Source organism: Podarcis filfolensis (assembly GCF_964270895.1).
Source record: "Podarcis filfolensis genome assembly, chromosome: 10".
Classification (NCBI taxonomy): Eukaryota; Metazoa; Chordata; class Lepidosauria; order Squamata; family Lacertidae; genus Podarcis; species Podarcis filfolensis.
Window position 1 is genome coordinate 26,308,609 of NC_139612.1, and position 144,179 is coordinate 26,452,787.

The 144,179-nt window shown below is 42.4% G+C and overlaps 3 protein-coding genes across 29 annotated transcripts; 1 reads left to right on the plus strand and 2 right to left on the minus strand.

Annotated features, from left to right (window-relative positions):
* Positions 1-201: 201 nt before the first annotated feature.
* On the minus strand, positions 202-6,634 carry ZCRB1 (zinc finger CCHC-type and RNA binding motif containing 1). Of its 4 annotated transcripts, none has more exons than XM_083574730.1 (9): positions 6,216-6,634; positions 5,317-5,395; positions 4,572-4,661; positions 3,974-4,002; positions 3,239-3,350; positions 3,038-3,145; positions 1,946-2,070; positions 1,766-1,841; positions 202-446 (listed from the first exon to the last, which is right to left on the minus strand). In XM_083574730.1, the coding sequence occupies exons 3-9, from the start codon at positions 4,653-4,655 to the stop codon at positions 318-320; spliced, it is 663 nt and encodes a 220-aa protein (XP_083430856.1). In that variant the 5' UTR covers positions 4,656-4,661; positions 5,317-5,395; positions 6,216-6,634; the 3' UTR covers positions 202-317. The 4 variants fall into 4 exon arrangements, with proteins under 4 accessions (XP_083430856.1, XP_083430854.1, XP_083430855.1 ...); XM_083574728.1 differs by having other exon boundaries at positions 5,317-5,398; positions 6,216-6,356; XM_083574729.1 differs by lacking the exon at positions 5,317-5,395 and having other exon boundaries at positions 6,216-6,352.
* A 244-nt stretch (positions 6,635-6,878) lies between these two features.
* Positions 6,879-34,637, plus strand: PPHLN1 (periphilin 1). Of its 24 annotated transcripts, XM_083574632.1 has the most exons (14): positions 6,914-7,016; positions 7,535-7,636; positions 8,743-8,788; positions 9,982-10,149; positions 11,224-11,309; positions 13,487-13,522; positions 14,042-14,107; positions 16,220-16,393; positions 17,076-17,137; positions 25,223-25,473; positions 26,614-26,696; positions 28,577-28,696; positions 29,342-29,482; positions 33,939-34,637. In XM_083574632.1, the coding sequence occupies exons 4-14, from the start codon at positions 10,071-10,073 to the stop codon at positions 34,128-34,130; spliced, it is 1,290 nt and encodes a 429-aa protein (XP_083430758.1). In that variant the 5' UTR covers positions 6,914-7,016; positions 7,535-7,636; positions 8,743-8,788; positions 9,982-10,070; the 3' UTR covers positions 34,131-34,637. The 24 variants fall into 24 exon arrangements, with proteins under 24 accessions (XP_083430747.1, XP_083430766.1, XP_083430750.1 ...); XM_083574621.1 differs by lacking the exon at positions 7,535-7,636 and having other exon boundaries at positions 6,879-7,016; XM_083574640.1 differs by lacking the exon at positions 7,535-7,636 and having other exon boundaries at positions 6,879-7,016; positions 25,223-25,434.
* An 845-nt stretch (positions 34,638-35,482) lies between these two features.
* PRICKLE1 (prickle planar cell polarity protein 1) lies at positions 35,483-101,651 on the minus strand. Its single transcript, XM_083574464.1, has 8 exons — positions 101,326-101,651; positions 43,187-43,373; positions 42,119-42,232; positions 40,347-40,484; positions 39,912-40,115; positions 39,422-39,608; positions 37,972-38,829; positions 35,483-37,272 (listed from the first exon to the last, which is right to left on the minus strand). The coding sequence occupies exons 2-8, from the start codon at positions 43,304-43,306 to the stop codon at positions 36,428-36,430; spliced, it is 2,466 nt and encodes an 821-aa protein (XP_083430590.1). The 5' UTR covers positions 43,307-43,373; positions 101,326-101,651; the 3' UTR covers positions 35,483-36,427.
* Positions 101,652-144,179: the final 42,528 nt, after the last annotated feature.

Here is a 144,179-nt window from a genome sequence, read left to right on the forward strand (position 1 = left end):
TTTACATTATGTCTCCAAAAGTGAAATTCTCCAGGTACGCCTTAAGAGCTTAGAGCTGCTTCTTCTAGAAATAAATACCGTGTTTACTGTAGTATATTTGAGGATGACATGGAAACAAATTAGTTCATGATTTTAAAATAAGATTACAAAAACCAATAAGATGCTGTGCTTTTCATCAGAATTTACAAAACAAGAAATATCTGATGTCCTCAAATTACTGTTATTTTTATTTACAATAGGAGAGAAGTCTTCATAGCATCACAAACACATGTAGAATAAAAGAAGCCTACATTTTATAAATGTACATGGTATATGAATCAGTCACTAAGTTCTTCCTCGTCACTAAAATATGCACTTTTTTTGATCCGCGGTCGTCTTGAATCAGAGGTTGAGGCCTCTTCTTCTGCCTGCACCAATTTTTGCTGCTCTTCCTCAATTTTGGCTTGCTGCATGACAATTGAAGACAGAGAGTTACATGAAATTATGTAATTCGAAATATACTTATTGACGGGCCAGTCCTTTTCTTGGTACTACATTGCTTGAATCTGGGCCATTGCCTCGCCTGCAACACTGAGCCATTTCCTCTTATGAAATCTTCCTTTTGGAAGGATTAGAAAAATTACTTCCCTGGCCATGGAACGATTTTCAGTGCAGGATGAATAACTGTTGACAAATATTGTAAATAACTAACACAAAATAGATCCCACTATGAAGGCAGATGGCCTCCTGCTTGTACATGATGAATGTCTGTCCCTTACTTCCCACCCTGAAGAGCTGCTGTAGATGGTCCCTTGGCCATTTGGAGTTGCTTTTCGGGAGATGTCGAAGGAAGATGCTACTCCACTTGCTATGTGAGTAGAAGCATCTCTCACTTGCATAGCAGGGTATTTTGACTCAAATCACTGTTCTGAAGTCACACAGTTTAACAGAAGTGTGGGATTTGCATCTTGGCTTCTGAATCTTTATTGCTAACACTATAATGATAATGGTTTCTCCAGGAACCCAACGAAGCAGAATACAGTGTTTTCTAAAACAACAACCCAAACTGAACTAAACAAAATCCCATTATACCCAAATGTCAAGTTTTAAAACCATAGGATAGAGTCAGGGCATTTGATCAAAATCTAGTCCCAGGCAACTGGCGATGCATAAGAATTGTTGACCTCCAATGGGAAAGAGAGAGGAGAAAAGGAGGAGAAACTAGTTCTCAAGGAGTGCCAGCTATTATGTTTTACTGCACCTCGTGGCATTATGGAACTGAAGTTCCTTTTTCAGAAGCTATCTTAGACTTGCTGTAGTGGCCTGCACAAATATCTGAAGCAGTTTGCACAAGCACCATGAGGCAGAATTTGGGAAATCCACTTCAGAAAAAAAATCTGCTTCAGGACGTCCAGGATTGCTCCCAAAGAAATAAGTTCGGTTCCAAAACATGTTGAGAGCTACAATAAACCTTAATAGCTGGCACTTTTCCAAACTAGTTTCTCCCTTTTTGCATTCTTTTTGCGTTTTTTCTTGTAACTAGCCATTTAAGCAGGGACAAAATGAGCATCATGATGTGAATCAGGATAAATCCCCAGTTGTCCATTAGCTACATGTACAGATCATCCTGGAGAGCAGAGCTTTGGAAAAGAGACTAGCACCAATTATGACACTGAACAGAAGCAAGCAGAACAATCCCTTCCTGTACATTCAGGATCTCTCCAGCTTTCCTTTAAAAATTAGAATGCTAACATTTAATTAGAATCAAAAAAGGTATTTTTAGTACCTGGAAAGCTATAGCTTGACTGAGGCTATCAAGGGCAGGGTCTTCTCCCTCCTCTTCACTTTCCGGTTCTCCCTCACTGAGCAGCAAAGAAAGAAAGGAAAGACACCCAAATATATCTTATAAACTCACAAGAAAAAAATGGGGAAATGAAAGCTGCTTCATACATCTCCTTGCACTTACATTTCTTCTTCTTCCTCTTCTTCTTCTTCAACTGCTTTCTTTCTTTTCTTCTTTTCTTTCTTTTTTGGTGGCTCACGCTCCCCTAGCATGTTCTTAGGACATGCATAGCTTAAATGCCCCGTTTCCTTAAAAGAAAAGGTATATATATATTTGTGAACAGAATTCACAGAAAAGCGCAACAGCTTTGAGAATCAATATACAAACCAACCATTATGCCAACTAATTATTTATTAATTCTTGAAGTGCAAAGAGGTTCTAGGGTTTCCCTGTTAGGAAGTCATTCATCCAGGAACAGGGAGAAGATTCCAGAACAGCCGTATATAAGTGGAAGAGGCACTCTGAGCATGCGCAGCTTCTGCTGGAAGGGCCAATAAAAGGAGAACTTTCGTTTTCACTTTTTGCAGATGACTGACCACCAAATGCTGTCTGCAGACTGATGCGTCATGACTGCCTATAGACTGTGTTCGCCTACATCGTTACTAAAAAGAAACAGGAACCGAAACTTAAGTATGCCGTTACAGCTATTGCTATAATGATTATAAATAGTGCTACCATGATGCGTTTATGACCAGTCAAGCAATAAATCAGTTGACTGAGTTTTATGGTGTCTGTGAGTGTTTCTTCTCAAAGTGTAGCTGCAATTGCTGACCACCGCTTCCAGAAACTCTGCTAAATGGAAAGCTTCTAATGAGGTGCCTACACACGAGTATACTCATGCAGCAAAAGTGTGAAGGACTGTGATCTTTAATATTCCTCAGCTCACAAATGCATATTTTGAGAAAGTGGGCCTATACCTCAGGTATGTGTTACTCTTTGGAAGAGACAGTGAAGTATTTGCAAACACTTAAAAACAGAAGCATGAACTAGAGTGCATGTGAATATTAGCATATGAACTGTGATAAAGCAAGAAGGAATTGCTATCTGCAAGCTGACTTTTGAAAGTTATAGTCACTGCTGGAAAATAATTCTAACAATTTATCTATCAATTTAATAGTTGGTAATCCACAAGTGTGCTTCAAGCTGAACTGGTTTAAGAATAAGAGCGGGACCAAAAATAGATACTTCTGCTAGAGACCTTATAAATATACTCACTCCACATTCATAGCACTTTGATTTGTCATAGTAGTTTCGCCTGCGGATGAATTCTGCAGCTCTTCCATTGTCAATAGCAATACTTGCTTTTATTACTCTTCCAAACAGCTAAATGCAAGTGGCAAGAAAAGCAAATATAACCTTAAGTTTTCTGAACGAGTCAAAAGCTTCCTCATGACAATGTATGCTGTTGTCACTCACTTGTTTATTGTTAAGCGTCCGAGAACAGTTCTGTGCTGATTCTTTATCCAAGAACAAAATAAAAGCAACCCCTTTGCTCTTTCGTGTGTCTTTGTCTTTCATAATTGTCACTCTGAAACATAAGCAAGTTACTAATATGAACAAAAGAACAGTGTGCTTACATATCACTCAGCATAAAACTGCACTTTTTGAATTATTTGCTCTTTAACTCGTTTTATATGTAACGATCATTACAATACAAAGCTTGTTAACAGTTGATATATCATTGAAGTCCTAAGTGGTTTGAGACCAGGTTATATGAAGGATCACCTTCAATAGTATTAGCCGGCTGAAGCTTTAAAGCAGGGAGAGGAAATCTGTGCCCCCCCCAGATGTTGTTGAACTCCCATCAGCCCCAGCAAGCATAGCCAATGGTCAGAGATAATGGGAGTCAGGGTCCATCACCACTTGAAGGATCACAGTTTCCATATGTAAAAAAAAAAAAAGAATTTTAGCCATCTAAAATAAATATGTCTGGATGAGAAATAGAACTGCTCATGTTTCTCTAGCAGGACAAAAAAAATCATTATCAGATTGCTTATGAATGCATAAATTCCTATTCCCATTCAGAAATAATGCTGCTGGCTTGTAAATTTTAAACGATCTACTCTAAATGTTACATGTGAACTAGCTCCCTATGTTAATTGTCACAAACCATAATTAAAAATATGCAATATATGTCAAATCTATACTCACTTAACCACTTTGCCATATTTGGAAAAAATCTGAAAAAAGATATAAAAAGGGATTTTAGCTGTTTAGGTAAGGCAATGTGTAACAAGAATGCAAATAAGTGTTTTTCCATAAGACAAGAGAAACAATGTAACATGCAACCTACGGCTATGCAGAAAGTAGCTTAAACTTGATATTTATTTATTAAATCTCTATACCACCCTTCATCCAAAGAGTGGCTCACAACATAAAAATACAAAATGTGAAGACAAAATACATGAAAAACACAAACACATTTAAAATGCCACAGATTGTTTAATTGGCCAAAGGCCTCATTATAGAGAAATGCCTAAAGATATGTAATGAAGGAGCTAGGCAAGCATCCTTGGGGAGAGCATTCCACAGATGGGGAACCACTGCAGAAAAGCCCTGTTCTCGTGTTGCCACCCTGTGGACCTCTTGCAGAAGAGGCACACAAAGAAGGGCTTCAGATGATGATCACAGGGTCCGGCCCAGTTCATATGGGTAGAGGCAGTCCTTGAGGTACTGTAGTCCTGAGCTGCCTAAGGCTTTATATATCATACCTAAAATTCATACGTAATTTCAAAGTATTCTTGCTTACTCTGTATAAGTCACTGTTTGTCAATGAGAAGGGTAAATTGGACACGTAAACTGTGCTTTTGCTTGGTGCTAATCCTCCACTCATTTTTTTCTAGAGATCAAAAAGTAAAAGAAAAAAATAGTTAACGTTAACTTAGCTAATTAACACACCATTTTATAAACTATAGTCATGAACAAAAATATAGACAGCAAAGACTTTGTTATTTAAAAATTTATATTTACATGCTTAACCACCCAGATCAACTATCATTCCAGAAAGTGGTCAGGAAAGGAAGGAAGGAGATAGGTATCTATCCTGTCCAGACACCTCCAAGTGAGAATCCCGCTTCCCAGCAAGCCAACGACAATTCTGGCTACAGCAACATCTAGGAGCAGAAAGGTAACAAACCAGTTTTTCATTCTTTTCACCATGGTGCTATGAGGAAAGATTTGGGCTTCTTAGTTTAGAAAGAAGGCAAGTGGTGGGGATGTGATGAAAGCTTATGAAATTATGAAATTATGAAGAGCATATAGAAAGTGGATAGGGGGAAGTTTTTCTTCCTCCCATAATACTAGAACAGGGGTGGGGAACCAATGATGCACCAATCCATTCTGAACAGCCCATCAATCTCCTACTGTTTTTCTTGGAGGCAGCAACATAAACACCCACCCACCCAAACCAGCGTCCAGCATTCTCTGCAACTCCTCTTTTTCCTGCCTTTATGAGCAGCAGTGGCAATATAAAAACTTTTTTAAAAAACACAAACCTATCCATTGAACAGGAAATGTTCAATGGTTTGCAACTTCCAGTGCTCTCAGCAGTCTAAATTAAGACATGGACGGAATCTTCTGAAATGAATAGACACCAGTGTCACTGCTTGGAGAACATCAGAGAGCTCAGCCAACATTGAAAATTGTGTTCTGTCCAACCCTGCCTTTGCTCCCTTTTTGATGGGGCCTGGTAGGTCAGCTTGGTTTCCCTAACACTCTGTTGGGAAAGGTGATGGCCTCTGCTTCAGCTGAGTGGGGGAGAGATCGCAGGGAGATGATCACCGTAATCTCTCCATCCTGAAGAGGGATTGTGTTTTGACCTATACGTATGCATAGTGTGCCTGCAGACTTTGGGTGACCATGCCCAAAGTTAGCATGCAGTCCCTAGAAACTTGGCCAAGTTTCAAAAAACCCTGTTCTGGAACCTTGAGTTGTTCAATGAAGCCGACTGGTAGAAAGGAAATATTTCTGCACACAACGTATTGCTATGCTGTTAAAATTGCTGATGGTCACCAACTTAGTTGGCTTTAAAAGTGGATTAGACAAACTCATGGAAGCAGTCAAAATTGCTATAAGCATGCCTCTAAATACTATTTGCTGGGAAGCTACACTTATGCTCTGTAGTTGGATTCCCATAGGCATCTGGGTGACCACTATGGGAAATCGGATGTCATCCACCAAGCTTTTTCACAGCTTCATGAAGACGACATGAGAGCATGCGGCAAGTAAATATTCACCCCCATTTGCGCCACAAATAGTATGCAACTGATCAGTTAACAAGTCCATTCAAAGCAATGAGCAGTACCGTTTGGCAATATCATGGGTAAATCGAATGGCTTGATTTTGTTACATATTTCAGCAGTTTTAAGTGAGTAGTTAAAAGTCTGAACCCTACCCCTGTAAGCGATAGGCGGGCTTCATTAATCTCTGCTTCATTGGACAGCAGACTTGACAAGGCTGTCACGAGGTGGAATTGACAGCTCGATTAGGTCTTGCTTCCTCAGATGTCAAGTCCCTCGCAGGGTTTTCGATGGGAATGAAGACTTGAGGGGGACGCGCTCTGCAGGGCTACTGCGCTTGAAGGGCTTTTAAGAGATGGGGCGACTGGTCTCTACTTCAAGTAAACCCGGAAGCAGGAGGGTCCGAAGCACCCACTGGGGATGCGAAGGGTTAAGGACGCCGCCGCACACCTCCGAAGGTAGGAACTGAGGGACTCCCTGCAGCCCAGAGAAGCCGCTCAGTCGGGCCAAACCATCGCCCTCGCTTCCTCTGGAGCCGCCTCCCCCTCCTGTGGTCCCGAACGTCGACTTCCCTCTAGGACGCCTCACGCCTGGGCGCCTTTTTGATGACGTAATAAGCACGAGACTCCGTTAGGGTATCGGCGCGGGGGGGGGGCGGAGCGGACAAACTCGGCCACCCCAAGTCTATTCGTTTTAAAGGACCCTCGTTTCCGGGTCCCCTTTGAACGCCGCCCTATGCGAGGAAGCCGCTCCTTTCCCGCAACTCTATGGCCGCTCCTCTTTGCAAAGCTCTATTGCGGGAGGTCTATTGGCAGGGCTCTCTATGGTAAACTTCTCGGTTTGGGACGGGCGTCGGAGGGACGCGCAATGGACGCGCGTTTCCGGTGACGTCACCTAACGCGCCGGAAGTGGCTTAGGGACAAGCTCCGTGTTGTGGCGGTGTTGACTGGCGGCGGGTGAGTTGGTTGGTACGGTACAAGGGATTATAGAGGGTGGGTGGGGGGTAGGCGGGAGAGAAAAAAAAGGAGCCCCCCTCCCAATTTCCCATGGCCGGCCTCCTCTTTTGGGAGGCGCACGCGCAGAACGGCATTGCCCGGCGCTTGGGGATCCCTCGGAGCTCACTCCTACTCCTGGATGATGCCTTCGGTTTTCGCCCGGTCCGTTGGCCCGGCGGGGCTAAGGGCGCCTCAGGAGAGAAGGGCCAGTTCGGCTGAGGTTATAGCTTTGAGCCAGTCGGCCGCAGCCCTGTGCACGTGTCCTCGGAAGGAAGCCCCGCTGAGGGGAATGGGATTTCCTCTTGCGGCAACGTGGCACTTCGGGAGCCGCCTTTGGGCGAGGGGATTCACGCGTCCCTCACTCAGACGTGGTGTCAGGGGCGCAGTACTACACGTCTACTAGCAGCACGTCTTTGAAAAACACGCCAGCTGCACGTTGAGTTCCTTTGCTGCTGATTCCGTTCCTGGGTCTCTAACAGGAACCCGCTGCCTAGAAATTTCGATGAGACGTCGAAGGCTTGAGAAATGTTCCACCCGGTGAACTTCTGTTGCAGTCGCGTCTGTGCAGAATTGCAATAATAGTAATGATTTTTTTTAATTTATAAGCCGCCCATCTGGCTGGGTTTCCCCAGCCACTCTGGGCAGCTTCCAGCAAAAATACATGAAACGTGCCTTGCATACGACAACAGAAGTGGAAGAGGGGAGAGCTGCGTTACTCTTAACAGAGCCCAGGTTGCTTCCAGTTGCCACTCTCCTCCTTTTCTGCCTTGCTGCAAACTGAACACGCTTGTTGTAAATTAAACACAATTTCTTGTTTGTGTTGGATAATAAATGTGGACCATCCACAAGCTCTTGCCCCATCTAACTAAGGGAATCCACACACAGATCAGGAACCAGAGGTAAAATAGATGAACATGCATGCATTAACTTCTCATGATACTCTGCTTCATGGAGCCAGCATACTGGCTTCCAGCCTTTGCCTTCCGCTTTGTGTGTGTGCATACCTCAGCCTCCTCGCCCTTTTCCTGCATACCTCAGCCTCCTCGCCCTTTTCCTGCATACCTCAGCCTCCTCGCCCTTTTCCTGCATACCTCAGCCTCCTCGCCCTTTTCCTGCATACCTCAGCCTCCTCGCCCTTGTACGAGCCTATTCTCTTGGAGCTTTTCTCGACACAACCATCTCATTTTTATATGTGTCATGTTACTATTAGGGGAGTAATACTACTGACCAAAGGGCTCTGCTCCTCAGATGTCTTCTTTTTCTGCATGGGGTAATCAGTGTTATTGTCCACCCACCCCCATCAGCAGCTCCTCAAATTCCTGGAAACTGACTCCAAGAGATAGATGACCGTACAGAATTACTTTTGAGGAATTCTGGAAATGAAATTGTTTTTTGGCTTGTACAGATTTTAGAACCAAATCTTGGTTCTAAATGGTATATATGTGCTGGTATATGTGCTGAAGCAGGCACCATATTAGAAAAGGTATCCCTACTGGTACTGGAGGGTTCTGTCTCCTGACTGTCAGTAGTAGATTTTCAGAAGTACTGGAGAAGGTAAGGGAGAGTGGAAGAGTCCCCATGCACAACTGTCTTCATGTTCATAGTTCTTTGGCCCCAACTTAATGTTATTTTGCTTTTAATTGAGATAGATTCATTCCCCCTTTACATTTGTTTTTAAAATACACAGGAACGAATTTATTGGGATTTAAAACATTGTTGAAGAAAGAACAAAAGTAAGTGATTTCAAATGCTATGTCTGTTGAACTAAAATTAGTTCTGATAACAAAGCTCTTTATTTTACACAGTGGGCAAAAAGTTTTTTGTTTTTTTTAAAATAAAAGCTATAATTGTGGTGCGTTTCAGATTTTTTTAAAGTTCTGCTAATGTTAAGTGAAGAGTTGGGGACCATCCTGGACAGATTCTGGGGGTGCAGGGGAGAAGAGGAAGGGGAAGTTCTGTTATGTCAATGGAAATCCATTCTACTCACATACAGATAGCATTGGATTCAACCCACGGCCTCTTAAAAATGTGTTAAGTAAAATTAAATCATACCCAAACATAAACATGTGTGCTCTCATCTGTTAACTGAATTGATGTATTAGCCATCAAAAAATGAGTTAAATACTGCTCTTCTGTGTAAAATATGTAACAACCTTAGTAAATATAATGACACAATAGGTCACTTAGAATTTTCAAGCGAATATAATATCTATTTACCCGATCAATCATCTTACATGTCAGATGTATGTAGTATTTGGTCAGATGTGCTTTAATTATTACATAAATTATTATGCGCACCAGGTCAAAAAGTTTGTGGCTGGATTCAAACGAAGGTGAATCCATGGAAGGAAGAAGTCCTTCTGTGAATTCAAGGGCCTATGATCCAGTTGGGGCATCTACTCACAGAAAGGAGGTAAATTTAACCAGTTCTGCCTCTCTTGTGAACCACCCACATGTTTCAGAAGACCCCAAGCCCTTGGGAGAAAGCCTTTGGTTTAAAAGATAAGTGAGTGAAAACTGACTTCCTCTCGCCTTTCTTTAGCAGGGATTGAGAACTCTTCTCACAGGTGCTTTGAATAAAACCTATGTAATTACAGGGCAATGTCCCACTTGCATGGGGGTTCTGTTCTAGGCGTGCATCACTGGGACATTGCAAACTAGGATTCCCCTGTTCTGCTCTCCCTATTCCCTTTTGACGTGTGTCAGCGGAAACATGCACAAGTGGGGAATTGCCTGTATGATGTTCTGAAATTATTTAAATCACCTATGTGTGCTGAAATAGAAGAGCAGCGAACACAATTGGAAATGTAATATTAGAATTTCACTGTAAGCATTGAAATTAAGATGAGATAAGCCATAATAATGAACAAACCTAAATAATTGTTTGGCTTTTTCATGCCGTCTTCTCTCTTTTCCCATATGGTAGTGCCAACCTGGACAATACAGCTAGATTTGGACTAGCCACAAGGCTGCAAGTTCAGTCAGTGAGCTTTGATTCAGTGTTTTACTACAAGAATGCATTCAACAGGTACAACAGTAGTTCTACAGGACAGCTTAAGAGTGGGTTTAAAGCCTACTGACAGCTTATCAAAAGGTAAAGGTAAATTTAGTAAAAGGTAATTGAGACATCGCAGAGAAAATGAACAAGCCTTGTGTAGTGTATAATAACACTTTTAAAACAGGTGAAGTTATTTGACCCTTGGAGTTTATCTCCCGTAGACTGAATAGCAGGTAATAATTTAAATACGGAGGTTGTGGCGTGTCAACTTTTCTAGTTACATTTGGTGAGCCCAATTTAATTTAGCTATCTAGAAATTAAAACTGGCCCACTTGTTCCATGAGAGCATACTGATTAGTCACATTGCAGGAAAATGCGGATATGCCCCAAGGATTATTATCAGTTCTCCAAGGCACAGATAATTGCTTGCCCTCATCTTTCACACCTTTGACAAATCCTAGTTTGCATTTATGTCATAAATGAGAAAATTATGGCTTGTGCAAATAGCAGACCATGCTTTAGTATTATAGTATATGAGCAGGCTTTAGTTTTACAAGCTCCCTCTTTGCCTCATGACCCTTTTAGTGGAGTTCAACAAGTCTTAAGCTTGTGTCCTTGCCACTGCTGCACCAAGGAGGAAACAAACCAAAGTCTAGCTTCTTAGGGGAAGTAACCCCCAAGCCAGAATCTGGCTTGTTTTCATCTATAGCAGCAGCAGGAGAGGAGCTGTGTGAGAACTTTTGAGGAGCATACACTAGCACTCTGCTCATTCACATTAAATCATAGTTTGTTTTAAGCTATAATTTAATGTGCTATGCAAACCAGACCAAAGAAGCTTTGAGTTAATTATGTGTAAAATGAAAAATTGGCATATTTCAAATATATAAATTGTCTTAAAATTCTGTACCACCAAATCATGTCAAAAAAGAATCCTTGAGGTATACTGTTGAATATTTACAGGCAAATGATTAAAAAAAAATGCTAATGGCATTGGGAAAGTTTTATTGAAATCAGTTGACACTTTCAGATAAATAAGTGTCAACTTGGTGTATTAGAATCTTGGGTTTTCCCAGTATATGACAATGTATCTCATGAAAAGTAGAAAACGTATTCAGGTACTTGTACCATCACCCAAGTTTTGACTTTAGGTAATAAAATCTTTATCTTTAGTGGCATACAGAAGAGATGATGTGTGGTCTGATGAACGATATGATTATGATAGACTTCCGCGAGAGCGGCTTCCTCCACGTCCTGATGTAAGTATAGTGCCATTAATCTGCATTACGTATTTCCTGCTCATAGTTCTTTGTCTTTATCAATTCCTTTTCCCAAATCTTTTATCTTGGACTATGCACTGAGGATTTCTATTAAAGACACCGAACATGTAACCAGGGGATGTGAGTCAAACTCAAGCAGGGTTATATAGAATGATGTTATGAAAATTGGAATAGGAATCTTGATGGCAGTTCAGTGTAAATTTTTCCCAGATATTTGGAAATTCAGTAGTCATGGGTTAATTTAATGCAGGAGTCCCCTTTTAGGGCTCAGGGACACATTTGGAAATCTTAGAAACTGTCGTGAGCACCACAAAATATTTATTTAAACTTTTAATTCTCACAACTTGCCATCAAAAACAGGAGGCAGCCAATCCCCCACCATAGAAAGAAAGAAAGGCACCAAAGGAGGTGACTGAGGGTACCACATGGGGACGCTAGGTTTTAGGTAAAATGTCCTTTATTGGGCTGTATTGGATCACTGGGGAATACTTTACCTTCTCTACCTCAGTCTACCTTTCGGTGGATGTTAAGAGTAGGCACAAATGAATTGTTTTGGGGGCAAAGTGCTAAAAATTTGGCCAGATTTTGTTAAATACAAAGATCAGAGTTTTTGTTAAGTTCATTCCCAAATACCCGTGTTGGGCATTGTGAGACTTTCAAATGGTAGTGAAGCTGCCACCTAATAATGCGTTCTTTGCGCATAGGTTCTCCCGCTATTTGCTGGTCTGTGAATCTTTCTTCACACCCCACTTTTTTAATGATACGTTTGTAACCTGGAAGACAGGATGTGAACTGAGAAGTTTACAACTGAGATAGTAAAAGGCAACATTGTAAAGTTTATATATATATGTATGTGTGTGAGTGTGTGTGTGTATGTGAGAGAGAGAGAATTATTGGGAGTTGTAAAAACTTAAACATAAAGCAATTTTTACTTAACAAAATTTATATACCACTTGAAATTACCTTTCTCTTTGAAAACGTGGTTTGCCATATTGGATTGAAGAATTCAGAGAGTAGATATTGGCTCTTCAAAAAGCCAATTAAAATCACATTTGCATCCCAGTCCTCAGCAAGTCCATTCAGAAATAAATGCCACTGATTTCCATGAAATGACTCATGAGTATTTTTGCTCCCCAGGCTCAAATCCTTTGCAGAAGCAGAGGTCTTTTACCAGTCCTGTCCTGAGGACAAATACAGCCTAGCACAGCTGCAGAACTCATATTGGATCAATAGAGTTCTGAAATAGTTCAGTACTATGCAGTCCATTTCTGAGTTGGTTTTCTCTGGTGCCTTAAATGTAAAATGGCTATGTAACGCAAGGGAGCAAATCATAGAATATCTTAGATGCAAAGGTTGGGTAAGAATACAAGTCTGATTAAAAAAACACCTGTGTGATGGTTTAGGAACCTTGCCAGTTTTATATGGCAGACTTGAACAGACTCCTGCCTTTAGACCTCACTTGCCTCCCCAGTTACATCTTTATCTGTGTAGAAAAAAAGTAATATCAGAATTGGCCTTTATAGGGAGAGAAATTGGAGCAGCAATGGAAACTTAGAATATTTCCATGTTTTGCCCCTAGTCAAGATACAGTTTTGACGTACTATATCTTAGACTTGAATAAAATGTCTAAACTGTTCAGTATGAATTTCTTCTATGAAGAAATTAAAATTAAATTAAAAAGGGCATTGTTAAGCAAATCCCAGCCCATTTCCAATGACAATTCAAAGTGGTGCTTCTTCCTTTTTAATGCCCTACATGGGTTATCTAGCTGTCTGTTCTGACATCTGTCCATGCCATGAGGTCATCTATAGATGTCCGTGTTCAAGAACATTTGACCTCTGATGTAAAACCTCCTGGTTGTGGCACCCTGCCTTTGTAATTCCATCTACAGGAAGGTTTGCCTGGTGCTTACATTATCATTTCAGTTCCCCATGCCTCTCAAATCATTTAGTTATTTACATGTTGCTTCAATTTCCTGTTTTATCATTGTTTATATGTTATAATTCCCAGAATTACAATTCCCAGAATTCCCATTTTGAGAACTGTTGTTGAAAACGTGGTATAGAAATCTCCTAAATATACGAATTCCTTTAAGCCTTAGTGATAACAAATGGGATTTTTTAAAAAGAAAACTTTCTAATTTTTTTCATTTGCAGTGTTTGACGAAAGTATTTGACAGCGTAGAACACCAGGTATTAGTAACTAGGTTGTCATTCTTTTTAAGTTTTTAAGCTGGCTTGTGGTAAATCTTGATGGTTTTACTTTTGTGCACCTTTTTCTGGCTTTCACATATGGCACTGTTTGTCATTACCAAGACAAACTGGTAACTACCATTTGAGCACTCTTCTTTGTCAGGTGCGTTACTCTGGGAGAACTGGGCACTAAGGTTCCTCTGCAACTGTCCAATATATCTGCATGTTGTGACACTTGGCCAGGGGTGAGCAGCGTAGAAAGGCCCATACCTGGAAGAGCGGCTTCTGGCTTCAGTCTCTCCCTCCTTCTTATACATAGGGGAGGGTATAGTGAGACTAATTCCTGAGAGTCCCCAAGGGCAGAGAAGCTGCCCCATCAGCAGTAGCTGGAGTGGGAATTTTGTGGAGACTATATAATTGCAGCACATTAGGGGGAAAGAAATCAAAGGAAGTAAAGGTCAAAATACAAACTCACTGAATTTTCTTCTGGTTTGTGATGCTTCTTAATTCCTTTTACAGGAGTCAGAGTGCTCTTCCCATTTTCAACGGGCTGGAGATTGGATGAGATTGAACGACATATATCTAGTCAGTCAGTTTTTTTCGTTTTAATAGCTAAGCAGCAGTAGGATGTAAAAATTGGCAGAACTGCTCTTTGACTAACAGTTACTCATTCTATGGTGACAGTAATAGTTTACAGAAGCATTTTTTAGCTAAGGATCAGTGCATTTCAATAATTATTAAGTGATTTTGAGGGATCTGCTTTTGGTCCTTTAAATGGTTTTATGTTTCCAATACAGTGGTACCTTGGTTCTCGAACTTAATCCATTCCAGGAGTCCATTCGACTCCCAAAACTGTTCGAAAACCAAGGCATGGCTCCCAGTTGGCTGCAGGAGGTTCCTGCACTCAAGTGGAAGCTGTGTCGGACATTCGGCTTCCTAAAAACATTCGCAACACTTCAGGAGCCAATTTGTTCTGCAACTAAGCCGTTCTGGAACCAAGGTTCCACTGTACACGAAATGCACATAATTATCGCTAAGTTCAACTTTATGTATTCCTGAATATTTTCCATACACAGAATAGTGGATGGATATCTATCTTTGCTATCAGTATAGATGTCATGTGTCTTCTGATTTCTATTCCCCAACTTCCTTTAAGGCAGAAGTTATACTAGTTTTGAAAAGCTTAGAAAAATCATTTACAGTAAAAATGTAAAATGTGTATTACCAAAGGATTGGGTCCAGATTTCCTCCTCTGAAAAATGTAGGAGCTCTTCAGTTTGCAGAGGGAATTGGAATCAAGCTGATGCTCACCTCTGAATGAAAGATGTTACTTTGCACAGTGTTCAAGCGAGCAGGTTTTCAGGACTTTGCAGAGGGGAAAATAAATTTGTGATAGTTTTCTCTCTGCCTGCTTCCTCTACTGCAAGCATAATCTCGCTGAACACAATTCTGGATCCAACCCAACATATTTTATTAGTTTGCCGAATTTTGCACTTCTTTTAGAAGAACAATTCCAAAAGATGCCATCTACACCCCTATCTGGACAGGAATAACTTTAACTTCTGTGGTCTGTGCTCTTGTAACCTCTAGATTAGATTACTGCAATGTGTTATATATAGGGCTGCCTCTTAAGACTGTTCGGAAACTTCAGCTGGTGCAGAATTTGGTGACCAGGCTGCTAATTGGGGCAAGTCAGTTGGAACATATTATATTGAACCTGGCTCCACTGCACTGGCTGCCAGTCGGTTTCTGGGCCCAATTCAATGTGCTGGTTTTGACTTCTGAAACCTTTAGTGTATCAGGACTGCAATACTTCAAGGACTGCCTCTCCCTATATGAACCAACTCAAACCTTGCAATCATCATCTGAAGTCCTTCTTTGTGTGCTTCCCCCATGCAAGGTCTGGAGGGTGGCAACACGAGAACGAGCCTTTCCTGTGGTGGCTCCCTGTTTGTGGAATCCTCTCCCCAGGGAGACTTGCCTGGTGCCTTCATTACATATCTTTAGGCACCAAGCGAAAACATTTCTGTATAACCAGGCCTTTGGCTGATTAACATTCTGTGGTCTTTTAAATGTGTTTGTGGTGGTAATTGATTTGATTTGATTTTGTTTTGTTATCTATTTTGTGTTCTCATTTATCTTCGGAGGAAGGGCAGTAAACTAAACAAACAAACAAACAGAACAAGTATATAGTAACTTTGAATTATTGAAAAGGAAACATAATGGAAGAAGTGTGTAATTTTAGATCTCAGGGTGTGAGTTCCTGTATCATTTGATCAGCGAGGTTCTCCTAAATCTGCCCACAACGTCCCCCGTGCCCTCAAAATCCGCTCCGCTCTGGAGAGTCCTTCACCCCTCTAGAGTAGATTTTGGATGGTACTGGGAAGGCAGAAGGGGGAAGAGGTGACACTGGAAGTCCCAGTGGATTTCCGTTGTGCAAGCAGATAGGTATAATTAGACATTGCCCAAAATATGGGAAGGCAACTGTAAATTAAGTAGTGGTAAAATCTTAATAGAACGGTGGAAGAAACTGGGCTATTTTGGCATAACTACTCTTTATCCTGATCAGGGGTGTGTGTGTGTGTGTGTGCGCGTGTGAAGAGGAGGAGAAAAAGTGGAAATCCCTGTGAGTTGCCTTGGGTGGGCTCTCACTCCCCTGAAGTGGCTTATAAATAAAACACCATATCACCTTTTTAGGAAGACTATGCTCGAGAAGTCAACTTTGCAAACAAGAAACCACCACTTCCAGAGAGACCTGGGGAAGGAAGCTACAGTAGATATGAATATAGTCATGCTCCTGTTGGCTATAGAGATTACGGAGACGGCCGCGGTTTTGCCCACGAAAGAAGAAGTGGACCGCCACACAGAATGGTAAGTTAAATTTTTGCCCCTCGCTGGAAATTGCATGCTCCTGATGGTTTTTTTGGGCTTCTATCTTAAATTAACCTGCTCAAAGAAATGATACCTGAATTTGCACCTCAACCACCAAGAAACTTGTTATGTAATCACAATAGGAAAGCAACCACAATGCGTTGATTCTATTTCCTAAAATGTAACACACTAGGTTACCTTTTAAATGGTGCATCAAATCTAGCCTCATTTTTGCTCATTTCTATAATGGATTTTCATAGTTCCAGGGCACCTTGTTTGGAGGATGGCTATTACTGTTGTAGAAGTATTGTCTCGGTCTCATCAGTCTATCATTCTGTGTGCCTAATGAAACAAGCTCATCAGCAACATGCAAATTAAGATCTAATCTCTGGATTTAACATTTGATCAGTGCATTCCGCTCCTTTCCCCTTTGGGGGAAATAATTTTGGTTTCATAATACTTAATAACTTCAGTGTCTGTGAAAGGCCTATAGTGTTTTATATATATAAAGATTCTCAGCGAAGAACTGCTCCAAATATTTGTGAGAGGTGTGGTGAGATTGAGAGCCCTACTACTATGTGGATTGTGTTTAAGGTAAGGTAGAAGACTGATGAAGTTTTAATTCTTCAAACTGTATCTTGCATTATATTCAATTTTGCATTGTACAATTTCACTTTTATAGGATGATCCTGGATATAGATGGCAAAGGGACGACCATCCTGCTAGCCGTCAGCCTGATTATAGGTAACTGTGTTTTTAACATAAAATTATTGTGTTTTAATTGCACATACTTCTGAATTTTTTAGAATTATTTTGTTGATATTAAAAATCAATTTATGCCTAGCAATTTGAATGCCAGGTCTACAAATATCTATATCTATCTATCTATCATCTATCTATCTATCTATCTATCTCATTGGCACTTTAAAGTAAGGGTGGTAGTGTTCATACTGTTCTGCAATGACGCTATAAGTTCCTGAAACCTCTTTACCGCTAAATACCTTGAGTTCTACCCATGTTTCTGTGTCTTTGATAGTATTTTTTAAATTATTTTGATTGTTGGTGTGCCAGGCATGAGTAGTGAGAGCTGTTTTTGATATTTGCTTCCCAGCCACAGAGCTTTCCGGGACCTGAATCCAATGTTTGTTTGGGTAGGATGGAAACTTTTAATCTGATGGGGGAAATAACTGTATTGCTCCTGTTGCTACTGTACTTGATTGGACTCTGCATAGCGGATGATGGGGAGGACCAGATAAGATTGAACACTCCCTGCCCCCAGTTTGATGCAATATGTCCTAGATGCCATGGCATGGTAAAATACCTACCTACCGTGTCACCTAATTCACCAGGCTATAGGACCTATGAATGCATAAGCTCTTATGCTGCCTGGAACCTTGATTCTGAAAGCTATGCACGCCAGCTATGGCTGCAAGAGTTGGTAAAAGCATTAAAATGGGTTTTAGAGGTATGTTCAAAGGGAGAGGAAGGAAACGGAAGTTCTTCCGCTCAGTAACGATATTATTGGAATGACATTATACGATTATATCCATTGCTGGAAGCCGCAGGAGTTCTTGCGGGTTTCCCACAGGCATATGGTTGGCCATTCTTGAGAAATGAATGCTGGACTAGATGGGCCATTGGCCTGATCCAGCAAGCTGCTCTTGTATAAGGATGATGAAATATTAACAGGTACAAAGAGGAAGGGAGATCTCCTATAAGCCGGTGTGAACTGGTGAGAAATCAGGATTGTAGTTCAAGGTTGGTCAGGTAATACCTACCTATCTGCCTTAATTGAGTTCAAGTTCTAGGATTCCCAGTTGGTTAGAGCATGGTGCTGATAATACCAGAGTTGCAGGTTCTATCCCCATATGGGACGACTGCATATCCCTGCATTACAGAGGGTTAAGCTAGATGCTTCCCAGGGTCCTTTCCAACTCTACAGTTCTATTATTCTAGTGGAATGTGCAGGTGTACTCTCGGGACTGCTGTCTATTGTCCTTGAGACATCTTTGACAATGGGTACCTAACCATTGACTTCCAAGTCCAAAGATACTAGAATAAATTATGAATCAGTTTGTAAGCATTTTGATCCCAGTGTAGTGATTAGTTGATGGCAGCATGAATTTGTTAAGAATAAATCCTGCCAGGACGTCTTTTATTTTATTGGGTTCCTAGCTCAGTGGATTATTGGAGTGCTGTGGATGTAATTTATCTGGGTTTCAGCAAAGCACTTGACGGAATTGCTCATGGCCACTGGGCAGGAAGTGCAGTTGAACAACCGTGAGAGGGCCACAGCTTAGATCAAATCTGTGCGTGGATAAAACTTCACTTTGTTTTCATAGCTTGCCAAGAGATTTCAGCAAGTATGGCATTCTGTTTTTATCTGCAGATCGTCCAAGTGTGTTTGGTTTGTAGTTCAGACTTCAACCTGTGGAGGGCAGTGGTTGACTGACAGAGGGGCAGTTCTGTTCTGTCAGTTTTAATATAAGTATCTGCATCAATGTGTGCGTCTACAGTGCTTTATAACTCGAGGGTAGGTAGAAGTGGCTGCCTGTGAGCCCCATGTTGAAATGGATGCTGTTAGGATTGCTGAAAAATTAAGGAAGAAATATATCGATCATAATTTTACTAAAATGCATCAATATCATATATATTTAAAATAAGAAGAGCATTCTATACAACAAACATCCATTGCTCATGATCATGCTTTAAAAAAACAAAAAGAAATGAACTATTTATTCAAAAGAAGAAACAAAAACATTTATTATACATATTCTAAAGAATATTAACAGTTATTGGTGTTTAAATGAAAACTGCTCTTTGATTTCTAAAGTAATAGCAGTTTAAGAATATTTTTCATTCTGTGTCCAATTTTAGTATCTCCACAACAGCTTTACCAGTATTTGTATATTGTTTTACTATGCAGATAATTAATAAACTTATGCCAAGCTGTCCTTCTTCTGCATTAGAATCCTATGTAGGTTAGCTTGTTTCCTTTCTTTTATAGGTGGTGCCTTCTGTCGTCGTCTCTCCCCCCCCCCCACCCCATATTTGGAATTAAAAGTATTGCTGCTACAAGTATATTCATTCTGTCACCATAGTTCTTTCTTTTTAAAGCCCTCTCTCTTAGGTTTCCCAGTAGAGTAACAGTAGCGTTTAATTCGAATTTCTGATTTCATCTGCCTTCCTAATTACTTCAATCTAAAAAAAGTGGTAAAAGTTTTCTATTGCTTCCACATCTGTAGAATGTTGTGGCCTTTCTTGGTATATAAATGTTTTCCCCAGCTACTTTTGATTCCTGACTTTTTTCCATGTATTTTCGTTAGAATGTTACAGATTTTTGACATTTACGTTGAAATTGTATGAGAGGTATGAATTAATTAGAATTACCCTGAAGTGACATTAAGCATCATTTTGTTTGTAAACATGGCCTGTTAAACTGTAGGGAGTATTGTTTTTGTTTGTTAATGTTCTGTATTTTGGTATTTTTATATTATAAACTGCCTTCTGGTGTTCAGATTAGTGCAGTATTGAAATTTAACAATCTGACAAACATTTAATAGGTTTTATTGCTTATCTGAAGAAATTAGTTGTAAGAAACTGCATTGGTAGGGGGATTTGGTTTGCTTCTAAGTTCATTCCAGATATAATTGTATCCATGACTGTATTGGATGGATTACCCTCTTGAACTTAATCGGATGTCCATACCCCTGTTTGCTTTTCTGTCTTGTGGACTTACAGGTGATCAAAACAATGCATCAAAACTTTAAGGACTTAACATCATTATCTATTTCCTAAAACCTGCCACTTCATTAAATGTCATAGACTTGAGTGTTTAAAGGGAAAAAAATGGCATGCACTTTAAATCTTCGTCTTTTCTAACTTAAAACTGGATCAAATGGTAGACAGTGTTTGAAGTGCAGTAGTGACCTCCAATGGCCAAACAGAATAAATATTAAATTTGAGCTTCCCTTGATAACAGGATCAAATCAATAAATACAGACCAACTTTGAATCAGTGACTGTGAAGTTACACTTAAGATTCCATAAACCTGATGCATTTCTGCTGCTTCATGTGAACAGTGAAGCTTCCTCAGTTTTGACTACTATATTTCTCAGTCTTAAGGAAAATCTCTCCCCCCCCCCTCACCAACACATCATGAGTTCAGATGAGGGTCACTCATTCCAGGTGCATTTTATTTACTTCTGTAATAGCAAAGTACTGTATGCTCTTAGCAGGGAGAAATTGGGATGGAGCTGATTAGGATCTTCGGGGAAAGGGTGGCTAATAAATGCCATTGTGTGATTTATTGGCATGCGGATTGGCCTGCTCTCTCATCAGATGAACAGTTTAAACAAGTCTTGGAGAAGTGTTTTTACGTCTGAAACCTTTTGAGAGAAAGGAGTTTTTGTGTGTGTGTGTGATGCAAACATGAATGCCAAAAATGGTTTTGGTGCTTAGGAAACCAGCGCTTCCTTTCCATCTTTCACATACTGTCACAATGTCTGGATGTATTCCCTGGGTGTATTCCATGACCTTGCTCTTAAAAGATGTGATTGCATGAATGCTTGCTTTGTTAGCAATGGAGTAAGAGGCTATAAGCAGTTACTTCTCCTCTTTTTGTGTTTTCTGGATTACTTGATGTGGTTTTTCTGTTCTGTTTTTAGGCAAAGAGCTAGCTTATATAGATTTTATTTTGGTAGTGTTTAGCTGGTGAGAAGCCATTTAATATCGATATTAACAGTACAAGATATGAATTCTGTTCTTTATTAATCCAAGGCCACTAATAGTATTTTTATGTTTGAAGGCTAGAACTGAAGAAATAGGCATATTGTTTAGTATTCCTATTCCATGGTTGACTCAGTTTTGCAATCCTAAAGATGGACATATCTGCAAAGTTGAAATTCACACTGGAAGTTTTTTGGGGGGAGAGAGAATATTAGATTCTATTAGGTGCTTTTATTTAGAATTTGGCATGCTACTGCTGCTACATTAAGTGCTTCATAACAAAAAAAAAACCTTGTTAATGTAGAATGTTTGAATGCAGTGCATTTAAAAGTAGCACAAAAGGGATCGTTTTCTTCGCTGCCGCCATCAGCAGCTGAAAAAACAAGAGAGTGAGCAAACATTTGGAGATCCAAGTGACTTCTTTAAAGAGACTGTCATTGCTTCCAGAGCATTGGCTCTGGGAAACACAAACCCTCTTTGTGGAATGAGAGAAAGAACAACACATTCAGCACCACAAGCCTGTAAATTTAAGCAGCTAAGGGGATGTTGAACATCTAAGTAAAGCTATTCCCACCCTGCCAGTAACTTAAAATGCAGTCCCAAGTGTGTTTACTCAGAAGTAGGTCCTATTTGAACACAGTGGAAGTTGCTTCCTAGAAAGTGGGACCATCGTTTGTCTTGTCTTGATTCTGCTTCGGCCAGCTTGCTGGCATTCCATTCTGCTTTACTTATTAGAGCAAGCATGTGACGAGGGCTTGAGCTTTGTCATAAAATGAGTTTATTGATGTTCTGAAACCTAGGTCCCAACTATTTGCTCCAAGAGCTTAGTTGCCTTTTTTTAATGCCAAGCTTCCTTTGCTATTGATGCTTGCCCCTTTAACCATTTTTTGTTGTTGTTTGTTTGCCAACCAGATTTTTCATATGCTAAGAGGTGTTTGTGGTATCTGAGATAACGCATATGGCTCTCATCGACACCTTATAACTCTTGTGAGAGAATGAAACAGACTGTGTGGAAGGTTCGTAGGCAATTTCCTCTTGAGGAAAGTGAGAATTTAGTTCAGTAGGAAATAAAACCAAGATTCTAAGGAGGTGAAGACAAAAGACAGAAGCGATAAGGCATGGAAGTGTGAAGAAAACGCTCCTATGAGCAAGGGACAGGAGGATGTTGGAAGAAAATGGACGGATGGGAGGAGACTTCACTTTGTCTCCCTACCGCTGTCTTGGCAGCAAGAGAATGCAACAATTAGATGCAACCAAAATGTCGCAAAATAGTGACCAGTCTTTCAGGTCCTTAAGAGCACTTTGGGAAGTGCATGCATACCTGAAACTGAAATTGATAGATACTGCCACAGTTATTTTTGTATTAGTGGTGCAGACTGTTCATTGCATTCCTCCCAAGAGCCTAATGCTTGCTTTCAGCGTTGAAGGCGCTCTGCAAAGTGTACACTAGAGGGCTCTTTCCCCCCATTTACCATTAATTTAACTGCTGCATCTACGTGTGGCTCTCTGTGGATCATACACTTAAAGCACAAACTTACAAAGAGACTGAAGTGAAGCAATAAAATAACCCATGTTTCAGTTTGCTTTAAATATCTCCCTTTTATTGCATGGCAATATAACGGTTGTAAAAGCCCACTGAAGATGTGAAAAAGTTTCAGCTCACTTGAATGTATTTCCTGGCTGCTCCATGGACATTCCTAATCTAGATCTAGTTGGTGTTGGTTTCCACACTTCTAAACTTTATGTGAATCTTCACGGTTTGAAACTTGACTCTAGTTTTTAATGCAGTTTTTTCCTGTACGGTTGAGTTATTGCCCAAGTACACCCCAACTTTTGGCTGTTGGATCTTTTGATGGAATTTTGTTTTCACAATCTTTTTTTAATGATCATCGATCCAAACTAGTGTTTCCCAAACTTGGGTCTCCAGCTGTTGGAGAACTACAGCTGCCATCATCCCTGACCGCTGGTTCTGCTAGCTTAGGGATGGTGAGAGTTATAGCTTATAAGATATGAAAATTTCATGTTTCTTCCCAAGGTACCTTATTTCTAGGAGGGATACATTAGACTGCCCTATTGGAAACCAACAAGGCTACACCAACCTATGCCAAATGTTGATCTCCCTTTGAATGTTGTCAGTTTAGCCATATGAGAAGATGAATGTCTATTTCAACTTGAGAATGTGAAAATATCCATGAGTTTGAAAGGAAAGATTTGCAGCTATGACAGATCATGGGCTGTATCCCGCTACGTTCTACTCTGAATAGACCTGTTGAAATTAATAAGGTAAAGGTAAAAAAGTAAAGGACTCCTGAACAGTTAAGTCCAGTCAAAGGTGACTATGGGGTTGCAGTGCTCATCTCTCTTCAGGCCGAGGGAGCCAGTGTTTGTCCACAGACAGCTTTCCGGGACATGTAACCAGCATGACTAAACTGCTTCTGGCGCAACGGAACACCGTGACAAGTCCCAGAGTGCATGGAAACACCGTTTACCTTCCCGCCGCAGTGGTACCTATTTATCTACTTGCACTGGTGTGCTTTTAAACTGCTAGGTTGGCAGGAGCTGGGACCGAGCAACGGGAACTCACTTGGTTGCGGGGATTCAAACTGCCGACCTTCCGATCGGCAAGCCCAAGAGGCTCAGTGGCTTAGACCACAGCACCACCCATGTCCCTGGCATTGCAATTAATAAACCTAAGTTAGTTGTGTCAATTAATTTCAGTCGGTCTGCTCTGAATACACCAGCATTCATTGCAACCCAATGAAGGTTGCCATTTATCCTTAGAAAAGTAAAGTGAATATGGAGAGGAAACCTCTGAAGATGTGATCTACCAAATAATAATAATTTATTATTTATACCCCGCCTATGTGGCTGGGTTTCCCCAGCCACTCTGGGCGGCTTCCAACCAAATATTAAAAACAATACAGCGTGCTTACGTCTCAGGCTGCCCATTCAGAGTGTTTATCCTGTCTTCTGCACTGCATCTCTGCGCTCTGTGCACTGCACTTGAATCAGCCTCTTGGCTCCCTGAGAATAATTTTCAGCTGAAGAAATTCGCAAGTAGAGATGTATAAGACATTAGAGGAAGTTGGAGGAAGAGCTCTGCTGGATCTCACCATCCTGTTCTGGCCAACCAGATGCCACGGGGAAGCCCACAAACCAGACCTGAGTGCAACAACATTCTCCCCACTTGTTTTCCCAAGCAACTGATACGCAGAGACACACTGCCTCTTGACAGTGGAGGTTGAGCATAGCCATCGTTCCTAATCACCATTGGTAGCCTTACCTCCCACAAATGTATCTAATCCTCTTCTAATGCCATCCAAGTTGGCAACAATCAACAATTTTACACCGATGCTTTTCCTTCTTGGATAATACTAAATACTTTAAAGCCCTTCAGGACCTAGGACCCTCGTACCTACGGGACCGCCTCTCCCGGTATGCCCCGCAGAGGACCTTAAGGTCCATAAATAGCAACACCCTAGAGGTCCCGGGCCCTAAGGAAGTCAGATCAGCCTCAACCAGGGCCAGGGCCTTTTCAACACTGACTCCGGCCTGGTGGAACGCTCTGTCTCATGAGACCAGGGCCCTGCAGGATCTGATTTCTTTCCGCAGGGCCTGTAAGACAGAGTTGTTCTGCCTGGCCTTTGGCTTGGAATCAACTTGATCCCCTCCCCCTCTTTCCTTTCTCCTCCTGTGATGGAACTCCTATTTGGGGACTTCCCTGGCTTTTTTCTGTCCCATGTAGGACCAGTCTGAATAGTTGGCCTTGGTGAAGATTTGACGTTTTCATCCCCAAAAAGTTTTTGATTTGAGTTTCTATTGAAATGAGGCTGCATTTTAATGTTGTCTTTTAATCTTGTTTTTAAGTTGTATCTTAATCAATTGTTTTATATCTGGTGTTAGTCGCCCTGAGCCTGGTCTTGGCTGGGGAGGGCGGAGTATAAATAAAATTTATTATTATTATTGTTATTAATAAACTGATTTGTCTCAGAGGAAAGATTCAATAGGAGATGGGTACTTGCTTCAGGTATTTAGTTATGTGCTCCTAGAATTTTGACATTTATTAAGTAATTTTAATTTCTTTTTATGGGACTTTGAAAGGGACCTGAGAGACGGCATGCGCCGGAAACCCGTCTATCCTCACTATGCGAGAGATCGATCCCCGCATAAGAGAGATTCTCCTTACTTCAGGGAATCGCCAGTCAGCAGAAGGGATTCCCCCCACAGCAGATCTGGGTCCAGCGTCAGCAGCAGAAGTTACTCTCCCGACAGAAGCAAAGCCTATGCCTACCACCAGTCCCAGCATAGCAGAAGTATGTCATCTTTACCTAAAAGAAATATTTCTCAACAAGGTAATAGAGGATGGATGGAAACTAACATTAGTGAGCTGGCACTGACTTCCGCTATTTACAAGGTCGCAATGCTAAGTGCTTGAGGGAATTCAGCTCCTCGCTCTAAGGTTTGTAGTTAGTTGCATCCCTGCACTTTTTGAGAAGGCTCTTTGCTCCACAAGTTTCTATGAGTCCAAAAGAAGGCAGGAGTTGATTTTTGCCCAGTTCCACCTTTCTTCTGCAGTTGCCATGCATTATATCATTACAAAGGCTCCTCAAACTCCTTTCAGCAAATTTTGGGCTGGTGCGTGGTCAGCACAAGGAGAAACTGCCCCAAATTGCCTCCCCTCGCCTCTTCTGGTGCAGAGATCATATATCACATCCTTTCTCTAGAACAGATTTTGGGCTGGTGCAATGGGAAGGTGAGGAAGGTGAAGTCCCATTATATGAGTGAAGTCTGTCTGACTCATGTGCAAAAACTGCACAGGATAAAAGGAAATGTCTGTACATCATGGAAGCTTTGGGTTTATGCAGATTGAACCAACCAATTTTGCTAGTATTTTATTGTGTGTGATCATGTGATTTATAAAGGCAGTGGAATGCATTAAAGAATCGCTTGATAGCTGAAGACTGATCACAGGAAAGCATTCAGAGTCTGGAAGCCTCAAGTAAGGGAAATTTTGAAATCCTTCATTTGCTTTGGGTTTACATTAAAATTGCTTTGCATGCCTGAAAGTAAACTCCTCTGCTGGTTTACCCAGATGCAAGTCTCACCAAATTCAATAAGGCTTACTCACACGTAAGTGGGTCCAGTATTATCCAGCTGGTGAAAAGGTGATTCAGAAATATTAATTTACCATACGTTTATTTTAAAAATAAAGGAACAGTCATGTGCATTAACAATACAAGTCTTCAGTATTTTAGATGATTTAAGTCTGTGGAGGTCCAAAGTTTTGTCCTCACCCCACCCCAAAATCTGATAAGTGGGCTTGAATGGAGAAAAGTCCATTTCAGGTTTTCACTGAGGAAGGAGAGACAGTCTAATAATCCACCATATAACTCAAACAAAACCCACTGCCATTAAGCAGCTATGTAACAGTTTCATTTTCAAATGCATTTCTTCATATGACTAATAAAACACTTATGTTGTTGTCCATTTAGGTAAAGAGAAAAGCGCCTCTCAGTCCTTGAAAACGTCAAGAGATGTCTCTCCCTCAGGAACAGCAGCAGGGCCACCTTCAAAGGTGAATTCATTAGTAGACTTCAGTGGTAAAAGATAGTAAATTAAATTCAGGAAGTCTCCGTTACATCCTGGCCTCTTTGTTTTAGATTTTTTCAAATACTAGAGAGACCTGCATTTGTTTTTGTCTTTTAAAGTTCATATTTCTACAACTCTATAGTGTGGATTCTCAAGGTGTAAGTTTGTTGGTTGTGCTAAGGGAGGGCGAATTCCTTCACAGGTCTTAGCAGATGTTCAAAAGTTTGATTAAGCTCTCTCCCTGGTCCTATCCTTTTTGCAGTGGTTTTAAGTTCAAAGCGTTGGCAAAAGTCCTCTACAACCTGGGACAAGGATAGCTAAAATATAATCTCGCCCATTTTATACCCAGCTGATTGCTGCATTTTTTATTGAGAGGGCCTCAACAAACCGTCTTAAGTGGAGATTTTTATTCAAGTCTGTTGGATTTGAAATTGTTTTTATTGCTGATGTTTTTTATTGTTCAGTTGCTTTAGGATGTTTCATGGGAAGTGAGTCATAAATGAAATGAAGCAGGCTTAATATTTCACTAGTTGTTGAAAACATTTCTTTTCTTCCAAGTCTTCCTCAGTTAGTCCTTTCCCCCCCTCTTTCTCTCTGCCATTTTTAAATTTTTGCTGGTTTTTATGTTTTAAATAGTGTTTTTATTATTGGGTTTTTTATATATATTTTATTTCTCTACCTCACTCAGCCATTCTGTAAATGCAGTTTATAAATTTTGAAATAAATAAAATGTACTGTTCTCAGCTTCCTAAACATGATAAGTAGATGGATCATGCAGGAAGCCTAGTCCGTCCCATGTCTCCTGTACTCTTGTCCTTCCCTTCATTGGTTTGCTTTACATCTTTATCTTGCTATCCGAGATTGCCCTCTTAATGTGAATTTGAAACCAGCTTCCAAAACTGGTTTCAAATTCTGGTTATGAAGGCAACTTGCTGGCATGAACCATAGTCAGCAATATGTTTTTATATTTTGCAGAAAGCCGCCCAAGAGTGGCTGGGGAAACCCAGCCAGATGGGTGAGGTATAAATAATAAAATTATTATTATTAGGAGTAATAAGGGGAAGGCACATGCAAGCCAGTTGGATGCTCCTGAGCTCTTAACTGTTCAGGAGATTGGGAATACAATGTCAACTCTGAACTATTATTTGGTATGTTACATTTAATTTATTGCTCATGGGTTGTCCTTGAAAAGTATCATTTTATCTCTGAAAAATTGGACCTTTTGTATCATTCACAGAGTCCCTTCAGCTGTAAATTTCCTTTTATTTTTATTTTTTCGAGTGTTAATATAGAAGCTAGTTTTTGTAACAGTAGCGTTTTGCAAGTATTGGTTCTTTAAAACTGCCCTTTTAAGCTTCTCTGTGTATTTCAGTGCATTTGATGTGGATGTATTATTATTACATATATTTATCTTCCTTCTGACACACCCTCTCACCTTCTGGGTTCTCACCCAGGATCCAAACAAATTCTCCGCTCACCCGCAAAAGTCTCACAAAGAGGAAAGTCCCTAGAAACAGCAGATATCACTGTCTCTTACTCGAGACTTGCTTTTTGGGGGGAGGCAGGTCTGTGTCCTGTTTTGCTGCCCCTCTCCACACCCAATTCCAGATACAGCAGGTTTGTTACATTAACAGCCACACTCTGGGCACTGGCGGAGGAAGAGGAGTGCCGGGGGGAGCACACAGCCTCTGGCAGCACAATCCTGGTAGGGTACCATCGTGGCTGTCCCCCGCCCGCACTGGGCGCCATGCTCCTGCAGGCGGCGTGCCCCACCCCCAGGACACATGCCACGCCCCCAGGACATGTGCCAGCCCCGCCCCCACCTGCTCTCTGCCACTGACTCTGGGGTTTCTTTTTTCTCACCAGGCCTTGGACAAAAGTAGCCGCTTGTCAGAAAAGGAGCTTGCAGAGGCTGCAAGTAGGTGGGCAGCTGAAAAAGCGGAGAAGACAGACACAAGCAGCGTACCTGAAATTTCAGATTATGAAGTAAGTTAAAAACAATAATTTGCCACTGTGACTGAGCAAAACTCCAAACTGGTCTGATAGCAGAGCCATGTAACCAGTATTCAAGTAAGTTCTACTCAGAAAAGAGCCATTGAAATTAATGGACCTAAGTTAAGTGGCTTAATTTGCCAACTTTATACTATAACTACCTTTGGGAATCACACTGTTCTGCAAATTTGGGTCTGGAAACCATTGCCTGAATAGTGAGTCAGACTTCTTGATAGTTCTGATTCAGCAGTTTCACACTTTGAAATTCTTGTTCCTTTTCTGCAGTAAAGGAATTTCAATTACCGTATTTTTTGCTCTATAAGACTTTTTCCCTCCTAAAAAGTAAGGGGAAATGTGTGTGCATCTTATGGAGCGAATGCAGGCTGCACAGCTATCCCAGAAGCCAGAACAGCAAGAGGGATTGCTGCTTTCACTGCGTTGCGATCCCTCTTGCTGTTCTGGCTTCTGAGATTCAGAATATTTTTTTTCTTGTTTTCCTCCTCCAAAAACTAGGTGCGTCTTGTGGTCTGGTGCATCTTATAGAGCGAAAAATACGGTACTTGTTTTCCTTATTCTCTCATTCCTGCTCTTACACAGATTGTACATTAACTGCATAAAATTACTGTACCTTTCTTAAAGGCTGCATCCTCAGAACCGTTATATGCAGAACGCCACGAAGAAACTGGCGCCAGCATACCAGACAATAATGAATTGTTTGAAGACAGCCCACATGTTAGTCGTTCCAAGGCAATTGCAGCAAAGACAAAGGAGATTGAACAGGTAAACCTCACCTCTGGTAGTTGCTGTTCTCTGATTCTTTGTAATTATTGTTTATTTCATTATTAAGTTTATTTAGTATGGAATCCTGAAAATCCATAAGAAGAAAAAATCCTTTTTAAAAAGACTTTCATGGTGGCTGCAAGTACTTTAAAACTTGCATGAAGGCAAGTCTCAGGGTTAATATATATATATTTTTAATGACTAAATGAGTCGCTGTAATGGGGCAAACATGGGTGCTGCCCTTCTGTGGTTTCTGCCAGCTGGTAATTTATCTTTTAAAATAAAGCAGATTGTCAGCCGTCAGATTAGGCTTTTTGCAGCATAGCAAGCTAATGAGAGTTTAAAAGTTAAGTGTAGATTTGGTGCAGATGCCCTTACAGTAAGCTACAGAATAAAGCAATGTAGATCTAGATCAGAGTGTTCGTTGTTTCTGTGAAGCTGCGGCAGCAGCTGCTTGGAAGCCGCATCCTTTTTTAGACTGTGATGAAAATGATCATTTTTGAGAATGTGCTGCTTCATTCATAGGGAATACTTGCACAACAGGGTCTGAAGGCTACTCCTATTACTTAATATTTTCAGTAATTTCATTGATAAAATGAATTTAAAATATTTCCATTCACATTAAAGAATATGGACAAAAAAGAAATCCGTGTTTGATTTAAAGTTGCTTTTCAATCAATGTATTTTGGGTCTAGTCTACTCCACTCTATAAACTAAGCTTTTCCAATATTCCTGATTTTCTTCAATACGCATTTGCTTTTGCTGGACAAAATTATATTTCATAGTTTTGCTCCATAGTTTTGCTAGCTAAGAATGTAAATGGCTGGATGTTATTGCTTCTATTAATTTTGGGGGAAACTGTTTCTATTCCAAAGCTACAAAGACCAGAAACTTCTCACAGTGTCTATACAGTAATCTCTTTATCATAGGAGTGAAGCTGCAAACCTCAGATATTTACACTTCTAGAACAATAAGATGATACTCTTCCACCCCAGTTATTGTCCAGCCCAGTCCAGACTGTTCAGCATATGCAGGTGCCTATTCTGAATCCTTAAATGCTTCAGAATTAAGGAAATGATGCAGTCCATTACAGAAAATTAGTAATGACTAGCTTTCACAAACATTGCATTTGTATTTTGCTCTTTTTAGTTCTAATCTGGTATTTGAGGTGGCTTGCCACCTAAAGTGGAGTCAAGAGTGCGTGAAATGAGGAAGGAAAAATACAGAGTATATTAAAAGCTAATCATTGTAAGTCTCTATGGCATACGTGTAGTGGTAGACCTCATAAATATGTGCTAGAATGAATATATGTTGTCAGCAGCAAATTGCATTTCTCCATGTCTGCTAAAAATGGGCTGCTTTTGTTTCCATACAAGCACAATAAACCCCACCCTCACTTAACCTTTGTTCTCCTTTAGATGAAGTCTAAATTAAATTTTCTTCCTGTGAGGGGGCTATAAACTTGAAACCAGAATCATTAATGCATTTCTAGCTATCAAATCAATACTAAGCAAACAATTTTTGTAGATAAACGACACCCTTCCTGTTTTCACAGAGAAGCAAATTTTACTAGGAAACGGCGTTGGTCAGTTTGCTACTTTTAAAATAAACCATTGAAGGGTGGGGTCCTTCCTGCAGTCAAAAGTTTATTACTCCCTAGTTGTATTTTGAAATGTTTTGAGTAAAGCTGTTTGCCCTTTTGAAAATCTTTGGAAATCACTGGAAGCGGTTTAATCAACATTTTAAACTGTTGGCTCAAGGATTGCTTCATGGTAGTGTAAAACACTTGCAAGGTGTATTACCAAAACATAGGTGGATGACCTGGGCAGAGTAGATTTGACCTAGTCAGGTACTTGGTGTAGCACAAAGCAAAAGTATGATTGTGTCTTGCCAGGAAACCCCTCTCTTCTGGGCTGGGATGGAAGGCCTATGCCTAGTATTGGGCCAGAGAGAAAGATTAGGGCTGCTATTGGTGTGCTATCCTTCCTGTTTCCTTGGCTGAGGTGGTCTTGGGTGTGGTGTTGGACAACCCCAAGTACATGATATCTGGAAGAACTGTGAAGCTGTCTTGTCGCCGAACACTGCACTGTTCAGGCTCTGAATTCTTTAATTCAAATTGTTTTGTATTTTCCGCCAGGCTCCTGTTGGTGGATCTTAGTAGAATCAACGGAGAAATCGAAACTTAAAAACAGCCATGACTCGCCTTGTCGAGCCAGCTCTAATTAGATCTTTGTAGTTCCCAGAAGCCTGGCTTATAACCACCCTGCAGTTATTCATTGCTTTTGCCCTCCATGTTTCAGACACCACATTTCAGCTTGAGCTGGGAGTAGCTTGAAGCAGGCAGAGCAAATATAGTCCAGAGTTAAATATTGCAAGTCAGGAGAAACTGAAGCAGAGGCTGGTTTGGATTCCTAATCCCTGTCTTCCACATCTCTCAGCTTGCAGCAATTATCAGTTCTCCCCAGACAAATCCAGCACTCAACTTACATACAGAAACCTTGGTACTCCATTGTCTCACACTTTTTTTTACATGTACTAAAATAGGGAGGAAACTCTGTGCAAAGAGCAGGGACTAACATTTGAGTTTTTAGGCAGAGTGTCAGGGCACATTGCAACATTTTGTGGCTAGGCACCTTTTATTTGTGTGCAATAGTTAATTAGCTGCAAACTTCATACAGCTATTTATATAACTTGTATGATCAGTCTTTATAGATGTTTTGAAAGTTGGTCTTAACATGTTCTTAATCTGAAATCACCTTTCATTCGGCCTGCAGTTTCTGCAGAACTGTGTTCTTTTTATTTTTTAACCAGGTCAAATAAATTCAACTGCTGTACTAAATACAGGCAGATTGCATGCATTCCCATTTTACATATTCAAATTCTGTTGCGTGCCTCAATAGTAAGCAGGTGGGATAGTTGAGATGTGGTGTTTCTGGAAATGGACAAGTAGTGAATCAAACAGACAGGATGAAGGCCAATAAACAAACAAACTCCTGACCACCCAGAGTTTGATTGTGGGTTTATCTGGCCAGAGAGATGTATTTGCATTCCTTCTGAAGGATCAAGTTTGCAGCCCGGGTGCTGAGATACAACTTGTCACAGGAGGCCTAAGCAGCTTCTGTGCCATGGACTTAATCATAGAATCATAGAGTTGGAAGAGACCACAAGGGCCATCGAGTCCAACCCCCTGCCAAGCAGGAAACACCTTCAGAGCACTCCTGACATATGGTTGTCAAGCCTCTGCTTAAAGACCTCCAAAGAAGGGGACTCCACCACACTCCTTGGCAGCAAATTCCACTGTCAAACAGCTCTTACTGTCAGGTTCTTCCTAATGTTTAGGTGGAATCTTCTTTCTTGTAGTTTGGATCCATTGCTCCGCTTCTCTGGAGCAGCAGAAAACAACCTTTCTCCCTCCTCTATGTGACATCCTTTTATATATTTGAACATGGCTATCATATCACCCCTTAACCTCCTCTTCTCCAGGCTAAACATGCCCAGCTCCCTTAGCCGTTCCTCATAAGGCATTGTTTCCAGGCCTTTGACCATTTTGGTTGCCCTCCTCTGGACATGTTCCAGTTTGTCAGTGTCCTTCTTGAACTGTGGTGCCCAGCACTGGACACAGTACTCTAGGTGAGGCCTGACCAGAGCAGAATACAGTGGCACTATTACTTCCCTTGATCTAGATGCTATACTCCTATTGATGCAGCCCAGAATTGCATTGGCTTTTTTAGCTGCCGCGTCACACTGTTGGCTCAATCGGCTGCTTCTGGGTACAGGTTTGTGCATGATCTGGAAACCTTCATATTAAGCTATTGCAATGTGTTGTACATCATGACTTCTCCAAGTTTGGAAACTCGTTAGTTCAAAATACAGTTGCAGGGTTGCAGACTGGAAACAGCTATAGGACATCTCTCACCAGTTCTGATCTCTTCAGTGGTTGCTGGTCTATTTCTCCATACCACTTATCAGTATTTGCCTTTTTTGCTGGGCCCTAGGTAGCTAGATGGAGATTATTCTCCCACCAAACTATGACACTCTTTGGGAGCCCTTTTCTGTCTTTAGAAGTTAAGCTGCTGGTAGCTACCAGAGAAGGTGGCTCAGCGAAGTCCTCCAAGTGGCCTGTCTGATGCTGTCGCCTAGTTTTGTTTTTTCAAGGCTTGATGTTTGGCTTTTGTTTTCTCAGGTCTTTGAAAATTACAAATCAGTCTCTTGGGTTTTAGTCTGATGCTGTGATTTTCTGTATGTAATGGGAAAATACTTTAATTTTATCATTAAGTTGTACTGTTTGGGGAAACTGCAGCCATTACTCCTACCTTAAGGGGAAAGGGCACAGAATGACACCTGCCAGTTTTTGGAAATTGAGATAAAGTTCTGTACCAGTTAGCCTGCTGTTATTTAGTGTGGAGGATACATTAATATTGCTGCATTTCATGAATTTCAAAAAAATCATTTCTAGGTGTACAGACAGGATTGCGAAACCTTTGGTGCTGTAGTGAAAATGCTGATTGAAAAAGACCCTGCGTTAGAAAAACCCATCCAGTTTTCCTTGAGACAGAATTTGCACGAGATTGGTGAGAGATGTATTGAAGAACTTAAGCACTTCATTGCAGAATACGACACCGTCAGGCACGAATTTGAAGAATCGTAAGATCAACTTGGGATTGTCCATATGTAAATTGGAAACTATTTAAAAATTGATTTCCCATCAGCATCTGCACACTTGACTGCATAACTCTTCCTTTGTAGTAATCTATTTTATTATTAACAGTTAAGTAAATTCCTGAAGAAGGCGAAAACATGTTTGAGGTATTGTTATGGTCATTTCTGAATTTCAGTGCAGATGTACATTCCATGTATGCAGTATACATTAGAACATGCTTAATAAAGTGACATGCCCCATTACCAAAGCTAGCTACGTATATACAGTAGTAATGGTTGAGTAAATTTACATATGTATTTAGGGTAGTTTTTTGTTATGTTGTAAAACTAAACTAAAAAGTAGCCTTTTGTAAACTGAAATTAAAACAGAATACTTCTGAATAAGTTGACAATTTGCATTTTTTAAAAAATTATTTAATCCTAAAAGGAATGGAAGAAAAGGTATGCTGTTCCCCTTCCAGTGTTTTCATTTGTGTACATAAAAACATACTTCAGAGGTGTGTGTGTGTGTGTGTGTGTGTGTGTGTGTGTGTGTGTATATATGGGGTAATTGGAGGTAGCATAATCACTCTAGAAGTGGTATTATACAGACAACTATTTCCAGAAGTGTCAGGGATGCTTAATGTGTGCATTTCTCCCCTCCACCAATACGGGGGCGTGAACATGTGTTACCTTGCACATAGCTTTCACCTGCAATATGGGATTAAGTAAACTACCTCAAAGGATTTGCCAGTGTGACACTTAGTGTGGATGGCATCACATTAGGATCAAGTAAGTCATAATCTGCCTGAGTTATCTCCAAAGCGGACAACATAATAGTTGTCCACATAATCAGTATAGGCAGGTTGAGCATATGCTTATGAACTGTTGACATGGTTGTGGTGGATCAACAGCAAATAACAGATTGCAAATGCTGCTAAGACGCAGACTTTCCTTGGGTATTAGACAATGAACTGAAAGATGTCAGTGCCTTTCATAGGAAGAACATCTGCATTCTTTCTCTCTCTCTCTCTCTCTCTCTCTCTCTCTCTCACACACACACACACACACACACACACAGTGTCTTCCTTTGACAGCACAGGGGCCATGTTTACTGCCTTTTGGTGGCTTGGTTGCTACTAGGAAACCTGCTGCAGAAAGTGGGACTCAAAAGCTGCTTGATAGCTGGGCTATAAACACTACTGTATAGATTATTTAATTTTCAACTACTTCTATACAACATGGGACATTTCACGTGGTCACAAATCAGGTGCTCATTTTAAAGCGTGTTATTAGAGTCAAGCCTGCCATATGGAAACAGTGAAAATGAAGTGTTTTGTTGTAATGTTGCTTTACACTTAGTTGTCTTAACCCATAAATAATTCCTTTAATATTACGTACCATAGCTTAAACAGTATTTACATAGCTCCTACCATGCAAAACAGAGCTTTTCCGTCAAAAATTAAACATTTCACTACTTTAAACTTATGAACATTTAACAAACCCCTGCCTGACTCAAACTGCTGTTAAACCCTCAAACAAAACTAATGGTATTTTAAACAAATGTCTTGCAATTCAGGGATATAAAAATAGTCTGTTAAATCTCAACTTTACAATATGTACATTATTTGCACCGTTAAGTTACAAATACAGATTTAGCTATGAAATACTACATTATAAATATCAGATGGCTCTAATTTTTGCTTATATGCTACATTTGGAACTTGGGGTAGTGTTTCAAATATACAGGATTCTCAAGACTCATTTTCACAAAAGTTTAATATAAGCAGACTCACTGACTTAATGCAATTAACTTCATAAGTAGGGGCTGTAGCTTACACCATATTTTTAAGGGCAAGGAGCATCATATATTTAAATTAATTTACCTGAGGGTCACTCAGATACAATGCAAAGCAAATAGAATAGTCAATCTGATACGCCTTTTGCCCTGTACAGAAACAGCATTCTTGCTTAGCATCAAAATGGTTGGGCTACAGTAATATCTATAGGATGAATAGGGTTGCACACTATAATTGAGATACTGTGTCTTAGCTAGGCAACAGAAGTAGCAGGCAAGTTCTAAACCTAAGATACTGACTGGCATTCTTGCTGGTAAGGCCCTCTAAAACCACATCTGAACAGTATTATAAACTCTTTCAATTTATTCTTCTACCACTCCCTCCTGATTCAACTGATTATTGATTGCAAGGCCTTTATAGAGAACATGGACAAGAGACCGCCCCGTTACAGGTTACACAAGTTGTTTTAACCATTTATGTACATAACATTTGAAGAAACAGTTCAAAATTAAGAAATTATACAGTTTTTGCCTTTGGGAGGTTTTCTCTTTTTAGATTTGGTTACCCTCTGTCCAAACTGAGAACTGGGGAGTTCAGCAGTCGGGCTGGAAAGGATATCTGTATAGTAGGGGTATCTGACTGGTCGGGGCTGTGGAATGGGCTGTCCTAAGAAGTACCCTTCTTCTTCAGAATCGGACGAGGAGGATGAAGATGAGCACCAAGAGTCTTCCTCCTCTCCAAAAAATCCAAGTAACTGGTCCCTCTGGTTTCTCATTGTGTAGTCAGAGGCAATATGATTATATTGGCTGTATGGGTTTGGAGTGTATGCTCGAACGGCATGACCTTTATTCTGAACAAACTTGTCATAATCCTGAGGAGAATAAAAATTAAGTCTTTCCTTTGGCGGAGATTTTCTTTCTGCAACCAAGTGAAGCGCATTATCAGACCTAGATTTCCTACTCCTCCTGCGGCGATGCTGGTGTCTCTTCCCAGGGTCTTCAAACTTATAAACACGCCTACGAGTCCTTTCACTCATAGGAGGCTGGCGGATTTCGAGATTCTCGTAACTTCCATTATCAATGACATCATCTGAAAACTTGACTTGCTGAGGTCTGGTCTGCGATTTGGATCTTCTCAGTACTGGCACGTGCATTGGCTTTTCCTCTGGCAGTGTCTTGCCTTGGCATAATTCAGAACTTAAACTTTTTAAAGACTCTGTACTTCTATGAAGCATTGAGGAGTTCAGAGTGCCCATGTTGCTCATTTTCTCACAATCCTCTACTTCCAGCTCTGGGTAGGTTTGTAAGGAATACAAGGAAGGTCTTGGTTTGACTTCTCCATCAACTGAAGCACCTAAGAGGAATACATTATAATGAAGTAGGTTTAATGAATCTACCACCATTGTTTCCCAACAGTTCAGATGCAAATGTTTATACATTTCAGCTCTCGCTAAGTTACTCAAGTATGGGTTATGAAGGATAGCGAAATAAGAACGGTCGGTTTTATCCAGCCCCTGTGGCAGTTTATTTCCTGGGGTTAAATCAACAACTTCAATCATAAAAAATCTCAACAACTTCAATCCTAAAAAAATTGTTTAACAACTGGTCGGCCCTCTCGGCCCTTCACTTCATCAAATCTGGCCCTCTTTGAAAAAAGTTTGGACACCACTGCCCCATAGTTAGTAGAAATCGTAGGCCCTTATCTCTCTCCCCTACCCCGTTTCCCCTTTGTCAGGCTCAGCTAAGGCAAAAGGGAGGAGGAAAGCAGCAGCGGAAACTCATATGCAGTGTTCAGCTGGCTAGTAATGGAGAGAGAAGAAACCTGTATCAAAGACTCCCATCTCATCAAGTCCCTCTTCCGTAATCTTAAATTCCCATGCCTCAACACGGGTGGTATCTGTACAACGAGCCCAAGCCTTGCACAGAGCGTACCTCTTAGCCTACTAGTAAGAAGCAAATCTGTTGGGATGAATGCTAACTATAGATTAGGCATCATTAGTGCTTTCTAAATGGCAGTGCAAATCACAATATTACGTTCTCTTGATCCTCTTACCTGTGATATTAGATAAAGCCAGGGAATCCATTGAATCCCGAACACACTGCTCTTGTTTCAGGTTTGACAATCGCTCCAGCGAATCGTCATACCATTGCTTTTGGTCATGTTTGTATCTAGTTGCGGCATGTTCCATGTCCAACTCCTGAATTTTCCTGCTGCTGGCAGGGCCTGGGTGGCTACCATATGCAGAGTCGCCTAGGCCATCTTGGGACTGTGCCCAGTACATATTTGAGTGGTATTTCTTGCTCGCGAGGCTCTGACTGTTTTTCTTCATCTCTGATCTGCCTTTCACCATGCTCTCGCAAATCCACTGCTCGTTTGATCTAACGTCTGCTTCCACCGGCTGCTGAAAAAGGCCTTTGTCGCCAAACTTTAGGAGCAGCTGAGTCATGTAGTCTTCATGCTCAGCCCATTCTTCTGGATCATCAGGCATTTCCTCCCGCCTTCCTTTCCAGAGCTCTTCATCAACAAAGCCTACTCCTTGCCTTGAAAGACTTAAGTCATCCAGTTTCCGCGAGAGTGTATCATCGGCAGTGCTAGAAAGGCCAGGGAATTTGTAGTTCAGGGCTGGGGACAAGAGGAGAGACTGCCTGCACTGATCTGCTGACCGGCTGCTTTTCCCCATGCGAACGCTTCTCCTGGAGTCTCTCGAGCGGGCAGACTGGAAAGCAGAGTCGGAAGAGTCCGAAGCATGAACATCCTCTCCCAGACTGCATGACTTGGAGCAATAAATCTGTCCTTGCTTAGGAAGGAAAGGGCAGCCAAGTAAGGAAACTTTGCAGTGAGCGCAAGAAAAGCATGTTTCTGTGGCATGCCAATGTTGTCCATCGTAAGTCATCTGAGCGTGGTCAACCCCTGGTTAAGAAAAGGAGTAGTTGAGATTATTATTTTTTTGTGCATGTCTGCTAGAAGCATGCTGGTGTCAATTAAAAAAGAAAAAAATCGGAGCTACCCTGCTGAAGACTAACAGATCTGTTGCAACAAAGCTTTTTGTGGCACCAGAACCCACTTCACAACAGTGGATGGATGAAAAGTTTTCACTTGGCGGTATACCAGTTTTCAGAACGAGCTGTTCTATGCTAATTTAACACAGCTGAAGTAATAAAAGAAACTCATACTTCAAATTAAATCGAATTGAAATTGCCGGCAAACTAGTTCAGCAAACATGCTGGAGCTTCCCCTTGAAGCCTTTCATCAAGTGTGGTGACTTTGAGGTCATCATTCTGAGATTAAAGTCTATTAAATGCTTATTTTTTAAATTAACAGACACAAACTTGGGAGATTAAGCCCTGCCCCCTCAAAAAACAAAACTCTAGATGCCAGCTGTCCCCCCCAAACAGGCAACACTTTTAACATTCATTTTTAGAGACCCCTTCACCTACAGATTAGAAACTTGAGCTTAGTTTGTAGTGTACCCATTTTTCCCCCTGTGTTAACATACACTTACCTATGTGTTCCTCACAAGTCTCACAATACTCTGCGTAGAGGGACTCAAAGCAGCCGCAACAGAATGGGCGCCCGTCCTTCATAATGTATCTCTGTCCTCCAAGGATGGTTTCACACTCAAGGCAACAAAAGTGTTTCATGTGCCAGTGGCGACCTTCCGCTTCTGTGCATTCATCAGCAAAAATAATCTACGAGGGGAAAAATAGTTTAGGTAAATACGTGGATAGCACAGTTGCAGCCACTATATTTAACAATATTTTTTTGCAAGGAACGTTTCTTCAATTTACTGGAGAAGTTAATGTGTGAAAAGTCAAGAGAGTCTCAGGGTGTTCAACAAGTTTATTTCAGTGGGTCTTAGTCTGAGCAAAAGTTAGTAGAATACTACCCTCAAGTTTTCAGTTGTCTTCAGGAAGCTAGCTGCTTAACTGAGCAAAGAACACAATTCTCATTTCGACCTCCGGCTTTTAAGTGTTATGGGAATGTGGTATTACCTCATCACATGCCGAGCAACGCGGCTTGAGTAGCTCAGCATGGTGCCTTCCACAATGAATTTTTCCATCTTGGTAGAAATAGATTAAGTCAACAAGTAGTTCATTGCATGTGAAACACACAAAGCAGGATGGGTGCCAACAGACTCCAGGCCCAGCTCTTGAGGCAAATACTGCAACTTCACCTCCACTGATCTTTGTACCACACTGAAAATAAAATACAAATGAACAGGCAAGTTCAAATTAGTTTTCCGTTGTATGAATGTTGAATCTTCACCATACTTTATAGCCTAATCCCATCCTTTTTTCCAATTAACATAATTAACAGTTTATTCTAGTTCAATATTTGAACTTTGGTTCTTATGTAGATTTAAATATCCACAGTTGAGCTTCACACAGGTCCAACACTATTTTTAATTTGGGTAATAAGAACATTACCTGCTCACAAAGTGCATGCATCACTCCTCTTGAGAGCAACTTAACCGTGCCTCGTCCCAGAGCTTCCTTCTTTCGTTGTGAACTAAATATTTGAAGTTCCTTCTTCTCTTCTTCACTTAGAGACTGACAGTATCTCACCTTCACCAAAAGGAAAGGATAACAACTTTAAGATCTATGCTAGTTATATTGGAAAGAAATGCACTTTTATATATATAAAAAAACCAGTCTGCCTTTCCTCAGAAATCTATCTCAGAAGTGACTATGTCCATCAAAATGGAAGAGAGCTGAAAACAGATTCCTTCTGACATTTTTTACTCCTGTTCAATGATTCAGGTCTTTGGTAATGGGAACTGGTACAGTGACATGAGATAACCATCACAAGATGTGAGTGCAGTTCTACCCTATATGCAGACATTGCTTTTTGGAGATGGTATAAGGACATTTAGTTTTACAAGTTAATACAATATGCTTTAAGCAGAGTTCCTTCCAGGTTAGGTTTTTTTTCTTTTAGACTATAACAGTGAAGTAAAGGGATGGAAGAGATTAAAACCTGATTAGGTATATACACTGTATGAGCCTCAGGGTTTTGTAATTTAGGACTGTTTGGGGAAACATTACTTATATCAGCATAGTTAACACAATACACTCAATGGAGACACCACTGAGACTTAGCAAACAGTACTTGCCCCAAGCCTTGACAGTAGCTTCTTGTCTAGAACCTTTAATGAGATACTACAAACCCAACCTGCCCAGCCCAAACCTCTACTTCATCCAGCACCTATACTCACTGTACCAACACAACACATGACTTGATTAGATATCATCAAGCAAGTACTTTTCAAAGGAAAAAGTTGAGAAGTTTGGTTACTTATATCCAAAGACATTTGCATTCAGTGTACAAGAGAGCTACTTGCCTCAGAGAACTTCACCTCCTGTGTTTCTGTGTGAGTTGGCCTTCCTAGTTTACTCCTTTTCAGGTCATTTTGCTGTGTCTCTGCATCTTTGCACCAGGAATGACAATCACAACAGATGCAGAGATGCAGCAGTATTACCTGCTCTCGGAATAGTTCGCTGGCACACCAGAGCAGGGAATCATGCAAATACACAGAAGGTAGATTCCTCTGTAGAGGGGAATCTTGTGATCTCTTGCAACACACTTTTATTTACTAAATCTATACAACGTTATCTGGTGAAGGGCTTTTGACAAAGTTAAAATATCATAAGCCACACAGTAAAGCAACCAGCACATACTAACTGCCAGCAAGATTGTAAAATGCCAAATGCATTTCAAAAGCCTAGGATGTTTTATTTAATAGCCTGGTGCTGAAAAGATAGCAATACTGGTGCCAGGTAATCCTCCATAAATTCTAGTGTCACCTACACCCCTAACAGAGGAAGAAGCAGAAATGTAGACATCAAGGGTGTGGGAGCTGGAGGATATCTTAAGTCATTCAAAGTATTAGTGCCCTGAGTTGGCCTCGGAAGTGAACAAGAAGTGGAACTCTTACTACCCCAATAAACTCTGCAGTCAAAATGATGACAGCTATATTCTGTACCAACTAAAACATCTACATACTGTCTTCAAAGGCAGACCCATGCATGATGTACCACAGTAATCCATTCAGGAGTTTGCCAGGGAATGGAGAACTGTGGTCAGATATAATAGTTCCCTATAACACAGTGCTGTAATTGAGAAATCACAGGCTTGTTGCATTCAGCAAATTGGTCCCTCTGCCTGGACTGCAGGGCAAGAAATGCTTGACCATATCTACCTCATTATCATGGGGTGGCAGCTGATACAGAAGCTGCTTAATTCGGTGTTTTTCTCCTGGACTGTTAACGTAAGGGATCTTCTCCTCAGACAAACAAGCAAAGTAGAGCTGTACCTGAACAGAGACCAGAAAGATACATAATGACCCATGAGCTCCCTCTTATCTACTGCTGTTATCTTAGGGTTTTGTTGTTGTTTTTTAACAAAAGACACTAGTATTTTCTTCTTTAGATGTTCTGCAAAGTTTGCATTCCTCTTGCTAAGAAGAGCAGGTGAGCCAACTCTGCGAAACTGGATTGCCTCAGATAGCCAGCACCCAGCTGTTGAATTGCTGTTTTGGAATGCTATTTGCAGTGACAATTAGGGGTGCCATAAATTATGCACATCTAATTTCCACATCCTTCAAGGATTGTCAGCAAGTCTGTTAAAATTCCACATTCTCTTTCTGCATTTTATCACCCAACGTGTGAAGATATCCAGAAAAAATAACAGTTATAATCGACAGGCTTTAATCTTACAGGTTAAATAAAGAAACAAACATTGTTTTGTAATTTAATTATTTCCATGTGAACTTTGCTAGAAACTGTTGAATTTTTATCTTTGGAGAAGGTTGGAAGAAACTCCATTTCCCATCTGATAAAAGTGGAAATCCACTAAGAACTTGTCCTTTTTTTCAGTGTAAGTCTCAAAAAATAAAATTATTCCACCAAAAGTTTATTTTCCTCTGGATAGTATTGTTTTTAAGTTAAGATTAACAAAAATACTGACAAATCCCCAATATAAAATAAGGTCTTTTACTTCATCTACACAGTTAAGGTTAAGGAGTTCAAAGTTTGATTATCATTTCCTGGAGAAAATCATGAGAATAGCACTGCCTAAGTGAGGGGAAATTGGGTTAATCTTTTGCTTTTGGACCACTGACTATGCATGTCAGCACAAAAGGACACTTAAGGGTCAAAGAAGTTAAGGTCCGACAAATAACTTGCTGTAGAAAATGTTTTAAATCAAATTAACAAATAAAAGAACCGCCTCTTTTTGTAAGCTTGAAATGAGTAGTTTCTGCTCTTACCTGTTCAGGTCTAAGACCTGGAGGAACCCATGCATATTCTTCTAGGGCACAACCAGAGTCATCATCAGATGTCGAGCTTCGCTGGAAGCCAAATGTCAGGTTGCCCCCCTTTGGCTCCATTTCTAAAACACACGCGGTCAGTGGGGAAGTGTCAGGATACTCAGTTGCAGTTCATCAATTAAGAGCTCTGAAAACAAGTTGGAAAGTCAAATGTTACAACAAAAAATCTTGGTTGCCGTTTTCAAAACAAAGAAATGTCAAACTCTCTGGTGTGCATACATATTATGTGATAACAGCCCAAGGGGGTTAAAAAAAAACCAAGCCTGTTTTTCAAATAAACAGTTGAGGGTTTTTTAATCACGTGTTTCTAAAAATTTAAAGCCCAAACCCACAAAAACTCTACAGATTGAGCAGCGGTGTAATGGAGAAAATACTTCTATAATCTATATACCTGGAATATAAATAAAGATACAGAATTAGCAAATGGGGAGGGGGGAATGTCAAGAAGAAATGTATGATGTGGTTGGGTCATCATAAACCATCCCAAGGCAATTCTTACATATACTCTGGGACATTTTAGATGCTTGTTCGCAGCATCTCACGCTCAGTGGCATAATGATAAATATTTGTGCTTCGCTGAACTGCTTACTTCTGGCTGCATGATTTCAACTTGTAAAATGCACTGGGCTTTAACAAAAGATCTCAAACTAGACGAGACACAACTTTTAGCTTTTAATTAGAAACACAAACACACTATTGGAAAGAAGTGTCACTATTGAAACCACTAAAATGAACTTCCCCAAGCAAAAATGTGCTTTGGGGTTCTATGGTGGTAGTGATAGCTACTTACAAAAAACAGACTGCAATTCTTTAATAATATGCTGAGTTAGACCCTGAAATATGTGTCAATATGCCAAGCTAATTTGAGAAACACAGGGCTGTATTAAACTAGTTAGTCCCAACTAGCAGAAGCCCACACAAGGAATTCCACTAGCGCAAAAAGACTTCCTCTTGCCCCTTCCAAACTTGGCTTGGTTGGGGTTGGGAAAACCCCTAAAACAGGGCACAGACAGGCAGCAGAGGGGAAATGCTGTGTTGAGTAAGCTTAACTTCTGATGGAACGTTTGCCTTAGCGCAATGTTGAATTCCTCTCATACACGAATTTTGAGATCAATAAGAACCATCACTACTTATAAACAGGGTTATCACTGTGGAAGGTGAGTCATCCCCTACCATCAGATAACTTCTGCAAGTTAAATCTATAGCACAGAGAGACAACTGTTGGAATGATTACAAGGGGCAACTCAATGTGGTTTAAAGTACAAATTTGTTTTAACCCTGGTAAACCAATCAGTGCATGCTTTTCTAGGCAGTGAACTGCACATTTTGGACAGTGAAAATAAGTCAAACTCAATAGGTTTGCCAAGATTAAATTTGGTCCATGTGTGAGCTACAAATATACCCCCTATTGTTCTCTCACCTCTGCCCCTCCTTTTCCTTTTGTTGTCTTGAATGAACTTCCTGTCCTTCCTATGCAATCAGATAGCCGTGTGTGGTAGAGAGACCATCTTACATTTGAACAGTTTATCTCCTTCAGTTTCATGTTAGTAGAACAGATTTTGTTAACTCTTATCTCTTGGTGTCATTTGCAAAAATTTAAGGGAGGAAACAAGTAATACTACAGTCTCTTGAGCATTCAAATCTGTCTCTTTTCCTTGAATGCAAAATGCTAGATAGAAAGAGATCAATATTATATGCAACAAATCTTCACAGTAAGTTTAATTTTATTCAGCACATTGCTGGTAGCAAAAATAATTTTGACATTTAGGCCACACTAGTTACCTTCATGAAACTGCTTTTCAAGCTGGTAAGACTAATATCCATTTTACTGAGCTGATCAAAACCCCATTTTTTAAACTCATTGTGGCACAGTGTCAAGTTTCATTACAGAGTTTAAGCACATGGAAAATATTAATCAGTTCTAAAACAAAAATTTACAGAAGTAAACTAGGCTGAGTTCAATTGGACTTACTCCAAGGAAAGTGTGTGTTAGGAATGCAGTCTCAAAAAAAGTGCTAATTAATACTTTAATTTATATACTGAAGATCAGCAATGCCATTTTATTGATGTATTATACAGTAACTGGAAAGGAACCATTCCAAGAATATAGAGCACACTGATGGTTCAAAACATCATTAAATATACAGGCATTCATTTGGATCCCAAAGATGCACTTGCAGTCATATATATTATCCATAGATGGGCACCTTTTACATTTTGCCCAAGAGTTTTCTAAGAGTGAACAGAAGCAAAACCCAAATCATACTCTGCTTGTGTATGCTGAAGCAAGAGAACTCAAAGAAAGTTACAAGCACTGGAAATAACTTTGGAGGTCAACTCCATGCTCCACAGTAACTCAACAATACAGCCTCTGCTTAAAAGCCACCAATGAAGAAGCAGACCACTATCTCAAGAGGCTCTTACTGATTGGGGAAAGCTTCCTATGTTAAACCAAAATTTGGTGTCTATCCATTAAAGTAAAGGTAAAGGGACCCCCTGACCCTTAGGTCCAGTCGTGGCCAACTCTGGGGTTGCGGCGCTCATCTCCCTTTATTGGCCGAGGGAGCCGGCGTACAGCTTCCAGGTCATGTGGCCAGCATGACTAAGCTGCTTCTGGAGAATCAGAGCAGCGCACAGAAACGCTGTTTACCTTCCCGCCAGAGTGGTACCTATTTATCTACTTGCATTTTGACATGCTTTCAAACTGCTAGGTTGGCAGGAGCAGGGACCGAGCAATGGGAGCTCACCCCGTCGCAGGGATTCGAAACGCTGACCTTCCGATCGGCAAACCCTAGGCTCTGTGGTTTAACTTACAGCTTTTAGAGAAAAAGACTGCAAGACAGCCCTTCAGATATCAGGAAACAGTTATGTCTCCCATTAGTCTTTTCCAAGCATGCTTGTCTCTTTCAGCCATTCCTCCTGAGACCTGCATTTCCAGAGACCTTACCAATATGGGTTTTGCCAGTTTCCTCCTTAAAAGAACTGGCCACCCCACATGAAGCTTGACCAGTAAGTGCATAATAGAACAGAACTATGACTTTTCTTTTTGCAGTCTAGACACTTGCAATCTAGACATTATGTTTCTATTTAAGCATCCAAAGACTGCATTAGCTTCAGTACTATACAGAGCTTACCAATTACAGCACTTAACGAACCAAACATTACTTTCCTGCTGCTCAGTTTCTTTGACCCAATCCACAATTTCAAAAACAGCACTTTAATAATTCTATGTTGTTGTTTTTTCTTCACTAGGAAGCTTAACTGCACTGTGCTGAAAATTTCTTCTGCACAGTTTCCAACCATTCTCTATCAATTAATGAGGGGGGAGAAACACTGGATTTTATAATTTTCTAAGAAGAGAAAAGTTCTTATGGATGAAGTGCAAGGCATTTACCTTACTATCAAGGTGGCCGCTGTTTTTGGTGACTGCCCATTCCTTCACTCCAGTGCTTTTTTTTGGGGGGGGGTCGCAGGGGTAAGCATACCCCTAAACATATTGTGATTTTTTTTGTATTTTTGTCCATTTACTGTATTTATTTTTCCCGATTTGAACTATAAAATGGTGGTTTTCTTGAGTCAAAATGAGAGTACACTAAATACCTTTTTTTGGGGGGGGTTAGATCAGGAAACTAATGGGCAGCTGCAGGGAACTGCAGAGCACTGAAGAAATGGTCCGTGGAAAGAAAAGCCATACAAAACGAAACCTCACGAAGATTAAATAAGCTCAATAGCAGGCTTCTTCAACCTCGGCCCTCCAGATGTTTTTGGCCTACAACTCCCATGATCCCTAGCTAGCAGGACCAGTGGTCAGGGATGATGGGAATTGTAGTCTCAAAATATCTGGAGGGCCGAGGTTGAAGAAGCCTGCTCAATACCAACCAAAATTATACATTTAAAAATTATTTATTGAGCAGTCTGCAAAGGAGGCAGAGAGGGGGGAAAAAGAGGGAGAAGAAGCCTCTCTTTGCAGGGAAAGAAAGTTAGAGGACAGGTTTTGGTGGAACACTAAATAAGACTAATTAAGTTACCTTGCTGCCTCTCTGGACACGAACACATATTTTGGCCAGCATTGCCATTCCGCTAGGTTAGACAGTCCCAATGTAAAAGACTGAGAACTTGCTCAGCCTCCTTCACCAATCTTGTTCAATAAGCAACATTAAATAAGAGAATATTTGAAAAAAGTAAAAGCATGCTTTTAAGCCACTAAAACAAAGTGCCACATGAACTGGCCCATTCATAATTTCCATATTTGGGAGCCGTCCTTTGGGTACCCCCACATTCTGTAGTGAGGAAACCGGGAACTGAGCAAAGGGCCTTCCCAGCTGTGTCACCCTAACCTTTGGAATGCTCTTCTGAGGCAGCTTAGCTTGCCTGGAAGCCACCATCATATATTGCGTTCCCAGCATCAGGATCTCTCCATTTCTCTTAACTTTTATAAACAGGGGTGGAGAACATAAAGGCCATCCAGGTGGTTGCTGACTTCAATTTCCATCAGTTCCAGCCACCATGGAATAATAGGAGCTGCAGTCCAGCAGCATTTGGGGGACCCCAGGCTCCCACCCAGTTATAGATGATGGTTAAGTTAATTTTAGGCTGCATTGCAACCCTCAGATTTTACTATTATGTTTGTTTTAACTGTGTTGCCTTTCGTTTTGCTAGACATTATTGTATTTATCTATTTATATGAGTTTGAGTATATACATATAAAAGGGTGGGAGAAAAATAATTTAACAAAATAAATATAGTCTTAAGAGTATCTTCATCTGCACTGGAGGAACTGAAGGCTAATGTATAAAACTGCTTATTAAAATGTGTTTTTTAAAAAAGAAAAAACCAACTTTGCACACATTCCAGGTACTGTTTCTGCTTAAGCAGCAACAATGCTTGGTACTTATAAGTTAATTTTAAATCAAGTTTTAGAACTAACTATATCCATTAAAAAAACCAAAAAAAACCAAAACCCTGTATTTAATATATGAGTGAAGAACAGGCTGAAAGTTTTTATGATTGAAGTAAGTTCTCAGCTCATGATACCATTGTAGATTGTGTTAAACATCTACATTTACCATTGTGATGAAGAATAGAAGAAAATACTATGTGACATCTTCCTGCTCTGTTCTGCAGAACATGAATGACCTTAAGTGCCACCTCTGTATAAGTGCTGACTAACTACTAAAGCTTACAAAGAGAATCCTTGTACTGGTGAATGAGCAATTATTAACCATGTAATTGGATTAAAGGGTAATTTGATTATGACGTTTAGATATACACCAGTGTAAATTTCACCTATTGTCATTTAATAAAAAGCTGTTCTAAAGGCAGAACTCTTTGCATAAAAGCTACCAGAGAAACCCAGTTTCTAAAAGATAGATGTATCCTTGTTCTCTGGGCAACAGTTGAAGCCATGTGTGAAACTAGCCCTTATGTTAAGATTTCCAGCTCCCAGAGTATGTATGCTCTGTGGTCACCTCTGACCAGATCGTAAGAGGTCACAATTCATAAGGCCAGTTACACAAACATCCTTCCCTGCCCCCTGCTGTTTAACTCTGTCCTGCAGGGCAAATTGTTTAACAACTTTTTGTTAAACTGCTTGTTAACAAGGCTATGGGGAATTCAAGATGCATATCACACCCCTAGCTCACAGTACACTGCAACTATAACCCAAAGGGTCAGAACTTGAGGTTAAAAAGCAGGTGTCTTTGTTGCTGTTCTAATGTGCATGATATTAAGAGAGCAAGGAGTGGCAATATTACCAAAGCTGGATATTAACATACATATATTTCAAGTGCAAGAGGAAGGGGTTATAAGGAACCAGACTTATTAAATTATATATTGAAATAATTTACACCTTAGTAACACTTGAGAAACAAAACAAAAAATAGCAAAAAGATCTTAGATGTTGATTAAAATATTTCAGTTTCTCTTTATCTTCAGATATCACAATGCACATTATATTTGTCCCTCTAAATCTCTATAGGCATGATCCAAAGTGCCACTGGAATAGATTCAATGGCATAATTCTATATATGTGTCTACTCAGAAGTAAGTCCCATTGAGGTCAATGGGATTTACTCCCAGGAAAAGACCCACAGGAAAGAAATGAGATTTTAGAAATGCTAAACTTGGCTGTATCTTGCAGAGGAAAAGCACTGACATATTCATTAGGATGGAAACACACAAAAGGCTTTGTCTCAATGGAAATTAAGCTCAACCAAACAGTTTAGGGTAGGAAAGCAATATCCCAAAGAAGTAGTTTTTCCTCTAACTTTTAAAAATATCCCTATTGATATATGCTTTACATTTCTCTTTAAACAGCCACCATAGGAAACGGCGGCCAGAGTTTACTCCAGTGTAAATATATACTCAGGTTTCACTCCCATCACCTGTTGGCTCTTGAACACCATACTTCTTTGTTAAAACTTACCACTCTAACTTTTGGGAGGGAAATCATTTACAAAGAAAACTGTTCAAGGAAGTAGTAAAGTAAGCAGTAGATTTGCATATAAATTAGCCCTGATTATCTTTAAAAAATAAAAATAAAAGCCAACATGTGGGGCTTTATTTGGAGTGGGGAGAGAATGCTTTAACTTCACTTTAAAGGGGAATCTTATTTGTGTCTACTAAGAAGACCCAGTGGGGGCCTTACTCCCAAAAGTCCACAGGATGCAGTCTGTACAAACTACTTCAGTCAGGAATAGTCTCTCTGAAGTGTTCAAGACTCCTTCTACCAAACCTTAATTATGAATGACTTCCTCTTTATTTTATTTTTTTAATGGCTTGAAGATTTCGGCTTTAAACTTGGAAGATCTTTGCTACATTTTGGTCAAAACTGCCTGCCTTTAAAAAAAAATAGTCATTTCCAGCAGGCAGGTCTGATGAATTAAAGGTCTTCCATCTGTGGCATGTCTACAGGAGCAAGAGGAGAGAAATTGGCACAACAAAAATGCTCAGGGCTCTGGGGCAGAAATGCCAGGATGCCCTTCTTCCTCAGAGGTGCAGGCAAAAAAGAGAAAAGGTGCCTAAGAAGTAAATTACTTCTGTGTGACATTTCTATCCCAACTTTCTGCCACAATGGAATGCACTGACCTTTTAAATGTTGATTAATGAAAACTGATTCAGATAGGTAGCTGTGTTGGTCTGACGAAGTCGAAATTATTATATATATATATATATATATATATATATATATATATATATATAATTGTCCAGTAACACCTTAAAGGGACGCAGGTGGCGCTGTGGGTTAAACCACAGAGTCTAGGATTTGCCGATCAGAAGGTCGGTGGTTCAAATCCTCGTGACGGGGTGAGTTCCCGTTGCTCGGTCCCTGCTCCTGCACCCAGCAGTTCAAAAGCACGTCGAAGTGCAAGTAGATAAATAGGTACCGCTCCGGCGGGAAGGTAAACGGCATTTCCGTGCGCTGCTCTGGTTCGCCAGAAGCGGCTTAGTCATGCTGGCCACATGACCCAGAAGCTGTACGCCGGCTCCCTCGGCCAATAAAGCGAGATGAGCGCCACAACCCGAGTCGGCCACGACTGGACCTAATGGTCAGGGGTCCTTCACCTTTAGCACCTTAAAGACCAACTAAGTTTGTTCTGGGTATAAGCTTTCATGTGCATGCACACTTCTTCAGGCACACTGAAACAGAATTCACTGATGATTTAATGCGTATGGTAAACCCATATACCCATCTCCTACTACCCTTCTGAGAAAACCCCACCCCACCCTCCCACTATATATACGAGTGTCTGGTGACTTCTGTTTCAGTGTATCTGAAGAAGTGTGCATGCACACGGAAGCTTATACCCAGAACAAACTTAGGTGCTCTCTAAGGTGCTAATGGACATTTTTTAAAAAATTATAATAAAAACGATAAGCCTCTCGTTAAAAAAGGAGGGGGCACGGAAGCAGAACCCCCCCGGGGGGGAGGCATCTTCATTACAAAAGGGCAAAAAAAAAAGAAAAAGAAACCCCAAGCACTTATCTCTGTTTGGGACCCAGACAATAATTCCCCCCCCCCCCAAATGACAATTACTTATAAAGCTGGGACTTATGAATGGGGAACTTGTGCGGGGCGCGGAAGAAGGGAGATGCACTCCAAACCCCGAAGTAGCCCAGGCTTCCTCAGGCTAGGGAAGCTCGCCCCCTTTTTCGGTGAGGCAGGAGGCTGCCCTTCCTACGTCAACTGCTTTGGCTCCCCTCTTCACTCCGCGCTCGCTCTCCCCGCGCGCGCTCCTCCTTCGCTCCCCTGGGCTCGCCAGGGACTGCAGCGCGGGACTCCTCGCGACCAATGAAAAGCGCGCGCAGTCTCCGCAAGTCCGAAGCACCGCTGCAAACGCCACAGGCTGCTCTGCGGCCCTGGCGGGGCGGAGGGTTTCACCTGCTCCCGTGCGCAACGCCTCAGGGGAGCCGAAAAAGCATAAATTATAATAAAAAAAGGAGGGGAGAGCGTTTCTTTCGGGCTCCCCCCTCTCATACCTCCCCGCTAACACAAAATTCCTCAGACTCCGATTCCCGCCCCCCCCAAGCTACCGTCGCTCTAAAACGGATGGCCATTGCACCCCCTCACACGAAGCACCGCAGTCAACGCACACGGCGCGCAGGCAGGCATACCTACCAAGGGGAGGAGGGGGGTGGCGGCTCGTCTCTTCACTGCATCGGAAGCGGCCGCCTCCACACGGAAAAAAACTTCCCGGAGGAAGAAGCCTCCCTGCTGTCCTTCGACAGCGCTTCCAGTCAGCCCCCTTCCTCTCCGGTTCCCTGGGCGCCCCCGCCACTCCTGCCCATTTCTTCGCGAGACCGGAGTCCGCGGCGGGCTTCGCTCCTCCCCGACGTCCCCCCACCCCTCACAGCCGCCCACCCCCTTCGCCGCCGAGCAATCCTCTCAAGGGGCCTTGACAAATCCCGCCGAAGGAGCGTCTTCAGTCAGTCGCCTCCACACGCACACACAAAATCATTCCTCAAGGGGGTTTTACTCAAGAGCAGGACACGCAGTTGAATGGGGCGGGAAACGGCCCTCTTTAACGCCAAGTTCAGCTCTTTCACTGTGAAGAAGCCAAGGAAATTCCTTCACTTTCTGCTGTCAAGTCTTTGCCCACTTGGAAGATCAATTGCCCCGGCTGAGAGGAGACGGGTCCATTGCATTTCCTCAGGGAGGAGACACTCAATTTCCTCTCTCAGGCAACTGAGTCCGAGGCAGGATATTTTCAGACACAGGAGGCAGCTCACATCCTGAGGGTGGGGACGTGCTGGAGAAAAGTGGTGGTTCTTTTATGGTGTTCATGTTAAGTTTTCAGTCTATGTCACCCTAACTCCACCCTCCATTGTGCCTAAAAGCCCTCCTGGCTACATATCTGAGCTGACCCCTGTGCAGTTTCTAATTCCTTAAGCGCCAGTCAACACTACCAATCAATCACTGGTGACCCAGTATGAACTACAAGTGGCCATAAAAGCTGGGGAGAGGAGCAGCCAAGTCAGTCTTGAAACACATGGGTGCGTAAAACCAAAAAGATGGGAGGCCTCATCAATTTCCCCTTTCTTCCCAGGCACTCCCTTCATCATCCACAACAAGGAAGTCAGCAAGAGGATGCCACTGGGTCAGAAATTAACAAGCATATGGCTATTCTGAGAAGGGAAGCATTTCCATATGAATCGCCTAAGCATTCCCTACCATGTCAGCCAAGGAAGGTTAGGTACTTCTGGAAGGAAAAGCATTGCCCCCACCAGACAACAAAAAGCAACAATGGCTTGGAACTTCCATGTTTGTCCGCTTCTCATCTCCCTGTGCATTGGCCATGGGCCTTACAGCAAGGTTCAAGATCTCTCCTAATTCAAAATATATCTGCACATCCCATTACAAGCCTGGATATACGTGTTAAAACTATACCGCCTAATAATTATACACCTTGGGGTAGAAATATAGGAGCATGCCTCACTGCTTCTTCAGGTCTCTATGAACCTTTGATCCCTTTAACAATTATAGTCAAAAGCGATTAAGTAATTCTCTTTCAAAGCTCAAGTATTAGCCTCACAACCAATTTGTGAAGTCACAAAATCCTCAGTTTGTGGGCAGGTGGCATAAGCAGCTTACCGCATGACTCCAGGAAACCAGGTATTTCATTTTAGCCCTGTTTTTTCCCCATTAACTTTGGTAGAACTAAACTCTAGTGTAGCCGAATAGCCTGGTTTAGCTGGGCTGCAGATAGAACTCTGTTGTTTGCTTGTGTTTAACACAGACAGCTTACTTGTATTTAACTTGGGAGCAATCCTATTGCTTGATCAGTGCTGCTGGCAAAGAGTAGGATTCAGTGGTGGCAGGCCCCTTCTGCACCTGCATTCTGAAGCAGCCAGCAGAATGTCTCAAAATGGGACACTGGGGTGGCAGCAGGGCCAGCGATGGTCGAGGTTCTGTAAACTGGCACAGTTTGGGCCCCTGTGCTGTGCCAATCCAGAGCTGCCATAGCAAAATAGGTGCACTGCTACCACCAGTGGTGAATCTGCCATGCCATGCTCCCTCTGCCCCAGTCTGGATTGCTGCCTTAAACATTACACTGGCCTTTGCCGTATTAAGATACTTAATAGCGCAGTCTTTTGCATGTCTACTCAGAAACACTGAACTTAAGAAATTCAATGGGACTTAAGTGTGTATAGGATTTCAATCTATACTTCAGTGCTTACAACGGGTATGAATAAATGTAGTGTAGGGCATCTGTAAAGACAACAAGGTAAGGAAGGTGGAGGGTTATAGTTCCTGAAAAAGCAGGCACATTAGTTTGCTGCAGCAAGTTGTCAAAGGTTTATATCAGGGGTGAGGAAACTGTGGCCTTTCAAATGTCGCCAGTGATTAATTTGTATTACTGCTGAACAAGCCTCTGCAACATCTGAACCTATAAACTACTGATTGTGAAATGACTGAACTACCTACAATATTGGAGTTTAAACATATGTTATCTAAGAACTTGGGTGCAAAAGCTGTCTAAACAAACATTTCCATTCAGCCGAACAACAGACCTCATTGTAAGCTTCAGTGTAACATTGCACACTTAGCAGCGAAGAGTTTAGAAAGCTTAACAGCTCAGAAGTAGAATTGGGTTTCCAGTGCCAAGTAACAGGGACACCGGCGAAGAATGTTGGTATTTGAGCACAGATAGCTGAAGGTTAAGTTTGTAAGTGCAACAGCTAGCAAGACTTGGCCCTGGTCAGACAACAGTATTTATAATTCAGACATGCTTGGCCAACAGCCAGCACTGAATCAACTTGATGAACTTTCAAAACGGGATGAACTAATGACACGGCTGCTCCTTCTTTGTACATTTTAAAGTGGAAACTTTTTTTCCAGCTCTCATTTTAGATATGATTTTTCAGGCTTCAACAGCCTTCAACAACTAGCCTGCCTCTAGGAACCCTGCAGCATAACTCTACTAGGTATGCCTGACATTCAATCTTTACCAATTCCAGTATAGAAGTGGATCCACAATAATTTGTGCACTGGAACATAGCTGTCCGCCTTATTTTGCGCTTCTCTACACAGTGCAACAATTTTCAGGTCCCCAACTTCATTTTTAATTGACACTTGTGAGATAATATATGTTCTAATGTATATGTTTAGATGGTTTTCAGTGCAGTTAAAAAAAATAATTAAATACAGATACACATGCAGATTTATCCACCCTAAACTCTACTCAAATAAGATCCAATTTATTTATTTTTCTGTTTAGCCTCTGTTTGTTTGTTGGTCAGAAACCAAAACATTTTCTTGAATTCAGTTAATCTGCATTGTTCTTTAAATGATACCTTGTGTCACACGCAACTTAAAATTGTGCACAGCAAACAAATTATCACTTGGGGGAGAATGAGACAAACAGATCCTGCCAGAGGAGAAGATAACAGAGCTTGCAGGCATATCTCTCTGATGATTAATCAGTCCCAATACCTGCATGATGGCAACAATTTAGCCGTATTACTGCCTTAGATCTCCAATTTACTTACATAGAAGAATTATTAGAGAGAGAAAATGTTAACATCTGAAGCTGAACTTTTTCCAACAACCCATTTCATCTGTAGCTGCAACTTTTCAGTCAAAGATGCAACAGAGTTTTTAAAAAGCATTTTAAAACAATATATATTTAAACCTGAAAGAATCCCAAACATCTGTTCATGTTTGGTATTCAGGAAGTTTGTGGATAATAGTCTTTGATACTGTTCAGGGAAGTTTTTAACGTGTGATATTTTACTGTATTTTTGGTTTTTATGGAAGCCGCCCAGAGTGGCTGGGGAGGCCCAGCCAGATGGGCAGGGTATAAATAATAAATTATTATTATTATTATTATTATTATTATTATTATTATTATTTGATACATACTATTAAAAAACCCTCTTTGGGGTACCAAATTTCTTACAGGGAATATGAAGTGATTTCTCAACTTCAAAGTCCCTGTGAAAATGCATTATCAAGAGTATGTAGTGCACAACACATATTGCAGCATTATCCGTAAGACAAACACAGCTGCTAACTAATCCCAAATGTGACTGACCACACACATTTACATTATGTGGCTATGTTTTATATACAGGTGAATTTTTTTTTTATTCCTCTCAAGGAAGGAGTTTATGTACCTTAAACAAGAATGTATAGTTATTTAAAACAATTCATGTAAAAATCAGGCATAGGAAACTCGGCCCTCCAGATGTTCTGGGACTACAACTCCCATCATCCCTAGCTAACAGGACCAGTGGTCAGGGATGATGGGAATTGTAGTCTCAAAACATCTGGAGGGCAGAGTTTGCCTATGCCTGTTCTAAATCCACACATGAAACATTATTTGGGTGCGGGGGAAGTCTATGTTAATTAAATGTGAGGGGTTTTTTGTTGTTTTTTGTAACAAAGAACACCAAGCTAATTGTGACTCAAAGCAACAGCACAGCTATCCCTCTGGAAATTGTTAAAATGGAAAGATAATGGGAGGAAACAAAGATGGACTCAGGGCTGGTCTTTCCATATGATTCATTCAGGTGACTGATCCCAGGCAGGACACCATTTTCTTGCTTCCAGTCATTAATTTAAAAAGTGACAGCAGGGAGGCAGAAGGGAATGTTTTGTTTGAGGTATATTAAAAAATGGCTAGTATGTACAAGGAACTGGGGGCTGCTTAAATCTATTCCATGTGCAATGGCACTACAATTTTACAGCCTGCTATTTTGGGTGGCGCTGTGGGTAAAACCTCAGTGCCTAGGACTTGCCGATTGTCAGGTCGGCGGTTCGAATCCCCGCGGTGGGGTGCGCTCCCGTTGCTCGGTCCCAGCGCCTGCCAACCTAGCAGTTCAAAACCACCCCCGGGTCGAAGTAGATAAATGGGGACTGCTTACTAGCGGGAAGGTAAACGGCGTTTCCGTGTACTGCGCTGGCTCGCCAGATGCAGCTTGTCACGCTGGCCACGTGACCCGGAAGTGTCTTCAGACAGCGCTGGCCCCCGGCCTCTTAAGCGAGATGGGTGCGCAACCCCAGAGTCGGACACGACTGGCCCGTACGGGCAGGGGTACCTTTACCTTTACTATTTTGGGTGGGATGAAGAAGTCTGCAGAAACTTCCTACAAGATTCAAAATTTGAATGAGGCAAATTTATCCACAGGATGCTAAGAGGAGTTAATCATGTCTCAAATGCATTGTTATTGCCAAGGGTGAATCCATTATTATTGGGTTTCTTTTGTTTTTCTCCATTCCTAAAAGGAAAAGGTTGTGCGTCACAAGGTCCATCAAGGCCCAGGCTTATTTCAGTGGGGAAGTTTAGCTGTCCCAGAGTTGGCAGCTCAGCAGAATGAATTCTGTTTTAACAAGCTCCACCCATTCCTCCTCCCCAATCCTTGGAGCCTTCATCAATAAAGATAAAACTATTTGCCTCATAAATTATCCAAGAAGAGTATCATGAAGTAAACTACTGGTAGATGACATTTGCCAGGCAGAACAGATTTAAGAGCACATAGAAAGACTGTTGTTGTTACAAGTAACATTAAGCCAAATTCCATGCAGCTTGGCAACCACTCCCCACTTACAAAATTAATTGCTGCTCATGCTATATTACACCTATTTATAAAATCTGATCTATATGAAGCCCATTTCTATGTAGAATCCCCACCTCAAGGTTTCTCTTAGCAATTGTGATTCCAGTGTGATAACACTGGGGCAGAACCCAACCCCTATAATGTCCTGTTTGTTGCTATTATTGCCAGGTTCCAAGTAAAGTAGGAGGCTATACAGGAGTTTGTGGCACAGTAGCAAATACACCATATTGCAGCCCACACTCGTCTTGTTTGAATTATTTGGAACAAGTTGCTGATGGAAGAGCTCTCCCACATTTGCGGCAAAAAGAGTAGTCAGCTAATTGAGCTCAAGAACCTGGGGGGAAGGGAAGCATTTTGATCAGACAGGGAACATTTCTTCCTTGTGGGTAAGCTTCTGGGTGCAACATCCCAGGAGAGAAACGCAAAGCACAGTTGGAGAAACAGATGTTACGCTTACTTTGCACATTAATCTACATTCCACCCATGCAAATGTCAGAGGGTTTCTGCTTCGAAGATGTGCCCATCCTCCACCCAGGTAAGCAAAAAAGGAATTGCCACAGTTCAGGGGCACCATCTAGATAGGCAAAAGCAGATGAGGGTTTGGAGTGCAGGATGCAGCCTGGGAAGAGTCCCCAAGAGCCAGACAGAGATGCCTCTATTCCAGAGGTTCCTCATGTAGATATTATCACCCGGAATTGTGGCAAAATAGAGGCAACGTTCTAGATGACAGGAGAAAAATTGTGCACTAGAACTCTTAAAAGGGACTTCCAAGTTTTTTGTTGTTCTTAAAGAGTGTTGGAAAGAAACATGAGCGGCTCCAACTGGAAAAGCATTTTTTCACCCAGAAAACATGACAAAATCTGGCTCATTGGTACGGTTTTGCTCCCAGAAGTATCGCTATACATTAAGTTCCCTTGAAACATCAATAGTGATGTCCATGCCTCTTTAGAAAAAGATAATATATTCGTACCTTGGTTTTCGAATGGCTTAGTTCTCGAAAGTTTTGACTCTTGAATGCCACAACCCCGGAAGTGAGTGTTCTGGTTTGCGAACTATTTTTGGCAGCCGAACATCCGACATGGCTTCCACGGCTTTCGATTGGCTGCAGGAGCTTCCTGCAGCCTTCCTTTGAAAAAGTTTGCTGACCCCTGTACTATGTCATCTTTCTTCCCTTTAGATTGAAAGCTCCTCCTTTTTTGTGTGCATAGCTGTCAACGTTTCCCTTTTTTTAAGGGAAATTTCCTTATTCCGAATAGGATTCCTCACAAGAAAAGGGAAAAGTTGACAGCTATGGTTTGGGGGTTGATTTTTATTTTTAAAATTTTCTTACTTCCCTTACTCTGCTAAGTGCCATGTACATTGATGGTGCTTTAATACATTAAATTGATGGCTTGCTGCTCACCACGATTCTCTTTCTATCTTACATTAGAAGGATGATTTAATCATGTTTCAACTAATGATTTAATGGGACACCATTCCTCTCTAGTTTGTGCAGCACTATGAAGGAACAGCTAGCATCTTTGCCGCTGAGGGCAAGAATTCCTCTTTCGTCTTTCTTTGCATTGTTAATTTTAAAATGACAATGGAATGAGAGTTTATACATACATGCATTGTGTTTTTATATATGTTGGAATCCACCCAGACTGGCTGGGGTAACCCAGTCAGATGGGCGGGGTACAAAATAACAACAACAATGGCTACTACTAATAGTACCACTGCTGCTGCTGCTGCTGCTGCTACTACTAGTAGTCTTCATAGTTGTATTAATGTTACTTTTGGTTCTGGCTGCTGAAGCACATCTAGGTCAAGAGGAGACTCTCTTGTCTCTCAGTACATGGCAGAGACTTGGAATAAACATTGTATAAACATCCTTATCTAGACTAATCACTCCGCTATTAGACATATACCTTCAGGCTAGAGGATCTCTCTCTTGATAGCAATCAGCCTACATCACTGATGACCAGTTTAAACATCACATACACATTATCCAGGCGCAAATTGTGTATTGCAGGTCACTTCCTAAGGGATGACTGGACACCCTGGGGTGAAATAGCTACACTTGTAAACAAGTTTTAGCATTGCTGCTTTGTTTTAAAACTTGTTTTCAATGACAATGGAAATGCTTTGATTGTGGGACATGTCACATGCTGCTGCTAAGTTTAAGACATTCTTTTGAAAAAGATGGTGAAGTTGTTGCCTTAGTGGGTTATCATAGGAAAAGATGTTTTGGATTGGCATTCCAAAGTGCTGTGAAACAAATCTGCATATGCAGGGAGTACAGAACACTAGACAGCAAAAATAAAAAGTTCTGGCCCAAATTCTCATTCAGTTCTAGTAATCTGCATAAAGTAACTACTAACTTTTGCTTAGGCTTGTTTTTCCACACTGCTTTTTGTATCGATTCTGACCTGAAGCAAAGTACTGTAGTGAACTACCAAATTGTTCTGGCACAAATTTCTCAAAATTAGGCGCAGGAAATAAAGTTGGAAGATGGTAATGTATTACATGGGTTTTAGGTCCAGTGAAGAGTAAACCAAATTAACAAGCTGAAAACTGTAAAGATAACCAGAATGCACCATAAACATTATAAATGTTAATACAGCATGTAAATACTTGTGGAAATGAAACCTGAATAGTCACTTTGAACAAATATTTCTCAAATATATTTATTTTCAATCTTCACACTTCTACCCTTTTATAATAAAGGGAAAGAACTACCATAGACAAATTATTTCTTCTTCTTCTTGGGGGATTTTATTTGCCTTCCAATATTCAGCAAACACCAGCTAAAAAGGCCACAGGATATATATTCCCATTCTTTTTACAGCAACTTTTCTGTGTATGTACACAAACAGGAGACGATACAACTTTAGCTGTGGCCCTATAAACCCATTTATTCTTCTCCTCCCAACAGTTTGCTCTAGGACACATCATTAAACAAAGAAAGTTCCTACATCTGGTCCACATCTGCAACATACAGAATTGTAGTTTCCATCATCACATGTAATCGCTTAGCAGTAATATACTTCCTGGTAATTAATTTAATAATTCCCTTTAACTCAGCGCATTGCAAGGGTGTGTGGGGGTGTACACTGTATTTCCAGATCTTGACAAAATATTGACTTGTGACCTTGTTCTTTGAATTTAATCCAAATTCATAACTTGGTTTGCAGGGAGCCCTTAAGACACAGTTTCCCATTTCAGATGTCATGGGAAACTGTGGTTTAAGAAAACAAAAACCACCTCACTAAAAGCTGAGCATAAAAGGGGAGAAAAGGGTCTCTGTATTTCCCTTCAGCTTGTGCCCTGTGCTCAGTGTCAAGGAATATGAACAACTCTTATTAAACAAGGAGAGGGAAGGCACTGGGCAGGGATACTGAAACTTCCCATTCCCTGAAAGTGTGTATCCATTGAATAAAAACAATGATCTGTTATAAATAGCGGTCTATGGAACTTTTTCTACATGGAAAAAGATTGAAACCAGACATCAAGGTGATTAAAAGTCACTGCCATTTAAGTTTCTTTTTAAAATGGCTCAGTCCATTCTGCTCTTTTCGGGGGGGGGCATCTACTACCAATCTCCGACTAGCTATTATATTTACACTCTGCCTGTTTGAAATCTTAACTCACATATTTGGTAAAGCGGCAGTTCTAAATGCAAACTTTGAACATAGAGCTTTTATGTCAGAGTAGTCACATACATGCTATTCATAGGACTTGGCTGAAATACCTTCAGTCTGTTTCTTAATCAGGTTAGTTGAACATAGGAAGCTGCCATTTTCTGGCCCATCTAGCACAATGCTGTCTACAACAACAGACGAGTCTCTCTCAGCCCTACCTGGAGATGCCAGGGACTGTTTCCATGCAAAGCAAGCATGTGTTCTCACCATGGAACTACAACCCTTTCAAGGTGAAGAATAAATGCCATTCAGAAAACATGCTCTGCGCTGTTGATCAATGAAAGCCTCTTGCGGCCACTTCTTGTTGATGATGTGTTGCCACTTCCCTCTTGCTTCTTTTCACCAGTCTCACCTTGAAGCTTTGCTGGTGCTACTTCAAATACCTTGTTGCTGCCCACTCACTTCTCCCTACTCTTTTCACAGCGCAACACACAAACACCAGATTGGCAGGTGGGTGTGTGGGAGGTGGTTGGAAGAGCACTAGCAACACTTTCAACTGGTTGCCAAATTCCCTTTGGACTCTCAGCTGCTGTTAAAGTTATTATTATAGGAGAGGAAGCAGCAAGTGCCCTTCCCACAATGGAACAGCTGGTGGTGCTGGGTTTTTTGGCCCCCCTAGGGCAGGACCCACTGAAACTGCAGGTCTGTTTATGGCTGGTTGAGTGCTAACAACACTCGCTCCCTACTATCAAACTCAAATCAAACTGAGACACACATAGAATCACTGAAGAGTGGGGAGGGACCCTGGGGGTCATCTGGTCCGGCCCCCTGCGATCCAGGTAGCTTTTGCCCAATGTGGGACTTGAAGCCATGAATCTGAGATTAAGAGTCTCATGCTTTACTGACTGAGCTATTCCAGCTCATTAAAAAAAAAAAAAAACCTTATTGGACTGAACCACTAGTAAGGTTCAGTCAGAATAATTAATTTAAACTCTGGTGATATCCGGCCCAAACACAAAAATATATTGTATTGTAGAGAGAACAGAAAAGGGGTGTCAGAAAAGAGATAACAGTTATAAGCCATCTTGGCCCCATGCTGAGCAGAAATTTCCAAAATGCATCACACACAAAATACTTTTCCTTGAACTTTTTCCATACATGATTGCCAGTAGCTAAGTAACTATATTATGTTTAAGGTGAATTTCATGGGTATCACAGGTATAAGGTTGTGAAGAAATCCAAGAAAAAGTCTACCAACAGAAAAATCTGAAAGCTAAACTTGAGTTCCACCTTAACAGGGATATGACCAACTTTCTGCTTGTCAATTTAGCTTACATAGCTGTCTGGATCCTGTTATGAGTAAAGAACAGTTATTCACTCACATCTTTCCTGGGGGTTTTTTTCCTTGAAGTTTCCATAACAGGAGGAGGTCATTTGTCGGGAACTGCAGGAAAAAGTCTGAACTCAAACCTTTATTTCCAAAACATTCATGCTGTCTGTTGCTGGGACGTGTTTTACTGCTGCAGTTCAAAAAGAGTCTGAACTGAAGGCTACAGGATTAAGTGCACTTATATTCTGCCTTCCTTCTATCATGGAGCTTGAGGCAGCATACATGGGAGTTCCCAAGCAGTCTCCCATCCAGGCCCTTACCACACCCATACATGTGTGTAAGGGAGCTGCAACACAATCATGCCCTGGTAAGTGAAGCATGGGCTTTGAGCCAATTGGATTTTTCCAAAATTCAAGGCAAGCAAAACACAATTGCTAAAAAACAGAACTGCCATCTCTATCCAGAGCCAAATTCTAAGAAATACACAATTGTGCCGACAAGCTGACATTTATTCTATCATGAGCTAAAGGTGAAGGGACCCCTGACCATTAGGTCCAGGCGTGGCCGACTCTGGGGTTGCGGCGCTCATCTCGCATTACTGGCCGAGGGAGCCGGCATACAGCTTCCGGGTCTTGTGGCCAGCATGACTAAGCCGCTTCTGGCGAACCAGAGCAGTGAACGGAAACACTGTTAACCTTCCCGCTGGAGCGGTACCTATTTATCTACTTGCACTTTAACGTGCTTTCAAACTGCTAGGTTGGCAGGAGCAGGGACTGAGCAACGGGAGCTCACCCCGTCGCGGGGATTCGAACTGCTGACCTTCTGATCGGCAAGCCCTAGGCTCTGTGGTTTAACCCACAGCACCACCCACGTCCCTAGTACATGAGCTACTCAGTGGTAAATCTATAACACTCTTCCTAGTTAGTTCCATCTTCTTTCCCCTCACTAATCAGCAAGAGAGCTTCCTCCATGCTTACTTGGTCAGATGTGAGAGTTATCGAAGGTGGTAGCCAACCAAGATGTACTTCAAGTAGACTAAATGTAGTTAATGGACCTAAAGTAGTCGTGAGCAGGGAGAACTCTGGGTACAACTCCAGAAACTTATTTTCTTGCATTACCACTTCACCTCATATTTATGCCAAATAAACAACAGGCTGGATGCAGACTAACAGTGCATTACAACTCTACACAAAAGTAAGCCCCAAGTTCAATGAGTCATACTCCCAGGTAAAGGAGTATAAGGTTGCAGCAGAACACAAGTTCCATTAAAATCAATGTAACAGGTTAGCCATGTTTTAATTTTCTCAATCAGACTGAGTTAGTCTGGATCCGGGGAGTCCAGGTTCACATGGGTGTCAATGAATAAGACTCCACATTATAAGAAGGATGCAGGTGGGCAATTGTAGCAGCTCCTACACCACTATCTGCTCTCCCTCCCACTCCAAAAGTGACTAGCAACTTCTTGGATGCAAAAGCAGCAGCGATGAACAAGGAAGTTGTTGTTCGGTGCACAATATTACTAGCACAGAAGCATCAAAGCCTGGTTGAAATTCTGTTATCTTAGTCGCTTCTCCAAACCAGACAAGACTATATTCAGTATTACTCAAGGTCAGATGGCCTATTCTTGGATGTCAATTTCTGTTACCTCCTACAGAGAGACCTTTAATCCACTGTTGTGTAGGTTGCAGTGACGCTATTGTTGGTTGTGCACCAGTCAAAAAACATTAATCATTCGTTTTCCTTAATCTTTCAAAACAATCTTTGGATTGAAACCCTTGTTTTTTAGTATTTCTACAAGGATGGCTATGATCCTGAGCACACTCTTATGTGGTTTTAACAATATTAACTTCCAAATAAATGCTAAAGGTATCTCAGTATTCCATTTGATATGAGCAGACAAGAACACTGCCCTTACTCTTTGTAAAATATATAGCTGATGGAGCTATAAGGACCAAAGGTATGACTCAGTATAAGACAACTTTCTATGTTCCCATCCACAACCATTTCAAAATCTGAGAAACATTTTTCTTACCTGTACAAAAGCGAGGCAGTAGCCATGTCCGATACCTAGAATTGATCCCTAGATTCAACAAGCACATTCTGACTTCTCACACATTTACCTATTATATATTGGGGGTGGGATATGTTCCTCTGCTTCCATGCACAGAAGCAGTTTGCTGTTTTCAAAAACTGACGCTCTTTCCAAAAAAATAAGAATAAATGAGTGCTGATACAGTAGTTTAATTCTACTAAACTGCTTCCAGGCACAGACCATATTTCTTCCCATATTATATACTTATAGTTCAGTATAATTAAATTAATGCATCATTCTCATTTTGAGCCACTTCCAATTTTTTTTAAGCAACATGTTTTTCAATTTCCTCAAAGCTAGTCATCCCAAAGGCACCCAGCCCCTAATCTGAAATTTTATATATTTCTTAAGTCCTCCCAATTATCCTCTATCGGAACAACGCCCTTTTGAGTAAGTTGAAACAAGATTCAAATTATTAGCTCAGGGAACATTTCCCAAGGCTACACTGGAATGTGTTAAGATGAGGGGGGAAAGGAGTTCTGTCATATGCAGTGACAGCCGTCTCAAAGGCAGGGCACTCCTGGATAAATTGGCATGCATAGCTTAGGGTTCATCTCCTCCTCTAAGCTTAATCTTGAAAGGGTGACTGGAAAAGATAAAGAAAATAACCTGAAGCAACAGACATAGAAGCTCTCTCCAGTACAGAGAACCGCTGCCCTTATACCAGGCCAAAACAGTTGTTCTCTTAATTCTAAGCCCAGTGTTGTCCACTCTTGATTGACAATGGCTCCCCAGAGGTCTTTACCCATCATCCACTAACTGATTTAACTGGAAATATGTCAGGGATTGAATCTGGGGCATTATAAATGAAAAGCATGTGCTGCACACACTGAGCTATGGTCCTTGGCCCAGAAACTGAGGCTTCTGTTCCAATAGAAAACCGATGGGGTGTGGCGGAATTGCAAGAGGTCTGCAGCCAATAATTGCTTGGGAAACTCCAACCAATATGTTCCATTTAGTCCCCCACCATAATGTAATCTACTTCTTTGGGCTCCCTGGTCCTTCCTCCTCCAAAATCTCCCTGTTGTGCCCACTCTAATGGCACAAAACCTCTCCTGCGCCAAGACTGTGTGGGGAAGTTCTTCGCTTCATTTCCAGCTCCTTCCAGGTCCTCCACAGACACACACCTGAGATTCCTCCTCCTTAGGAAGGAAGCAACTGCTGTTATGGTAGACAAGGGAGAGCAGGGAGGAGCCTTGGAGTGTTGCTGCTGAAAGAATGGAACTTCTTGTTCCAAGAACTCTTGATTAGGGAGCATGAGAACCGACATGCGTGTGAGAATGCGTGTGTTGGAATCGCCATCATGTTCCATTGCCTAATGTCAAGCGAATAGCTGAGTGTCCAGCTGACACTCCTGGTTAGGGAGTGCATCAGCTGCTACATCAGTTATACCAGGGATGTCTAACCAGTCGAAGCGATCTACCGGTTGATCGCAGGGTGTCTGTGGTTGATCATGGGATCCTGATTGATTGCCCTAAATGAACAACAACAAAAAGGGGGGGTCAATCCAATAGGTAGATTACTGCCAGTTTATTTATAGTGGGAGTAGATCACTGTCTCTTGGAAGCTGGACGTGCCTAAGCTATACCATTACAGAGGATGCTAAGCCATTCCTCTCTCAATGGCAGCTACCTCTGCTAAGGATGATAGGAGGAGAGATGGACGCAACCCCTCCAGATATTCCTTGTAACTGAGCATTCATCATGATTTGTGGTCACACTTTCAGCACCATTGGCTCCTTCCATGGTTTCAGGTTTTGTTTGCAATAGGTACATGACCTGTAGTAGTTTCCTGCTAAAATCCTGTAACTTTTCATACCACAAATGTTCCATAGGTTATGTTTGTTTGTTTGTTTGTTTGTTTGTTTGTGTTTGTTTGGTCAGACTTTCATTGTGCTATAGTTCAAGGGTGCCTCTCCAGACGGCAATTATGTGGCAAACTGGGGAAGCTTAGCAGAACTGTTGCTAAAGCTTCCCCAGTTTGCCACATAATTGCCGCCTGGAGAGGAGAGGCACCCTTGAACTATAATAATGAAGAATGTGTGGATGCTCCAGTATAAAACAGCAAAGGACCACCTCTCCCCATATGAACAGACCTTGCAATCATCACCATGAGAGGTCCAGAGGGAGGCAACATAAGGAGGAGTATTTGGCACAGGAAAAATGCATCTCTAGGAGAGGGATTGCAGACCTGTGGGCCCTCCAGATATTGTTGGACTACAACTCTCAACATTTCCTACCATTGACCATCCTGGTTAGGGCTGATCAGGGCTTGAGATCCAAAAACATTTGGAGGATCAAAGACTCCCCCATCCCTCCCCTGGGACAAAGAGACCCTCCTCCAGAAAGCCTATCTACTCTCACTGAGATTTGCACTAACCTTGCACTACCAAGACAGGATTGAGGTAAGAAGCATTTCCATTGTCCTACTTGCTTTGAACAAACTCCAAGGATCATAAGGAAGTGGCAGATCCCGAAAGATGTATATTGTGTTATCTGCATCCCAGCAGAGGTGAGAGAAAGACACTTATTTAGCAACCAGACTGAACTTTTAAATGCTGAACACACCAAACAATAAAAGTTTAGGCATTTTTATCACATCACTTGCCGCTTATCTGAAGCATTCTTCCCAGTTAGTTCAAAGGGTCAATTTCACACCAGGATACCAGTATTTATCAGCCTACTCTCCACCAGGGGCCTCATAATCGTAAAGAGAAGTGTTGCCTTCAACTGCTATGACAATGGCACAATCAAACAGGCACTTCAAAAGATATAGCGTTGAATTGACCACAGTCTTCATGTTAAATTCCAAGAGGCTTTCTTCATGAAGAAATCTGAACACACCCTTCAGGACTATATATAGAAGAATGTGAAAAGTCAAAGTCACAAAGCTGTGTCAAATTGGACGCAAGGAACCTATCTATATATACACCCTGCCATTGGTATATAGAGTATAGACATAGTCTTGGTAGTGGAATGCAAAATGAGTATTAGCATCTAAAGATGATAGTGATTAGCAGTCAATAGGTCCTCTGTTTTGCACATTAAAAGTCCATTGTCTTACTACTAGTAAACACCTCTGGGAACGGCAGCAGGTAGAAAGAAAAAATACAACGCCCCCAAGCCAGATCTTGCCCACCTGCACAAGTAAACTTTTAGTTATGTAGAAATAGCCCCAAAAAACCTTTTAGTTATGCAAAAATAGTAGAAGACACACAGAGCCACCCACCAGCTATAACCAAGCTCACCCAGCCTTGTCACCTCACCCTCTCCCCATGTGATCACAGTAACAAAATCACCCACACATCTTATAAACTTTAAATATGCAGCATCTCAGCATGTGAACAGATCCAGTCACGCTAACAGGCAATGCAGGTAAACTGCCCTCAGGTGTTCATAAAAGGATGCTTTGCTGCTGCTTTGTAGATCAGGACCATGCCTTCTCCACCCTCCCCTAAAAAATCAAATCATGACACCCCCTTCCCCATTGTAACTGCTGCAGTAAACATCCCTTGATCTCTCCAGAGTTGGAAACTTAACAGTGATGCAAAGCATCTATAAAAAGTAAGTGCCAGAGCTTGGCTATTTCACTGCCTGTTTACTTGCTTTGTTTGAACAGGAGGCTCCTGTTTGTTTGCTTCAGAGCCTAAGCGCCAGGAAGAATGCCACTCTGCTCCCTTTTTCTTAACCACTCCCTGATTTTCCAACTTTAGCTCAAACACTAACAGACAAATAGCATTATGCACATGACATGTTCCTTCTCCCAGAAACATGAATTAGGAAAACCACAATGGGTAGATTGGGTCTTAAATTCTTCTCAACTCAGTTTAAAAAAAATAAATTCATTATCGTCATAATCACATTTGTATTTTTTTTTTTTATCTGGCCTGGAATTTGGTAAATTTATATATAGTAATAAAGCTTGCCAGTGCTCTACTCTTAAGTACTTTACTTTTTGGCTTTTTTAGGGTTTTGGAACTAAAACAGAAGGAGGCTGGAAAACATATGCCCTGCTGTATTATGACAAATAGTTTTACATCTGGACAAAGTGCTTTTACATCTGCAGTATCAAAGTTAAAGCATCTATAAGGTACTATTGAACATAAATTGTTTGGGTTGAGATCTGGTAGCAGAGACAACACCCCAAAAATGGAGGCATATAATCTAAACTCTCTTTAGCCACAGTCAGCCAATGATACATGGTAGTGAGGGTTGTAGTTTGAACAGCATCTGAGGGGACACAGGTTGCCCATTGTCATTGTTCACCTTGATCTCCATGGAGGAAAGGTGAAATATAAGTTTACACAGTGATTCAAATATAGGTCACTCAATGCAGGTAGCAGTGTTCCAAGATTTTAGGACTATGTAACAGATCATACCAACTGTTTGGGCATAGGCATTGTTTTGTCACAATAAACCATCCTTTCCGTCTAATGACTGTCTAGCCCTTTCTGGACATGCTTGTGGGGAATGGGGATGTTGCTTTTCTGATGTGTGGCCAAGAAAAAGGTAGACAACCCATTTGTTTCACTTGGTCTCGACTAGGAGCAAGAACCATCCAAGCCGATTTATATAGTACCTTAAGCAGAGCGATTCATTCTGAAAATCTTAGGTTCCCACATGGAACACATTTACCATGTGGATGTTGGAATAAATGGCAGTAGAAACAAAAGAACTTAATGAACACAATCTTTCGGCATTAAAATATTCAAGATTTTACTTGTAATTAAAGCGTTCCACAGGAAACGTTTGCCACAGCCCTAATTGCCCGGTTAAACCTGTTTTTGCACAATTACAAGCAGTCCAGTAGAAGAACGCTGCAGATGGCAGAAGTTTAAAACTGGCAACTGGTAATATTTTACATACACAACTCAAAATTACTATGGTTAGGTCCCTTATAAGAGTCAGTGGTGAGTGAGAAAAGTCACTTGTTTGTCAGATATAGACTTGCTTTATTTCCTCAAAATGAGACAATGAGTTGGACAGTATTCAAGGGTGGGGTCTGGGCCAACTTGTTCAGCACTACAGAGGTAAAGGTAAAGGACCCCTGGATAGTTCATTCCAGTCAAAGGTCAATATAGGGGCGCTCATCTAGCTTTCAAGCCGAGGGAGCCGGTGTTTGTCCACAGACAGCTTTCCGGGTCATGTGGCCAGCATGACTAAACCGCTTCTGGCGCAACAGAACACCGTGACGGAAACCAAAGCGCACAGAAACACCGTTTACCTTCCCACCGGAGTGGCACCTATTTCTTTACTTGCACTGGTTTGCTTTCGAACTGCTAGGTTGGCAGGAGCTGGGACAGAGCAAAGGGAGCCCACCCCGTCTCAGGGATTTGAACTGTCGACCTTCTGATCGGCAAGCCCTTAGAGGCTCAGTGGTTTAGACCACAGTGCCACCCACATCCCTACAGAGGACCTGTGTATAGTTACAGAACACACTGTCCTGCTGCGGCAAGAAAAATCCCAGAGAGATAAGATAGAGAACCTACCACCTGCATTGTAGATTCATGGTGGCCAAAAAACGGTAGATTTCGAACATGTAGTTTAGACATGTACATTTAGTTTTGTTTGTGGGGGTTTTAAATAGCGACTGCCAGGAAGCGGGCAAAGGGAAGACTCAATCAGGATTGCAGCAAATAGGAAGGTGGGATTTGACTCTTCTTCCCACACTGTGGTCCTGATGAAAAATCAGCCCCACCCTGCAATATTTGGCTTAGAAGGAGAGCAGTTGTTGGTCCAGAGGAGAGCTTCCCTTCCATATGCAATAGGAAGGGGAATTCTTTTAGGAAACATGGTATGGGGAGGAGGAGAAAACTCCTTCCTTTGCACCACAGTCCCCATTCCTAGTGCTCCCTCCCAACAGCTACCATTTAAAGGTTTTAACAAATAAATGTGCACAGCTGAACTTTGTGTAGCAGCCCTGAGCAAGTAACATGGTCTCTGCTTCCCATCTGTCTAGCAGGATCAACAAAAGGTAAGAACTATGAAGCGTTTTGCAATTAGAACAGGATGGCTGCTAAGCAGTAAGTGCCATTTTCTGTTCAGCATCAGGAACAGTAAGTTACCCAGCTGAGTGGAAGGCATTAACTGCACAATGGTGCAGAAATAGAAGGAAAATGGAGTTGCTGGCAGGAAATAAAATCTGGAGTTTCATAGGGACAGGTCCACAAAGTGCAGTGGTAGGACATCATTTGCATGCAGAAGGCCCCAGGTAGGGCTGAGGGGGGCGGCTCCTAACTGAAGCTCTGAAAATTGTGGCCAATCAGTGTCAACAATACTGAGCAAGACAGACCAATGGTCTGCCTTGGTATTAGGCAGATTTCTAGGTTTCATGAAGAATTCTTCTCAAGAGTCTTCTAGGAATAGGAAATAGTGAGCCCAGTTGTGCTTCTCAAAGCCCTGTTCTTGACACCATGACAATATTGTTCTCTATGTCAAGTCTTCCCATAATTGTAGCATTTACACAAATACACACCAGCCAACCGAACTGCACAATTTAACAGAGCCAGTGTGGATGGCAACCCACCCAGCTGACTGCCAGTCTGCAGTGCTGGAGCAGCAGAACAACCGAGTCTGAAGTAAAATGGTTAATTGCAACCATTTACTTTCATTCAGAATTAATAGAACCCATCTGTTTAATGATAAGCAAGCTCTGTAATTACTTCTATTGCTAGAGGGAGAGAATGCAAAATAGCACCAGGGAGGAAACATGACAGACAAAAAAAACGAAACCCACCCCTAAATCAATAGCATTCATTAATCTTAAAGGGCTGTTTTGATTTCTTATCAGCTGCCTTTGAGTTTTTTCTCCAAATTTATCAAACACTATTCTTGATAATGTATGCCTTCACACCCTTCAATTTTATAGTTATATTATGTTTAGAAACTATAATTGCAGAGACATAACACACTGAATATATTTAAAGCCCTTCTTTTCAGAGACGTATGTCACTCTCTGCGTAAATTATCTGCAATCCTAAACCAAATATCCATGTTTGGCATAAATGCTCCTTTTTGAGAAAGAAAAGAACCACAAACATTTCCAACTCACCCTTCTCTTTGAACTAGGACTCTCTCTAGACTCTTAGCTAAACTAACATTCAGGACTTCTAAGCAGATGTGAAGGGGTCAGAGAAAAATAAGCAGGTTTTGAGCTCTTTGTTGGTTCTCAGCAGTGAGAAACATCTATTATCCTGATGGCTGTCAATATTGACCCACCTGTAAGCTTTAAGGATGAGGCATAGACACAAAGATGCAAAATATGATTCAGGCACAAAGGTAAAGGGTAAAGGGACCCCTGACCATTAGGTCCAGTTGTGGCCGACTCTGGGGTTGCAGCACTCATCTCGCTTTATTGGCCAAGGGAGCTGGGGTACAGCTTCCGGGTCATGTGGCCAGCATGACTAAGCTGCTTCTGGCGAACCAGAGCAGCGCACAGAAATGCCGTTTACCTTCCCGCCAGAGCGGTAGCTATTTATCTACTTGCACTTTGACGTGCTTTCGAACTGCTAGGTTGGCAGGAGCAACGGGAGCTCACCCCGTCGCGGGGATTCAAACCGCCGACCTTCTGATCGGCAAGTCCTAGGCTCTGTGGTTTAACACAACAGCGCCACCTGCGTCCCTTTGGTTCAGGCATACCTGTAGCTAATTTTGTAGAAGTGCAAGAAAGGCATACTTTGTGCCAGAAACACCCAGAATAGACAGGTAAGAACCAAGGTAAACACCCACCAACTTCTTGTCATTTGTTTGCTATAGTCCAAATTAGTTAACATTATTTTAGCTAGATCAGAGCACTTGCATTAAGGTTTCTTATGGTTCACAACAGGTTGCTATTAATATCTCCTCAAAGCCCGTACTTGACAAAGAAGTAAAAACAGAAACAGTACTGAACGGTGTCAAAAGCAGCTATTACGGCTAATCTGGGCTAACAGGGTACCTTCAGATGTTACCTTTTGTCATGCAACAGAGGCTGCAGAATGTGCTACTTCTCCAGCTTTGCTCCAGCTAACAGCAGCAGATCTATATTATACAGCAAAGTATGAACTCATGAGACTTACTCTCACTGAACAGGTGCATGTTGCCCCCAGTTAAAGAATATTTTGAGGTTAAATTGCATGTTTGACATTTGTTCATTGAATATTGAGTCCATCCATATACAGAATTCAACCGTACTTGGCAACCACTCAACTTCCACCTTGTTACGCATTTAATAAATTTTAATATATACACCAGAAAACCAGTACAGTGGTACCTCTGGTTACATATGCTTCAGGTTACATACGCTTCAGGTTACAGACTCCGCTAACCCAGAAATAATACCTTGGGTTAAGAACTTTGCTTCAGGATGAGTACAGAAATCATGCTCCAATGGGGCGGCGGCAGCAGGAGGCCCCATTAGCTAAAGTGGTGCTTCAGGTTAAGAACAGTTTCAGGTTAAGAACGGACCTCCAGAACAAATTAAGTACTTAACCCGAGGTACCACTGTACCAAGGCAAATGTCACTGAGCCAATCCAGGGCCAAACAAGGTTATGTTAAATACTTTGTGTGCAAGCTATTCCCATGAAACCATTGATCACTTCCTAGAGAATGTTCTTGCAATTCCTGCCTCTTGTAGACACTTGACCCTTCCTATCGAGTGTCCATCAGTTTGAAGATGCGTGGAATGGTCCATGCAAGCAGCTGCCCTGTGTCTTCTCAGAGTACAGGGTTTCACCTCATAACTGAAATAGGAGAATGGTTTAGTATGGCATCAGTCAGTACAGCTACCCACCACATTCTCTGTGAGGAGGTGAATTGGAATACATCATAAACTCTAGACTGCATTACACAGAACACAAATAGAACAAACAGCTTCCACACATTATGAAGTTATATGAAGAATCGGAGTAGCTAATTAAAACACAGCAGCTCATACTTTCATGAATGAACACTGGGAGAAAAAAAAAGCACTCTGATAATGCCCTTGAAAACTGCTCAGTTTCCCCAAAGTGATGAAATCTCAACAGCCCCAGCTGGTAAGACCAAAGACATCAAGCTAGGTTTCTAGCACAAGAGCAGGGAGAAGAGAGGGAGGCCTAGGGCAGAGTCTGAAGCTAGGAGTAGCGTGAGCAAATGGCAGACACCAGTTCAGCCTCCCATTGGCTCAGGGCAACAATATATGATTGGCTACACCAGATGCTCCTCATGTGCAGCAGCCAATTCATGCCTCTTTGCAATTTGCATCCACAGTTGATACCATTGCTGAAATCAGGAGACTTACACCATAATCTGACAATGGTTTTCTATATTTCTATCCAAACCCCCCATCCAGGTGCACCAACTCTATGGGGCAGAGGTGCCTCCAGCCCCCCAGTTTGTCTTGGGATGGGGCTGAGCCCCTCCAAACGGTCGGACTCCTAGTCATGGCGGCAAACGGATGGCTCTCCTTCCCAGCCGCTGCGCTGTCTCCCAACGGGTCGTCACCTCTGTTGCGCCTCCTGGCTCAGAATCCATGGTGCGCAGGTGCTACCATTCCCACCATGCGTTAGACCCCTCCACCAAGCTCACTTTGTCTGCAGGGCCAACCATGGCAAGGCCAGCGAGCCAGGAGCCGAGAGCAACTCGGCACCTCTTCCCCCACCCTGTCATACGCCTAGCCCCAACCGGAAGATCATATGAAGAAACGATTATGTGTGTTCTTCATCTTTTTATTAACCTTGATCCAGAGATTTCTTAGCAGCTCAAACACATGTTATTACCCAAATGCTTTTTCTGTCAAGCACTTTGCAATCCAATATAAGAATGCACACTTATTTGCTTGTTGGATGACTGGACTTTTCTTCTTAAATGTGCCTAATAGGTCTCCTTACTAAACTTTTGGGGATGTATTGTGCTCAAGAATCCAAAAAGGATATGGTCTTCTAAGGCTGAATGCTGACCAAACCTTTTGTTGCTTATTAAGCAATACAATTCTAAGGGTCACAGCCTTAGAATCACCACGAATCTTTGATTCAAGGACAGTTGCTTGGAAGTAAGTTTAATCGTGATTTGAAACCCTCCCCTCGGTAAACATGTTTCAGTTTGGAAGGGTAATAAACTAGGAGGGAGGGAGAGAACCTACCTACGAGTAAAAAGCTTGAAGAGAATATTCTTAAGGAAATCTGAAGGTCAAAATCATAAATTCAATAGGCTCAAATACAGTCAATGGAGTCTTTGTAACCAGAAAGTTATGTAGCAAAAAAGTATTTTATGCACACTTTGCTTACAATTAGTTTATGCTCACATGACACCTTAGCTTAATAAAAACAAACCTGCTTAATAATTCCTCTTTATCCATTATGCTGCTTTAAAATGAAAAAAAAACCCTAAGAGCATGGTAATAACTTATTTAAAAAATGCAAATTTAATTAAGTATAAAAGGTACAATGTTTCCCTTAAGATTTACTACCCCTTTTTCCTGAAGACTAGGCTTTCTGTAAAACTCCAGATGCTAAAATTGCCTCAGGAAAATTCCAGTAGCATTTTCTCTTGTGCATTTGCAGCATTTGACTATTTCTAAACAGAACCTTTATTTGCCTGATTATTCTGTTGATTTACATTGCAGAGCTATTGACTTGACTTTATCAGCCACTTCTGCCCCCACAACTTTTTGGGAAAGTGTCTTGTGTCATGGAAATGCTACAACACATTCACTACTCACCTGCAGAACTCCCAATACAAGGAGCACCTTTACATGTGCGTATGAGCTTTCAAATGCGAATGGAGCATTGTCACACCAATCTCAAGTCTGCTCTTAACCAACCACAGAGAGAGAGAGAGAGAGAGAGAGAGAGAGAGAGAGAGAGAGAGAGAGAGAGGGAGGGAGAGAGAGAGAGAATGTGTGTGTTTGGATTTGATATCCTGCTTTATCACTACCTGAAGGAGTCTCAAAGAGGCTAACATTCTCCTTTCCCTTCCTGCCCCACAACAAACACTCTGTGAGGTGAGTGGGGCTGAGAGATTTCAGAGAAGTGTGACTAGCCCAAGGTCACCCAGCAGCTGCATGTGGAGGAGCGGGGAATCGAACCTGGTTCACCAGATTACTAGTCCACCGCTCTTAACCACTACACCACACTGGCTCCTTATTTACAGTCAGTCCAGAGCATGGCACCAGCCACCAGCCACCAGCTTTTTCGCCCTTTGCCTGTGTTGCCTTGGTAGAATTCAGCAGAGAGGAGGATGGGGATAAAAACAGAATTAGCTGGGTCCACCAGTCATGGTCCACAGTTGCCGCCCAGTCTTCTGCCCTACCAGTCCCAATGGACACCATCCACCACTGGGACAGGACTACCATTTATATCCCTATGCACACGGGAAAGAGAAGACAGTGACCTGGGGAAAAAATGGAAGTGTGGAAATACTGGAAATCATTTGGAGAGGGAGGAGAAAGCATTTGAACCAGACAGAATGACAACTGGTTTGGGGCTATGATTCCAGGTAATAAAAAGCTCATACTTAAGTTGCAAACTAATGTGTTTAATTGTCCTCGCAAGCAATTAGAACGAAGACTTGTTCAGGAAACGGGAACATTTAGTTTGAATTGCTATTTTTTATTGCCAATTTAGAAGGAGCCATTCTCTAAACAAACCACTAAAACTCACACAAGTAAGTTCACACGGATCTGTTAGCAGAAAGGGTATTACTGCTGCAGCGCAGATGTCTCACACTTTGGTCTTTCCTGCATGTAGCTAGGGGTTGCGTACACTAGTAGGTTTGAACACAAGCATGAATGAGTCATGTTAATACACCCTCAGGAGTTCTAGAAATGTATTTGCGTGGACAGTACAACACCCATTATCAAATTCTGCCACAAAGTCTCTGGCTACCACAAAACATTTATCATACTAATATATCTCATAGCTCTGCCCTACTGATGTTAAGATCGGATCACATCTTTGTTTAATTTAAGAACATAAATCCACCTTCAAGTGTCCAGACTCCAGATCATAAGCTTCCTGTACCAAGAGCCAATTCACATGGTTCATTCCAACCTATACGCCCATGTTAATAGTGGCTTTGGAAGAAAAAGCTACATCTGATGTCATGCATGAAGTATGATGTGAACCTTTATTCTGACAAAATAACAGGTGTAAAACTGAGGTCAGCTTCCCAACATTGGGAGGTCTTTCTACCTTGAGTTTTCCTGAAGCTTCTAAATGTGGTTATGAACCTAAGTCATCAGAGAGGGGACTAAAAATGGCATAGCTGAAATAGCTCCAAGTCTTTTATTGTTATCAGTTGAACAAAACAGTCTTCATCTCCATCTGTTGCTATCCAAATACGGTGGACTAAAACTCCCATAACCCTTGGCCATTGGCAGTGCTGGTCGGGAAGGATGCGAGTTTCTGTCACTAAATATTCCTAACACAAACTCAGCAGTAGTAAATCTAGCATATTATTATTTATGTACAAGAGCATTAGGAGGTCAATAAAAAAAATGCTTTCTGGAATAAACACGTGAAGGGGGGGGGGAAGAGGTCTGTCTGAGGTTCTTGGAGAGAAAAATCCAAGAGCTGTAGCACCACTACTGAGAAGGCGCTGTCTCCAAGTCACTTCACCAACCAACCAGATATCCGCTAAAGATGGCCCAAAGAGTAGGCTTTTTGTTGTCATTTGAAAGGTTCAGACAAGTTCATTAGGATGAAGGCTGCCCTTCAAATAACTCTGACTTCAACGGCTTCAAAAGTTAGTATCGGCACTTTAAAAATGAGCCCAAAAAACTAATTGGCATGAAATGCAATTTACAGAAGTTAGCTTTGGTTGGAGAATTCTCTCTCGACACTTTAACCTGCTGTATTTTGTCATGTGTATTTTATCCTTTCCACCCAATACATGTGGAATGCTTCCAGTTCAAAGAAAAATGCAGGAATAAAGCAACGAAAGCTAAAATTTAAAATCCCACTAACTTCTTGCAAACATGTCAAAAAGCCACACTTGAGCTCTGCCTGGAATCTTTTGAATGAGCATGTGAATCAAAATCCATTACGGTTCTTGAAAGGTTCAATAAACATATTGGTTAACTGTGTGCATGTGTTCTCAAAATATATGTCACACAAGACATGTGTTCACAAAGGAATGTGTCATATAATGGCATTTACAGAGATGTGAAACTGCTACATAGGTATAAGTATTTGGAAAGCTTGCAATGTCCCTCAAGGCATGTCATACTGCCAGAGAAAATTAGGTTAAGAAGTTGGGTAGGAAAGGGGGGGGGGGCTTCTTGAATACATAAAAAGGTTAATGTAAAAGGAGGATTTTAAGGTCTATACCATATCAAATGACACTCTCCAAATCCATTGAATTAACAGCATTTTAAACCATCTACAGTGGTACCTCGGGTTACATACGCTTCAGGTTACATACGCTTCAGGTTACAGACTCCGCTAACCCAGAAATAGTACCTCGGGTTAAGAACTTTGCTTCAGGATGAGAACAGAAATCGTACTCCGGCAGCGTGGCAGCAGTGGGAGGCCCCATTAGCTAAAGTGGTGCTTCAGGTTAAGAACAGTTTCAGGTTAAGAACGGATCTCCGGAACAAATTAAGTACTTAACCCGAGGTACCACTGTACTGTAGTTTTCTAAACATATGGTTGTCTAAAGAATGTGTAGTTATGTGCAGACTTGTCCTACCACAGTACCTCGGTTTTCAAACGTCTTGGTACTCAAACAACTTGGAACCCAAACACTGCAAACCCGGAAGTACGTGTTCTGGTTTCTGAACTTTTTTTGGAAGCCGACCGTGCTCCATTTTGAGTGTTACACTGAGGTCTGTCTGTTTTGTTATTTATTTTGTGTTTTTGTGGTCCTTTTTGTTTTTGTGACTGTGTGGAACCCAGTTCAGCTACTGATTGATTGTGTGACTGCAGTACATTGTTTTTTGCTTTCATTTTATGGATCAGTGGTCTCGTTAGATGGTAAAATTCATGTCAAATTGCTGTTTTAGGGGTTGTTTTTAAAAGTCTGGAAAGGATTAATCCATTTTGCATTACTTTCTATGGGAAAGTGCCCCTTGGTTTTGGAACGCACTTCCGGAACAGATTAAGTTTGAGAACCAAGGTACCACTGTACCTGGAATATAAAGAAAGATATGGAATTGGCAAATGGAAATGGTTCTCAGACTTAATCTGTTCCGGAAGTCCCAGTCCTCACTGCAGATGCCACTAGAGGGACCCCACCCCCACCAGAACAAAGTGGGGCTGTGCTGAGCTGCCTGCCCCTGCCCCCCATGCATTGGGGAGCCTGGCTGGCTGATACAGCACTGGACAGGTGGAGTTTGAGTGCACCCAGGACCATGGCAGCCCTGGCACCCCCATGCTATGCCCCTGCTTCTGTTCCAGAGCAAACAGCAGCTTGAGGGAGGGTGATATGTGTCAAAACAGCACAAAAGGAACAGGTTATTTGGATTTATATTGGAGATCCCATAGCTGTAGTTTTTAAAAAAAGAAAAACGTGATAATGCTTTTAACTTAAAGTAGCCCCTCTGATTTCAAGAAGAAATACTCAGCGCAGATCTACATCAGACATTTAAAGCACACGTTCAAAGCACAAGACCTTCCACAAAGGATCCTGGCAAATACAGTTTCATCCCACAGAGGCACAGTGTTCCCAGGACTTTTTGCATACTAGTTTGCAGGATTCTTTTGAGGCAAGCCGTGTGCTTTGAATGCATTATGGATGTGCTCTGCTCCCCAGCCCACCCCAAACTCTGCAGCGCTCCAAAGTGCTTAAGATTGGGTAGTTTGTACCAGACTTATTTTATGAAGCCTACGCAAAAGCATTTCTTTGGTTGTTACCTCCAAAAATGTTCAATAAACTGTACATTTGCTTGAAATGAGGGTCATTTTTATTTCTCCCAATTCTATCTTGAGAACAAGCTTATTATAGGTCGGGCTGCTTCTCATACGTATTGCCAAAAGTTTAAGCAGCAATTCCATCTAAAAGCACCGTCTCTCTAGATATACTTCCTGCAGCTGAAATTACATACAGGTTAAATTTAAAAATGACAGTGATTTCATGGGACACACACACACACACACACACACACACACGTGTGTCTCTATTTTATCTGACTCATCTATCCTTTGCTTCTGCTATGAACTTAGAAATAGCGTTAATGTTTCTTGTAACTAACTATTCAGAGAACTGGTGCTATCCTTTTACAGAACATATGTGACTGCACGTGCCCTCATCGCTTGTGCACATACAACAAAGCAAACGTTTTTATATACATTGGCAAATCTGGATTGAATTTAAGGCGTTCCAACTCTTAAAATTTTAATTGCCAGCATGCAGGAAGTATTTTAAGAGGAAGAAGGCCTCTCTGGACTAAGACCACCTCTACAGAAGCTTTTCATGCTCACCACATTAAAAACAAACAAACTGCACCATGATCTTCCATAAGTATCTCCAATTGTTGCAGGGGAAACAAGTATGGTTTACTACTTTCCTTACAGAGCAAGTGTTAAAGGTTGTTTTTGACATGACCATGAAGCAAGGAGATAGGAAACATGAGGCTCTTCTGCTTCTTGTTCCCCTGCATCTCTATAAAAAAATATACCGTATTCCTCTCTCCACTAAGTCATCACCATTCAATATCCTGCACTGCTTATAGCAGAGGAGGGGAGCATGTGTTCCTCCAAAATGCTGCTAGACTCCAACTCCCATCATCCTTAACTACAATGGCTAGGGCTGATGGGAGTTAGAGTCCAACAGCAGCTTGAGGGACATCCCCAATATAAACCATTAAAAATGTGCTTAAATTTTTCCTCTCAGATATTTCAGGTCAAATACTTGTAGCATATCGGAACAAAATATCAACACTGGGTACTTTTTTAACACTCTTGCTTACCAACTACAAGTAGAATGAATGTACAGTGGACCCTCGGGTTATGTTACCTTCGGGTAACGTAACTTTCAGGTTGCAAACGTGGCAGAAGTGCTCTATCACACCGCATGTGTGCGCAGAAGCAGCGCCTCTTCTTAGAAATTTTCAGGGTGTGAACGGACCCCTGGAATGAATTAAATTCGTATCCAGAGGGTCCACTGTACTAAGAGTTGGCTCGCTCCCCAGGGCATTAGAAAAAATTCCAATGCAAACTGCAAATTTCCCAGTGAAAATAACTGTACACAAATTTGCCTAGTTTGCATAGGATTTATTTATTTTTTAACCCCAGGTCACTGCTTTTGCAGGAAGGAAAGGCACCCTGTTTTAAGAAACAAATTCAGTGATTGAATTTTGCCTTGTTTGTGCCATTCTTTTTTGTATGCTAAGGGCTGCTTTATAGCAGAAAGAAACCTCAAGAGGATCTAAGCCAGGGGTCAGCAAACTTTTTCAGCAGGGGGCCGGTCCACTGTCCCTCAGACCTAGTGGGGGGCCGGACTATATTTGGGGGGTGGGAGTGGGAAATGAACGAATTCCTATGCCCCACAAATAACCCAGAGATACATTTTAAATAAAAGGACACATTCTACTCATGTAAAAACACACTGATATCCGGGCCGTCTGCGATTGGGCCAAATCCAGGCCCCGGGCCTTAGTTTGCCTACCCATGATCTAAACTCACCCACTGAATTTCAAGCAGACCTTACTTCTAAACAATTGGCACTCAGCATGAGATCTGAGGCTATGCAGATGGTGGTAATCTGTCTGCAAGTAGAGGAATCCTATGTAAGGTCCCTGGGACATATAAGAAATTATATTCCAAGAACATTGGCTTTGCAATGAGAATGCCTTAGAGCAGGATGAAATTTAAAGGTTTAGGAAACATTTTCCTATATCCATTTAATAGCAAAATGAAGGAGCCACCAAAGAAGGGAGTAAGTAGGGGGAGGGCTGGGCAGGGGAGACTTACAGTAAGTGCTGGGGAACTATGAAAGGCAACAAAAGTCAAAAAACAGACACACACTTTTATTATGTTATTCAGTTTTGGCAAAGGATGCATCAGTGAGCTTTTACATCTGGAAAAGTAACGATTCAAGTAATTTAATTATGCCCCCACCAATGCAAGCCTTACAGCTGTCAACAATTTAACTATACAGTAACCAAAATTAAAAATAAAAGAATACAGAGGGAGAGAACTCACTTCAATTAGATGCAAGTTTTAGTTCCATTTGTTTGCAATAAACACTCCCTTGTTCACACATGGAAGTTGCTAAATTTCAAAGTATTAATTGACTGTTGTTTAACTCAGTATTATTTGTTGTTGTTTAGTCGTGTCCGACTCTTCGTGACCCCATGGACCAGAGCACGCCAGGCCCTCCTGTCTTCCACTGCCTCCCGCAGTTTGGTCAAATTCATGCTGGTAGCTTCGAGAACACTGTCCAACCATCTCGTCCTCTGTCGTCCCCTTCTCCTTGTGCCCTCCATCTTTCCCAACATCAGGGTCTTTTCCAGGGAGTCTTCTCTTCTCATGAAGTGGCCAAAGTATTAGAGTTTCAGCTTCAGGATCTGTCCTTCCAGTGAGCACTCATTCCTTTAGAATGGATAGGTTTGATCTTCTTGCAGTCCATGGGACTCTCAAGAGTCTCCTCCAGCACCATAACTCAAAAGCATCAATTCTTCAGCGATCAGCCTTCTTTATGGTCCAGCTCTCACATCCATACATCACTACTGGGAAAACCATAGCTTTAACAATACGGACCTTTGTCGGCAAGGTGATGTCTCTGCTTTTTAAGATGCTGTCTTCCCCTTCTATTGTTTTCTTCCCCTTCTATTTGCCAGGAAATGATGGGCCCAGTGGCCATGATCTTCATTTTTTTTGATGCTGAGCTTCAGACCATATTTTGCACTCTCTTCTTTCACCCTCATTAAAAGGTTCTTTAATTCCTCCTCACTTTCTGCCATCATAAACATTTAGGATCAAGCTAAATCAATTACTGATTTCAGGACAGAACAGGAGATGAATGATAGGACAACCCAAGGTCAGTATGCGAACCTTTGAGAAGAACAATGACATCTTATTTAATAAAAGAGGCAGATGGGAAGGGAAGACGGAATCTAGAACAGAGAAGAGGTAGGCAGAAGAAGATGACATTCCAGAACTCTGCCCACAGCCATATTGTGCTGACTTCAAATTCCAGAAATGAAGGCACCGTTAAAACCAAGTTAAGCAGATTGAGCTGGTTTCCCTCATTGCTGGGTTCGGAAATACCCTTGGGCAGCGGCAGATGAAGTCATAGGCAATAATTTCCATCTGTATGTTACCAAGACACACCCTCCTGCCATGCATTCTGCTATAAACAGAAAATTGTTTATAGCAAAAGGCACTGATAGTATTATCCTCTTTATTAGCTCATTACCTTCTTTTACTGAGAAAAACAGTGTTAAAAAAGAAACGCGCCACGTTTGGAGCAAGAGGGAAGATAGCGGCAAGACTGTGCCGTACGCACAGCTACCATGAACCAAGTTCAGCTCTCAAGGAGGAATCAGCTACAGGATGGGTGGGTCACAATTTGATGCCAACATGGCACGAACTCCAAGTCTTGTGCCGTACATGCAATGTTGTTCTCCTCGTAAAAATGTGCCTGGGAGGCCAGCTCTACTCGAGAAGCTCACTCGCCTTTCTTGATTCAGTAGGTGGTAAGTAGCACAAAAGAGAGCTGTGAAACCCTGGACACCCATTCATCTTGCAGGTAGCCATGGGAGTGTCTGAACCCATTCTTCTGGGCTCCCAGAAATCTTTCTGGGAAGGCATATGCCCACAGCTGAAAGACAGAATGCTATCTTTATAGGTGCTGATGCAATCATGAAGAAATAATAAACAAACAAACAAACACCAACAATACCAACAACATATTATTTATACCCTGCCTATCTGGCTGGGTTTCCCCAGCCACCCTGGGCGGCTTCCAACAAAATATTAAAAATACAATAAAACATCAAACATTGAAAACTTCCTTAAACAGGGCTGCCTTCAGATGTCTTCTAAAAGTCAGATAGTTGTTTATTTATTATTTACAAGGGCTTTGATTATTATCCGTTCTGAAACTGCTTCCCCAAGGTACAACATCCCTGAATTGAGCTTTTTAATTTTTAGCGTTCTCTTCCTAGTTCAAGTAGTTAGAGAGAAAACACACACACCAGGAGTCATCATTATTGCTTCATGTTTTAAGAGTGCCATCTAGCGACTCCCTTTCCTCCCTTCCTTAAGGAAAACTTTGATAAAATTATACATGCGTTTTCTTCAGCCTCAAAAGCATCCCTTGACTTTGGTTTTTAAAAACCAAACAGTAACAGCCCTTTGCCAAAGATCTCACTGGTAGCCTTAGTCGCAATGGCAGTTAAGTAGCATAACTACTGGATAGTTGTGCAACCACGAGGACGGTAAAAAGAAACCCCACACACTTGTAACCGCTAATCTACAAAGCTTAAAATTAATTATCCCCTGCAATTAAGCAAAGCTCTCAAAGCAAAGAACATCATAGCCAGCTCTCACTATGACCTCATCTCAAGTGTTAAAAGGGGGGAGGGAATTAAACTTGATCATCCAAGATTCGCAAAATTCCAAAACAGTCATTAGAAGAGGCCTACACTCTCAGAAGAAAACTGATTTCTGGGCCAAACCCTCAACCCCAATCCAGTGCTGCAGCACACATGTGAGTGCATATGTATATTTGGTACAAAAAAAAGATTGCCCCAGCATGGATCCAAATGTATTCTTGGAAGCTTGTAAGGCAGCCTTCTTTAACCAGGTGTCCTCCAGATATTTGAGACAACTCCCCTTCAGCTCCAGCCAGCATAGCCTGTGGTCAGGGGTGATAGCAGATGTGACTCACAACATCTGGAGGGCCACAGTTTAGCAACACAAATGTGTCGCTGAGAAAGAAGCCCAAGTGCAGTGACTTGCAGAAATCATGGCATACAGGTACTATGGCACTCCCAGCCCTGAAGCCCTTCCATTATCAGTGTTTAGCTTGGGTGGGGGTGGGGAAACTGCTCTAGACAATTAACATTTGGGAAGGGCTCCTTTGAGTCAAGCCAACCAGATTTTTTGAGTCAATTCTTCAGATGTTTTGTTTGTTTAAATAAAAAGAAATATTGTAACAAACTGTTCAAACGGCCCCAGTTCTTTGATATTCTGATTTTGAAAAACTTAACCTTAGTTTCAACGGCAGCAATAATACTTTTTTTTGGGGGGGGTACCAATTTGTATGTTTGCCTAACAAAGGAGGCTGATTTATACAGAGTCACCATGGGTCCAGCCAGTTTGGTCCACACCAGTGTTTCCCGGCCTTGAGTCTCCAGCTGCTTTTGGACTACAACTCCTATCATCCCTAGTTAGCAGGATCAGTGTTCAGGGATCATGGGAATTGTAGTCCAAAAGCAACTGGAACCACTGGTAGCAGGCCCAGAACATTTCAAACATCAGTCTGTGACAGGCCTATCTGGAGATGCCAGCGATTGGACCTAGGCCCTTCAGCATGCAAAGTAGATGCTCTACCAATGAGCTATGCTTACTTTTAAAACAGATTCTCATCCACACATGAGCAATGCCAAATCACCAGCGAAACTGGCCCTGGCCCAATCACAAAGTGAGTGTCTTCCATCTGTTTTCTTGCTACATCTGGCTTTTCCCCATTACTGATCTCGATTGGGTTTTCACACTGATGATTAAATGTGGTTTTTAAACATAAAAACACTTCCCACAGATCATTCCATTTGTAAGGTTTCTTGGTTCAAGCTTGCTTGCTTTGGGGCAACCATCACTTTTGTGTTGGCTGGAAATTAAAATTGGATTCAGCGTTGCTATTATGCTTTTTCCTACAGTACTCTGATGCCACAGAGACAACAGGTCGCTAATTAACTTGTTAAGATCTGCATGCTTGCAAAAGGCATCAGTTTCATGTCAGGTAAAATGAATGTGGGAATGTACGGTAATCATCTTATTGGCAGGCTGTTCCCCTTTTAAGTTATTTACTTACACATCCTGTCCAAGAAGCAAAAGATCAAAGTAGTAGGCCACCTTTTTTACATTATGTGAATTTTTTTAAAAGGTCACCCCTGCGCAACAAGCCAGTTTTCTTTGTCAACAGGCATTTTCTTTCATATAAGCATCTCAAACAGATTTCTGCTAGCTACAGTTAAGAGCTTTAGCATGTTCTTACGCTCACTGGGTTATTCTCCCCACCCACATTTCCCTCTGCACTGAACAACATCACCCTGTGTTTCTACTTCTATACATCCAGTTTGCCTAACAGATGCAATTATTGCATAAATGCTCAGCATCAATGGCTACATTTTGGACTCACAGCTGTCCATGGAGGTGCAGGTCAATTCTGTGTCCAGGGCGGCTGTGTAGCAGCTCCTGGTATGCAGGCTGAGACCCTACCTGCCTGTGGACTGTCTCGCCAGAGTGGGGCATGCTCTGGTTATCTCCCACTTGGACTACTGCAATGGGCTCTACGTGGGGCTACCTTTGAAGGTAACTCGGAAACTACAACTAACCCAGAATGCAGCAGCTAGACTGGTGACTGGGAGTGGCCGCCAAGACCATATAACACTAGTCCTAAAGGATATTCACTGGCTCCTAATACGTTTCTGAGCACAATTCAAAGTGTTGGTGCTGACCTTTAAAGCCCTAAACGGCCTCGGCCCAGAATACCTGAAGAAGCGTCCGTACCCTCATCGTTCAGTCTGGACACTGAGGTCCAGCTCTGAGGGTCTTCTGGCAGTTCCCTCACTGCGAGAAGCGAAGTTACAGGGAACCAGGCAGAGGGCCTTCTCGGTAGTGGCACCCGCCCTGTGGAACGCCCTCCCATCAGATGTCAAGGAAATGAACAACTATCTGACTTTTAGAAGACATATTTTTAGAAGACATCTGAAGGCAGCCCCGTATTGGGAAATTTCTAATGTAAGCAACCCAGAGTGGATGGGAAAGCCCAGCCAGATGGGCAGGGTATAAATAATAAAATAATAAAAATAATACATTAGAGCATAGGGCAAATATATTTCCAGGAAATATCAGCTTTAAAAATGTTTAGAGTAAAGCCCCTTCAGGAGCACAGAGGTGGTTATTTGGCACCCAGGACACCCAAAACCCCATCCGTAGCATTATTATTAAAACAGTGCTGCATATTCAACAGTAGTTCTTAACTCATAAGTGCATAAGGAGATCCCTGCTAGACCAGGTCAAAGGCCTATCTAACTCAGCATCTTGTTCTCACAATGGACAACTAAATGCCTCTAGCAAGTCCCACAAAAGGGAACCAAAGGCAACACCATTCTCTCCACTTGCGATTCACAGCAACTGGTATTCAGAGACAATCTGCCACCCCAACAGTAGGAGAACCTAGTTTTATCCTCCAAAACATTTCAATCTTCTTAAATGTCAAAGATAACCAGAAACACAATTTCACAGGGTTCCAATGCCACGAAGAAAGCAAAACAAATGTGGAAGGGTGAAAGATTTAGGCAGAAGTTGTTACATCATTAGAGAGCGCATATATATATTAACTCCCAACAGTTTCCTTTGTTGCAAGCACAGAGCAGAGGTGTTCCATTTAAAAATTAAAATAGGACAGTTATTCCCAACCTGATGCCCTCCAGATGTTTAAGGCTACATCTGGAGAGAGACACGTTGTGGAAGGCAAAAACCGGCTATTCCTGAGATTAACAGCATAATCTTATGAATGTTTACCCAGGAGTCAGTCCTGCTGAATTCACTGGGCTTGCTCTCAAGTGTGCATATTCCGTTGCCAACACTGCTTGCTATAACGGTGTACAAAGGCACTAGGCAACAGAAACAGCTATGTATAGTGGCAAAAAAACCAGGAAGAAGCAGGGCAACAGACAAAAATCACAGCGTTACACTGATTTCAGGGAGCATAGCAATTTTTAAACACAGCAAGACACTTCCTTACATTCGTCTTTTCAAATATGTATCTGCAAACAGAGGGCAATCCAAGGTTTTAACTTTAAAAAGTTAAACTGAAGCTTTTATGATCTTCCTTCACAGTGCGAGCCCAAAAAATGTGGCAGGCAGCGTATGTGTGGAGAATATACTCTTCCCTTTGGAAAATGAACCCAGGGCTACTCCACAGCAAACTAGTAAGCTATTATAGTAAAACAAAAGGAAATTGTAAGAGGCAAACAAAGCTTTCATGTGCCTTTAGGAGTTCGGCTGTATCAATTAGGGTTTTTTTCCCCCTCACACTAGATTCTGTCAGCATTTTTACCTTTGTAAAAAAAATGAGCCACATGTAGAGATTGCTGTTAAGTACTTCCTCATGAATAAACATTTCCAAGGGCAGCCTAACAGTGATGGGAGAGGACAAACCAAAGACCAAGGCAAGTTTATGGTGGGACTGGTGCTCTTGCGAATACATGCTTTTTGCAGCTCCCACATGACATTGCTGTCATCGAAATGTCAGCCCCGTTTTTGCCATATAATCCAAATTTACCCTTTCCATGGAAATCTGATGAGTTCACACAAAAATAAACCTTACTGCCAATGATCCGTTTGCAATTATGCTAATGACTGATATACAGTATTAAACTTCAGCACAAGGCAAAGTTAGTTCCGTTTTGCAAAGGTTGAAATTTCCCCTCACTAGCCTGGTTTGCATGATACAGTAAGCCAAACCTTGTCTTATCTAAAATGGGAGTAAAAAAAAGACTGCGGAGAAGCAAAGTGGATCAGAGTTTCTCTCAGAGATGCTTCTGCAGTTCTGCTAAGCTATAGTTTATGGTGCCGCAAGCCACCGCCTACAAACAACTTCTAGATCTATTTCTGAACCATGTGCTTTTTCTCAACACAAGAAGTTTCAGAGTGTGAGAACACATTGCATTGGGAAAAACTGAGCTTTCTAGAGATCAAGCAGCAACAGGTCTAATCTCTTGGAACTGAACGAGTAAGGCTTTTATTTTTATTTTTAAAAACTACAAATAAGGGAAATAATAGTTTATAATATAGAATCAGAAAATATCAAGAAATAATTGCCTGGAATATGGTATGCAACTCAGTAGTGTCTCTCTGAATACCAGTATACCTGAAGGAGTGTCTCCACCCCCATCATTCTGCCCGGACTCTGAGGTCCAGCGTCGAGGGCCTTCTGGCGGTTCCCTCGCTGCAAGAAGCCAAGTTACAGGGAACCAGGCAGAGGGCCTTCTCGGTAGTGGCACCAACCCTGTGGAACACCCTCCCACCAGATGTCAAAAAGAAAAACAACTACCAGACTTTTAGAAGACATCTGAAGGCAGCCCTGTTTAGGGAAGCTTTTAATGTTTAATAGACTATTGTATTTGAATATTTTGTTGGAAGCCGCCCAGAATGGCTGGGGAAACCCAGGCAGATGGGCGGGGTATAAATAATAAATTATTATTATTATTATTATTATTATTATTATTATTATTATTATTATTATTTTGTTGAGAATCACAAGTGGAGAGGTTGCTGCTGCATTCAGATTTTGCTTGCAATCTTCCCATGGGCATCTGATTGGCCACTGTTAAGTACAGCGTAATCCAGTTTATTTCAAGTAACTGAGAGAAATCTTTCTATGTATCCTTTTTTTGTCCCAGATTCAGATTAGCCAATTGGGCGAAGTTATTTTTTGAACTGTTCAACTAAGAAAAAATTTCAGTTGGGAATCCTGTTTAGGGGTGGTTGTTTTTCAAACTCCGCTAGCTAGCGGTGAAGAGCTTGCTCCTGATGAATAAGGGGACTGTTTGGGGGTGGGAAAACAAACTCAGACCTAGTGTGGATATTTTTTTATAGCATTGCTGTATAATCAGAGTCAGTGATTTGAGCACAGATGCCAATTAAGTACCTCCATATATTGCCAAGAAGTACACATGTACCAGTATCCAAGCAAGACTTGTAGCAATACTGAGGTTTTTATGTAGCTGTTCAGCAGACACTTCCCCGGGATTAACTATTCAGAGAGAGTCTGAAAAAAAGAAAAAAGAACAAGTTTTCCATTTATGGAAAAACTTGTGGCTAGAAAGGGCAGGCGGCGGACGGTATGGAGACAGCAAATTGAGACAGGTTTCCCCCCCCCCCCCAGAAGATTAATTCTTCATCACCATTAGTTGAACCTCCTTTAAAGAGCCAAGCCTACAAACAAAATGACATTTTAAAAAGTTACAAAGTACTACTCACATACTGTTAATGTACAAAATCCCCAAACTGGAGCTTGAAAGGATGCAGAGTTCATGCAAACTATGAGCCCAGAATTTTCTAGTTACAGTGTAAAGACTTAGAATCGCATACGCAGCCAAGTCAATACAGTATAGACACTGAATACATAATTATATGGATACATTTGTAGTTTCAAGAGTGTGTGATTTGTAATGTAAATGCAAAAACGTAACACTTTTAGGGCTTTTTTTTAAAAAAAGGATGCACCTAGTCTCACTGGTATAGCTCAGGGTTTCCCAAACTTGGGCTTCCTGCTGTTTTTGGACTCCAGTTCCCATCATCCCTGACCTCTGCTCCTGCTGGCAAGGGATGATGGGAGTTGTAGTCCCAAAAACAGAAGGAGACCAAAGATTGGGGAAACCCTGGTATAGCTGAACAATGAGAAACCCATCTAGTGGAGCTTATCTAGTGACCCCATGATGTGCAATGGTAAAGGAGAGCAGAAAACAATGAGTAAAAAAGAACATTGTTAGGGAAATAAACTACTTTGTGTTGGCCTTGCTCCTGCATTAACTATTTTATGTGTGCATCATGGCAGTCTAATTCACATAGCCACCTCTCTGTGGCTTCATACAGGACTAAATGATCTTACTCCTTGTCCATATCCCTGGATTTTACATGTCTTACTCTGGGGCAAACTACTGTATCTTGAGTGTTAGCATTCATTGTCAATATTTAACTGGTTTTAAGGTAAGTCACTTTCAGTGACCTCTGTAAGAAAAGCACCTAACAAATACTGTACAATGAATAAAGGTTCTTTCTTTTTTATACAACTTATGTCATAGCAGTTATCTGTCTTGAGTTATTCAAGGCCCAGCTTGGTAGTGACCAGTTAGCAGATTTCCACAAGTTGGAGGTCAACCATATTTCCAGTGGTGCGGGACAGGAATGGAAACTTCTGTATACAACTCTTTGAGACAGACAGATATTGGCACTCAATCACCTCCTTATAAAGGCTTGCAACACCTTGAGTTGGGTTGCAACATCTATGCTGCGGAAGTACAATTTGACCAAGGATCCCTTGTGTAGTTATCATTTGCAGGACTGTGGTTTAACAAGGAAAATCTTCCAAGCAAGCATAAAGAGGTAACCAAGAAGCTTTCTTCCACTTAAACTTTGAGAGCCTGCACAGCTAACCATTTGTAGTCAGTGCATGCTGAAAAGTGGGGAGTTCAGCTCCCCACTATCACCGTTTACTGCAGGCACAGGCAAACTCAGCCCTCCAGATGTTTTGGGACTACAACTCCCATCATCCCTAGCTAACAGGACCAGGGGTCAGGGATGATGGGAATTGTAGTCTCAAAACATCTGGAGGGCAGAGTTTGCCTATGCCTGGTTTACTGCAACATTATAAGCTGGGCCCAGATAAAGAAAGCATTTAAATTCAAGGGTTGGGATTTCAAAATGCCTCTGAAAAGTCCTAACTGCTCCTAGTTACATTAAGGAGCATCAGATGATAAGCACTGCTAATTCTAAAAGACTGACTCCACAATTTAGATAATCAGCTCTTACATTACTCATTACCAACTGAATCCATAAGGAGACCATAAATACAATAATGCCAAGAACAATTACAATGCTGACAAAACCTCAGTCCCAAATGGTAACACAACATGTCAAAAGGATTCCAAATTAATGCAAGTCCACAGTGTAATAGAGACCATTTTGTGTGTGTTTGTCTGTTAAATATATTATTACATTTTATTGTCATGGGGGGGGGGAGATTACAATGCTGGCTAAATCTAGAGAAGGTTACCTGTGCTTAGCCTCAGTATTCATCAACAAGATGTGTATTTAGCAGTATTTAGATGGCTTCAGCTGAAAAGCTCTGCTTTCATCTAAAGAGGGTGGAGGCGGAAAAACTGACCAAAAATGATCCAATGTTATAAACCACTGAAATGGCAGCACACCATGCATTTCAAGGGCATTACTTCCCCAAAAGAATTCTGGGAATTGTAGTTTTTACCCCCTCACAGAGCTACAATGCCTAAATTTAAAAAGGGAGAGGCTGGAAGTGTTTGGGAGAAGTCTTTCTCCTCCAGGAATATGCCTGCCCATTTTCCCCCAGTTGTCAGTAGTGTGATCCAGGGATGTTGGCAGCAATTTCTATATTGCAGTTGTTAGAGCCAGCTTGGAGACATGATTGTATGGGAGTGCTTTCTCAACAACCTACCACAAAGCATTAGAACAGTATGTCAATCAATGGTATGGCAACATCATTTGATCTTCAACAGTATTCGCCACCCCAATAAATCAGGAGTTCAGAACAAGCCTTTTGAAAGCACAAGGGAAGCCTATTGAGATCTGGACTTCTTAGCCGTTAAGACTTTACTCTTTACTCTTCCGAGCAAAGCAGCTTCTGGTTTAACCTCTTTTGTAAATAAAGAATTTATTTCCAGCATAGGCGGCCAGTTGTCTTGTTCTTTCAAGCACACTGGGCAGTGAGCAAGGACGTTTTGTTGGCTTTTAGCCCACCAAGCTGTCTAGACTTATAGAAAGAGCACAAAGGAATTTATAGGATTACATTTTACTAAAACAAACAAATGTACAATATTATATTATTCCTTTCTTCCACACGCACAAGAAACAAAGATCTAAATCACTTCAGTGATCGGCCATAAATGAAAACTATATTTATCACTTCAGAGCCTCCCTTTGTGCCTTGAACACAGGCAGAAAGATCTCACAATGAAGTTCTCCATAAGATAATCATGATAAACAAAAGGAACAGAAAGCCTTCCAAAATTCTTACGTTTTATTACACAATCCACACATTTCAGGAAACATCTGCGAAAACACAAGACAGGGTTTCATGCCAAACTTAATTCCATTCAGAAATGAGTATGTATATTATAAGTCGACACAGACACATTAATTATTTCTTCGAAGGCATGTAATATAAGCAAGAGGAGGACCTATTCAGATGTGTGTGGGCTACTTTTGTTGTTTTTTTTAAAAAACAATTGTTTCCCTGTGGTCCACCAAGTGTTTCAAATTTTACAAAGCAAGAGATCCCAAGTATCTACTCTTAACAGGCAAGGCATAACTAATCAGCGTTAAGGGATCCCAGGCATGCACTCTTGCTTCTGAGCATAATAAGTATCTTGCCTCTTAAGAGGCTCCACTTAATCCAACACTCCTTACAGAAATCTTAGGAACCAGCAGGTACTAACTAGGCTGACCATCAGAACATCAGTGGACCATAATCAATCTTACGAATGTCCTGATTTAAACATAATGAAAATGTTCTAGACATGCAGGTCATCGAAACCACCAATAAGCTATACTAAGCATTTTTGGCTGAAACAAAGAGAAGCTAAGCTCTTGAACAGATGAAGGGCTGGCATTGGCTAGAGCTAACTAGATTGGCGGGATACTTCTGCTGCAGATCACAGGTGCTGAGCAAGGAACTGTCTCATGTTTCTATTCTTGGACTTCAGATATTTATCCTCCAAAGCCCATCAAAGTCTCAGAAGGCAAGAAGCTTGGCTTGTTGGAAGGACTGGCCGCTATTCCAGTTAGCACTGCAATTCACCACATACTTAACTTTCCAGAAGACTCACGGAACCTATGAGGTCTGCTATCTTAGCATAACTACAGATGATCTGGTTAAAAAGTCCATGGCAATAGGAGAAGAAGGCCGGGGCAAACACCAAACTCTAGAGTCTACATGCCTGCCATGCTATGTTTCCACACTCTTGTCTCTTCCTTCCATCCCTAGAGTTATACCCATTATCAACTATAGTTCTTCGGGGCACAGGCAATTAAATAGAATATAAAAGATACATCAAAACTAACAGAGTTAAAATTGCAATTCAGTACTACAAGACAATAATTAAACTTTCATTCTGAAAAGGTTCTGCTAAATTAAAAAGTCTCAATTATGCATCTAAACGAACTGTACTGCCCCTCCTTTCCAGTAGTTATGAACTCCATATTGAAGAGGCCACTGAAAGTACTACTAATGGAATCAATGTGAATTGTCTAGGTGCAGAGGCAGGTGGAACAGGAGCCTGAACAGTTTCTCCATTGAGATGTAATGCCAAACCATGGTTTGCAAACACATTTCAACTTACAGTACCCAGTTCTGCTTTGTTGATAGATCACAACCATGGTCTGTTGTAAATCAGACTTCACACCCAGCTTCCTTAACCATGGCTTGGCATGCTGCCTAAATTCAGTATAAGCATGACACTGCAGTTCTGCAGCAGTCACTGAATGCCTCCCAGAACTTTTATTTACACACATACCTCACTTATCTCATATGGGTATATCCCAGTCTATTGTTTAGAAAGAAAGCATCAAAAACTTTAGACTAATATAACTTTTAAATCCTACCCTCTGCTTGAAAAATCACTTTTACAGCAGCTGTTTAAAGACATGGGTTTCCCTCTATTACCGGTAGATCTGTCCTTAGTTTTAACAAGTCTTACAGCAAATGGGAATTGTGGGGCCATTTTCTGTAAGATTTAAAAAGCAATGGGTGATATCTAACACTATGTCAGATTCATTAATGGACCCACCAAAAGCAATGGGCTTTAAGTTGGATGTTGCCCATTGGAGCTATTGGGAAAGTTGCTTACCAAAAAAAGAAGGAAGTAACAGGAAACCAAGAATCCTAATTCAAATTAAATACAATCACAATTGCATTCTCTGAAGGTTGTTAGAGAAGCTATCTTTTTTTAAATACACAGCTGCTTCAGGCTGCCAATATTGTGCATAATTGGCAGTAGTTCAAAACAAGAGTTGTTACTGAAGGCAAAGACCACAACTGTAAAGTGAGAGATCTGCAGCTCATGTTCTTTCTTTTTTTTTAAGGCACAGCTGAATGCAATGTAAGCATGCTAATGTCTTCATAGATTTGCTTGCATTCCTGGGCATATCCCAGACATTCTGGCTTACAGACCAAGAGAAGGGCAGTAAAGTGAGGTAGAACAGAGCAGAGCAGCTCAAAAAGCTTCCATACCTTTGATGGCAAGATTTAATGCATGTATTTCAAGCAGACATAGCCAACTGACAGGCAATGGACTTCATCTTGCCTCTGGTCTGACCTGCACTAAGTTAGAAGCCTGCACCAGAAGACATTTCATCTAACATCAGAAGAAAGATCATTCCAGAAGCTTCTGAAAGTCTTCAAATTAGGTGTTGGGAGAGTCATTACCAGCTTGGAAGAAAAGCCCAGCTATTTCATGTGTGGTGTTTTTTTGTCTGGGCAGGGAATACAGTTGTACCTTGGATCCCAAACGCCTTGGCACTCGGACGATTTGGCTCCCGAACGCCGAAAATCCAGGAGTGAGTGTTCCGGTTTGCGAACGCTCTTTGGAACTCGAATGTCTAACGGGGCTTCCCATTGGCTGCAGGAGCTTCCTGCAGCCAATCAGAAGCTATGCTTTGGTTTCTGAACGTTTGGAAGTCGAACGGACATCCGGAACAGATTCCGTTCAATTTCCAAGGTATGACTATAATCTGCAAGTGCCATCCCAGAATAAGAAGTGGCAAGGAAACCTGTGGGGCATCTCCTTTTATTTTGACAAAGTAACCTGCCAACAGCTGCATTGTCAACTGTTCACAGTGCTTTATATGGATTATCCAATTTACAACAACCCTGCAAAGGAAGTAAAACTAGTATTATTTCTATATTGCTAATACGAAACTGAGGGTATCTTGCCAAAGGCCATCTAGTGAGTATATGGCAGAAGCAAAATCCAAACCAGGGATTTCCTTATTTGCAGCTAAGTCTCTTAACCACTACAGCACATAAACTCTTCGCTGCTGCTTGCAGTGTCAGCATGGAGAGGGGCTTCTGGGTAGATAACTCCAGCCTCTAAACAGCTTGGTCAGCAAAAGAGAAGTGTTCTAAGAAAACAATTTTTAAGAACCAGCAAAGTTTGTTGGGAAATATCCTGCAGGTTAACTTTATGGTATTATCGTGCCTTTGGTCATCAGTAATTCAAATTATGGCCACAATCCAACAGAGTTAGTTGCACTTGGGCCAGACATTTAAATGTGCTCAAGTACATTTAAGTCTGTGAGGACTTGTAGTCAATGTTGTGTCTCCCCCAAAAAAGCGAGAAGAGAAAGTGGTAAATGACAGCACCTATGTAGCATTTTATTATTATTATTAAAGACAGCTTTAAGTGTTTGAATGGGCTGATGCATCTTAATTACTGTGCATATTGTGGGAAATCTGTCTGCAGATAAAAAAGAGCTGTAATGAATACACACTGCATGGTCATACCATGTTCCTGGAGTCTTCCTAAGACAATTAATTCAGTTAGAACAAAGTCTAAACATGAATATAATAGAAAAACAAAGTTAAGAGTTATTACAGGGCCCTTGAGAAATTTATCTCAAGAACTGGAAATACCCTTTGACAATGGACCAAGAATGAAGGAAACCGCATCTGGAAAGACTGTCATTTTGGCAAGGAGGAAAATGATCTGATTAGTCTGAATACTGCTGCCAGAAATGTCATGACATCAGTGTGCTATAAGTTGTAAAACATGTTGCTTCTCACCATTCTTCAGCTTGATGAAGAAAAGAAACTCCCTCCCTCCAGTTCCTGTTATGGCAAATCCATAAGCAAGTGGGGGAAGGCAACTCACCTGTATACCTAGAAGTCTGACGCCCCAAACAGGTAACTTCAGGTTACCTTTTCCATTAAACCAAACAATTAAAGCTGTCCGAGTTAACAAACTTGTCCTTACATAAAAGCCTTACACAAATTGTTTCACATGGTTAAATTCTGTTCAGATTTAGAGAACACATATCCAACAGCTATCCCACAATATTCATGGCAGCTACAATGTCAGATGTCTCAATTGCATGGTTATACTAGAAATTCCACTACAAGACAAGGAGAAAGGCGTTTTCACATTTGCTACTGAAAGTTTGTTTGGAAACAATGACAAATTATACATGAACAAGCCTCTAGGGTCCATCGTCAAAGCAACTGCTAACATTAGCCTTATTGTTCAAAACTTAAATCTTAAAATGATACCACAAGTACATCTTATAACACTAGTGCCTTAATAGTGTTGTAGAGTCACGGAACATCTGTGAATATTCCAACTTCTGAGGAGGAAAAGGTAATAATCACTGTGAGGAGAATGATAAGTCAGTCTGGTTAAGATAAAAAGCAAACAAAGGCGGTAGATAGTAAATACAATAAAAGGTGAGAAAAGGGCAAGCACACACACATATACCCTGATACGTTATCTAGAAATTGGAATGGCTGTATGTTGCTAGTGTGAAGCAACTAGCCAAGTATTTGGTTGCATTCAGACAAGCGTATTTCTGCTTATTGAACTGAGACATGGACAAGCCTTTCCATTACACATGTGTGTTTAAACCAGGAAACCTATGACCATAACCGTCTGTTTTATCTGACACAGGAAACTATGGTCAACTGCTTCAGAGTAACATAGAAGTCTAAACCACAGTCTGCAGCTGGTTTAGGAATCTGGATGGCTCCAAACCTGGTAGGCAAAGTTACTTGGTTCAGACAAAACAGAGAGCAGGCAAAAGGCTCATTCATATCAAGGCACAATAAGACCAAATAATAATAATAATAATAATAATAATAATAATAATAATAATCACAACCTACAGTTTAGTTTTAAGATTACAATCATTTTGGTCAAATGGTGAGACTAGGTATGCTCACCAAAACACAGAACATTCCTTATACCAAGTCAGACCACTGGCTCTTCTGGTAGTAGCTCTCTGGAGCAGGTAGGCTTGGGAAATCTTTGGTCCTCTAGATCTTGCTAAACTACAACTCCCATCATTCCTAGCCATTGGCCATGCTTACTAGGGCTGATGGGAGTTGCAGTTCAGTAACTTATGGAGGGCTAGAGGTCCCCCACTTCTCTAAGATTGTAGACAAGGGTTTTCCCCAACCTAACCAGAAAATGCTATATACTGCCTTTTGCATCCAAAGCCTATCCTCTACCTCCTTTCCCCTTGCCACAGCCACTAGTCAGGTACAAATCAGTATGTTTGTTCACAGGCATGATGTGAAATAGCAAACCCAACTTCTGGCTGGGGAGCAGCATGGTCAAATGAACTGGAGAAGCCACCACTACACCCAAAGCTCTTCTGCTCACACTGGTCAAGGCAGAGGATAGGAGGTCTTCCCCTCCATTTTGGAGTGGCTATGCCAGAACTGGGCCCATCACCAGTAGCTAGACTGACTTAGGATTCAGCAGATCCTTGGCTGGTTCATCTCTACCTCTAGTTCTGCCTGCCCATACTTTCAATGGGCACAGTGGGGCTTTTCACTGTGGCAGAGGCCCTCAAGCAGCAGGGATGTCTCCACAACATCCAAAGCCCCTCCAGCATGTCAGGTTGGGGTTTGAATTTCTCTGTTGCTGACTCCCATACCACTATTGGAAAATGTTGACCCTACTGCAGAGGGTGGCAGGTCTACGTGTGGCATAGGCCTTTGAGTCACTTTCAGTACCTTAGCTTTCTACTGAAGGCTGAGTATGTGTTGGTCCAATTCCTTCTTTTTTTAATTTTTCATGTGAAGCTGCTGATGCAGATGAAGTTGTTCCTACTGCATATGGAAGGGGTAGCAAACATGGTGCCCTACAGATGTTGCAGGATGACAACTTCCATCACCCTTTGCCACTAGCCACGCAGGTTGGGGCTGATGGGAGTTGGTTACCCATGACATTTGGTGACTGTTGCTCAGTTAAGCACACGTGTACAGCAATGAGCTGAGGTTCATGCACAATTACCACAAGGCCCTCTTTCCCCAGAGTTAAAACTCCCCAGAGCCCCCTCGCCAGTTATGAGCAAATAAGAGATTCCAATGTACTTAAGACACACTAAACCCATGGATTTTCTCAGACGATAGGGGGAGACAGACCAAACAGTTAACAACCAAGGGAGAAGCATTTGTTTCGCCAAAGTACGCCTCAATTATCCAAGCAGCAAGAAACAAAATATTTCAACATCTCTGACAAGTATCATGTTCTCGACTAAACATTTTATTATCAATAGTCTCTAATAACATTTTCTACTCACGTGGGTGTAACAATTCTACATCCTAGTTTTCTATAGTGGCAAACTTTGTCATTTAAACAAGAAAATTCTGGGATTACTTTCATTTCTCTGCAAAAATCTTCGCATACTGCATGATTTTAAAATCTCATCTTTACTTAATTCTCAATTTACCACTGCATTAAAGCATTTTGGGGTTCCATTTAGCTTTTCTTTTTTAAAGTTCTAAATAGAAACGGTGTGGATTAAAGAAAAAAACCTTTAAAATACAATTACCTTTTCAGTTATACTACAGGATATTAGGGAAATCCAGACTCCCCGGTTGCTTTTAGCCACATCTGACTTCAATCTTAATAGCTCAGCTATTAACCCTGTAAGGTTTCCTCCACCACCCAGCTGATGTTAAAGTTTGCCTAGGTAACTAAGGCTGACCCAACTACAATATCTGTTAATACAAAGAGAAAATAGCCATGTAGCTCCCAAATTATAAAATCAACAACTTGCATTGTGATCCTAAGCAAAGTTAACTTGGAAGTTTATGTCTTACAGAGTTAGATGGGACTCATTCCCAACTAAAGACGCCTAGGATTACAGCTTTAGGCTTACACAGTCATGAGGCCCCCTTTAGTGCAGTGGGACTTTTTCCAAGTAAACATTCACAGGATCAAGCTGTAATTGTTTTTAACTTTCTACCAGCTTTTGCTAGGAAAAAAACAGGGGGGGGAAATCCATGTCTGTTGCTGGAGTATTTACTTTTAGAACTTAAGCATCAATAAAGACTAAACAATTCCTTCAGCAAGCAACTGAAAACAGAACTGAAATACTTGGGAAATGGCAGAGCCAAATGAATCTTAAAAACCTAGATTCTGCTAAATTTGCTGCAGGCAAAGTGGGTGGGGAAACAGCTAGCTAAAGGTCAGTGTTCTCAATCACACCTCAAGCTATAGAAAAAGGCATGATAGCCATTTATTTTTGTCACCTTTTTGTTTTAGTATGTGGGAAATACACAGGGTGAGCCTTTAAATCTTCTGCATCAAGATTGCGCTGGGAGCTGTAAAATCTTCCCCACTGTGCTTCAAGCTTCCCAGTTGATGGCATTTAAAAACACTAAAGCTAGTACAAAAAAGAGCTTTATTTTGTTTTCCTTAACCCCCAGCTGTGGGAACAGTGACAGATTTCTGAGCTAGGCCCAAACATAGCCACATATACACCTTAAGATGAGTGCCCCAGCCAAGTCAGCCAAAATAAATGGTTACTGCTTTAAGTTTTAGATCTCCAAGCTAAGGCTCAATGTTGTCTGGAAAGGGGAGGGGAGATTAATGTTCCTTGCACTTTCTAAGTGAAGTAGCGAAGGCTAACTCTGTACCTTAAAAACTAAATTTTAGATGGTTTTCACCTTCAAGAGTTAAAAAATGTTCCTCCCATCCCTTTACAACTTTAAAGAACCAAGACCCAGACATATTGTTAGGGATCGCCAAAGGAACTCCCGCGGGGCTGCCCTGTATATACAAAATAATAGGAGGGAGTTGAAACATTGACACTTGACTGAGGATAATGGAGAAAGCAAAGCCTTGCTTGTGTTGGGGGGGGGGGGGAGCCAGTTGTCACCCAAGTGACAGACAACAGCTGAGCTCACACATCTGGAGCCTGATTCAGGCAGACTCCCTGAAACTCACACCCATCTATAGCCATGGCCCGCTGCTAGAAAGACAGATGGGAGTTTTCCTTGCATGGACTGTATAAATAAATATATAAAGTGGCAGATATTCTGCAGCAACTGCCACACTGGCTGCGTGCTCTTTAAACGCATCCTTTTGATCGCAGCGAAACAGTTTATTGCTATAGGCATAAGAGATAAATATAGCTTCTTTTTTTTTAATAAAAAAAAGTGCAAAGAGATTTAATTACACACATACCCAGACCTTGATATAATAAATAGTTTCACTAGTCAGCAATGCACGCATAGTCCTTTCTTCTTGCAGATCCAACTCAATGGGTGCTTACTCAAAAGTAGGCTCCACCGAGTTCAAAGGGGCTTACTCCCAGCAAAAGTGGACTGTCTGCGGCGTTAGGGGGTTCAACCCTAAAGCACTCACCCTTTTCCAAAGAGAAGCAACGGCGGATTGAACTGAATACTGTATCCCTTACACCGAGAAAGGAGAGCACTCTCTCGCTATTCTACCCCAATGAGAGTTAACTAGTACTCCGTGTCTCGGTTCCATAATTCACCTTGACCAGCCCGAATCAAAATGCACGTATATAAAAGAGGCGAAGTAACAGTCCACGCAAGACGCAGTCCACAGTGGGGTTTACCCCCCCCCCACACACACCTCTCTTCTCCCCCAAACTTATACTATATACAACATTAACGTCTCACATCGAAGATAACCGATCTGTAGAAAGGACTTTATGATCTGAAAACAGAGACGATGGCACTTTTGTCACCCAAGAAAATCTTCAATTAAAACATTTTTTAAACAAGCAGTGGGATTTACTCTTAAGTAAATGGGGTGTGTGTGTTTAAATCCCTCATTAAGGGCAGCCTAAAACTTACCACTAAGGAATTTGAAAAGATGATGATCACTGGTAGAAGTTAAGGGTCTGTGGAGGAGGCGGGTTGCTTGTTTTAGCTAGATTTCCTATTCCAGTAACCAGTTTCTGGGGACTTTTCTTGGTGAGTGGCAGGAGATGCTAAGAGGGCGGAGGGGCGGGGAGCGATCCTGCGACCTCCTTTGAGGGATTCTGCATAAAGTGCCCCACACCGCAGAAAGCAATTCCGTCCCCCCCCCCCTGTCTCTGCTGCAGCACAGACTCACCCTCGACGAGAAGGACTCCGGCCACGAAGCTGCCCAGGTGCTCTCGTCGGTACGCCGGACGGCGATCCCCACATTGGAGGCAACAGCAGCAGCAGCAGCAGCGCCTGCCTGGTTCCTCGCTCGGCGGCTCTACCCCTCGCGGGAAATCAGCGCACGCCGAAGCCGCGCATGTCGAGCGGAAACGCGGCGGCGGCGGCGAAGAAGCAGCAGAGAGCGAGCAGCGACCCCCTCGGCGGCCGACCCTCTTCCCCTACTGGAACTCCGGCGCCCGGCACCCGCTTGCCATGAGGAAAGCCTTCCCCGCAGCCCATTGGCTGCAGCTGCCCGCGCCAGCCAATCGACGAAGGGCCTCGTCCCGTCGGCACTCCGGAAAACCCGGTTGGGTGGATCGCGTCAATGGAGATGGGTGGGCTGCGCGCGCGACCCTTCCTCTTGGTGTCGCAGGGAAAGGTTTTGGGGGTCGGCGCTGCCCGTCCCCCAAAACAGGAGAGGGTGGGGGGAAGCGGGGAGGAAGAGAAGGAGGAGGGGCCCCGCAAGACTGCTGCGACGCGCTCTAAAAGGACAACTTCCCATAGAAGCATGGAAGGGAACCTACCATGTCATCTAGTCCACCCTCATTCAATGCAGGAATAATAATAATAATAATAATAATAATAATAATAATAATAATAATAATAATAATAATAATAATAATAATAATAATAATTTATACCCCGCCCTCCCCAGCCAAGACCGGGCTCATGGGGCATTCCTGAATTTGTTAGTCGCCCTAATAGGAATCGAACCTGCATCCTTTGGCGTTATTAGCACGACCTTCTAACCAACTGTGTCGTTTGGTGATTAGCGTTTTGCTCGCCATTTGAAGTTCGCCCAGGCATGGCAAAAGTTTTAAAGCCTTTCCCTTGATGGATATGCGTCTAGGAAACGGGCGGAAGAGCTGGCGTTGCCAATTTCCTCCGGTGAAATTGACAATTAGCTTCCCCCACCCCACACACTATTGCTACTACTCTTGGGAGAGGGAGGCAGTTGGCGGCTCCGTTCGGTTTCTATATTTGCCCCAGGCATCTCTCCGCAGATGTGCCCAAGGTTTTTTGGGATTCTGCCATAATATGCATACAAGTATATATCGGACCCACCCGCTGGCATACAGAAAAAGTCGCCGAGATACCGTAATATTTGATTTCACCGTTTGATGTGCTGCCAGTTGTATGAACCGCGAAGCATATGGCTCGTAACGCCGTTTACTTGGAAGCAAATCCCACGGAAGTCAATGGAATTTGCATTCAGGGAAGTGGAGGAAAGACACCCCCCATGTTAATAAATAAATATGCTAAAACAAAATTATTCTCAAATGTTGCAAGCTATGCTCAAGATTTTTCAGTCAACTGCTAAATTGGTTTAATGGTCAACGTCCACCAATGTTGTACATGTGGAAATTGATGGGTTAATTGAGCAATATGCACGTTAGCTATATATACTGAGCTTTTCAGGCATATATTGCTGCAACATTGGGGCAGGGAATGATATATTTTCTGAATGAGCAGTATACAAGTCTGGCTTCTTAATAAGCCTACACAGTTTTTAGCTATGAGTCTGTATGTAAGCCAGTTGCATGTATTCTTCACTCAGACTTCACTTTCTACATCATGTATGTAACACCAAAGTGAGCCTAGGAAGCTGCCTTATGAGTTAGGGCTTTAATATGTGTAAATTGGAGGAGTTGGACTAGATGACCCTCAGGGACTCTACAAAAATATTCCAACCACAGTAATCGCAATGAAGTCAAGTAGATTCTTCCAGGGTTTCTGACTGGCCATTTTCACAAGGGACATTAAAATATAATACCTACATTGGCTAGAATTGACATTCACTGTTAAGATAGATTTTTCCCCCTTGTTAATCTACATGGATAACAAATGAATTACCCCATATTAAAACTGCAATTCAATACACCCGTACTCTTAAGTAAGTCCCACCAAGTTCAGTTAGTATAGGAATGTAGCTTAAATGAGTTTCTTAGCATCGTTTGTAGACTGCTTTTCCTTGACAAAAATAGGCCAGACATGATTTGAGGGGAAATGGATAACATTTCTCTCACAAGTATAGTTGCATGTGGTTTGCCACAACAAAAAGTATGTGTAATCATTTAAAATAATAGTCTAATAACCTTCCTGTATATTAAATGCAGAAAATGAATGCACTAATTAAAACAATCAGGCACAGCTTTGCTTCAGGAGAAGAGTATGCTTTGTTTCCCAGTGTTTTAATGCAGGATCTGGGTCATCAAAATAGAGCAGAATACTTTTATCAATCACGGGGTAAACCTGGGCAGATCTCGCCTCCACTGAGATTTTCTAATTGAAGAGGTGGTGTACATTTCATTTGAAATTCAGTGAGATCAATAACATCCATAACTGTGATCTAGAATTAGCATTTTAGGGGGTGGAGGGGGGGGGGACTGAAAGATTATGAAAGTTTCAGCTAATATCCTGAAACATCATACCCTAGACGAAAATGGTTCAAGGATTACCTGGTAAGGGAAACAGATAGTGGGTGGGGAGGAGGAAGACTGCAGAAAACCTTATCAGAACTATTATGCTCTGTTTGCTCCTAATTTATGCCATGTAGATTCTGCTCTGTTCTTTTGCGCTGTCTGTTCAAGCATTTCTGAAACTCTTATCACAGCAATATCTAGGCACCTTCAGATCTACACTGCTGTATTATTTCCTTCACTTGTTTCGTCCCATATTTATCTTGGCTAATATAGGAAATTAGATGCTTATGTTTTTTTTAAAAAACAAGAACAGGTTCTTTGTTGTGTTTCCAGTCATATTAAGAGATTTATCTCTGGGGTGTTTGATTATCTTGCTCCTAAAATAGTTCTTTGCTACCGTTTTTATGTTCTACATTTCTTTATCTAAAACTCATTTTAAATGCATTTCATTATGATGAAAAACCTTCACCTTCCATTTAACCCCGCAGCATACTAAAAATGTTGTGGATAGTGGAGGCTTCCAGATCGTTGAGATTCAAGGCACTGGCAAAATACACGAGATCCTAAATGTATAGGGGACCCCCATTTATCATTATGTTTCAAGCGTTTGTTAGCTGTTTGCTTGAGATTTAGAGGATCCTATACTCGCATTCACAAAAATAAAGGAATGTGTGATGTGAATTTTAATGGTATGATGGCACTGAAAATGAGATTTGGCTGTTTCTTTGCAGGGGGTGTTCGCCTGCTTTTCTATGTGGTCATTCGGGGTTGGGGGTGTACAGGCAACAACCAATTTACGCAAATCCAATTGACGTGTGATTGTGCACATGCGCATCATAGTGACCTGGAAGTGGCTGGAAAAGGGGGTGTAATGGGGTGGGGGCATAATGGGGCAGAGCAGGCTTATGCATGCCCTGCTGTTGTGCATGATGACCCATAATGCAATTCCCACACATATTGGGGGTTGCCTGTATATTGTCTGCTTTTTAAAAAATGTGGTTATTTGTTTGGTGTGGGGCTGGAAACCCCTTTTCTAGAGGATAAATGCAATATACTCCCACAATATCATATATGTAGTTTTCTACATGGAAACATACCTTCCATATTTTTTACTGGAAGCAATATATGGGAAACATAGTAAGATACCCATTTACCCGAGACAGCTCCATTGACTCGGTGGAATTTACCTTTGGGTAGGGACGCGGGTGGTGCTGTGGGTTAAACCGCAGAGCCTAGGGCTTGCCAATCAGAAGGTCGGTGGTTGGAATCCCCATGACGGGGTGAGCTCCCGTTGTTCGGTCCCAGCTCCTGCCCACCTAGCAGTTCAAAAGCACACCAGTGCAGGTAGATAAATAGGTACCGCTCCAGCGGGAAGGTAAACGGCATTTCCGTGTGCTGCTCTGGTTCGCCAGAAGCGGCTTAGTCATGCTGGCCACATGACCCAGAAGCTGTACGCTGGCTCCCTCGGCCAATAAAGTAAGATAAGCGCCGCAACCCCAGAGTCGGTCACAACTGGACCTAATGGTCAGGGGTCCCTTTACCTTTACATTAGACTGCACTCCACACAGGATTAACTAATTCAGATACGTAGTCCCATGAATTTTGTAGCTCTCAAGAAAAAGATGACATTGCGTTCTATCTCAGCTGATAGTACGGCCACTTTTTTTGTACCACGCCTCTAGTTAGTCATACTCTTTGATGCTTCCATTTATGCTGCACTATGGAAGAAAAGGATTAAGGTGACTTGGAAGCAATTTAGGATTGCTGTCGAAGAGGTTTCACAGGATCAGAGCACTGCATCAGCTCAGTAGCCAGTGCTCATGGTGGAAAGGGCAACGGCAATCTTCGAGACAGAAGTAAATGTTAAAGCATTAAAGATCCACAGTGAAAGGTTACACATATATATTCAGAAATAATAAACCATTGGATTCAGTGGGACTTATTTCCAGGCAATGGGAAATAAGGCTTACAGCATCAGGAAATTCCAGACTGTTGTCGTTTTCAGGTGGGATTCCATCACATACTGGCAAATTCCAGTTGCACAATTATTGTTGATTGGGAAACCCACATTCCCCGAAGACTGAACTTTTTGCGCTAACAGCAGCGATGAGGAAGTGGCCTGGAAAGTGTGGGATAACCCTTGCTTTGAAGCAAGGTCATCTAAGCTCCCTGCAAACAAATCCAAATGATTCCCAAACAAATAGGTTGTCCATATCCTCTCATTCCGAGGCGAGGAGAAAAACGATTGCTCCACATTAAGGGTAGGCGACCTAAGGCCCATGGGCCAGATGTGGCCCAATCGCCTTCTCAATCTGGCCAGTGGACGGTCCGGGAATCAGCTCGTTTTTACATAAGTAGAATGTGCCCTTTTATTTAAAATGCATCTCTGGGTTATTTGTGGGACCTGCCTGGTGTTTTTACATGAGTAGAATGTGTGCTTTTATATAAAATGCAGCTCCGGGTTATTCGTGGGGCATAGGAATTCGTTCTCCCCCCCCCCCCAAAAAAAAAATAGTCCGGCCCACCACATGGTCTGAGGAATGGTGGACCGGCCCACAGCTGAAAAAGGTTGCTATATCAAAAAGGTTGCTATATCATGTAGGCTATACATACATATGAAGTATGTTTGGCTTCCCTTTCCAAGAGGCTCTTCTGCCTCCAATGGCCACATGGCAAGCAAAAGCTGCAGAGAATCTTTTTCCCCTCGGCATGAATCTTCAGGAAGGAGGAAAGAACCCTTACAGAATTTCATCCTGCCACGCAGCTATAGATTAAGAAACATTTCATTGTGGGGAGGCAAGGGAAGGAGGAAAAGCCCACCAAGTGTAAGATGACAAAATCTTACATTTGCTCGGAGATGCATTCTTCTTTGTTTCATTTTCTTTTTATCTTTTACTTTCCATGTTCCAAGACCAGGCTCTGGTATGGAAACTGGCTTCCTTATGGATTGGTGTCAAGATGTATCTCTACTGCCAGGCTCTTACTTCAAAGAACAATTCACAGAGGTCCTTTCCTACTACCAAGTATCGTTTTCTATATATGTGATAGGTGAGATCAATCCAACACAGATGCTGTGTTGCACAGCGTAGCGCTTGATGTTTAAAGGCCCACTTTATGCTGTTACCTCCATTGTTATATTTATGAGAGTCCTACAGGGAGGAAACATGGCTCAGGGGCAGTGCAGCTGGTTTGCATGCAGATGGTTCCAGGGTCAATCCCATGTGCCTCCAGTTATATATATATATATCTCAGGTAGCAAGTTATGGGGAAGACCGCTGTCTGAAATCCAGGAGAGCTGCTGCCTGTCTGAGCAGGTAGATTAGATCAGGGATGGGCGACATGTGGCCCTCCAGATGTTGTTAGACAACAGTATTCATCATCTCTGATTAAACCAAGCCTTACGAGGAATGGTTGAAGGAGCTGGGTATGTTTAGCCTGGAAAAGAAGAGACTGAGAGGAGATATGATGGCAACCTTCAGATATCTCAAGGGCTATCACACAGAAGAGGGAACAAACTTGTTTTCCCTGATCTGGAGGGTAGGACTCAAAACAATGGCTTCAAGTTACAAGAAAGGAGATTCCGACTAAACCTCAGGAAGAACTTTCTGACACTAAGAGCTGTTGGACAGTGGAATAGTCTCCCTCTTGAGGTTGTGGACTCTCGTTCCTTGGAGGTTTTTAAGCAGAGGTTGGATTCCATCTGTCATGGATGCTTTAGCTGAGATTCCTTCATTGGAGGGGGTTGGACTAGATGACCCTTTGGGTCCCCTCCAATTCTACGATTCTATGATCTCACCACAGCTTGGCCATATGGAAGCTGATGGCCAACAACCCCACTCTTGGTTTGGATGGACAAATAGGCTGATCTGGTATAAAGCAACTTCCTCTGTAATAGTCCCATGCAACATATTTTGCTAGCAAATATAATTGTTGGAGCGTTGTTGTTAAGTAGGCAGGGAAAAGAGAAAATGCGACCTTTTTTTTTGGAGAAGCCAGTAGGAATCACGCCGAACCTGTCTCAGCTGGCAAGTCATTCCTCGCATATCTCACACACTGTATAAGTATGCCTCCAGACACCATAAAAGGGGAAGAAAGGCATTTTCCACCAAAACAATATTTATACTCTGCAATAAAATCTTCCCCCCTCCCTTTTGCTTTACATTACGTTTGCCTAAAATTAATTTTATGTGACCACAATCCTCAAATCACACAATCTAGAAGAGTGTGATCAGCTTCTGTGAGGCTGCTTTGGAGGATAATAACCTGCATAACAAACCCATACAGAGAAGTTTGGAATCAAACATATTTAAAGTGGATTGCAAGCCATAACATTGATTTCCCCCTTGATTAGTTTTTGTCGCTTTCTGCTGCAATCTCGAACGTTCTTGAAAACGAAGTCTTTATTAACTAGACAGGGTATCGTAATCTTTTTTGTTTCCATGCAGATTGCTAAACAGCATCGCTAAACAAATTGACTGAATGCCATTGATTATTCATCAGATTAATTGTGGCAGATCGTGAAATTCTTTATTCGCCGTTCTTCGGATGGGAATAGATGCCACAAAAAAAACCCCGCAATTAAGGCAGACCATAAGTGGATTCCATGGTGATCTGCTTTCATGCCACAATTCTTGCAATTATATAAAAATGGAAATTAGACACGAGCAGCTTGATGAAGGCACTGAGTAATGATAGTTCAGTCTGTGTAACCCGAAGGGGCCTAGCACATGTGGGGTGACATGAGTGACCAAATGATGCTTCAAATGTTTCTTTTTTGTTTCACCTCTTTTATACTAACTAAGCTTACATCTTCCAATATAGCCCAGTCAACGCTAACTGCTTTAACAGTGGAATTATATGCATCCAATGTCCAGTGAAGGAGCAGAAGCTGAATTGCTTGCTTTCCTTTCCTTTCCTTTCCCCTCCCCATTCTTTTTTCCTTTTGTATCATATCTATTGATATTGCTTTTACCACATCAGTAGAGTGAAAGGCAGAATCTGAAGCTTGAGTAAGGTAAGAAAATAGCAGACACAGTTCTGTCTCCTGTGCGTTCAGATTCTGAGCAATTTATGACTGACCATGCAAAATGCTCCTCATGTGGAAAAGTAAATACATGTCTCTTTGCAATGTGTATCCCCTGTTAATACAGTGGTACCTCGGGTTACATAGGCTTCAGGTTACATACACTTCAGGTTACAGACTCTGCTAACCCAGAAATATTACCTCGGGTTAAGAACTGCTTCAGGATGAGAACAGAAATTGTGCTCCGGCAGCGCGACAGCAGCAGGAGGCCCCATTAGCTAAAGTGGTGCTTCAGGTTAAGAACAGTTTCAGGTTATTCCCTAAGAAACCAGAGGCCTTTCTCTTGGGTATTGTCGGACAGGGGGTGTTAAAGATGGATATAACTTTCTTTTTGTAAGCCACAACAGCAGCTAGAATACTTATTGCGAAGTACTGGAAGACGCAAGAATTACCCACACTGGAAGAATGGCAGACGAAGGTGATAGACTACATGGGTTTGGCAGAAATGACGAGCAGAATCCGAAACCAGGGAAGAGAAGCAGCGCAAGAAGAATGGAAAAAGTTTAAGGATTACCTAAAGAAATATTACAAAATTAATGAAAGTTAGAATGATGTTGGACTGGAAAGTGAATGGTTACTATTAGCAATGGTTAAGACAAGGAGAACAAGGAAGATTAGATTAAATTCAAATTAAAATAAGGGAAGATTTGCTGAGTAATTGATAAGAATTTGGAATACAGAAAAGGGAGGCATGAGGAAGTCGGGGAAGAAAGGTATAAGAAATTAAGATATGAAATGGTACATGTTTTTTGTTTTGTTTTTGTTTTTGTCTGTTTATGTATTTGTTATATGTTTGTTGTTGTTATAAAAACCTTTAATAAAAAATTATTTTAAAAAAAAAAAGAACAGTTTCAGGTTAAGTACGGACCTCCGGAATGAATTAAGTACTTAACCTGAGGTACCACTGTACTGTTGTAGGTTAATGGTGAAAGTCTTGTTCATGTCAGGGGGACAGTTACAGAAATGCTTAACCTTCCAGTTAAAAGGTTAATCAGACGGGGCTGAAGAACCTTCCCATAAATCAGGCAGGGGTGATGAACCTGTGCTCCTCCAGATTTTCCTGGACTACAAGTCCCCTCACCAGTGGCCATACTGGCTGGGGCTGGTGGGAGTTGGAGTCCAATAGCATCTAGATCAGGGTTTACCAAACTTGGGTCTCTAGCTGTTTTTGGACTGCAGTTCCCATTATCCCTGACCACTGGCTGGTCTTGCTAACTTGGGATGATGGGAGTTGCAGTCCAAAAACAGCTGGAGACCTAAGTTTGGGATACCCTGATCTAGTTGGCAGCAAGTTCCCTGTCCCTGAAAACAGGTTTTAAAAGGCTTACGGCTGCGATCCCAGGCACACTTACCTGAGAGTAAGCCCTGTTGAACATGGTAGGCCTTCTTTTTGAGTAAATCTGTGTTGGATTGTTGCATTAGATTAGCTGGTTGTATTGGCCTTGTTTTCCTTCCAGAGACTGGTTACAATCACTCTTTTTCAGAGATCGTTGAGAAATGGGGTTCAGTGGCTCTTTCTAGTTCCCCCCTTTTAATTTTCATTTTCTATGGTGCCCTTTGGACTGGAAATAATGGGATATAAACTTTTATATAAGTAAATATAAATGCCCATGCCCGTATAATTTAATTAAAGTGCTACCCTTGTTTTAAACTCTTGAGATGAGTCCCCCTCTAGTGGAAGTGCTTCTGTACCCCTTAAAAGTTCAATTCCTATGTCTGTTGATTCAGAATTGTGCTCTTAGCACCAGACAAAAAAAACATAATAAACACCAGCCACTGCCATTTCCTTCCCCTCACAATATTTGTTTTCCCCTCTTTTGAAAAAAGTTGTTCTTCCCCTCTTTAGTGCTAGAGGACAAATTTCCTTTTTCAAAATAAAAACCAGTAAAGCGTGTTCTCACTAAAGGAGAGCACGTGTTGCGGATGGGGCCTAGCAAGACACCCCATAGTTGCCAGGCAGTATAAGATAGAGGGGCCTGGCAAGGATTGGCTGTTTGAGTTGCTGGGATAAAATTGATGTTGCCAATTTGGGGGTGGGAACAGGCTATTTAAACAAGGTTCACAGCAAGCTGCTTTCTCTTTCAATGTGGGAACCGGATCACATGGAGCACTTGGACTGTCTGGAGGACAGTGATGCAATCTTCTCATTGTCTGGTTACATTTCTTTATTTCCCCCTTCTTTTAATCCTCTTTAGCCCCTTAAATAATTTAATTCCCCTTTTTCCTATTCGATTTCCCACCCCATCCCTTACCCTGCCCTGTGGGAAGATTCTCCCTGTATCTGTGGCTTGCCTTTCCCAATAGGGAGAGAGCCCCCGTTAGGGGCTTTCTTTCGCAAAAAAGGTTTCCCCCATTTCTCCTGTTGTAAATTGTGGGGCTAGTCAGGGCTGTTCCCAGCTTAGCTGGAATCACTTTCGCTTATAGCACCCCCGAAGGTTGGCTTTATTTGAGTGTGTGCAGCGCTGTTGGCCAAATTTTAATCTAGCCTTGGGCGGGAGCACTATTTTGAGTTCCTTTAATATTGCTATGAGACTAAGATTCTCAAGAGCAGAGGCAGGGAGGCCTATTTGGCCTGCACATAACTTCCAAGCCTAAGTCTGCTACAGGTAGCAGTTAATTTTTAAGTCTCTGACCTCTCTATAAGAATGTACCTGCTTGCAGGCTCAGTTGCTGCTAATGTATATCTGAGGCAGACAGGGTGGCAGAGGCTCTCTGTGCCTCCAATGTCTATGAGCACTCTGTATATGCTCTTGAACTATGCTGTTTCTGAACAAGTTTATTTTCACTAAGTTTGTTTTGCCCTGATAGTGGCGACTGCCATTTTAGAGACGAGCCATTGTGGGTTAGTGGCTAAAGAGTAGGACTAGGACCTGGAGACAGGGTTCATATCCCCCTCTTAGCCATTGTTATAACAAAACAAAACAAATTGCTCCTTTTGGGCTATTCTCTTGCTGGGTAGTTAGGCCCATTTGTGATAAAAGAACTTTGGGTTTCTTGAAGGGGTGCTTCCCTCTAAAAGGGCAAGCAGGGGTACCTGGACAAGCTGTGGGCTACCTCAACTCTGCTATTTCACTGGAAACATTTATGCCTGGCCTAGCATGTGATCCTAGGGCTTTGCCCTAGAATTCGATGGCCTGGAAGCGTTTCCGGCCTGAATAGTGTCCCCATGTGGTCCATGAAGCATTGGTTTCACCGGTTCCTTACATTGTTTAGTTTTTGCGGACTATGACAGGGCTTTTGCAGATGCCTCAAGAGCTTGCCTCTCCTGCAGGGGATGACTTGTGGACGCCCCAGGTGCCTTCTTCCAGAAGGAAGCATTTTTGAAGGCTGCAATCCAGGAGGAGGGCAAAGAGGAGCAGGGATGATGATTCAGACATCACCTTGGACCTCTACAGGGGTCAGGGTGAGGCTGTCCTGGGTCTTTAGGGATCATCCTGGATAGCTCAGCTGGTCAGCGCATAGTGCCGGTAATGCCTAGGTTGCAGGATTGGTCCCTATATGGGACAGCTGCATGCTCCCCCATTGCTCTACCTGGACACTTAGGTCCAGTGTCGAGGGTCTTTTGGTGGTTCCCTCACTGCGAGGGATGTAACAGGCGCCACGTTTGCAATATGCAAGCGGGAGAAAGCACCTTTGCGTGCCCGCATTGCAGTTTGCTCTGTGCATTGCAGGGCACAGCGCTGCACGGGCTGCATTTGCATTGCATTGCATGAGAGATTTGCATTTGCATTGCACGGAGGTTGTGTGCATTGTATGGAGGGTGTGTGTGCATTGCACAGAGTGTAGTTGCATTGCACGGAGTGTGTTGTTGCATTGCACGGAGTGTGGGTGTGGGCGCATTGCAAGGAGTGTGTAGTTGCATTGCACAGAGTGTGTGTGCATTGCACAGAGTGTGTGTGCATTGCACGGAGGGTGTAGTTGCATTGCACAGAGTGTGTTTTTTGCATTGCACAGAGTGTATGTGCATTGCACAGAGTGTGTAGTTGCATTGAATGGAGGGTGTGCAGTGCACAGAGTGTATAGTTGCATTGCACAGAGTGTGTTGTTGCATTGCACAGAGTGTGTGTGCATTGCACGGAGGGTGTAGTTGCATTGCACAGAGTGTCTTTTTTGCATTGCACAGAGTGTGTTTTTTGCATTGCACAGAGTGTGTGTGCATTGCACGGAGTGTGTAGTTGCATTGAATGGAGGGTGTGCAGTGCACAGAGTGTGTAATTGCATTGCACGGAGTGTGTAGTTGCATTGCACAGAGTGTGTGTCTGAAAAGGAAGCTGGCTCGGCAGCAGCTTTGTCGGGACTTCTTTAGGGGTTCTGGCCAGCGTCGGCCCTGTAAATTTACGTATTATGATGGCAGCACAAGATGCCCCCCGCCCAAGCAGGGGCTGGAAGCTGGCAAGCAATACCTCAATACCTTTTGCCCATATTCCCATTTTATTTAGGGATCCAGATGGATATCGTTTGCTAAAACATACCACTTGCCTATGGAGAAGCTGTCTGCCTTGAAGGAAGTTATTTTGTAATACTTCCTCTGTAGCAAGTGATGCTTCATCAGATCCGATCTTGCTGGGTCACTTAATTAATCTTGCATGCAGAGTGGTTGCCCCAGGCCGCCCCTTCCCTTTCCACTAGGCCAGGCTGCCTGCGGCCTGAGGTCCCCTTACCTTTCTCATACATGCAATGGGATCTCATGCAATGGTTGCAATTCCTAAATGTATGCAATAGTAGTTGGCCATGGCAGGATACCTGGAACTTGCACAGGGATTTTCAGGTTCATGCTGATGCTGCTGGATCTTTGCCCTTTGGTTTTTTATTTCAGGGGCTGCTGGTGTGCAAAGCCATGGCCTCAAGCCCGGTATGGTGAGGCAATCATGTGGCCTAACTTTTCTTGAGTTTTCCCCATTGTAGTAGCAGTTCACATGTGGCCCGAGGAGTTCAGTGAACATCAGATCTGCTTTTGGTCTGATAACCAGGTAGTGGTGAGCGTCTTGGCAAAACAGTCCTCACGCTCCAGCAGAGTCTCCGCCCCTCCGCTCACGCTTTTGAGCTGCGCCGCTTAAGGTTTAATATTGTGCTTTCTGCTCTCCTGATTACGGGATCCTCTAATGATGTCACTGACACTCTATCCCATTTTCAGATGGAGTCCTTCGGATCCTGGGCTCCAGACACTCAGCTACTGCCAGACTTTTCCAGACCACCTGTGGCATTTTGACAACAATTAGTAATTACAGAGAGCAGCAGCTTCCATTTCCCTTTCTGCTTTTAGCTCTTATGGGAAGGCCTGGTTGGATTTCTTAGCCTTAAGCTGGCAGTCCTTGGCCATTCAGATGAACTGGCCCCCATCCTCTGAGCAGATCCTGCAGTATTTGGTCCACCTGCTGCAGATTGGGCATGCTGTTATAACTATAAGAATTCAGTCCGCTGCAATGTCTGTTATACTGAAGCTTTAATTTTCAGAGACCCTTGTATAAGTTTGTAGTGCGCAGGGCCTTGGAAGGTTGGAATAGGCTCCGACCTCATAGGACAGTGGGCAGGAAGTCGGTCAATTTTACCTATGCAGTATCTGCAACAAGCTAAAGCTTATCTGCTGGTAAAAGATCAAGGCGAGATTCCTTTCAGTATTCCATTGCATTTTGGTGCACTGAGGGTTGGGGAAATGGTTGTTGGAGCCAGCACGGGGCTGAGAGTCTGGAGGCTTATTGCTTCAGGACTTTTCCTTATCTGCTTTGGAGCTTGTCATTAGAGTTGGGAACTCTAAAACAGACTTAGTGGGCAGGAGTGCCACAATCAGGCTTCCCGTTACAGGTGAGGAGGGCCCTTGCCCAGTTATGGATACCAGAAATATTTGGCTTTTCATTCCCCTGGGGGCTGGCCCGCTCCTAGTGCATGAAAATGGGTTCCTGTTAGCCAGGCATCAATGTGCTTACGTCGTGCACCAGTTATTACGGCCTGCGGCTTGCCTACCGCTGAACACGCCTCATTCCTTCTGAATAGGGCTGCTGCAAAGGCTGCACACTGGGGGCCTGTCAGCAGACAGGATTGTGAATACGGGTCATTGGAAGTCTGACGCTGACAAGGGTTATATCAGGAAGTGTCACAATGATGTCTGTGCTGATGCTTGTCTGTTATTTCCTTTTTTCATAGGAGCAGCTGGGCGCACTTGGGCCATAGCATACACTTGGCTGGCAAGCGCGCTGACGAGTCTGGACTGGGGCGCCATCTCAGTCTTCCTGCCCATGTGAACATATACTGGATGTCCAGATGGGGAATGCTTTGGGAGGAGATCCTTCCTTTGGTGCGGTCAAGTGTGACCTGTGCAGGTCCTCCCGCAGTGCTGGTGGTACAGCTAGGCGAGAATGATTTGCCGTCTTCCTCCAGCATAAGTTTGCATTCCTGCATGCAAGAGGGCTTGGTTCGAGTTGATGGCAGCTCTCCCTGGACTCAAAATAGTTTAAGGCATTGGTTCAAGGTGATCTGGAGGGGGGGTTGGAGCACCTGTCCCCTCCAATGTGCAAAGATATTCCATTAAAGGAATCCAAGGATTTGCCATGCTTTTGTCAACCCCTTTCGAGGGGTAGGGCCACGCAAGAGTCCCTGGGAGCATTTGGGGTGAGCTTGAGTCTGATTCTGGTTCATTGCTCCCCAACGATGTTTGCTTGTACTGACGATATGGTGGGGCCCAGTCGTCAGTGCTGCCCTGCTGAGGTCAGGTGCAGCTAGTCGGGAACCAATGCCTAAACAAACTACCACCGAGCAGGCCAGAAAGCATGTTAATATGGCGGTGGAAAATAAAATAAAATAAATAAAGTAAATAAAATAAAATAACAAATAAAATAAAATAGGTCCTTGCTTTAGGTGGCTCTGTGATATTGCACCCTGCTGTTTTCTTCAAGGCTGTTGCCCTCTTTAGGGCAGATGGGGTGCATCTTTCCCCTATGGGGTACAACACCTGGCTGGATGCGGTTGCTTTGGGATTCATTGCTCCCCCACAATGTTTGCTTGTACTGACGATATGGTGGGGCCCAGTCGTCAGTGCTGCCCTGCTGAGGTCAGGTGCAGCTAGTCGGGAACCAATGCCTAGACAAACTACCACCGAAGAGGCCGGAAAGCATGTTAATAAGGCAGTGGAAAATAAAATAAAATAAAATAAATAATAAAGTAAAATAAAATAGGTCCTTGCTTCAGGTGGTTCCGTGATTTTGCACCCTGTGATTACCTTCAAGGCTGCTGCCCCCTTTAGGGTACATCTTTCCCCTATAGAGAACGACACCTGGTTGGCTACGGTTGCTTTGGGATTGAAGGAAGGGTTGCATTTGTGAGTGGTTTGGCGGTGAGCTAAGGCTCTGTGGCGGTTAGGCATTGGTTTAAATTGGTTGGTGGAGGGGTATGGATTGGCTGTGCCTGCCCCTCCAATGCTGCTGCTGCATGGGAATTCTGTTAAAGGAATTCAGGGGCTTACCATCCTCTCGTCCAAACCCTTGGTGCAGGGTGCGGGCCGCGTAAGCTCCTGGGAGCATGCGGGGAGAAGCTGAGGGTCTGTGTCGCAGCTCCAGTTATCCCTGATCTTGTTCCTCCACACTGTCTTTCGGTCGTGCCCGGAAGTCAGTTCTGTCCCCAGGCGGGGGGACAGATAGTCATAACCAATGCCTAAGCAACCACTCACAATTTGTATGTTTAATAAAGTTGTGGCCAAAACTATGCCAAAAACCTTAAACAAAAATTTATGAGTGATGTGTGAGTTATTGGGGTAGGGGTGTTTTGGGGGACCTCAGCACGCAAACAAAACCAGCAGGACTCCCAACTTCTGTATCCCATGGGGATAAGCTATTGCACCACCAAGTGCTAAAAGGTGCACTTGGAAAATTGACGTTTTGCAACCTGTTAATATTCTTTTACATCTCCATAAGAGCAATGAATTCCTCAAAACGTTCTTGGGAGAAACAGAAGTATCAAACACAACCAAGTAATTACTGTAGTAGCTTAAAAACAAACAAGAGTAAGTCCCTTATTAGCCAAACCTTGGGGCTCACCAGCCTTTGGAAAATTGATAAACAGATACACTTTGTTGTTTGACCTGAAGGTCACAGATTCTTAGATTGCAAAGGCCAAAAGGGGGTATTATGATCAACTGGAATGACGCAGACTTTTTGTCCAGTGATCTTTTGCACAGCATACGACTATTTTCTCTTTAATTTATTCTCAGTTGAATAACGACAGCACAAAATGTGAGGCTCCTGTAATTCTCTAGCTCAGTGGTTCCCAATGGGTGATCTGCAGAACCCAGGCAGTCCTTGTAACTCATCCAGGGGTTCCATGGCCCCATTCACATAACAAAAACTACCATAGAGATATCAACATTTTCAAAAGCAGGGGGTCAGTGGCTTGGCTTTTGAAAAACAGGAGGGCCACAGAACTTAGCTAATTGGCAACCACTGCTCTAGCTTCTTTTGAATGTGCATGCTAGTTCTTTTTACATTTGCCTTGGGTATTGTTGGGATAAAAGGCAAGTAACATCCTTGCCATTATTCAACCACAGGCATCCACAGACATGGGGACTTTCTCTTTCAGTAGTACCGTGGAGCCTCTGGGCATCTGCTTATGAGAAATGACAGAAAACAGGAGAAAGATAGAGAAATGGGGAGGGTCAGGCATGATGCTATGTAGGAAGTAGAGAGAGAGTACAGGATTCCTTCTCTGCAAAACACAACATCCCGTTCCCAAGCCCTACCCTTCTTTTTGCTAAAATAAAGATGAAAATGTTAGTGGACAAGGTTTTTTTTTTGGGGGGGGGTCATAGTTTTGGAGGGAAACATTAATCACCACAATGAGTTATAAAGAAATGTTCCATTGGCTACAATAGAAGGCTTCCTTCAGGCTTAATTACAATGGAGAAGGGGTGATTTTTTGGGGGGGGGGGCAGCTTGGGAAAGCAAGATTATCCCTTCCCTTCCTAGCTCTTGCCCCCGCATCAAAAAATGCTCCCTACTGCAATTAGGCTTGAACCATTAGGCGTTTTCCCCAAGCCTAATTGCAATGGGAGATGGTGACTAAGGAGAGAATGGCTTACCTCTTCCCCATCAGAACAGTAGGCCTTTCTGAGGCCTAAATGCTGTGGAGTTTGAACATCCTAGAGATTGAAGCAACGATGGAAGGATTTGTGTGGCTGTGGTATGTGCGTGTTGCCCACCACAGGTTGCGTGTTCAGACCCAGAGACCTCCCCCCCTAAATAAACACACATTTGACTCAAATTTTAGTTTTGCTTTTTGGCAGAATTAAGGCCACAACTTTATTGATTACAGAAAAGTGAGTGGTTGCATAGGCTCTGGTTCGACTAGCTCCCTGCACCCTTGCAGGTAGCGCTGACCCAGGGCTCCAGCATAGGTCAGCCAAGGGTGAACACCTGAGGTAGGTGAAAAGCCTGGGAACAGACTCTGTTCACTCCCCAGATGCTCCCCTGGACTCAGGCATGGGCACAACCCCTTCTCGGGGGTTGACCAAACCAAGTTGAGCTCCTGGATTCCATGGAATACCCTTCACATAGGGATGGCGAGACCATTCTCCCATCCCTATCACCTGAACCAGTGCCTATCCACAACCTTACAAGTTGTGAGGATTTGCTACGTGGCAGGCGACACCCAAATGGCAACAGCCAATCAGCCAAGTGGGGAAAATTCCTGCCTTGCCCCTGTCCCAACAACAGATGACACACAACAGCATAGCAAGGTCAATGGCAAAATGCCCTAAAAATAGGGAGAGGCGGGCGGGTGTTTTGATGCACGAGCCAAAAGAGGAAGCTCTGGGTCACATGCATAGGCATATATAGGTCCCTCGATCCGTTTAGACTGCACCCCATTGGCCAGATTAAACCCAGCAATGAGGGACCTACCAATCGGGTGTTGTGACTGTCCAATATACCCACCCACAACCAGGAGGTCAGTCTCCAGGTCTCATTGCAACACGTGCCCTCTTTCAGGGAGTACACAATTTATCTCATTTGCAAATGAGCCCATGGCCCCCCCCCCCAAATATGGGCAACCCCCTGAGGTAAATTTTAAGGGCTAAGAACATTGCACCCAACCCTCTACATGGCATAGATAATGTAAGGCCTGCAAGTAGAATTTACTCTCCTTGAAAGAAAAAGAAAGACTTTCGATTTCTTTTTCAGCTGCCATTATTACTCAGTGGAAATAAAAGCCATTCCTCTAAGGTTCAATAATAACTCTTGCTTGAAGAATTACTACAATCTTACAATATGGTGAAAACGTGTTAGCATTATATAACGAGAATTGCCACCGAAATGTTTAGAGAGCCTCTCAGCACGATTTAAACAGGAGAGAAAAGGGGGTTGCAAGAGTCCCATAAATTCTACTTTTCAACTATTACGGAAGATGATCTCTGTGTGCCAGATACTGTGCAGCCTCTACCCAGGGAACTGGTAAATCAATTTACGCAGGAATGTTGTATGTACTAAAGGGAACTGAGGGAGGTCTCGGCTGGCAAGGACTGAGGAACTAGTGCCAGGACTTCATTGTTCCTGCCAGTGAATGTCTGTGGTTCTTAAGAAAAGGGAACAATGCTACACTTGGATATTTAGCCAATCTGGACAGAAGAAGCAACATTTCTCCATTTTCAACTCCTAATTGTTTATTTATTAAAAAGGCCCACAACAACAACAGTTTCCTCATTTGTTGCCAGATACTAGTTGCTGGCAATAATCCATGTGACTTTAGGCCGTCTGCAAGCCCTGGGGTCTTTCAGATCAGGGGTCTGTTATGCCAAGATTCTTCATTGCCCTATCAATAGCTAAGTAAAACGACACTGCTATAAATACATGGAAGGAGAGCAAAACTATCAGTCATCTGGAAACAATGGCATCCAAATACTGAGGGCTTGCTTCATCCCTCCTGCCTTTGGACAACTGGTGTGGTTTTACTCACCTGCCTCACTACATCTTCCAAGATATCACTGAAAGGTGATGACGGGAATTGTAGTTTTAGGTTTCCATTCCAAACCAGGCTGCACAGAAGGCCCAAAAATATTTTTCTGCCTAAGGTGAAGGACAAAATGGGCACCACAATAGTGAGGCAGGCTAGCTCTAAACATCTTCTCTCTGAGGTAGCTGTCTCCCTCTGTCTAATAGTTGGGCCGGCCCTGAAGTTGAAATATTGTATTTCACTTTCGCTCACAGGTCAGGGTCATCTACTCACTAGGCATTCACTATATTTCTGAGATTCCCAGAGTATGTATACATGTATATATGTATATGACGTGCATGTACACCCCCCATATAAAATCAATGGATAAGCAGCATGGGAACAAACAATAACATATTTAGTAAATATATATTTTGGTAAAAGTGTTACCATCCCCCCTTTAAATATAATTTTTAAAAAGTTGTTCATTCACCCAAGAAGTCATATATGTAAAGAAATACGACGTTTCCTATACATTTTGTTGCTTGATGTGTTTCAGCTCTTGGGATCTTGCACAATGGTAAGGATTTAGAGAGTAAAAATAAATTCCATGATACTTTACAATAAGTGATAATGCAACAATAATAAATACAATAACTGACAAATGGTAAAGGGGAGTGAGAACAACAATCACGTTTTAAAAGGTTCCAGCTTTGCAACTTTCACAAGTTTAATAATATGATGAAGATACATGCCCAATAAGCCCACTCAACTGTGCTTTTGACGTACAAATGATGACTAGTGTATTGTTGGAAGCAGCACACAATGGATTCATACCAGCTGTCAAGATTGGAGTCTATAGCAGGACCTAAAACTGAGCTTTTGGGCTTTCCGGCAGAGATTCACACCAGCAATCTCTGACAAAAAAGGGGGGGATTGGAGGAAAACAAGATAAACTCATACAAACCATACAGATATCGGACAAACAGAAGTATCATACTATTTGACTAAATATGTTATTTATCAAAACTTTGGGGGCAAGCATCAGGAGAGTTGAATAACTTATCATTCAATGAGTGGAACATCAACAGTTGATACAAATTACAAAGAGCCACATATTTACTCATCTCCATAAGGAACATTTGGCATGGCCATGCATACATACTTTTATTCGTATGCCACTTCCCCCACAGTTAAAATCATGCTCAAGGCAGCCTGCAATATGAAAAAAATACATTAAAAAGTAGTCATAAACAATAAAAACGTCCAAAGGTGCACAGCCAAATTGAAACAATTACCACATAAATCATAATATCTAAAATAAAGATGCAAAGGTACGAAAGCAGTAATAATAGCAACAACACCCCACCCCGCAACTAAAACCCTAAACAATATCCCAGCCCAAGAGTCTGTTCAGCAGCCTCTACTTTTGTAGCTGGAGTTAGCCAGGGTCCCACCTTCCTAAGCCAGGTAGAAGAAGGCCAGCAAGGCAGGGAGCAGGACTTCCAGGACTCACAGCCAAGATGGTCAGTGATAAATTGCTTTGAACCAATGAGAGACTCCACTGTGTCTGCCATTTGATGACCCTACTCAACTTCAGACTCTGCTGCTTTCCTGCTCATGTGGTAGAAGACTAGCTAAACACCAGCTTTGAATAATGGAACTGCCAGGAATGAACTTATTTTTTTGCTTGATTATGTGTCCAGTAGGACAGGGGTGAGGGACCAGTGGCCTTCCAGATGTTGTTGGACTCCAGTTCCCATCAGTCCTAGCCAGTCTGACCAATGACAAAGGATGATGGGAGTTTTGCTGACTACTATCCTTTTGAACACTTAATAGCACAACAATCTATAGTGGCACCTCAGGTTGCATACGCTTCAGGTTACATACGCCGCTAATCCAGAAATATTGCTTCAGGTTAAGAACTTTGCTTCAGGATGAGAACAGAAATTGTGCTCCGGCGGCACAGCAGCAGGAGGAGGCTCCATTAGCTAAAGTGGTGCTTCAGGTTAAGAACAGTTTCAGGTTAAGTACGGACCTCCGGAATGAATTAAGTACTTAACCCGAGGTACCACTGTAATTGCTTATTTGCTGTTGTTGTTTAGTCGTTTAGTCATGTCCGACTCTTCGTGACCCCATGGACCAGAGCGCGCCAGGCACTCCTGTCTTCCACTGCCTCCCACAGTTTGGTCAAACTCATGTTAGTAATTCAAAAGCATCAATTCTTCAGCGATCAGCCTTCTTTATGGTCCAGCTCTCACTTCCATACATCACTACTGGGGAAACCATAGCTTTAACTATACGGACCTTTACTTCCATCATTTCTATAGCATGAGTGTGTGTGTGTGTGTGTGTGTGTGTGTGTGTGTAATATCAAAAACATTGCATTACAAAGCAAACGTGAAAGCACTGCCATGCTCCACATATACAGCATCATCAACTGAGCAACTGAGCAGCTAAACAAAAGCACTGAGTAGAAGCTGTGCCCACACTTTCCCCACCCCACTAACATCTCCCACATGCATATTTAGCAATCTTCCACATACAGACGTCAGTCTCAAGCATACTCGCCAACCATACATGGATAACAGCTAATTCCCCCAGCCAACCATTTTTCGCAAAGGAAGGGTCTTGTCTACAAAAAAACAAAACAAAAAAACACCAACCACACGGCAGCATGAAACAGAATTTACAACCAACTCATTCATTCACCCACCACCATCTAGGGCATAACATACAAACAGCAACATCATCACTCCCTCGCAGCTTCACTATTTCTCACCCAAACAGGGCCACACTCTGTTTCAGCTCAATATCTCACACTGAAGAAACTTTGCAACACACACACACACACACAAATTTACAGTGCAGGGTTATACCATACGCAGCATACCTTCAAAGTGCTTTGAAAGCACATTTCCCCAACAAAAATCCTTGTAACTAGAGCATATTAAGAGTGCTGAGATTTGTAGCTCTGTGAGTGGGGAGATGAACTTAAAATGCAGGGTGTGTACACAGTCTTATTCTGGGCAGCAAAAACACAATTCCAGTTAACATCCTGTAAGTACATCGTTCACTTTCTCTGCCCAAATAATAAATTCAGCAGCACATCATTTCTAACTCTGCAAAGCAGAGAAAGTGTGACTGGATTAGAGAGCTAATCCACACTTTTCATCTTGTCCTGCTGCTTCCCTGGGATTTGAGTGGAAAAGAGGAGAAGGCTCTGGAACAACCTACTCCCATAGATGATGATGATGATGATGATGATGATGATGATGATTTTATAATTTGTTTAATTTATATACCGCCCTATACCCGGAGGTCTCAGAGCTGTTCACAGAAAAGATTGCAATACATAAAATCAAAATAAAAACAACAACCCATTGACCCCCCTCCCCCCAAAGAGCCACATTTTAAACGGGTATAGGATGTTGATCAGGTCAACCAAAGGCCTGGTTAAAAAGGAACGTTTTTGCCTGGCGCCTAAAGGTATATAATGAAAGCGCCAGGCGGATTTCCCTGGGAAGAGCATTCCACAGACAGGGAGCCACTGCAAAGATGGCCTGTTCTTGTGTTGCCACCCTCCGCACCTCGAGGAGGAGGCACATGAAGAAGGGCCTCAGGAGATGATTTTAGGGTCCGGGTAGATTCATATGGAAAGAGGCAGTCCTTGAGGTATTGTGGTCCTGCAGCATCATTGATGTCTTTCTTGCAGGTGTTGAAGACGCACCTTTTTGCACAGGAATTTGGAAGGGGTCATGTTACTGAATTGTGGATCTTTGATTGATCGATGAACTATGCTATTTTATCTATTTCTGTCACTAACCCCCCCAAAAAAGGTTGACAATTTAGACCTGCACCCCAAAAAAGGTCGGCAATTACATCTCCCTAAAAAAAGCTCAAAACTTTGACCTGCCCCCCCAAATGGGTAGATCACTGCCAGTTTTTCATTCTGTGAGTGAGTAGATCACAGTCTCTTGGGAGTTGGACATCCCTGAGGTAGAATATTATTACATAATTATTATCATATGTATAACCTGGGACCGCCTGGTGAAGGGTGGGTTTTATATGTTTAATCAATTCAGTCAGCCAATGCAAATTTCAATGGAAAATTTCACAGGTAAATTTTACTGACGTAAGGTTGAAGCAAAATGTGTAATTCTGCTATACACAAGGATATGATATTAGTTTTTTTGGGCCAAAGCTATAGCTTTTGACAGAAAGACTGCCCAAATATGTCTAATTAAAGAATGCATCAGAGTTTCCTTTGGTCTTTTGACCTGTGACCCCATAGCCCTCCTTGTCATAATATATCATGGTATTACATCTGTGAGATCACTCTCTATAGAAGACCAATTTCCTTTGTTTGTTAACTCCTGAGGCACTTCAGAATTAATGTCACAGAATTAAGTAGTTTCAAGATGACCTTGATTGATGAGGGACTTATAAGCCAATAGCTCAAAACCAATTTCCCAATATGTTTCACGTTTAAACAGTGTGATTTTTCCTGGATAAAATTCAGTTGGCAAAACGTTTATTCCGTGGATGACATGTTAATGTTTTTTTGTCCTGCTGCCAGTGTAATATATCTTTCTCAATGAACAGGTCCAAAAATATGATCTATATAATATTGCAACAACAAAGAGTTCTTTTTAATATAAGTGCTAGTTCTTTTGGAGTCAGAGTTTATGTGGGGTATGCAATGTTAGATTAAATGAAATCTTATTAAAATTGTTATAGTTAAGAATACACACACACACACAGAGAGAGAGAGAGAGAGAGAGAGAGAGAGACAGAGAGAGAGAGAGAGAGAGAGAGAGTGCCAAGATGCTCCAGGAGAATATAGTGGAAAGTCTGTTTAATAGATCAGATTTCTGAGTGGTTTCTGCTGCTGTGAAATACTTTTTGTTTAAAAGTAAATCCACCGCAAGTTCTGTTTAGGGGATACACATTAAAATAGGGTGTGGAAATCAATAATTTCAATTGCCCTTTTGGATTTCAGTTTATAGTTTGTGTCGCGTTTCTTCAACAGAGTCTTAGTGCTTGGCAAAACACCTTGGTGTAGTACTCAACTAAATTATTACTTCTCACTGTCTCCAGTTTCTTCTCTTCCCTTTCCTTTTCCAATACTTACAACCTATTTGCTTTGTACACTGTCTCAAAGTTGCATTGCATTTTGTTCTGTTTAACAAAAGAAACTACTTGTTTTGATTTCACATGCTTTGAAAAGCAGGGGCCTCCACATTCACTTATGTATGCCTCCACTACATCCCTTGCTTAGATTAAAACAAACAGCAACAAATTAGGAGTGCACAGCAGTTTTGGATTACCGTAATCATGAGCTGAAAAGCAGAGTGCCTTGGAGGGGTGGGGAATTCTGGGCTTGTCTAAGGTGAAGGAGGATTTGTACAAGGCACCTGAAGTCAAAGCAGCCTCCAAAAAATTGTTTAAACTGTTAACTTTTTTAAATGTTAACTTCTAGCCACTTTAGAAGATTAGTAGTACTGGAGGCAGAGTCCCAGGCTAGCACCTCACCCAGAATGCCTTGCTCTGAGGAAGTTTCTGCTTCCCAAGAGAGGTAGAGAAGGGTGAAAGGCTGAAGCAGAGGGTACCAGTACTGCTGCCTGCCACATTAGCAAAAATATAATCAGCATGGTGTAGTGGTTAAGAGCGGTAGTCTCGTAATCTGGGGAACCGGGTTCGCTTCCCCGCTCCTCCACATGCAGCTGCTGGGTGACCTTGGGCTAGTCACTCTTCTCTGAAGTGTCTCAGCCTCACTCACCTCACAGAGTGTTTGTTGTGGGGGAGGAAGGGAAAGGAGATTGTTAGCCGCTTTGAGACTCCTTAAGGTGAGTGAAAGGTGGGATATCAAGTCCAAACTACCTGCCTCCTCCTCCTCCTCCTCCTCCTCCTCCTCCTCGTAAGCATGGGCAGAGCAGAAGGACCTGTAGGAAGATGAGGAGGAGAAGAAAGGGGTGGCAGTGAAGCCCCTCACCTCAAGCAATGTCATGTGTTGTGCTGGCTCTAAATGTTTGGTATCAGCATGGGTTTTTTTTCCCCCATTTCATCTTGGTACTGCCCATGACTGTATCTAGAAGAAAGACCATCCACCTCAGCTTGGTCACAGGGCCCAGAAAATTTAGTGTGAATATCATGTTCAACTGCTGAATGCCACCTCTCTGGAGCACAAAGTGACCCACTAGTTTTTGAGAACCATCTTGTTGAGTCTGTTGACAAGAGATGTTCAACAGGGCTGACATTAATAACCACAAAAGTTGATGCATCAAGGTTACAATAATCCAGACAAGGACTCTTGGTAAATATGGCTTTCAGATGCTGAAACACTGTTGCTTCATGAAATACATTTTGCAGTTAGCAAGCAAAGTGGTTCTGAGATATCTGCACAACCTGGAACAAATTTCAAAAGATATCCACAAGATTTCCATATTCTTTGATTTTGGAACATTTAAGATAGTTACCACTGTGTTGGGGCACAGCTTGTTGCCATCTGCTGAAACAATATATCCTACTATCACAATCACATGAGAACAAAATGACCCTGGTGTATCAACCACCTTAGCATCTTTGGAAGAAAAATGGGATATACAGTAAATGTAAAAATAAAACACTATCTTCCTTATCTAGGTCATCTCCATTCATACAAGGGGCTGTGGATTAAAAAGATCCAAATGAGCTGTGTTGTTAACAATGTTCCAGGATCCCATCACTAACACCAAATCATTGTGTCTCTTTGAGGTTTGCCTAACAATAAAATATATTTAGACATATATTTTATTCTTTATTCCTGTGCTGATTTCCGTTTCCTTCTTAACCTCCCCATGCTTGTTCCTTGCACCCTTTACTTCCTTATAGTTCCCTTATAAATGGGATTCGAACCACTGACCTTCTGATCAGCAAGCCCAAGAGCATGGGTAGGTAAACTAAGGCCCAGGGGCCAGATCCGGCCCAATCGCCTTCTTCTAAATCTGGCCCGCGGACGATCCGGGAATCAGCATGTTTTTACATGAGTAGAATGTGTGCTTTTATTTAAAATGCATCTCTGGGTTATTTGTGGGGTATAGAAATTTGTTCCTTACCCCCCCAATATAGTCTGGCCCCCCACAAGGTCTGAGGGACAGTGAATTGGCCCCCTGCTGAAAAAGTTTGCTGACCCCTGCCCAAGAGGCTCAGTGGTTTAGACCACAGCGCCACCCCCATCCCATGCAAGTTCTCTTATAGAAACTGCTGGGAACTGTATAGATATCTCCTGCAGATCTCAGGAGGCTATTCTACAGGTACAGAGAAGAAAAATAAAAGCTGGAATACCAAATTATTGCCTTTTATTACTCATGCAGGCAATTTTATCAAATCCATTCTTCTTGTATCTAAAAAGAACTGGGTGCTAAAACTTGAACACAATATAGAAATTGAATTAAACCCAGAAGTAGGGATGGGGACAACATAAATTTTTTACTTAATGGCTGTTATTTATATTTTGGCCTGTAGCTGGTCTCTGTCCTTCTATACATCATACAAAGGTGCAGCAGAGAGACCGTTGTCAACAGCAGTGCAGAGGCAGAACTAGAACAGGAAGACTGTTATTTGAAAGGACATATATTAGGAAGTGAGGAAGTTAAAAGAAACTACACTACTGGGTCAGCCTTAATTTATTTTGGGAGCAGCAAATGGAGTTGCTCGGAAAGAAATTGATTTCTTACCTGCTCTTTGCAGTCAGGACCACTATTGCAATTTTTTTTTTGGGGGGGGGCGGGGGGAATAAAACACTAGTCCTGGAGAATAGGTTCCAGAAGGTTTGGCAACTTTCCCTATTAAAGAAATGGTGTCATAGGTTAAAATGAATGAGAGGACTGTGCAAATGGGACTCATTTTTTCTCAATTTGCTTTAACTTTGCTCTCTATGCTAATAGATGGCAACATGAGAGGTCGGTTCTCACAGCATTTTGGCAAAAAGGTAGAATATAAAGCTAAGAAATAAAATCAAGCTTTTGTTTGGCTATAATAGCATTAATGGTAATTGACTGGAACACATTGTCTTGGACTAGCGAACTTCAGGTTTTGTTATTTGTTTCAGTTAAAGTTACATACAGGTCACAAACTTGCAAGGAAAGTGAGGAACGCACCTTGTAATACCCCTCCCCCAATTTGTACAGTGGCACCTCAGGTTAAGAACTTAATTCGTTCTGGAGGTCCATTCTTAACCTGAAACCGTTCTTAACCTGTGGTACTACTTTAGCTAATGGGGCCTCCCACAGCTGCCGCGCCACCACTGCATGATTTCTCTTCTCATCCTGAAGTAAAGTTCTTAACCTGAGGTACTTTTTTGGGTTAGTGGAGTCTGTAACCTAAAGTGTCTGTAACCTGAAGCATCTGTAACCCGAGGTACCACTGTACTGAATTAATGTATAGGAAGCTGTACGCCGGCTCCCTCGGCCAATAAAGTGAGATGAGCACCACAACCCCAGAGTCGGCCACGACTGGACCTAATGGTCAGGGGTCCCTTTACCTTTATATGATATATTATGAAAAATAAGAGAAATGTACCGTATGTTTCTCTACTGTATCCTTCTTGTCTATAGGCTAATCCGCAAAAAGATGTTTGTGTAGAGTGTGCCATTTTTCTTTTGTACTTCAATTATCCTGAAAACGAATAATATTATATATATAACTGCTCAGTGAATTACAGCTGTGCTCATTTTCAGTGTGAAAAATCAAACTCCCTATCCTTTTTTAAAAAAGAAATATAAATGACAAAGAAATATAAATGACAAAGTTGTGGTAAAAGAAAATACAACTAACCTTTGTGGTTTTCCCCTTGCTATTTAAATGTCATGTTTATCTAATAAACAGCATTCCATTTATCTAATAAACAGCATTTCAGGACTAAACAGTAACGTAGTGTCCACGTTTCTGTTTTGAAAGGCAGCAGCTCCTCGCCCTGCTGTCTCAGAAAGCACCAAATACCTCCAATGAAAAGAGATACTATGCAGCTGGAGCGAGGAAGGCCCTGTACAAGTCAGCTTCACATTTTCTTGCCTCTGGGTAGAGAAGAAATAAAGTTTTTCTTTCTTCAATAAATGGGAATACTGCTCCCTCTGTACAGGGAAGACATGTGCACCTGGTTTCTAGATAATAGTAAGCTTGGGCAATTGGCATTATTTATAAAGAGAGCAAGGTTTTAAAAAAGAAAACAAAACCTGCTTGCCGCTTCTCGGGGACTGTGGAATTAAGGTCGCTAAAGAAGGCAGGTGTTGTGCAGAGTGGCGAATGGGAACAGGAAGCAGGAGACAACTTTTGCCATGTGGCCGGCTGTTCTAATATCACCATGATCCTGGTTTTAAGTAAATTAGCATGCCAGGGATCTGCAACTTAGACATTTGTTGTTGTTTAGTCACTTAGTAGTGGCCGACTCTTCGTGTCCCCATGGACCAGAGCATGCCAGGCACTCCTGTCTTCCACTGCCTCCCACAGCTTGGTCAAAGTCATGCTGTTAGCTTCGAGAACACTGTCCAACCATCTCGTCCTCTTTTGTCCCCTTCTCCTTGCACCCTCCATCTTTCCCAACATCAGGGTCTTTTCCAGGGAGTCTTCTCTTCTCATGAGGTGGCCAAAGTATTGGAGTCTCAGCTTCACGATCTCTCCTTCCAGTGAGCACTCAGGGCTTATTTCCTTAAGAATGGAGAGGTTTGATCTTCTTGCAGTCCATGGGACTCTCAAGAGTCTCCTCCAGCACCATAATTCAAAAGCATCAATTCTTCAGCGATCAGCCTTCTTTATTGTCCAGCTCTCACTTCCATACATCACTACTGGGAAAACCATAGCTTTAACAATACGGACCTTTGTTGGCAAGGTGATGTCTCTGCTTTTTAAGATGCTGTCTAGGTTTGTCATTGCTTTTCTCCCAAGGAGCAGGCGTCTTTTAATTTCGTGGCTGCTGTCACCATCTGCAGTGATCATGGAACCCAAGAAAGTAAAATCTCTCACTGCCTCCATTTCTTCCCCTTCTATTTGCCAGAAGGTGATGAGACCAGTGGCCATGATCTTTGTTTTTTTGATGTTGAGTTTCAGACCATATTTTGCGCTCTCCTCTTTCACCCTCATTAAAAGTTTCTTTAATTCCTCCTCACTTTCTGCCATGAAGGTTGTGTCATCAGCAACTTAGACATAAAGAGATGCAAAGGAAGTTATATCACTTGATTTCATGTGCCACATAGAATGCTTGTTCTGCCCATGCCAGAAGACAATCTTTCAAATGCAGCAGCACCTATTCTCTGGAATACTCTGCCTATTATTTGAAAGGGTGTTATCTTTGGGGGAATCAGATTGTAGCGTCGGAAGGGGCCCTGAGGATCATCTAGTCCAACCCCCCACAATGCAGGAAGAGTTACCTTAATGCTTAAGCTTAGAGATATCTTTGATTTTTTCTCTTGTGTCTCACATTTTATGCACATTCCTCAATCATGGCCATGGAATTATACTCTGAATATCTGACCAGTTTTGTTTTGTTTTTTTAAAAAGTGCTTGCAAAGCACAGGAGACATATTAACTAGCACAATTAATCTCTAAACGATTTAGCAGATTGGAGCATTGGTCATTTGTCTCAGGCTAGAAACGGAATGTGGTTTCAGGAACAGCATTTTCAGGCATTGTTGGAGATCTGCATCAATTGGAGAAAGCCTTGTGGTGCATGAGAGACACTTGAGCAGTTAGAACCGTGGGCTTGGAGCCGCGGTGGGTAGTATTGATGGAATTGGTGAGCAAAGAGTGAAAGGCAGGAGACAGACATGCAATTCCACACTGCTCTATCTAATAAGCCTATACCTGAACTCTTTACTGATGCAAATCTGAATGGTTTGGCTCAGTCCAGATTACAAATTCAGGCATTTGGGAGATTGGTTATGACTGGTCAAGCAATCACACAGAGCTATGGCAGCTTCCTACGCTAGGTCTTCTTCCAGACCAGAGCCTTTTAATGCTACTGAGATGTTTGTGGTCCGTTATCGGTTGTAAGTGGGATTGAACAATAATAATTCCACATGGCCCCAAGTGAGGGAGGGGCACCTATATTTTTTCCTTCTTCTTCTTTTTTTTAAGTGCAATTGCATTCTTAACACTCCAGAAACGAACCAGGGTGGAATCTACACACATATAAAAAAACTCTGTGAAAATGCTTTTAAAATGTTTTGAAAAATACGCTGAATTTGACATAGCTCACTGTCACCATCTAGTGCCACATTTGTATATTGCACTTTACAACACAGTTAAAATGTTTCATTTGCAGCTGTATAGCTGAGTCCCAGGAAAAGTGGGAGAGAGATCGCCTAGACCTCAGTAAGTTGTTCCTTGTCAGCAGTCATGCAACTTCTTTGCCTTTTTGTGGTGACATGAACCAGACCTTGGGGGGGAGGGGCGAGCTGAGTGCACTTACTGTGGACCTCAGAAGGGGGGAAGTGAGAAGCTAGCTTGGGGGTGGGGCTTGCTAGGGGCCTGCCGGACTTACGCTATCATGACAAGGATGCCCTGTGCCTTCCAGCCACCTGGGAACTTAATAGGTGAAACGACCATGCCTGTCTGTACACACTGCAAGGCTTTGATGGGAAAATCTGGACCTGCGTTACTGCATAGTACCGCGTAGCGTCAGATCAGATTAGGTGCCGGTGCTGTGATGTTGCATCTCATGGACAAGGCTCCTGCCCTGGGCCTCCAACAAGCTCTGCATGGGCCTGGCATGAACCTGTGAGAAACTGTGTTGTGAGAAAAGCAAGTAGATCATGGAACTGTTTGCATGGTTCTTTGGATTCCGGCCATTTGAATTTGGAAGTTAGATGTAAGTACGGTATTTTCCTTTTTGGTGGTGGAGGAAGATAAGGTTGGACAGAGTCCTGCGATAGTTTTCCTCCTGGCATAAGTCAGCTTGCTTTTATGCAGGGAACATCTGGGAACCCCACTGCAGTCATGCAATCTGGGTGGATAGCAGAAGCCAGGCTGTTTGGTGCTGAAGGACTTGCATACACACACACACACACACACACACACACACACACACACACACATTGCCTTTGATAATCAAGGGACTACTATCCTGTCATTTGAAATAGAGCTGGCATCAACCTCAAAAAGTCTGGTGTTTTGGACCATGATCCAGCAAAGCACTTAGTCACATGTGTACATTTAAGCACCTGAGGAGGTCTCCCTGTCAAAGGAACTATTCACGGTTTTTAAAAAGAATTATGTACATTCTTAACTACTTTGCTGTGGCTGGAGTTTATCTGAGACATCTGAAATGTTTAGCTTTGCAACATTCGACAAGAGCAGCTCCATTAAACTTCTGCTTACAGTCAGGACAGAACTCATGAAGAGAGTCTGGCATTTCCATTTGGGTTAGGATATGGAAATGCAAGCAATCGAAATTTAAAAAAAGAAACTATGCAACAAGATAAAACCTCTTCAACCTTTTAAAGAAGTCTGAGTTTGAGCAGAGTGCTTTTAAAACAAAACAAAAACTTCTATGTTTCCTGAATTTCTCCTGACTGTTAAGAGAGTGGGACTTGTCTGGCCTGTCACTCCAGTCCCAAAATAGTATTTCTCTGATTAACAGTGTTGCTGCATCTCTGTTCTGATTTCTGACATACCTGCGTGCGCTTATCTTTTGAAGAAGTCTGTGGGCCTCAGAGAGTTGCATGATGGCCTTGATGGTTCTCGAAAAGATATCAGCTTCGTCTCTGGGGTGTTACAGACACAAACTGAAACCGGCCTGCCTAAATTTTGTCAGCAGAAAACCATTCTAAAGTGAGGACAATAAAATGTGCTGAGTTTTGGTCCTATACATCTACTCAGAAGTAAGCCCTATTGACCCTAATGGGACAGACCTCTGAGTAAATATACATACATAGAATTGTACTGGATGTTACATACAGAAAAAAAAGGGAAACACAAAATAGTTTAATCCACTCCTGGAGCTGGAGGAGTGTCAGCGGTGAGTTAGGCTATGTATACATTAACAGCTAAAGACGCACCAAGGTCATTTCCTCCCCACTGCATTACAAGCTGCTGTACACATCAGACAGGAATAGGGATGTCTTCTTCCTCAATGCACACGACCTGATTTGTTTCCCTACACCAGCAAGCCTTCCTCACTTTGAACTCCAGAGGAAGCAAGTAACCATTTTGTTGAGCTGGCAGATGAGGAGAGTGCTGAATAAAATGATGCAAGTCTCACTGCCCCCTTACTCCCCAAGCAATAAAGAGCTCTCGATCCAGACCTTAAGAATGGATGAGTTGCTGGTTATACCAACCCCTCCAGCCCTGTGGTGAATTCTTATCTTATCTAAACCACTGAGCCTCTTGGGCTTGCTGATCGTAAGGTCGGCAGTTCGAATCCATGCAATGGGGTGAGCTCCCATTGCTCTGTCCCAGCTCCTGCCAACCTAGAAGTTTGAAAGCACGCCAGTGCAAGTAGATAAGTAGGTACTGCTGCGACGGGAAGGTAAATGACATTTCTGTGCGCTCTTGCACTCATCACAGTGTCCCGTTGCACCAGAAGTGGTTTAGTCATGCTGGCCACATGACCTGGAAAGCTGTCTGTGGACAAATGCTGGCTGCCTTGGCCTGAAAAGCAGGATGAGCACTGCACCCCATAGTTGCCTTTGACTGGACTTAACCATCCAGTTTGATGGCTTCCTCTGGCAAAATGCTCTCTAGTGGACCATCTCCTTTGCTGGTGGGCTTTGGGCTGCTTACCTGTTGGAGACAGGCACTATGCTTTGATCAGCACTGGAAAGGCAGAGCCTAGGAGCCACCATTTAAATCTACCATGATGCCCCTGGTGAAGTGTTGCTCCAGGCATAATGGAAAATACAAAAGGTAGCTCAGTTCCAACTGCTAGGTGCTGACTGAAGTCTCCAGAAGTTTAAGTGGGACCAAGGGCTGGGATCAATATTGGGCCGTGTAGCCCTGGCACTTGCCCAAGGCTGGGCCTGATACATAGAGAAAGTATCCTTAACCTGTTGGGCATGGATACCTAAGCTACAGTCTTAGTCTTTATTGGAAGTGTCTCTGTACCAGCATGGGGACTCAAATCGCAAGGAGGCTGTTTACATTCTCCTTATACAGCAAGATGTGTGCAGATTTGCTATCAGTCTCCAACATTCAGCCTTCCTGCCTTCAAGCTCCATATCAAAATGGCCAAACCGTGAGAACCCCAAAATACAAGGGACCGCTAAGGCAACTCTGTTGTTTCCTACATTCTTCTTTCCCTAAGTCTTTACTGATTTCACCATATATATAAAAAAATCAGCATTAAAAATCTGGTCTGAGTGAATTGGCTTAAGGCAACTACATACAGAACATCTGTGACAGAGAACTGAATCCAGGTCACATTGGCTGGGATCATTCTTCTTTCTTTTTACTGTCAAATAGTAATGAATGCAGTTTTCCCCTTTCTCAAAATATGTGGGCCTCTCTCTTGGTAAGAAGGTCTGCTTAAAATGTAAGTTACCCTGAGATCTACTTTTCAGTACAGTGGTACCTCGGGTTACATACGCTTCAGGTTACATACACTTCAGGTTACAGACTCCGCTAACCCAGAAATAGTGCTTCAGGTTAAGAACTTTGCTTCAGGATGAGAAGAGAAATTGTGCTCTGGCGGCGCAGCAGCAGCAGGAGGCCCCATTAGCTAATGTGGTGCTTCAGGTTAAGAACGGTTTCAGGTTAAGAACGGACCTCCGAAACGAATTAAGTACTTAACCCGAGGTATCATTGTATATTTTTTAAAGGTGGGTACTTAATGGAACTCTGAATTTTAGCTTGAAAGAAATGGAAACTGTGTTGCCTTGCCATTCCTGCACACACAGTTTGATAATACACAGAAAATGATTTTGTAATTTCTAGGGGCTGCAACCGTGCTCACTGCTCGCCAATGCCCTGTCATTCCCACACATTAACCAGCTAGAGCTTCCCCTTCCCATCCCATGCAGCTACTAAGTTCACTTTTCACCTCCCCAACCCCATTTTTAAGCCACTATTCTCTCTGTTCTGCCACCCTTCTTTGCACCTGTTTTGTCCTAAACCCCTGGCAGCAGGTCAGTATGCTGAGTCCAAAGTCCAAAGTGCAAGGTCAGGAAATGCAGCCCAGGGTCAAGCCAAGTAGCCAAGTCTGAAGTCCAGCAGCCAGGATACAGTCCACAGTCAAACCCAAAGCACAGTCTTGTCAAGGTCCAGGAGCATCCAAGCCAAGGTCCATCAACATGGGCAGTTGAGCAAGCACCACGTCTCAGCTCTGCTTCCCTTTTGTAATTTGCATGCTGACTGCAACATCTGTGCTTGATAAGGCAGGTCACCCTCACCTGTTCTGAGCCTACTCCATCTGAGGCATTGCACAGCTCCTCCCAGAGCTACTGAGCCCCACCTGGCCAGCTAGGGAGCTGGGCTGTGAGCCGTTGCCTGCCTCAGCCTCCTGGAGCGCCACTCCAGCTGCTCCCTACACCTCAGAGCCCATTGTGTTCATGGAGACAGGGTCTCCTCTGGTTCTAGTGATGGGTCCTGCTGCTCTGGTTCCTGTGCATTGACCTCCCCCATCCCTCTGCCATCCTCTGTCACCCTGTGAATACTTCCTTCCCCATCCCCTGCTTGCCCTGGTGTGTTCCAGTCCCGGCTGCACCCCTCGCCAGGATCCCTTCCCTCCTCCCTGTCATCCTGCCAGTTCATGACATCTTTATACCTTCCCCCCTACGTCCATCCCTCCCCTCCTTTTGTACAAGCCCCCCTTGCACACAAACCACCCCCATGGTAACCTCCTGCATCTTCTTTCTCCCACATATGGCAACTGGTAAGTGCTCACTTTCTACCCCTGTTCACTCCACTGAAACCTCTATGTGTGTTTAAAATCATGATCTTTTCCTCTCAGTGTTTCCCCATCCCTGTTTTATTCAAACCTCTGCAATTGTTTAATAATAATAATAATAATAATAATAATAATAATAATAATAATTTATTTATACCCCACCCATCTGGCTGGGCTTCCCCAGCCACTCCGGGTGGCTTCCAAAAAAAAAATACTGTAATACATCAAACATTAAAAGCTTCCCTAAACAGGGCTGCCTTCAGATGTCTTCTAAAAGTCTGGTAGTAGTTATTCTCTTTGACATCTGGTGGGAGGGCGTTCCACAGGGAGGGCGCCGCTACCGAGAAGGCCCTCTGCCTGGTTCCCTGTAACTTAGCTTCTCACAGGGAGGGAACCGCCAGAAGGCCCTCGGTGCTGGATCTCCTCCCCCCTTAAGTATCCGTCCAACTCTACTTTACTGAAACCACTGCCATTGTTTAAAACTACCATTTTCTTCTCGGTGTGTCTCTACCCCTGCTTTAATCAAACTCCTGCCATTGTTTAAAACAGGCCCTTCTTTTCCTGTCAATGTTTCTACCTTCCTGCTCCCATGCCATGGCCACTGTTGGCATGCATTCTGCCTTCACTTTTGCTCCTCCACCCTGTCTTCATGCAAATCCAGGATTGTGATGCTGCACTACAAATCCTAAAATAGGGGATACAAATTTACATACTTACTTTTTTATTATTATTGCTGAGTCAAGGGTAGCAGGAGGGAGCAGGCCTCTGAAACACAGCTTTCCTGTATTGCTAAAAGAGAAGAATGGAAGAAGAAACTCGCCTCTGAGTTCTGCAATTTGGAAACCTCAGGAGCTCAGGAGGTCCACAAATCATTACACTGAACACAGTGCACTCTGGCATACATAAAAATTGTATAGAGAAATTTGTACATCCCTCTTTCTGCATTTCATCCCTATTTGTAATCCAGGAGAATGAATGGAGCCTGGTTACTAACTAGGAAGGGTTCAATAGGTCACTGTAGTCTCTCGTCTGTGTAAGGAGCTACGCCGTTAGGAACATTCTGGATAATAAATACTTCTATTTCTACTCAGTCAGCATGGCAAAGCTCCAGGCAAAGCCCACTGACAATATCTTACAAGCTGCAGCCTTCTGCAGCCTTCCCCTGGGGCCTCTCTGTTGCACAAGCAAATCTGCTTGAAATGTATACTTCCCTGTGATCTACTTTTCTATAATCTGCATGGTGTCTTTTAAGCTGGGGAGGCATTGTGCATCAAGAAACAGATAATAAAACCTGCCTTTGTTGTAGACTTGAAGAACTCTGATGTAAAATCCAAAAGTGCAGAGTGTCTGCAAACTGATGGTCAGAGTCCATCATGCCTCAAGGATGGCTGACTGAGGACTTCTCATGCTATACCCTTGATGCCTACATGGAGTCATTTTTATTTAGACTTTTATTTAGGAAGGGTAGCAAACCTACCTTTCTCCCCTAGCCTTTGTCCTCTCTTTCTCCTTCTCTCTCTCTCTCTCTCTCTCTCTCTCTCTCTCTCTCTCTCTCTGTGTGTGTAACATTTAGTAAGAAAAGCAGTATAAAAATACTTCAAATAAACAAATATCCCCTCCTTAGAGCAATCACACAGAGAAATGTATTGTGTGAATGGGCCCTCCCTGTGTTTTCTGTGATTGCAGTAGCTGTGGAAAGAAGGAACGGTGATTCCTGCATTTTTCTGCTGGTTAAACAACTGCTTGGTTGAGCAAAAGTTATCCATTTACTTTCTGTTCCTTATTCTGTGGGACCAGTATAGCTGTGAACGCTCTTGTCCAACAGCCACATGAAACACAAATATGTCCAGCAATTTCTACACTTTTTTTTTAAAAAAATATATATATATATATCTGTTTTCCACATCTCAAGTTACATGGTTGTGTTGAGCTTGTGTGGCTGGTTGCTAATGTTAGGATTAAGGTGATCTATTCATTTTCCAGTTGTGTAATGTTTATGCTTAGGAGTGCTACAGAAACGCTACATTAATAAAAAGTTGGCTATCGGATATCAGTAAGTCTCTTCACTTTAAGAGCTGTTAGGGTAATCAAAGCACTTGAGGGCTGAATATATAAGGGGGGTGGGGTGGGGGTCCATTTGCCGAAGATGCTTGCTGGCTTGGAACAATTCCATCTTCTGTTTCCCTATAAAACATTTATTTGGAGGAAAAAGGAGTCAGGAATGTTGATATTATAATAAACTGTTATTCTTAACTACCCTTAGCTAAGGGATGGAAGTGCTGTATATATTAACAATGTCACATTCACAAAGGGGCTGAGTGGAACTAACGAAAGGGAGTCCAATGGCCTTAAAATAGCTCACAGATTTCATTTTATTTAAAAAATAACCCTCATGTGTTTGAAGTTCTGTCACAAACATCAGCCACAGCTATGTATTTTCTACACACCTTAAGAGCTGGACCTTGTGGTTAATCATGTCCTCAAAAATTTTCACCCAAGTGGAATGAACCAAGAGTTGGTGAGTTGAAACCCGGACACGAACATTAGCAAGTCAATTTCAACACACTTCAGTCCACCTTTGTTAGATTTTCAACCAGTTGTAAGGGCAGGAGTGTCAGGGTCATGAGCCACAGGTAAGTTCAAACCACAGATTCTTCAAGATGGTGTCATGGAGATACCTTCTCTCCACAACTGCAGCACCTTGGATATGGGGCTTGTGTCAGCTGGTGCTGATGCAGGAGGAGGAGGAAGAAACAGAGGCTGATTGGTGGGAACCAGGGTCCAAGGCAGTGGGGACCTCTCCCTATTGTGCCTTGACTTCATCTGCTTTGGAAGGAGAAGAGGTGTGGCAACTCCATCCCCTGACCTGGTGGAGTAGAGAGTCTTAGTGGAGGCTGGGGAGGGCTGTGGGCAGCAGAGGAGAGAAGCAACTGAGAAGGAGGTATCATCTGATCAGAAGGGAGGATGCAGTATTGTTATCTAGAACCAGGCACCACCCCCACAGATGGAAGCAGACCCACCTGGTGAGGCGCATGTTTGCAATCCTGACATTCTTGCAAAGCAAGTGAGTCACGGCTTGCTTTAAAAGCTTGGTGGGTGGGCTGTGCAAACTGTTGGAACATCTTCATTGTTTCCATCCAGTTCTGAGCATCCTGCCCAACTCCTGAACTCCTGCTTCATGACTCCTGAACTCTACGATGTTGCCAAGCTCATACCGTTACTTGCCTGAATAAATATATCTTTCTTACTGTAAATGTAAGAGTTGTGCTGGACATGAGGCAGGACAAAGAGAGAGGAAAGGGACCAGTTTTTCTCCTCTCATGCTCGCTGCTGAAGCCCCTTCCATCTCCGCCTCTTGCAAGGTCAAAGGAGCGGAAGGGGGAAAGTACATTCAAAGAGCAAAGGACTATCTGGGAGGGCTTTTGGGGACAGAAAGGAGTGGGGAAGCTGGGAAGTCTTCTCAAGTTTAGAGATTGGTCAGAGATGGAGAAAAATGCAAGGACCTTAAAGAGTTGCCTCTCATTTGAGGCAGGCTTTTGCAAACTCCTGAAGTGCATATAGCTCAGAAGAACTTCTTCAGAATCTCTTGTGAAATGGCTCTTTGTGGGAAGGAAAGCACAGCATGCCTACCGAACCACATGTGTTGAGCATCTTCTTCAGAAGATGTTAAACAGAATGTATGGCATATTCCTGCAGTATGTTTTAGCACGATAGAGGCAAATGCAATTAGAACAGGCACACAACATATAAAGTGAATAAGTTATTGCTGAGGCTTCCGTATTTTCAAATTCATGCTTAAAATTGTGAGCCTTTGGGACTAAAGCTTTGAAGCATCTCTAGAAATATGAGAGAAGCTCTCTTATTTTTTTGGAAAAATAAACCCCTAGAAGGAATATAAGGCAGGGGCAATCCATCTAGGATTCAGAAGTTAGGAGGATGGAGGGAAGCAATAAAGTTGATCATAATTAATTTCCCCCAAGTCTTGAATTAAACATAATATTATTAAAGGTAAAGAGAAATCCATTTCTAAAACTGAAAATAAGTGTTGCCGTCACAAAAGCCCATGGAAGTAGAGGCTTATTCACAGTATCATGTCATCCCTAATGGGACCTGAACTGGTAGTGACTGACCAGGAATGAGATCTTGGAACATGGCAGATAGCTCAATGAAGACTTCATGTGCAGCAGCTGCAGAAAAGGCAGATTCTTTGTTGTGGATTGTTAGGGAAAGTGATTGAAAATATTGTAATACTGCTAATTCCATAATGCCATTATAGAGATCTATGGTGTGATCATACTTGAAATAAAGTTCTGGTCACTTCACCTCTAAAAGAATTATAGAGCTAGAAGATGTTCAGGAATGGGCAACCAAAGTGATCAAGGGGCTGAAACAGCTCCCCTATGGAGAAAGAAAGATTGCAGCTTGGGGTTGTTGGTTTTTTTTAGATCAAAAAAAAGAGAAAGCAAACTGGGGGTGTGAGATAAAGAAAGAGATATACACATGTATTTTATTTTATTTTTTATACAAGTCTTCATCCGAAGATCACAGGACGGTTCATTACATAAAAATACAAAATGAAAATTACAAAATTAATAATAACCACCAAACCAGTACCCCCCCTCACAAACACATGTAAAAGGCCATGGAATGTTTAATGAGACAAAGGCCTGGTTATAGAGGAACGTTTTCACCTGGTGCCTGTTAAGGAAGTATAATATTATGCATGGTATGGTGGATAAAGAGAAGTTTTACTCCTGCTCTCAAAATGCTAGAAACTGGAGCCATCCAATGAAGCTGAATGTTGGAAGATACGGGAGAGACAGTATAAAGTCCTTCTTTACAGAATCTCTGGTTAAACTATGGAATTTGTTCCCATAAGATGTCATGATGGCCAACATGGGTAGCATAGACACCCGAGGGGAATGGCTATTAGCCACAAAGGCTTGGTTCTACCTCCACTGACAGAGGCAATCAACAAGTGGGGAGAGTGCTGTTGCCCTCGAATCCTGCTTGTGGTCTTCCCATGTTGACCGTTGTGAGAACAGGATCCTGTATGGCCTCTGGTCTGATCCAGCAGGGCTCTTCCTATGTTCTTATTCCCAATTTAAGCATTTAAAAGCTCGACCTTGTAATCACATCAGACTGAAGATCTAGCTTTCATGTACTTATTTAGGCTTGGGATAGAATGAGATGCTATCTCAGCAATTGCATCTTCCTTAATCAGTTTCTTGAGATAATTGAGATAAGGGGATTGAGGGGAGGCAATTCTAGGAGAGGCGATGCCCTCCACACGCGCTGCGTCGGGAAGATGCTGGGCATCACATGGCAGGTGTCAGGGACTGGACTGAAGAGGAGGAGGAATGGTGGAGGTCACCCCCTCCTTCTCCTTTAGCTTCCAGGGAGGTGGAAGGCAGTCTCAGATTACAGCAGGGCTTTGAGGCAGATAAGAGCTCAGAGACAGGAGAACAGCAGTTATGAGGTGTTAGGAGAAGGAGGAGGGGAGGCAGAGCTAGCTGACATGTCACTGGACCGCATAACCGACCCCCCTTCTCCCAAAACACAGCGTTCGTTAAGGGTGCAAGAACAAAGGGCGCAGAGACAGTTGTCCACAGCGGACGCCATAGAGGCAGGTGTTGTTGCTAAAAGGGAAGGGGGAGGAGCTCAGTGCTAGCAACGCCATCATTGAGGAATGACTGGATTTCCTTGTCTTTCACCGTGATGACTGAATCAAATCATAAGTAAGAACTTTCTTGTTTCCTCCCTGCTTCTTGGTGCCATCGGGAGAGGGAGAGAATTCCTCAATCCTGACAGCAGGACAGAGTCTCAAACAAAGATGTGCCCTCTGAAGCCCACATTCCCTGCATGTTTACTCTTCTGTCCACACTGGCCTGGTCATGTCCACAGAATGGAAGATGGCAAGATCCTCAAGGACGTGGTCTACAGGGAGCTGGCTTCAGGCACCAGGCCCGTAGATGTCTACAAATGTGACATGAAGCCTGGCAACATCAACCCAGCTGCGTGGGAATCCCTTGCAGCTGACCGTAGTGACTGTCTGGAGACAGATAGACAGGTTGTGCATCCACAGCAATGACCAGAAGAGGAATGACCGCTGGGAGGAGTGCAGAAAGAAGAAACACTATGGTATACCGGATGCTTTCATCTGCCCCAGATGGACGACAGCTCCTAAGTACCCTGACTGCTGGCCATTCTGGCTGGGGCTGATGGGATTCATAGTCTAAAACATATGGAGGTCTGCACGTTGGCATCTACTGGTGTAGATGATACCGAGCTAGACGAATAAGGCAGCTTATGATGTTCAAATCAACCCAAACACCATGTGGTGCTCTCTCTCTCGCTCTTACTTCCATGTTGCAAAAACACACCATCACTGCAAGGCAGGGCTATTCTAATTATCTCCCGCTTGGACTACTGCAATATGCTCTACACGGGGCTACCTTTGAAGGTGACCCGGAAACTACAACTAATCCAGAATGCGGCAGCTAGACTGGTGACTGGGAGCGGCCACCGAGACCACCGGTCTTGAAAGACCTACATTGGCTCCCAGTATGTTTTCCGAGCACAATTCAAAGTGTTGGTGCTGACCTTTAAAGCCCTAAACGGCCTCCGTCCAGTATACCTGAAGGAGTGTCTCCACCCCCATCGTTCTGCCTGGACACTGAGGTCTGGTGCCAAGGGCCTTCTGGCGGTTCCATTACTGCGAGAAGCCAAGTTACAGGGAACCAGGCAAAGGGCCTTCTCGGTAGTGGCACCCGCCCTGTGGAACGCCTTCCCACCAGATGTCAAAGAGAAGAACAACTACCAGACTTTAGAAGACATCTGAAGGCAGCCCTCTTTAGGGAAGCTTTTAATGTTTAACAGACTACTGTATTTTAGGACAGACTTCCGGGTCAGCGCCATCGTTAATGGCGGATTCCCTCTGAGTCTCGGAGGGATCAGCTCCGCGGGATCGGGTCTTACCGCTGCGGCAAAGCGGGGGCCCTTTAAAAATCACAGGTGGGGGAAGCCTGTGAACGTGGGGACTCGGTGGGCACCATTTGCGCCCCCCCAATTTGCGAAGGGACCCTTTTAAGGGCTCCGGAGCGGGGCGGGGTGAGCGGTGCGGTGCTGAGAGTCGACTGCTTCTTCCGCGGAGTGAAGCCGCACAGCCGTTATCGGAGAGTGCTGACTTTTTCCTGGGACAATTGGACTTTGAAAGCAACTACCCGTGAGTAGGATTAAATTGGATTTAAAAGGAGAAAGAACAAGTTAATTCGACACCGATGCGGGAAGTTATAAACAGGAAGTCTGCCTTCCTTTCTTGTAAACAGATCAAAGCAAAGAGACTGTAAAGCGGAACCTTGGAAAGACGTTTGGAAAAAGACTTAAATCTTAACATCAGGAAAGCGGTCTCCCCTCCGGATTGCAGGAGAGGAGGGGGGAAGGTTGAGTTGTATTTACCTGCAAAAAAAGGGGAAAAGGAAGCTAAAATCCGCTGCCTAAAACCTGGGAACGGACTGCCCCTAGACAAGGAAAGCCGCTCAGTGGAAAGCCTATCGGTAAGCAGAGGACTTTTGACAGCTAGCTCTGCAAAAGAGATACAGTGTTTCTGGACTTCTCCTGGTTTTAAAGTAACTGTCTAAGTGCACTGAAACTGTTGTTTTTAAGTGAATTGGGGGACTTATAAGGACTATCTTTGTTTTTAAAAGTTGCAAGCTTTGGCTGTTACTGTGTCCCCCTAGAGGAGGATTGACATTGTTACAATAACAACTGGGTTAGAGGAAAATTCCATTTCAAAACAAACTTTCAACTGTGGGATCGACCTTGAATTCTCATGAGAGTGTTATGGCAGATGGGAGAGGAAAGTTAGAGCTCGCGCAGGAAAAAACTACTAGGTCTGGCAGACACTATCGGACAGACACTGCGCAGCAGCGAAGGGCTTCAACATCTGGAGCATCTAGAACATCAGGGGCTGCTCCTCCACAGGTCAAACCAAAAGTTATGTCATCCGAAGACGTTTTGGCACATGCACTTGGAAAAATTAATGAATCTTTGGAAAATTTAGCTAAGCAGGTAGCTGAGACAAATAAACAAGTAGCTGAAGCATCAGTTAAAATTGACCTGAATACTACAAGCATTAATAATTTGGGACAGAAGGTGAATACCAATACAGAGTCTATTGAAAAATTATTACAGGAATCTGCTTCGACCCGAAAGATAGCTGAAGAAGCAAAAGATATTGCAACTGCTACTCAAGAGAAGATACCACCAGTATATAAGCAATTGGAGGACCACGGTTTGACATTGTCTATGATTGAATTGAAAGAGAAACAAAGAAATTTAAGAATCAGGGCTGTACCAGAACGTGAGAAAGATAATCTGGCTGACTTTCTTACACAGGAATTTACAGATTTTTGGCAACAGGACTTGGGGAAGGAAGAATTTAAGATAGTGAATGCATTTAGACTTGGAAGAGGACAAAGGAGGAACAAGGTGAGGGACTGCTTGAT

Excerpts from the sequence above, each read along its gene's own strand:
- ZCRB1 (XM_083574730.1), bottom strand. The coding sequence starts at position 4,655 with ATGAGTGGAGGATTAGCACCAAGCAAAAGCACAGTTTACGTGTCCAAT. Across the intron at positions 3,351-3,973 it reads AAATATGGCAAAGTGGTTAA|AGTGACAATTATGAAAGACA; the intron begins GTGAGTATAGAT and ends CTTATGTTTCAG. Across the intron at positions 3,146-3,238 it reads GGACGCTTAACAATAAACAA|CTGTTTGGAAGAGTAATAAA; the intron begins GTGAGTGACAAC and ends ACTTGCATTTAG.
- PRICKLE1 (XM_083574464.1), bottom strand. The coding sequence starts at position 43,306 with ATGGAGCCAAAGGGGGGCAACCTGACATTTGGCTTCCAGCGAAGCTCG. Across the intron at positions 38,830-39,421 it reads GACTTGTGAGGAACACATAG|GGGTTGACCACGCTCAGATG; the intron begins GTAAGTGTATGT and ends TTTCTTAACCAG. Across the intron at positions 37,273-37,971 it reads GGCTTTATCTAATATCACAG|GTGCTTCAGTTGATGGAGAA; the intron begins GTAAGAGGATCA and ends TATTCCTCTTAG.
- PPHLN1 (XM_083574621.1), top strand. The coding sequence starts at position 10,071 with ATGCATTCAACAGGTACAACAGTAGTTCTACAGGACAGCTTAAGAGTG. Across the intron at positions 11,310-13,486 it reads GGCTTCCTCCACGTCCTGAT|TGTTTGACGAAAGTATTTGA; the intron begins GTAAGTATAGTG and ends TTTCATTTGCAG. Across the intron at positions 28,697-29,341 it reads CTGAAATTTCAGATTATGAA|GCTGCATCCTCAGAACCGTT; the intron begins GTAAGTTAAAAA and ends CCTTTCTTAAAG.